This window comes from Sciurus vulgaris (genome assembly GCF_902686455.1).
Source record: "Sciurus vulgaris genome assembly, chromosome: 16".
NCBI classification, from domain to species: Eukaryota; Metazoa; Chordata; class Mammalia; order Rodentia; family Sciuridae; genus Sciurus; species Sciurus vulgaris.
The window spans coordinates 13,103,727-13,247,905 of NC_136477.1; the positions used below are offsets into that span (position 1 = coordinate 13,103,727).

The 144,179-nt window shown below is 41.2% G+C and overlaps 8 protein-coding genes and 1 pseudogene across 9 annotated transcripts; 3 read left to right on the plus strand and 6 right to left on the minus strand.

Moving 5' to 3' along the window:
- Positions 1–3,818: 3,818 nt before the first annotated feature.
- On the plus strand, positions 3,819–4,763 carry LOC306646847 (olfactory receptor 7A40; the record flags this gene model as incomplete). Its single annotated transcript, XM_079115600.1, has 1 exon — positions 3,819–4,763. The coding sequence occupies exon 1, from the start codon at positions 3,834–3,836 to the stop codon at positions 4,761–4,763; it is 930 nt and encodes a 309-aa protein (XP_078971726.1). The 5' UTR covers positions 3,819–3,833.
- Positions 4,764–34,110: 29,347 nt separating this feature from the next.
- On the plus strand, positions 34,111–35,019 carry LOC306646848 (olfactory receptor 7A5-like; the record flags this gene model as incomplete). Its single annotated transcript, XM_079115601.1, has 1 exon — positions 34,111–35,019. Exon 1 carries the CDS (start codon positions 34,201–34,203, stop codon positions 35,017–35,019), a length of 819 nt encoding a protein of 272 aa, XP_078971727.1. The 5' UTR covers positions 34,111–34,200.
- Positions 35,020–39,419: 4,400 nt separating this feature from the next.
- On the minus strand, positions 39,420–40,787 carry LOC306647094 (HUWE1-associated protein modifying stress responses-like; the record flags this gene model as incomplete). The annotated part of the gene is made up of 2 exons (XM_079116118.1): positions 39,420–40,189; positions 40,783–40,787. The coding sequence occupies 2 exons, from the start codon at positions 40,785–40,787 to the stop codon at positions 39,532–39,534; spliced, it is 663 nt and encodes a 220-aa protein (XP_078972244.1). The 3' UTR covers positions 39,420–39,531.
- Positions 40,788–43,701: 2,914 nt separating this feature from the next.
- Positions 43,702–44,670, minus strand: LOC306647095 (olfactory receptor 7A17-like; the record flags this gene model as incomplete). The annotated part of the gene is made up of 1 exon (XM_079116119.1): positions 43,702–44,670. The coding sequence occupies one exon, from the start codon at positions 44,668–44,670 to the stop codon at positions 43,702–43,704; it is 969 nt and encodes a 322-aa protein (XP_078972245.1).
- Positions 44,671–56,711: 12,041 nt separating this feature from the next.
- LOC306647096 (olfactory receptor 7A17-like) lies at positions 56,712–57,731 on the minus strand (the record flags this gene model as incomplete). Its single annotated transcript, XM_079116120.1, has 1 exon — positions 56,712–57,731. The coding sequence occupies one exon, from the start codon at positions 57,729–57,731 to the stop codon at positions 56,712–56,714; it is 1,020 nt and encodes a 339-aa protein (XP_078972246.1).
- A 16,938-nt stretch (positions 57,732–74,669) lies between these two features.
- LOC306647097 (olfactory receptor 7A17-like) lies at positions 74,670–79,023 on the minus strand (the record flags this gene model as incomplete). Its single annotated transcript, XM_079116121.1, has 2 exons — positions 78,947–79,023; positions 74,670–75,636 (listed from the first exon to the last, which is right to left on the minus strand). Exon 2 carries the CDS (start codon positions 75,621–75,623, stop codon positions 74,670–74,672), a length of 954 nt encoding a protein of 317 aa, XP_078972247.1. The 5' UTR covers positions 75,624–75,636; positions 78,947–79,023.
- Positions 79,024–93,966: 14,943 nt separating this feature from the next.
- Positions 93,967–94,935, plus strand: LOC306647098 (olfactory receptor 7A17-like; the record flags this gene model as incomplete). Its single annotated transcript, XM_079116122.1, has 1 exon — positions 93,967–94,935. The coding sequence occupies one exon, from the start codon at positions 93,967–93,969 to the stop codon at positions 94,933–94,935; it is 969 nt and encodes a 322-aa protein (XP_078972248.1).
- A 6,862-nt stretch (positions 94,936–101,797) lies between these two features.
- Positions 101,798–117,972, minus strand: LOC306647100 (olfactory receptor 7A40-like; annotated as a pseudogene). The gene is made up of 2 exons: positions 117,706–117,972; positions 101,798–102,487 (listed from the first exon to the last, which is right to left on the minus strand). The product of its transcript is annotated as an olfactory receptor 7A40-like (transcript).
- Positions 117,973–135,635: 17,663 nt separating this feature from the next.
- LOC306647101 (olfactory receptor 7A17-like) lies at positions 135,636–136,577 on the minus strand (the record flags this gene model as incomplete). Its single annotated transcript, XM_079116125.1, has 1 exon — positions 135,636–136,577. The coding sequence occupies one exon, from the start codon at positions 136,575–136,577 to the stop codon at positions 135,636–135,638; it is 942 nt and encodes a 313-aa protein (XP_078972251.1).
- Positions 136,578–144,179: the final 7,602 nt, after the last annotated feature.

Here is a 144,179-nt window from a genome sequence, read left to right on the forward strand (position 1 = left end):
ATATATATATATATATACCACAGTTTCTTTATCCATTCATCAATTGAAGGGCATCTAGGTTGGTTCCACAATCTGGCTATGGTGAATTGAGCAGCTATGAACATTGATGTGGTACAGACTGTGTTTTGATTCACTGTACACAAATGGGGTACTTCATTTTGTTTCTATGGTTGTACCACAGACATCTCTACCCTACGTACATGTGTGAGTCCACAAATGGAATGAATCTACATCGGATACAGTTGTTTTGAAACCACACGATCTGACCTTTTATTCCTTCTCCATTCTTTTTATTTCAGAACTTTCCTTTTTCTTTAGCTTTATTGTATATATTGCAGACATATTCACCCACCACTGTGGAAGTAGAAAAATGAACAAAAATGCTCATTTGGAACTTGCATCATAATATCAAAGTCATACTGCAGTTTCATCACCGTGTGTGATGCAAGGCCCTCAGGGACAGGTCACACGCAGGATTTCATTCAGTGCCAAAGGGAGTTGGTATAGTGCCTGCAGAATATGACAGGGTATGATCTGGAGCCATCTTTGCATGCTGCATGAAGATCACAGTCAAGATGAGGCTGTGTCCAAAGGATTTTTCCAAGGAGTTCCAAAGTTAAAGCCTGGGAATAACCCAGAAAATGGAGGAATGGAGAGATCACAATAATATGGAGAAAGGCCTGTCTCATCTGCTCCTGCCCAGACCATAACCAATTGGCATTTTTCTTTCAGCATCTGGCTTGGAAAGTCAAATATCAACTTTTTTTTTTTTGCAGAACATATATAGCCTTTAATGTTTTTCAATTGAAAATTTGAAACATTGAGGGGGCTGGGGAGATAGCTCAGTCGGTAGAGTGCTTGCCTTGTAAGCACAAGGCCCTGGGTTCCATCCCCAGCACCCAAAATAAAAATTGAAACATTGATTTTAAAAAACTGATAATGTTAAGAGAGCATTTTAGTTATAGTTTGAATTTTTAAAAATTTGTTCTTTATATATATGACAGTGGAGTGTTTTTTGACATTGTACACACTTGGAGTATAACTCATTCTACTTAGGATCCCATTCTTGTGGTTGTACATGATGTGGAGCTTCACAGGTTGTGTATTCATACATGAACATGGGGAAGTGATGTCTGATTCTTTCTACTGTCTTTCCTATTCCCATTCTCCCCATTCCTGTCGTTCCCCTTTGTCAAGTTCAGTGAACTTTTATTTTTACTGTGAAACCTACAAAAATTGGTGTCACAGGTCCACAGAGAAGAACAGTGGTTACCAGATACTGGGGAGGTGAGAGGGGGTGGAAAGGCAGGGTTGATCAGTGGCTACAGGAAGATGTTCTGGTGAGTTATTTCACAGCAGGGTACATATTGTTTATGATAATGCTGTATAAACTTAAAAATAGCTAGAAGAGTAATATTCCATTGTGTATATATACCACAGTTTCTTTATCCATTCATCTGTTGAAGGGCATCCAGGTTGGTTCCACAGTCTGGCTATTGTGAATTGAGCTGCTATGAACATTGATGTGACTGTGTTATGTAGTATGCTGATTATTTTAAGTCCTTTGGGTAACAACCGAGGAGTGGGATAAGTGGGTCAAATGGTGGGTCCATTCCAAGTTTTCTGAGGATTCTGCACACTGCTTTCCAGAGTGGCTGCACCACCTTGCAACTCCACCAGCAATGTAGGAGTGTGCCTTTTTCCCCACATCCACGCCAACAAAAGATTAATAATATTATGGCGTTTGCAAATAAATGGATGGAATTGGAGAATATCATGCTAAGTGAAATAAGCCAATACCCAAAAAGAAAGGCCAAATATTTTCCCTGATAAGTGGAGGATGATATATAATGGGGGTGGGGGAGTGGGGGTTGAGAGAAGAACGGAGGAACTTTAGATTATGTAGAAGGAAATGAGAGGGAGGAGGTAAGAAAAATCGTGGAATGAGACAGACATCATTACCCCATGTACATGTATGATTGCATGAGTGGTATGAATCTACATCATGTACAACCACAGATATGAAATGATGTACCCCATTTGTGTGCAATGAATCAAAATGCACAATAAAAATAATTAAGAAATTTATTTAATGAACTCCAATGAGCTTCAAAACATCACTAGAAGAGAGGAATTTCAGTGTTATTTTTGTAATTTCAATATCTGAGATGGTGGGTATGCTGAAACCCTGAGTTCACCAGTGTACAATGCTAATGTCTATTAAAACAACTTGTTGTATGCTCTGACATGCACGATTATGTGTCAATTAAAAATTCAAGAAACCCGCTTACTCATATCAACATTGAATGGTACAGGAAACAAGTCTTCTCATATTTCATATAAAAACACCCAATCTGTGTTGTTTTGTCTATTTCCTTTTTCAGTTCTTTTGTTTATTCTTCCTTTTGATTTTTGAAATATGGACATTCAATCTGTGTGTCAGCACCAAGTAGATACTATATGTGTCCTTTGAGAAATGTGTTTTTGATTTTCACTTACTTTTGCTGGTTCTGGTTGGAATAAAATGTGAGTTGGGATGTAGCCAGAAACAAGAAGCTCTTCCTTCCTAACAAAGTATCAGACTCACTGTTTTATCCTTAGAACCAATTAATTTCTCTTTCTCTGTTTATTGAGCAGAATTTTTTGTTTCCTTGACTGCGGAGTGCAAAATCACCTTTCCAAGTGGTGGCCCAAGGACAGATGTGTGGCAGAGTGACCCACTGAAATCTCTGAAGACTATCCTTTCTTTCTTTGGGAGACAAATACTTTGCTGTTGATAGCATGGTGGGTTTTCATTCATTTTAAATAGTGTGACTAAAGGTGAGAAGAAAGTGGCTTTGACCTGGGCCCAGGCAGCTGTGGACTGCAGCTGAGTTAGCGTGTCGTGTGCGTGTGAGCCTGTGTGCTTGCTTTGACATTAGGGATGAGAGCAGGTTTCACAGAAAGGGGCCCTGAACTGAGAGATTTCCAGAAGGTGACTCATAACAGAGAAGCCCAAGCATAAGCCACTGAGAGAAATGAACAGGTGGTCCCAATTCACAGAGAACCAGGAGGCTCCTAAAGGGGAATCTGTGTTTGTCACTCTGGGACACCAGCTCACATCTCTCTCCTTCATCCTCCTGCCACTCTGGCTTCCTGGTTGAACCTGAACACCTGAAACAAGCGCTTTCCTCAGGCCCTTTGCACTGAACATCCTCCATTCTGCCGGTAACTCTCTGGCCCCCTCCCTGTCTCCCTGGAGGGCTCAACTCAAGTGTCACCTCAGGGTTGATCTTGCCAGAATAACCAGAAGGAAATGAGACCACCACTGCCCTTTCTTCTTAAGAGCTTCGGTGTGCCCGTCACATCCAAGTGTGCAAGGCCTGCATTTGCTTTGACTTCCTTCCATTATTTCCTCTGCATTAGATTCAAGGGATTCAGTTTCTTGGGAGTGACCTGTCATTGCTGAGTCTGTGCCTGGACCATGATCATTGCTAAATGATATCCACAAATACAAGAAAGAATTAGTCTTTAGTGATTTGAAAGAACCTACATTGTGCACAACCATAGAAACGAAAAGATGTGCCCCGTTTATGTACAATGAATCAAAATGCAGTCTGTAAAAAATAAAAAAATATTAATTAATAAAAAAGTTTCTCTTAGGGGAAGACTGAGAGTGAGATAGCATTTCCAAATGGAAGATGGCAAGGGGATCCCCTAAAGAGGAACTGAATCATAAACAAAACATAGCAGTTAGTCTTGAAATTTCAAAGATCAAATTCTTTCAGGTGAGTACTGCATAATTGTGTCAAATGATTTCTCTGTATTTTTTTTCTATTAGTCACATTAAATATATGGAGCAAGGGAATGAAACACACATTTCAAAATTTCTTCTGCTGGGAATTTCAGAGGACCCCAAATTGCAACCCTTGCTCTTTGGGCTGTTTCTGTTTATGTACCTGGTCACTGTGCTGGGGAACCTGCTCATCATCCTGGCCACCATCTCAGACTCCCACCTGCACACGCCCATGTACTTCTTCCTGGCCAACCTGTCCTTTGCAGACATCTGCTTCACCACCACCAGCATCCCAAAGATGCTGGTGAACATCCAGACCCAGAGCAAGGTCATTACCTACACAGGCTGCATTACCCAGATATACTTTTTCATATTCTTTGGTGTTTTGGACAACTTCCTCCTGGCGGTGATGGCCTATGACCGTTATGTGGCCATCTGTCATCCCTTGCACTACACGGTCATCATGAACCATCGGCTCTGTGGACTGCTGGTGCTGGCATGCTGGGCCACCACTGCCCTGAATTCCTTATTAGAAACCTTAATGGCATTGCGGCTGTCCTTCTGCACAGACCTGGAGATCCCACACTTTGTATGTGAACTCAACCAGTTGGTCCTACTTGCCTGTTCTGACACGTTTCCCAATGACATGGTGATGTACTTTGCAGCGGTTTTGCTGGGAGGTGGCCCCCTTGCTGGGGTCCTTTACTCCTACTCCAAGATAGTGTCCTCCATCCGTGCAATCTCTTCAGCTCAGGGCAAGTACAAAGCCTTCTCCACCTGTGCCTCTCACCTCTCTGTGGTCTCCTTGTTCTACTCTACACTCCTGGGGGTGTACCTCAGTTCTTCCATTACCCAGAACTCACAATCGACAGCAAGAGCCTCGGTGATGTACAGCGTGGTCACCCCCATGCTGAACCCCTTTATCTACAGCCTGAGGAATAAGGACCTCACGGGAGCTCTGAGAAGACTCTTCCGAGGGAAGCTGTAGAGGAGACATTTTCCAAGTTGTGCCTGTGGACTCAGGATTCAAAGACACTGAACCAGACACTGCAGTTCTTTTCCAGACCATGAAGTAGAGCTTGTGCATTCTGTGAATTTCCTGGAGGTTTGATTTCTTTGTTTTCAACCTCTTTATTGTGTCACAACCTCATTGGAAAGCCTCCTGCTCTTCTGACACCCAACATTTCTTCCTTCTTGAGGTTCCTACTTTCCCCAAATCCTTTCCAACCCAGTTCAGAAGCAATTTGCAGATTCCTGTGGTCAGTTCAGAAGCAATTTGCAGATTCCTGTGAGTCTGATATCCTGAAGAGTTGCACTGGTCCAGTGGAATAATGACCCTTTGACCACTGAGGCTCTTTTTTTATTTTCTGAAGGAGAAATTCTGAGACCACTATTTTTCCATTTTCTATTCTGGTTCCTTTCTGTGTTGTTCCCTTAACTGCTCTTCCTTCAGATGTAGAGATCCACATAGTGGCAGTTTTACAGTTGACCATGTCAGTCTGTCATCCTGAGAAGTTGTATCAGTGTCTTATTAATGCCATTGTCAGAGCATGTCCTACTGTGTGAAGAGTGCTGGTGTCTGCTCTCCAATGTACATGAACTGAGTAGCCTATTCAGAAAGGCAAATGTGCATGAATCAATGGACTTGCTAGGGTCCTAACATCAGAGAGAACCTTGCTAGGTAGAACTGTCAATCATGCCTTCACTGTCCAGTCATTAGTCTCCTATGAGTTATCAGTTTTTGATGATGTCCATGTACCCAAGGAAATGTGGAATCTCGGTATCCTTTCCTGAAAGGGTTTATTGAGCAGACTGAAGGATCTGCCTTCATGTTCTATGTATTCTTTTCATCCTCTTGCTGTTTCTGCTTTAACATTTTTCTGTGCTGTGTACAAATCTGACTCTTTCCAATACTGTAACATTGACCATGAACTTTAATGTGTGTGTGAGTGCATATTATCCTCTTAATTCTGTCTTTACTATTCTACATTCTCTTCAATGCTCCTGAGCTAAGGAAGGCCTGCCTAGAACCTTGATTTCTGCTTGGAAATTCCTCTGGGAATGAGGACTTGTGCCTCAGGAGTCCAAGGTTCTCCTGCTCAAACATACCTGTGCTTGTTCTCCAGGTTACACACCAATGCTCACTTTCTGATACAGTTATGTAGAATAGATGTGAACAACAGGTAGTCATGAGTATTGCTTGCAAACATCAGAGCAAATAACAAATAGAAGATGGTTATTCTGATATTCTTCCATTCTGCTGTTGGCACAAAGATAACTATCCCAAAATAAATGGCTTAAAATAATACTGTGGTTTTTGATCACTTTGGAGTTTAAGTTGGAAGTCGTCAGGTCTTTTCCATTCATACCTCTCTGATCCCTTTATATGTCTGTTTTCAGCTGAGAGTTCACTGGGGTTGCTCTGCTCACCTTGACTAATACTTTCACACTTGGGTAGAGTTGGAGGGCTGGTTATGTGTACCAGCCAACTTTGCATCACTGTCACCAAAATACCCAAGAATTTTTTACAGGAAAATTTTATGTTGGCTCCTGGTTCCAGAGGTTGAGCCCATTGCTCTGGCCCAAGGTGAGGAAGATCAACATGGTAGACAAGTGTGGTTGAGAAGCTCTGCTCATCTCATGCCAGGCAGGAGGCAGAGAGGGAGCAGCAGGGAAGGTGCCCAAGGAGGCTGCATCCTTCCAGGATATGCCCCTGTGACCCGCCTCCTCTTGCAATGCCCACCTGCCCACAGTGACCACCCAGTCAGTGCATCCAAACTGAGATGGGTAGATTAGGTCACAAATCTCCCAAATAATTGCTTCACCTCTGAGTTTTTAACACAGGAGCTTTTGAGGGGCATGTTAATCCATGACACTACAGTTGGGTCAACAGGCTGTGATCCACATGTCCTCTCATTCTACATCAGGGTAAGATGTGGGGAGCAGCAGATACACACTTGGGACCTAGAAGCACACTGTCACTTCCATCTTTTTCTGTTGGTCAAGGAAAATAAGACACCTGAAGCTCAGCCAAGATATTAATGTGGAGAAATCAATCCCACTTCTCAAAGGAAGCCCTTCTCAGTCACATTGAACATGTCAAGGATAAAGGCAAGGGGGTGAATTGAGGCCATCTCTGCAAACAGTCTAACACAAATGTCATTTTTTTTTTTTTTTTACTGTGATTCTTCTATTTTAATGTTGAGGGATGATTCCTTCCACCTCAGTGGGCAGAAACTGAGCTAATTTTTCTTGGAGAAGAGAGAGAGTGTCTGACTACATTTTTAATGAGAAATAGTGGAAATTGTACTTCAGAAGGTCCAGAGTTCTCAGTTATACTACTTCTCTGTGTCCTTCACCCCCTACTCACCATTTCTAGATGAAGAAGAAATCAACTCCTTTTTTCTTCCAAATACTTGAGGCCAAACACCTTAAATCTGACAGAGGGTCAGCAGGGCTGTGGACCTGTTGTTTCAGTAGGACCATCTTACTGACCCTGGAGATCTAGGATGGGGTGGAGGGATGGGGTGTAGAGTGTTGCCACCCACGGCAACAATCCCGTGGATATTTATTACCGCCTGCAGCAACTATTGCGTGGGTATTTATTGGAGGTGGACTGGAAATAAACTACTTCTATTTCTGAGCTGCTTCCTTGCTTGCTTATTTATTCTTTAGCTTATAGAGGAAAAACAGGCTTGCTTGATTTTAGAGGAAGAGAAGCTTTAAGAGAAAGATAGGCTTTGCTTATAGAAAGAGAGACTTTGCTTTTAGAGGAAGTTTTTAGAGAAAGAGAGGCTTGCTATGCTTATCAGAGATCTATTTCTTCTTAGAGTTCTGCTTCTTCTTCTTAGAGGTGCGTCCCGCATCCTGTGAACTAGGTGCTATCTATCTGAGGGCTAGCTGCTTCTTCTAGCTGCTTCTTCTCTCTGCTAGCTTCTTCTTTTCTCTGCTAGCTGCTGCTTTTTGCCTTCTGCCTACTGCCCGCTTATATTCCCTCCAGGAGGTGGAGGGTGGGGTCATGCCAGTTAAGATCAGGTGAGGAGCCAGCTTCCCAAAGGTTAAAATGAGCAGGCCCGAGCAGGAGCACTCAGGAACACCTGTGCATGTGTTGTGTGCATGGACTTAATTGAATATGGCCAATGACAAAACACCTGGGTGTGCTAATATTAATCAACCTCCTCACTGCCGATGTGATCAAAACAACCTCCGGCTGGCCGCCAGGCGCCATCCTGGTGCAGCCCACATGGCACAGCCCCCAACAGGGGAGCAGGTTTGGTACCCACAGAAACTCCAGGGAAGCTCTGCTCCCCCTTCCTGTCCAAGCCTCAGTCTCTGGAGCTCCTGTTTCTGTAGCACAGCTTCCTTCCTTGGGCCTCTTCTTTATCTCACCGTTCCCAGTCCGGTGACAAGTCTTGCTGTTTCCCTGAAAAAGCACTTACACCTTTCTTTTATTCAGATACTGATGGACTCATACATCATTCAGTGGATAATAACAATGTACTGCACACTCCACAATGGTGTTTTAATCAGTGCCCTATAATCAGAGGTGACAGTGGGGTTCAGTGTGGCATATTCACACGGGCAATAACATGTCTGTCTCTGGTGCTTCTCCTTTCCTTCTCTTGCTCCCTCACCCAATTATCCAGAACTCTACTGGTGTTATATACTGATTTTTTAAACGTGGTGCCTTCTAATTCTGCACAGAAGTGGGTGGGATTCCTTGAGATATTACATGCATAGCACAATTATGCCAATTTCACCCACTGGTACCCCGCCACCTCCCCTCCTTTCCCACCCTTGATCCCCTCAGTCTACACAACAGTGCAGTTGCTTCAAAAAGCCAGAAGAAAGGGTTTTGAAAGTTTTCACCATGAAGTAATAGTAATAATAAATGTTTGAGTGCATAAAAATGGTGAACCTGACATGGGCGTTAGGTGTTTTCTCCATAAGCATTGGAGACGTTTACCTACACAAAGGATGGAGGGGAGAAGCCCGAGGCTATGGTCATGCTGATCAGGGAAAGACAGGCGATGTGTCCTGGGAGATGTGGGAAGAGTCCAGGGTGCCCCACCTTATTCTCCATGGTTCTGCCAGCTGTGGCCAGAGCAACCAGATAGGAGGAAGAATAAGGGTATGCACAGTGGAGAGGAGGAGGTCACAGGGCTGCTTGCAGATGACATGAGTGTTGAAAGTTTAATTGTCATTTGACACACCATTGTGCATATATATAGAGAACAGGGATAATTTGACTTGTACATACAAAAGGTAACGGTGAAATCAGGACTGATTGCATTTCCACCTCCTTAAACATTGATTTGTTCATGGAGCCCAAATGTCTATTGAGCACTTGCTGCGTGCCAGACACCTTGTCCCTGCCTTTGTGGCCTTTGCACTCCGTTATGGACTGAATATTTCTGTCTCCTCTAAACTTCTTAGATCCTAATAGTGCAGATTGTTGAAGCAATCCCATTTCCTTGGATATGAAAATAGAATAAGGTTCATAACTGTACAGATCACAAAGGATGGGGTTTTATAACAACGAAATAAGAGCATTTTTAAAAAAAGTTGCTAATCTCAGGCCATTGCATATAGAAAGTTCTAAAACTATGTCTTTGAATTATCCATAGTTTAATAAACACAAGACCAAGTGATGGCTCTTCATAGCTTCATAAACATGATATTTCTGTTGTTTTGGAAAAAGCATCGTGAAGTCACAGATTGCAAGAGTCACAGTCATCTACCAAGAGATCCTGGTGCACCTCGAGTTGAAGAGAGGAGTAAGAAATTTTCTGGAGTTGGAGTTGGGGTGGTGTCCCAACTCAAGTCAAGCCTGTGGCGATCAGTGATCATGATATGGGTTCCTTTGTCTTAGACTTTTGAGAAAACTTTTTTTCAGAACTGGGACAAAGTATTAGGATGTTAGATCTCTAGAAGGCAGAAGAGTTCATGGAGGAGTAGTAAAGAGCAATTCACCTGACTTTTAACCTGGTGTCTTGGGAACAGAGAACCTGCAAGAAAAATATTGCTTCTGATGTGGAGCAACATTTCACAGGGAATTGACGCCTCAGGTTTGGGATAAGAAGAGGCAAACGAGCCTAATTTGCAGAGATAGAGCTGAAAATATCTCCCCTGCTGCTGTTCCTTTGCTTGTGTGCCACCTTGGTCAGGATGGGACCTGGTTTTGTACTGCAGAGTCCTGCATGTGGTTTGGGGACTGCTGCTTGACTCATCTGCAGCCTCGCCTGGTGATAGAGCTTCTGTCTCCATGGCCCAGCATCCTGGGAGGGAGGTGGACTTGCACTCAGAAACCTTCCATTCAGAACCCACCCAGGTGAGTCTGAGAGCCCAGCAGGTGCTGCTGGGAGGCATGGACAGGCTGGAAGCCAAGAATGTGTACCTAAGGTCAAGTGAGAGCCCATCCAGCCCCACCCAGAGCTGAGAGGTTGCAGAAGTGGTTTGATGAAGTGTGTGATTAATTCATTGGTATTTATGTTTACTATGGTGGAAAGAGCAGAGAACAGTGAGCTCAGCAGTGCCAGGTCCTTGTTGACAATGACGTGGTGGCAAAGGCAGCCCCAGCAGAAGAGGGTGAGGAGGCTCCCTGTGGTTTCAGAGTAAGTGAGCATGTGTCACAGGTCCGTGGCAACTAATTAGGGGGAAAGGAGAAATGCCTGTCACCTGTGGAGAGAGACACAGTGACAGGAGGGCACTTGGTATTTCTGAGATGGAGCACCCTTTTCATTGGCTTATTAGTCTCATAAGCCCGTTTTCTAGTTATCCACCTTTTAATTAAATTTTCCACTTCTTTTCTATATTGATTTTTGGAGTGAAATTCTTTGGCCAGAAACAGTTTTAAATTTTTTTTCCTTTTTTTCTCAAATTTTTATTGGTGTACTTTTATTATAGTTGTACAAAATGATGAAATTTGTTTTATATATTCACATCTGCATGCAATATAATAATATAATTTGACCCAGCACTCCCCACCAACCCGTTTATGGTAGAGGGGTATGTTTGAACCCAGGGCACTCAACCAATGAGCTACATCCTCAGCCCTTTTTATTTTTTTTATTTTGAGACAGGGTCTCGCTAAATTGCTGAGGGTCTCCCTAAGTTGTGGAGGCTGGCTTTCAACTTGTGAACCTCCTGCCTCAGCCTCCCAAGGTGCTGGGATTACAGCCATTCACATCCACACCTGGTAATAATGAATTTCTTTTTACTCCCACATTTTTTATTGTAGTTGCACATACTGATAGGATTCATTATTACATGTTTCTACATGCACACAGTACATAATATAGCAATATAATTTGACCAACATCACTAACAATGAATTCTTGTTAAATTTTTGTGAACTATCCAACTGGAGTGAGATGAAATCTCAGGGTAGTTTTCTTTGTTGTTGTTTGGTGTTGGAGATTGAACTCGGGGTCTTGTGCATGCAAGGCAAGCACTCTACCAACTGAACTATATCCCCAAACCTATATCCTAATTTTTAAGGGCCCTATTTTTTAAAAATTTATTTTATTGTAAACAAATGGGATACATGTTGTTTCTGTTTGTATATGGAGTAACAGCATACCATTTGCGTAATCATACATTTACATAGAGTAATGATGTTTGATTCATTCTGTTATTTTTTCCTTCCCCCCACCCCTCCCACCTCTCTTTTCCCTCTATACAGTCCCTCCTTCCTCCATTCTTGCCCCCTCCCACCCACCTTTATGTGTCATCATCTGCTTATCAGTGAGATAATTAGTCTTTTGGATTTTTGAGATTGGCTTATCTCATTTAACATGATATTCTCCAATTTCATCCATTTGCCTGCAAATGCCATAATTTTATTATTCTTTATAGCTGAGTAATATTCCATTGTATATATATATACCACAGTTTCTTTATCCATGCATCAATTGAAGGGCATCTAGGTTGGTTCCACAGTCTGGCTATTGTGAATTGAGCAGCTATGAACATTGATGTGGCTGTATCTCTGTAGTATGCTGATTTTAAGTCCTTTGGGTATAGGCCGAGGAGTGGCATAGCTGGGTCAAATGGTAGGTCCATTTCAAGTTTTCTAAGGAATCTCCACACTGCTTTCCAGAGTGGCTGCACTAATTTGCAGTCCCACCAGCAATGTATGAGTGTACCTTTTTCCCCACATCCTCTCCAACACCTATTGTTGCTTGTATACTTGATAATTGCCATTCTAATTGGTGGGAATCTTAGTGTAGTTTTGATTTGTATTTCTCTTATTACTAAAGATGGTGAACATTTTTTCATATGTTTGTTGATAGCTTGTAGATCTTCTTCTGTGAAATGTCTGTTCATATCCTTAGCCCATTTGTTGATTGGATTATTTGTATTCTTGGTGTAGAGTTTTTTGAGTTCTTTATATATTCTGGAAATTGGTGCTCTATCTGAAGTATGAGTGGCAAAGATATTCTCCCACTCTGTAGGCTCTCTCTTTGCATTGCTGATAGTTTCCTTTGCTGAGAGAAAGCTATTTAGTTTGAATCTATCCCAGTTATTGATTCTTGCTTTTATTTCTTGTGCTATGGGAGTCCTGTTAAGGAAGTCTGATCCTAAGCCACAAGGTGAAGATTTGGACCTACATTTTCTTCTATAAGATGCAGTATCTCTGGTCTGATTTCAAGGTCCTTGATCCATTGTGAGTTGAGTTTTGTGCAGGGTGAGAGATAGGGGTTTAATTTCATTCTGTTTCATAAGGATTTCCAGTTTTCCCAGCACCATTTGTTGAAGAGGTTATCTTTTCTTCATTGCATATTTTTGGCACTTTTGTCTAGTATTAGAAAATTGTATTTATTTGGGATTGTGTCTGTGTCCTCTATTCTATACCATTGATCTACCTGTTTATTTTGGTGCCAATACCATGCTGTTTTCATTACTATTGCTTTGTAGTATAGTTGACATTCTGGTATTGTGATACTCCCTGTTTCATTCTTCCTGCTAAGGATTGCTTTAGCTATTCTGGGTTTCTTATTCTTCCAGATGAATTTCATAATTGCTTGCTCTATTTCTGTAAGGTACATCATTGGGAGTTTAATTGGAATTGCATTGAATCTGTATAGCACTTTTGGTAGTATGGCCATTTTGACAATATTAATTCTGCCTATCCAAGAACATGGGAGATCTTTCCATCTTCTAAGGTCTTCCTTAATTTCTTTCTTCAATGTTTTGTAGTTTCCATTGTAGAGATCTTTTACCTCTTTGGTTAGATTGATTCCCAAGTATTTTATTTTTTGAGGCTATTGCAAATGGGATTGTTTTCCTCATTTCCCTTTCGGCTGTTTTGTCGCTTGCATATAAAAATGCTTTAGATTTATGCATGTTGATTTTATAGGCTGCTATTTTGCTGAATTCATTGATGAGGTCTAGAAGTTTTTGGGAGGAGGTTTTTGGATCCTCTAAATATAGAATCATGTCATCTGCAAATAGTGACAGCTTAAGTTCCTCTTTTCCTATTCGTATCCCTTTAATTTCTTTAGTCTGCCTAATTGCTCTGGCTAGAGTTTCGAGGACAATGTTGAATAGAAGTGGTGATAGAGGACGTCCCTGTCTTGTTCCCATTTTTAAAGGGAATGGTTTCAGTTTTTCTCCATTAAGAATGATGTTGACCATGGGCTTAGCATAAATAGCCTTTACAATGTTCAGGTAAGTTCCTACTATCCCTAATTTTTCTAGTGTTTGAGCATGAAGGGGTGTTGTATTTTGTCAAACGCTTTTTCTGCGTCAATTGAAATAACCATATGATTCTTATCGTTAAGTCTATTGACATAATGGATTACGTTTATTGATTCATGAATGTTGAACCATCCTTGCATTTCAGGAATGAACCCCACTTGATTGTGGTGCACAATTTTCTTAATATGTTTTTGGATATGGTTTGCCAATATTTTGTTAAGAATCTTTGCATCTATATTCATCAAGGATATTGGTCTAAAATTTTCTTTCCTCGATGTGTCTTTTCCTGTTTTGGGTATGAGGGTGATATTAACTTCATAGAATGAGTTCGGTAGGGTACCCTCCTTTTCTATTTCCTGGAATACTTTGAGAAGTATTGGAATGAGTTCTTCTTTGAAGGTCTTGTAGAACTCGGCTGAGAATCCGTCTGGTCCTGGGCTTTTCTTGGATGGTAAACTTTTAATGGCTTCTTCTATTTCATTGCTTGATATTGATCTGTTTAATTTGTGTATGTCCTCCTGGTTCAGTTTGGGAGGAGCATATGTCTCCAGAAATTTGTCAATGTCTTCGGTACTTTCTATTTTGTTGGAATACAGATTTTCAAAGTAGCTTCTCATTATGTTCTGTATCTCAGTGGTGTCTGTCGTGATATTTCCTTTTGCATCATGTATTTTAGTAATTTGAGTCTTCTCTCCCCTTCTCTTTGTTAGTGTGGCTAACGGTTTGTCTATTTTGTTTACTTTCTCAAAGAACCAACTTTTTGTTTTGTCAATTTTTTGAATAGTTTCTTTTGTTTCAATTTCATTGATTTCCGCTCTGATTTTAATTATTTCCTGTCTTCTACTACTTTTGCTATTATTCTGTTCTTTGTTTTCTAGGGCTTTGAGCTGTAATGTTAGGTCATTTAGTTGTTGAATTTTCATTCTTTTCTGAAATGCGCTCCATGAAATGAATTTTCCTCTTAGTACCACTTTCATAGTGTCCCAGAGATTTTGATATGTTGGATCGTCATTCTCATTGAGCTGTAAGAATTTTTTAATCTCCTCCCTGATGTTTTTTGTTATCCATATTTCATTCAATAGCATATTATTTAGTCTCCAGGTGTTGGAGTAATTTCTCTTTTTTATTTTGTCATTGATTTCTACTCTCAGTCCATTATGATCTGATAGAACACAAGGCAGTATCTCTATTTTTTTGCATTTCCTAAGGGCTGCTTTGTGGCCTAACATATGGTCTATTTTCGAGAAGGTTCCATGTGCTGCTGTGAAGAAAGTGTATCTGCTCGTTGATGGATGGAATATTCCATATATGTCTATTAAGTCTGTGTTATTGATTGTGTTATTGAGTTCTATGGTTTCTTTGGTTGGATTTTGTTTGGAAGATCTATCTAGTGGTGACAGTGGTGCGTTAAAGTCACCCAGATTTATTGTGTTGTGGTCTATGTGATTCCTGAAATTGAGAAGGATTTGTTTGATGTACAGGGATGCACCATTGTTTGGGGCATAAATATTTACTATCACTATGTCCTCCTGATTTATGCTTCCCTTAAGCAGTGTGAAATGTCCTTCTTTATCCCTTCTGACTAACTTTGGCTTGAAGTCCACTTTATCTGATATAAGAATGGAAACCCCCGCTTTTTTATTGAGTCCATGTGTGTGGTAGGTTTTTACCTATCCTTTCACCTTTAGTCTGTGGATATCTTTTTCTATGAGACGAGTCTCTTGCAGGCAGCATATTGTTGGGTATTTCTTCTTAATCCATTCTGCCAGTCTATGTCTTTTGATTGATGAGTTTAGGCCATTAACATTCAGGGTTATTACTGAGATATGCTTTGTATTCCCAGTCATTTGGCTTATTTTTGGTTTCTAAGTTGGCTTGGTTTCTCCTTTGAGTGGTTTTTCTCTAAGGTAGTTCCTCCCTTTGCTGACCTCCGTTGTTGTTTTTCATTTCCTCCTCATGGAATATTTTGTTGAGAACATTCTGTAGTGCAGGCTTTCTATTTGTAAATTCTTTTAACTTTTGTTTATCATGGAAGGATTTCATTTCATCTTCAAATCTGAAGGTTAGTTTTGCTGGGTATAGGATTCTTGGTTGGCAACCATGTTCTTTCAGAGCTCGAAATATGTTGGTCCAGGCCCTTCTAGCTTTTAGAGTCTGGGTTGAGAAGTTGGTTGCTATCCGTATTGGTCTCCCCCTATATGTAATCTGATGCTTTTCTCTCGCAGCCTTCAAAATGCTATCTTTATTTGAATGTTAGGCATTTTCATTATAATGTGCCTTGGTGTGGATCTGTTGTGATTCTGTGCATTTGGTGTTCTGTAAGCCTCTTGTATTTGATTTTCTGTTTCATTCTTCAGGCTTGGGAAATTTTCTGATATTATTTAATTGAATAGGTTGTTCATTCCTTTGGTTTGTATCTCTGTGCCTTCCTCAATCCCAATAATTCTTAAATTTGTTCTTTTCATGATGTCCCATAGTTCTTGGAGATTCTGTTCATGTTTTCTTACCATCTTCTCTGTTTGGGCGACTTTATATTCCAGATTAAATATTTTGTCTTCATTGTCTGAGGTTCTGTCTTCCACGTGGTCTAGTCTTTTGTTGATGCTTTCCATTGAGTTTTTTATTTGGTTTATTGTCTCCTTCATTTCAAGGATTTCCATTTTTTTTTGAGAATCTCTATTTCTCTGTTGAAATGATCTTTTGCTTCCTGCAGGTGCTCTTTCAGCTTATTGGTATTATCATTTATTGCCTGCATTTGCTCTCTTATCTCATCCTTTGCTTTGCGAATCATCTTAATCATGTATAATCTGAAGTCCTTTTCTGACATTTCTTCTAACATACTGTCATTGGATTCTATTACTATAGAATCTAGATTTGTTTGGATCATTTCTTCCCTCGTTTTTTCATGTTGTTCGTGTATCTTCCCCTCTAGTAGTGCAGATCTGGGGTATTGCAGATTTCCCCCTATAGGCTTATAGTGGCCCTATAGGTTTCCAAAACCCCCTTTTTAAGGGGAGATCAATATTACCAGTGCCCAAATCAGACACTATGCATCCTAGACCAAATAGCCCCTATGGGGACAATAACAAAATTGTCATAATAAACAAAATGAGTTCAAATGTTATCTTCAGTAAAACAAACAGGTTTGCAATCAGGTCTGCAGTTGCTAATGGAGGACAAAGAGGATGCAGAGGGATGTAGAATGTGGCTGTTAATGGGATAAGAAAAGAATATACAGAAGTTCTAGAAAATAGAAAGCACGAGAGTGTAATCAGAAGAAATCGGATGTTAGCATGCCAAAAAGGGAGAAAGAGACTCTGAGGGAACAGGTAAACAAAAGGAAAAGAAAGCAAGAAAAGTAAAGAAATAAAAACTTAAATTTTTTTTTTAAAAAGGAGAAAAAAGAAAATCTATTGTATAACAGTCATATACTAATGAAACCTCCCAGTGTTCAGTAGCCTGATGCATGAGAGGTACCTGACAATGAGCTTCAAGCCTCCAGCAGGTGTCTCAGGATGGGATTTGCCCCACCCAAAGATCAGGGCTATGGCTTCCAGGATTATCTAAGATGGCCGCTCTGGCTTCCAAATGTGTTGGCAAATGGGGAGCTGCAGCTTAGCAGTGGATGTGGTCAGCTGGAGATCCTGGAGACAGGATGCGGTTGGTCTGGCAGGGGTCCTGGAGGTCTGGTGTGTTTGGTGTGGTTGTGGGATCCTGGAGGCTGGGTGCATTCAGTCGGTCTGGGGTCCCAATGATAGGGCACAGTCAGTTGGTCTGGGGGTCCTGGTGGCAGGGAGCAGTCAGTTGATGTGAGGGCCGCAGAGGCAGGGAGTGATTGGTTGGGCTGAGGGATCCTGGAGATGGGGCTCAGACAGTCCGGCCAGGGGTCCTACGGGGCCTGGCTGTTGTCTCAAAATGGCGGTAGTCATGTGTAATCAAATCTGCAGGTACATAACAGTGAACTTCCAGGCGACAGCAGGCAGCTGGTGCTCCACTGGTGGTCGGCGATCAGTTTGCTGACTGTTGTTGGACAATCGGGAGGTGAACCTTGTGCGTTGGGTGATGGATAGGTGTAAGGCAGGTGATGGACAGGCAAGAGGCAGGCAAATGGCGGATGATAGATGCCTGACAGTGGGCAATCTGCACTCAAAAAAGGCATCAATATGCTGGCAGACTGCAGGTCATCACAGCAGACAAATGGGGTAAACACCAGTGGATCAATGAGCAGCAAAAACTGCCTCACCAAGAAACAGATATCCTCTGCTTGAAACTGGAGTTATGGAGTGACAAGGAATGCAGCCTCCCTCTAGTCTGCCATCTTGGATCTCAACAGTTTTAAATTTTAAACAGTTAAACTTGTGGGTCTTCTTACTTCCCAGTTGTTAACTTATTCTAGATAAATTTGTCCTGCTGCACTCATGAATTTTAAATGACACTTTTAAAATGAATTTTTAACTTGCTCTAATGAGTTGTACACTATAGTAGAATACATTTATACATTTTGATAAATCATACATAAATGCAGTGTGAGTTTTCATTTTTCTGATTGTATATTTTGTAGGATCATACTGACCAGGAAGTCATGCATGTACATGAGGTAATAAGGTTTGTTTCACTCTACTATCCTTCCTCCCCCCATACCCTTTTCCCTCCCTTCACTCCCCTCTACCTAATATAAAGAAACACTATTCTTCCCTATCCCCGACCCCTTATTGTGAATTATCATCTACATATCAGAGAAAACATTTGGCCTTTGGTTTTTTGGAATTGGCTTATTTTGCTTAGCATGATATTCTCTAACTCCATCCCTTTACCAGTAAATGCCAGAATTTCATTCTTTTTAAAAGCTGAGTAGTATTCCATCATATATATTTATACCACATTTTCTTTATTCATTCATCTGTTGAAGGACACCTAGGTTGGTTCCATAGTTTAGCTCTTGTGAGCTGAGCTACTCTAAACATTGATGTGACTGTGTCGCTATAGTATGCTGACTTTAAGTTCTTTGGGTATAAACTGAGGAGTGGATAACTGGATTAAATGGTGGTTCCATTCCTAATTTTCTGAGGAATCTCCACACTGCTTTACATAATGGTTGCACCATTTTTCATTCCCACCAGCAATGTAGGGGTGCACCTTTCCCCCATATCCTCAACAACAGTTATTGTTCACTTATTCTTGATAATTGCCATTCTGATTGGCATGAGACTAAATCTTAGTTTTGATTTGCATTTCTCTAATTGCTAGAGGTATTGAACCTTTTTTCATATATTTGTTGATAGAGTATATATCTTGTTCTGTGAAGTGTCTGTTCAGTTCCTTAGTCCGTTTTTGATGTTTTTTCCAATATGTATTATTTACCATTAAAATAATATTTTAATATTATATTATATGGAAGTCGTTAATTATATGGAAGTCATTAATTTCACTGAGATTTTTAGATTTGTGAACTAGGGGACCAGTATTATTTTCCTCCAGATAGACAGACATTAATGCCGGACTTTATTTACTACACAAACGTTTCCAGCTATGTCAAATACAACTTTGTCATCTCTTAGGTGTCCACTTACATAAAATCCCTGTTCAGTTTCATAAATACCATGTGAATATCTGCTTTGTGCCACAAACTCAAGGAATTTTCTTTCTTGCCTTCTTTTATGTGTGGGTGTTTGCCAATTTACTTATTTATCCATCCTAAGAGAGTTAAATATTTGGTATTATATGACTTGTTTCACTGAATTTTTAATATTCTGTTCAAGTGTGTTGAATACAGTTGTTTTGAAACACTTTGCATTTTTCCTTTCCTAGTCTTTATTTTATTTCATATATTTTTTGGTATTGTGGATTTAACCCAGAAGGGCTTAAGCAGTGAGTAACATCCCCAGGGCTTTTTATTTTGAGACAGGGTCTGGGAAGTTGCTGAGCTGACTTGGACTTTCGACTCCCCTGCCTCAGTCTCCTGCGTCGCTGGGATTAGAGGTGTGGGCCATCATGCCCAGTTCCCCTTCCTTTTATTTCACATCTCCTTTTCTTTCATTTTATTTCTGTCGTGAACACATGTTCCCATATCGCCACGACAACAGTAAGGTGAGCAAAGCAGTGAAACCCCTGCTCTTTCTGACCCACCTTGAGACGTGCAGGCACGGCCCAGCGAGGACACATGTGTGGGAGGTGCTGTCCCCAGGGGTTTGCCACAAGCGGGGTTTCTTCTGTGTGAAGGGCAGAATTGTGAAGGTGTGTGCGGGATATTATGGGATGTGATCTGGGGGGCTGTGCCTGTTGCATGAAGACAGGCCTCTTTCTGACTTTTCTTCTCTGCTTTCTATTCCTGGGCTTCACATTTGAACTCTGTGGAGAAAATAATGGGATGTGTCCATGGAGTTCAAATGCAAAGTCTGGGAATAGAGAGCACAGGATAAAATTAAGAAGGGAGCCTGTCTAAAATGCTATTGTGCATGTCGTAACCAGTTGGTATTTCTCTTTCACGCCTGCCTTGTTCCACGGGAAGTCACATATCAATGGGTTTCCACGGTCTACTCTAAAGTGTGGATCTCACCAGAGTGAGAAAGGGGTTACCAGGGCCTGGGATGGGGTCAGGGGAGGCTGATCGGGGGCTGCAGTCGCAGTTGGGCAGGAGCAATGAGTTCTGCTGTGCCATGGCCCAGGAGGAGGAGCAGCGTTAACAACAGGGTGAACTTTAAATCTCCACAGAGAGAATCTGAAGGTTCTCACCACAGAGAAAACTGGTCGAGGTGTGGGATGTGCTCGTTACCCTGACTTGCTCATAGCCAGTGTACACGCCCGTTGAAGTATCACCTTGAACTGTATAAACAGGTACCACTTTATGTAGCTGTCCAAACCGTAAAGCACCGGTTACTCCAGCCAGCGATGAATGGTGCAGGAAACAGCTCCTTCAGTACTGCATGTACGATGCCCTCATGGTCCTGGTCTCTGTATGTGCCCTTATTGAAGTTTTGGTTTGCTCTTCCTTTCATGCTTATTCTTATCAATGTGAATGTTTGTCTGTAAGTTGGTGGCCCCAACAAGGCACCGTATGTCCATCGACTGAGAAATTCGGTGTTGATCTTCTATTATTTCTGCTGGTCCTCATCAGGGTTGACTGGACTGGAGTTGCAACCAGAAACAAGGTGGCTTTTCCTTGTCTGTTTTTTATTGTTTCCTTTTAGTCATGCAAGACATTAGGGTTCGTTTGACGGAATCAACACAATCACAGAATCATGGAATATCCTCTGCTGATTCCATCCTGGTACTTCCCTCCCCTCCCCTACCGGTCCCCTCCCAGGTGCCCTTCCTCCCCTCACTGATCTGTCTTCTGCTGGGCGGCGCTGCCCTGCCCTGCTCTGCTTTCTTTCTTTCTCTTTCTATTCCACCACCCCAGGAAGTTCTTTCCTCCTCACCGTCTCTCATGGACACCTGAGCATATCAGACCATTTTCCTCCTCAGAGCCATTGCATCTCGCTCTCTCTTTCTCTCTATTTGTTTATGGAACAGATCGTGTGTATATTTTTCCATATAGGGTGAAAAACGGCCAACTGGAGGGCCAAGAATGACCATGTATAGGACATTTTCCTCCTGGGATTTCTGCCTGCAATTCAGACCTCGCTTAGGAGAAAAGGAACCTGAAGTGGACGGCTTCCCATCATCCTCTTATTTTACATTGAGCGACCAAAGGTGAGAGGAACGTGGCATTGACATGGGCCAGAGGCCCTGGACAGCTGCATGCTCCCAGGTCGTGTGTGAGTGTGAGCCTGCGTGTGTGTGTGTGTGTGTGTGAGCCTGTGTGAGATTGTGAGCCTGTGTGAGTGTGAATCTGTGAGAGTGTGAGCCTGTGTGAGTGTGACCCTGTGTGTGTGTCTGTGTGGGAGCCTGTGTGAGTGTGAGCCTGTGTGAGTGTGACCCTGTGTGAGTGTGATGCTGTGTGTGAGTGTGAGCCTGTGTGAGTGTGAATCTGTGAGAGTGTGAGCCTGTGTGAGTGTGAGCCTGTGTGTGTGAGCCTGTGTGAGAGTGAGCCTGTGTGTGAGTGTGAGCCTGTGTGAGTGTGAACCTGTGTGTGTGCCTGTGTGTGAGTGTGAGTCTGTGTGTTTGAGTCTGGGTGAGTGTGAGCTTGTGTGTGTGTGCCTATGTGTGAGTGTGAGCCTGTGGGTGAGTTGAGCCTGTGTGTGTGACCCTGTGCCAGTGTGAGCCTGTGTGACTGTGACCCTGTGCCAGTGTGAGCCTGTGTGTGAGTGTGAGCCTATGTGAGTGTGAGTCTGTGTGTGTGAGCCAGTGAGAATGTGAGCCTGTGTGTAAGTTTGAGCCTGTGTGTGAGTGTGAGCCTGTGTGTGAGTGTGAGCCTGTGTGAGTGTGAGCCTGTGTGTGAGTGTGAGCCTGTGTGTGAATGTGAGCCTGTGTGTGTGTGAGCCTGTGTGTGAGTTTGAGCCTATGTGTATGAGTCTGTGTGTGAATGTGAGCCTGTGTGTGAGCCTGTGTGTGAGTGTGAGCCTGTGTGTGAGCCTGTGTGTGAATGTGAGCCTGTGTGTGAGCCTGTGTGAGTGTGAGCCTGTGTGTGAATGTGAGCCTGTGTGAGTGTGAGCCTATGTGAGAATATGAGCCTGTGTGTGAGCCTGTGTGAGTGTGAGCCTGTGTGTGAGTGTGAGCCTGTGTGTGAGCCTGTGTGAGTGTGAGCCTGTGTGTGAGTGTGAGCCTGTGTATGAGCCTGTGTGAGTGTGAGCCTGTGTGTGAGTGTGAGCCTGCGTGTGAGCCTGTGTGAGTGTGAGCCTATGTGTGAGTGTGAGCCTGTGTGTGAGTGTGAGTCTGTGTGAGTGTGAGCCTGTGTGTGAATATGAGCCTGTGTGTGAGCCTGTGTGTGTGTTATCCTGTGTGAGTGTGAGCCTGTGTGAGTGTGAGCGTGTGTGTGAGTGTGAGCCTGTGTGAGTGTGAGCCTGTGTGTGTGAGGCTTAGAATTTCTCCTTCATAAAATAAACAGCCTGAGTTCTGAGTGTGGTTTCTTTAACCATTGGACCAGTGCAACTCATCACACTGTGAGATTCCTGGGAATCTCCAAACTGTCTGATCAGAGGTGGAAAGGACACTGGGAAATCAGGAACCTGAAGAGGGAAGAAATGTTGGGTATCAGAAGAGCAGGAGGCTTTCTAAAGAGGTTGAAAGGCTTTATAAAGAGGTTGAAAACAAAGAAATCAAACCTCTAGGGAATTCACAGAATGCACAAACTCTACTTCACTGTCTGGATAAAGGATTGTGTAGTTTGTCTATTGTGCCAGGCTAGCTCATATGCAGGTAAGGACGTGGAGTCAAGACCCAGACTCCGGAAGTTGGGTGGAAGCAGGCTTGTGGCGAGCAGCCTACAAACTTGTTTATTGCGGGAACAGCTATACATTTTATAGGTTTCTTGCCCAATCACAATGTGCCACAGGGGATCAGACCACCAGGCTCCCATACAGGTTCCCTAGGTGACAATGAGTCAACTTGGGGCAGTTGTTTACTTTCCTAAGTAGGAGAAGCAGAGTGCTCCTTCCTGCAGGTTTACACACTTAAGACGTTCACTGTTGCCAGCCAAAAACTAGGATTTCTCCCAGCAGGATTGCAGTGTCTGGTTCAATGTCTTTGAGTCCTGAGTCCACAGGCACGTCAAGGGGTTCATATGGAGGTGACCCTGCTATACATCACTGAGGCTGTTGCACAGGAGTGTGAGTAATGTGTACGATGTGTTGTCCTTTGGAATACATTCAACCTGGATCCTCAAAATCTGCTCTCACCCCTAAAGTGAGAGCACACACACACACACACACACACACACACACACACACACACACACCACTTGAACACAACAATCCATGGCCTCTGGGCAGTGTGTTAATACCATGATCTTCTCACCTCCAATCACACTGTTTAAGAGGAATGAATAACAGGGAAACTGTCAATATCGAATACTTTTTCCCTAAGCAATGTATGAATGGCACCTGGAAATCCCAGTTTGAAAATCTTGCCCACACATGTATTCTCAGGTCTCCATTCAGCAAGGACATTTTTCATCCAGTATTGAAAGAAATATAAACAATCTAAAACAAGAAATATAAACAATATAAAACAAGAGAGAGGTGGGGTTGGTGGGAGACTCAGGAAAAATGATCTCATAAGCTCAGGTGTCCCTGAGAGACTGTGAGAAAGAGAAAGCTTCCTTGTTTCTGTCTGCAATCCAACTCTTGGATGAATCTCCATACTGCTTTCCACAATGTTTATTCTAATTTTCAGCCCCAACAACAATGCATGAGTGTACCCTTTTCCCAAAATGCTGGAGAGGTCCAGCATTTATTACCATTTGTATCCTTTATTATTGCCATTCTAATTGGAGTGAGATGAAACCTGAATGTAGGTTTGATTTGTTTTACCCTGATTGCTAGAAAGATTAAACATTTTTTCCATGTATTTTTGGCTATTTGTATTTACTCTTTTGAGAAATGTCTGTTTAATTCTTTTGCCCATGTATTGACTGTCTTATTTCTATTTTTGGTATTAAGTTTTTTGAGTTCTTTATATATTCTGCATATTATTCCCCTGTATGAGGAGCAGGTGGCATAGATATTCTCCCATTCCGTAGGCCCTCTCTTCACACTCTTGTTTCCAGCTGTGCAGAAACTATTTAATTTAATGCCATCCACTCGTTGATTCTTGGTTTTATATCTTGCACATCAGGAATTTTGGGAAGGAAGATTATTCCTGTGCCAATATGTTGGAGTGTTGAGCCTATATTTTTTTCTAGCAGCTGCAGATTTTCTGGTCTAATTCCTAGGTCTTTGATTCACTGTTTACTTTTGTGCAGGTGGAAGATAGGTATCTGGTTTTTACTCATATGGATATCTGGTTTTCCCAGCACCATTTGCTAAAATGGCTATCTTTTCTTCAGCATATGTTTTTGGCATCTTTGTCAAGTAAAAGATGACTGTATCAATGTGAATTTGTCTTTTTTGTCTTCTATTTCATTGGTCTTCATGTCTATTTCGATGCCAATGCCATGCTGTTTTTGTTACTATAGCTCTGTAGAATAATTTGAAATCCAGTGTTGTGATGCCCCCAGTATTGCTCTTCTTGCTTAGGATTGTTTTGGCTAGCTTTTTTTGGCCTTTTATTTTTTTTTGATGAATTTTACTTCTGTGAAGAATGTCCTCAGTATTTTGATGTGGATTGCATTGAGTCGGTATAATGCTTTGGTGGTATGGACATTTTGATATGAATTCTGCTTATCCAAGAACATGGGAAATCCTTCCATCTTCTGAGGTCTTCTTACTTTCTTTCCTCAGGGTTCCATAGTCTTCACTGTAGAGGTCTTTTACCTGCTTGGTTTGATTTATCCCTAGGTGTTTTATTTCCTTTCTCCTTGAGGTTGTTATGAATGGGATAGTTTTCCTGTTTTCTTTCTCAGCGAATTCATTATTGAAGTATAGGAAAGTGTATGTTGATCTTGTGGTCCTGATCCTTTGCTGAGTTCCTTCATTATCTCTAGAAGTCTTCTGGGTCTTTTACATGTGTGACCATGTCATCAACAAGTAGAGATAATTTGACTCCTTCATAAAACTTTATCCCTTTAATTTCCTTCTTTTGCCTGACTGGCTTGTTTCAAGGACTATGTTGATCAGCAGTGGTGAGAGTTATCCTTATCTCATTTCTGATTGTAGATGAAATGCTTTCAGTTTTTCTAACATGATGTTGAACTTGGCTTGTCATTTACAGTCTTTATAATGTTAAGGTAAGTTCCTTCTATCCCTAGTTTCTCCAGTGTTTTAAACACAAATGGTGCTGTACTTTATCAAATGCTTTTTCTTTCAATTTTTATCAACAGATGAATAAAAGGAATGTGTTATGTATGGAATGCTTCACAGCCTTGGGCAAAAAAGGCTATTCTGTCATTTACCATAGCACCAATAGAACTGTACAATACTCCATGAAGAGAAATGAGGTAGGCCCAGAAGGACAAATATTACGTGATACCACCTACCTGTGAAACCTAAACAAGTGAGTCTCATAGGAAAAGAGGAGAAAGGTTTCTAGCACAGGATTATAAGATGTGAAAAAGGACAAGGTTGATCAAAGGGTACAAAGTGTTAGTTCAACTGGAGAAGAAAAGTTTTAGCTATTGAGTGTACTGCAGATGACAATTCATAGTAAAAATTGTACATTGCAAAATTGCTAAAATGAACTTATTTTATGAACTCAGCCTAGGTACCCCATAAATAGAGGAATGGGTAAGAAAATATGGTATGTACACACAATGGATTATTATTAAGCCACAAAGAACAATGAAATCCTCCTTTGCAGCAAAATAAATGGAACTGGAGGACATGGTGTTAAGTAAAATAAGGCACACCAGGAAGGCAGATATCATGTGCTCCCTTCCCTGTGTGCCTGTGTGGAAACTGAAAAATAAAGATGGTCTTAAGGTAGAAAAGAGGTTCCTAGGGAATGGGGAGAGTGCTGGGGACTGGGTAAAGGTAGAAGAAGAGTCGCTGGACAGGATCAATGCTTGTGTGGAAATAACACTGTGAATTCCATTAATTTGTGCAATAAATATGCATTCATAAAATCATTTATACAACAAAATAGAAATTTAATCCCTGCTTCTACCAACCCTTCCCCCGTGAGTGGAGAGAAGGACAATTTCCTGGAGACATCATAAAGGTCCACCAAAAGTCAACGCTGTGCAAAAGTCCATGCTTTGGAGACCCAAGGGACTTAGTAAACACATTCTCTAAGTTTGAAGAGAAGGGTCTTGCTGCAGTGCCCAGGCAGGCCCGGAACTATCGGGCTCAAAGAGATCTCTCACCCCAGCCTCCTGAGTAACTGGGAATAGATGTTGTGACATTGGACCTTGGTGGAATGGGATTCATGGAAAACAGATGAGACTGTTATAAGGAGCTAACAGGGTAACATGAATGCAGAGTTCCAAATGTATCACTTCCAATTACCAAATGCTTTATAAACGAAGGGCTAAATGCCAGCTCTTAACATGTCGGAGGTGAGCGTTCTCTGCTTGCTTTGGGGAAAGTGTCACGAAGCCAAGGAATGTCGTGTCTACGATGTTATAATCCAAGAGTCACAGTTCTCCCTCTTGTTGAAGAGGGAAATTGCGATTTCCTGGAGATATCAGGGACTATGTCCCCAACACAAGTCAAGGCTCTGGAGATCCAAGGGACCTGTGTCAGTCCTGATGACCGGTTCCTCTGCATCAGGCTTGGGAGAACACTGTAGTTTGGGGCAGGAATAAGTGTTAGAAGGTTAATTCCCTGTAAGACTAAAGAGTCCTCAGAGAAAGTTCAATAGACTGGATTCCCCTGACTCTTAACCTGGTCTCTTGGTAACAGAGTCCACAGGAAAAAATATTCTTCTTTTTTTTTTTTGGTGCAGAATGATGTTCCCCAGGGGAATGGTGTGCCCAGAGGCTGGAATAATAACAGAGAGGTGCCTAGCCAGAAGTCCTAAGAAGTGTACATATTGGCTGCACTGTTGACTCTCAATAGTGACCTTGGTCTGGACAGGGTATGGTTGTTTATTCCCAGGGTCCTAAGTCTGGCCAAGGGACCAAAGCTTGACTCGTATCTGTTGTCTTGTCTGGGGACAGAGCTTCAGTCTCCACCTTCAACCACTCAGGGAGGAATTCAGACTTCTGCACAGAGCCCTTCCTCTCCGAGTGCTCATCCAGGTCAGTGTGAGACCCAGAAAGTCCTGCAGGAGAGGTTCAGAGAATGGAGGCCATGAGCATTGGCCTGAGGGCGTTGGAGCCAAACCTGCCCTGCCTTGAGTGACAGTCAGCTGTTGGCAATGTCGTTGACTTGATTAATTAACTATGTAACATATTTATTCATTATGCTTAAAAGGAAGGTGTCAATTGAACTCACAGGTCATTTTTGAAAATGAAGTATAGTTGAAAAAACAAGTGTAGGGGGTACTGTCATTTCAGTAAAAGGGGTCCATGTGTTCAAGGATCCTTGCAATCATGGGGGCAGAGAAATGGGGTCTTACTATGGGAGATGCACAGCTAAGTCAGGGCATTTCCTTTTTATTTGTAAGGCAGGGATCTGTGAGTGTGCTTCGGGAACTGAGGAAGATTCGGACCAGAGGATACCTTTCAATCCTACCTCACAACTGTGGTTCATGTGTGATACGTATTCCCGAATCTCCTCTCCAGCTGTGCATTCACATTTAGAAATTATTTAATGGGTTAAGGGGGGGGGGCTCTACTCATAAACTTTACTTTGCAATTATATCCTGAGCCAAAAGGCTCAATATATCTCTAAATTGATGAGACATTTACTTTCTCTTTTGAAAATAGTTTTGTAAGAATTCTTTGCCTTTTGAATGGAGGATACAGAGTGGTTTTTATTGCCATTTTTGTCTTCTCTCAAACTTAGGAATTGGAATTTTTAAACCAACTTTCATACCTGCTATTTGGTTCATTTGTGATTTAAAAGCATTTGGGAAATGTGGGAAAGTTTATGACTTCGTGGTCATCAATGTATCAGCTAGTTCTATCTGGATTCTCTCATTTATTTTTGAGTGCAGACAGTTCTGCATCACTTGAACAAATAAATGACCCTTTATACATATTTCTACTTGTCTTCATGTCTCTGTTATCCCTTAGTGTGACTTTTGTGTTTGGTGATGGCGTCTGCTTTGAAAAGTTGAGTCACCCCAGCTATGACATGGTGGGTATTCTTTAGTGTTATCTTTCCCAAGTATTCAATTCCTGGTGTCTTCCTTTGGAAAGATAGTATATCATTAGATATGGCTTCCTCCCACCAATCTCAAAAATTCCTTTTATAGTCTTTTATTTCTAAGTCTTTGGCAATTTAACCTTGAATTAGTGACCCATGCTGATGTCATTAAGTCATTCATATTTTATACTTTTACATAAATCTAGTTTTGGATTTTCATGACATATAGTTGTTTGGAAACCACAGGACCTAACTGCATTTTCTCAGCCACTCTCTGTTCCTTAAGTCCTCAGGTCCTCCTTCCTTGTCAATGTTGTGCACACATTCATCCGCCATGTACATGTGCGTAGGAGCACGCACATCGTGAGGACGGCTCAGTGCAGCCCTCTCCAGCTCCTTCCCCTGCACTTCTCCCACAAGTAGTCTCTCGGGGCAGCCTGACCATCACCTGGCCTAATGTTTCACGACTTCAGTGACCTTCTGATGGTCTTTGACATTTTTCCTCATTAAATCACTATAATATAATCAATGTAAAATGATTTCTACAGAGATATTCAGGGATTTGTAATGTAAAACTGTGGTTCTCAGCAAGATATGTTTTGACCTCCAGAGGTTATTGAGAAATCGCTGGAGGTGTTTTTGGCTGGGACACTGGGAGAGGCGGATTGAGTTGGTCATGCTGCCAGCATCCTGCCAGGCACCGGACACACACGATCAGGAGCAGTGATTTGGTCCTGCATGTCAACAATTCCTCGAAAGAGGAAAATTGAGCTAACTATTATCTAAAGCTTAAATATTAATATCCTTATTTTAAATATCCACAAAAAACATTTATAAGTGCTTAGATGTTTGCTGAAGACACTGTAACACTTCCCACTTCTCTCAGGAAAATTAGAGAGGGCCCCTTTGCCGCTCCCTTAAAACCTGCAACCCCATCAACGCAGCGACTTTTCTAGTTTTTATCCTGCAGGTGGATTCAGAGACTTTTTTGTTATTTCCTAAAACCGTTATTCATTTTTAGCAAAGATTTGTGTCCCCAACCGCTATTTTTCTATTTTTATTGGATGCTGATTTTCTATGGTTAGCATCTCAAATGATTACTGAAGATAATTATTTCCCAATGGATTTGAGGGGTAGTACTTTTGGACATAAAAGCTTTAAAATTTTTCTTTAGTTAAATATGTGTCTATCTTCTTACTTCTGAGTTTCTCACCTTAGTTAAAATAAATTTTTCATCCATAGATTTTGTATCTAGTTGTCTTGATGTTCATGGAAAACAGCATTTACATTTATACTGAGGTCTTTAATTCCTCTGAGTTTTTGTAAGACATATGAGCTAGGAGACCAACTCCATTTTCTTCCAGATAATTATTTATACTAGCTTTTATTTAACTATTTAAACTTTTCCAACTTAATTAAAATATTACCTTGCCATTTAGTACATGTCCAAATATAATGAGACATAATTCCTAATTCATTCAAAAATTATAATGCAGCATCTATATGTGCCATATATTCTAGGAATATTATAAATTAAATTGTTTTAGTCTAGGTGTTTGCTAATTTAATTATGAACCCATGGTGATACTGTTCAAGAATTGCTATTTTATATCTTGTTTCTTTTCCTGTTTAGTACTTCTTTTAATTTTGTTTGTTAGAGTTGTTTTGAAATCAATGTGTCTAACATGGTTCTATACTCTTGCAATTTTTTTTTCAAAACTTCTCCTGTTTACATTTTTTTCCTAAATAAAGCACACGTATTCGCATGCCATTGTGAACAAAACACTTGAAGTCCCTGTTCTTTTGTACCTTGCATTATAATGGCAAAGACAGAGTGCAATCAAATTAGCATGAGTAATGTAAGGTCCTCAGGGGTGTAGCATATGGAGAGTATCAATTGGTGTTAAAAGTTATAATTATCAAGCTGCGGGGGAAGGTCTTTGCATGTTGGACAAATAACAGAACCAGGACTAGAGTGAGCCTATTGGGTGTGTCAGTCGTAGAAGAGGCTGGGAAGGACGGAAGGTGCCTCGTGGGTGCAGACAGGGCTGCAGTTCCCCGGGAGGAATAGCTTCTAATGTTATATGGCACTGTAGGGCAGCTACGGTTGACAAAAATGAACCATGTGTTTCAAAATGGCTAGTAAGAGAGGATTTTTAAAATTGTTCCCTAAAGAAATGATAAATGTTTAAGGTGCTAGATATGCCAATAATCCTGATCTGATCCTTGTATAATATATATATATATACACATATATATATAAACATATATATATATATAAATATTACACTGTCAATCACAATTATGTGCAATTGTTCTGGGTCAGTTAAAAGGGATTTAGAATATGTTAAAAAGATATCAAAACCAAAAGCCTAAAAATAGCAAAGAAAAGATCCACATGAGAAATTGGAGAGTGAGGCCTTCCTCACCTGCCATCGAGTCATATGAAACCGGGGGTCAATATATGTGGGTGTGACACCAGAAAGGGCCCTTCTGCTGCTTCAAGAAAAATCAAGAAAAATGCCAGGGAACATTTTGTTTTCCTTGGTGTATTTCCTTTTGCAAATTATTGGCTTGTTCTCTGTGTTCAATTCTTTTCTCTTTGGATGTTTGCTAGGTATGTTTCTTGACACTGAAAATATATCTTGATTTTGTCTTTTGGGTAAACGCTGGGCCTTGAAGGAGCATAGGGAGGTGGATGCTGCCAGAGACATGGAAGCGTTCCTGCCTTCCAGTCTCCTAGCGACTCTCTGGCTTGCTAGGCATTTTCCACACCTCATCAGCATTTGTTCTTTGTATGCTTGATGACTGCCATTCTATCTGGAGTGAGATGAAATCTCAATTTATTATTGGAGTCTAGTACAGTGATTGATTTGTGTACATTCATCTTGTATCCTGCTGCCTTGCTGAGATTTGTTTATCAGCTCTAGAAGTCTTGTGGCGGTTGCTTTTGGATCTTCTCGATAAAGGCTCATTGTCATCAGCCAACAGAAAATTTTACTTCTTCTTTTCCGATTTGTATCCTTTAATTTCTTTCTCTTGCTTGATTGCTCTGGCTAGAGTTTCAAGACCTATAAATATTTGGCATGGTGAAAGAGGACATCTTTGTCTTGCTCCTAATTTTAGAAGAAATACTTCCAGTTTTTCTCCACTTGGTATGATTATTGGCTTTGTTTTGTCGTATATAGCCTTGATAATAAGAGAAAAGTTCCTTCCATTTCTAAGTCTCTTCAGTATTTTTATCATGAATGGGTGCTGAATTTTGTTAGCTTTTTTCTGCATCTTTTGAGATGATCATGTGACTTTTTGTCCTTAATTCTGTTTATGTGGTGAATTATTGATTTGCGTATGTTGAACCAATTTGTCATGGTGGGATGAAACCCTCTTGATCATGGTGTGCAGTCATCTTAATGTGATTTTGAATACAGCTTGTTAATATTTTTATCAATACTAAAATATTGTATTTTTGTATATATGTTCATCAGGTATATTGGTCTGTAGTTTTCTTTCCTTGATGTGTCTTTTGTTTTGTTTGGGTATCACGGTGGCTTTACAGAATGAATGTGGAAGTGTTCCCTCCATTTATCTTTCATGGATTAATTTGAGGAAGATTGGCATTCTTTAAATGTGTGGTAGAACTCGGTTAAGAATCCATTTGGTTCTGGGCTTTGTTATTGTTGTTGAAAGGTTTTCAATGGGTGCTTCAGTTTCATTGCTTGATACCAGTCTTTTTAGGTTTTCTACATCCTGAAGGTTCAATGTGGGTGGGTAGTATCTAGAAATTTGTTAATATCTTCCAGATTTTCCAGTTCATTGGAGTGCACATTTTCAAAAATAGTTTCTAATCATCTGAATTTCAGAAGCATCTGTGCTATCTCCTTTTTCACTTCTAATTTTGTTGATTTGGATATTCTCTTTCTTTTGGTCAGGTTGGCTAAGGGTTTATCACTCTTGTTAATCTTTTTGAAGAGCCAATTCTTTGTGGCATTGAGTCTTTTCATTTTTTAAAATTCTCAGTTTCATTATGTTGGATCTGATCTTAATTATTTCTTGTCTTCTACCAAGTTTGAAATTAGTTTGTTTTTCCTCTTCTGTGGCCTTGAGGTGTAACAGTAGATTATTTCAGAGCTTTCTGTTTTTCAATGTAGGGAGTCAACACTATAAACCTTTCTCCTGGAACTGCCTTCATACTGTCCCAGAGATCTTGATATGCTGTATCTCTGTTCTTATTTGTTTCTAAGAACTTGTTAATTTATTCCCTATCTTTTTATGATCCAGTCCTCACTCAAAAGTGTATCATTTAATCACCATGTTTTAAAGTGTTTTTTACATTTTATCTTGTTATTGATTTCCAATTTAATTCCAGTATGATGTGACAGGATGAAATGAATTCTCTCTACTTTTCTGTACTTGCTAAGACTTGCTTTGTGTTTTATAATATGACCTATTTTAGAGATGGTTTCATGAGTTGCTGAGAAGACAGTGAATTCGGTCTGTTGATGAATCAGAAATATTTAGATATCTGATAGGTTTATGTAATTAATATTTTTTGAGTTCTGAAGAGTCTTTAGTTTATGTCTGCATGGTCTGTCTATTGGTGAGAGAGGTGTGATGAAATCACCCAATATTATTTTATTGGGGTCTATTTGATTCTTCATATTGAGATGGTTTATTTTATGTATGTAGGTGCACCAAAATTTGAGGCATAAATATCTACAATCACATCTTCTTATTGGATGATTCCTTTAACCAGTATGAAGTAACCTTCTTTGTCTCTTCAGCTTAATTTTGGCCTTATGTCTGCTTCGTCAGATATGAGAATTGCTACTCTTGCTTGCTTTCAGTCTCTATTCTCATGGCATACCTTTCCCCATTCTTTCACCTTCAGTCTGTGGATGTCTTTTCCTATAAAATGAAGTATTGTAAACAACATATTGTTCTTGTTTTTAAAATAATTTCTGTTAGTCTATGTTTTATGATTGGAGAGTTTGCAGCATTTACATTAAGTGTTATTATAGAGTGATGATTTTTGTTTCCTGACATTTTGATCAATTCCTACTGTTTAATTTAGATTTGACTTTCCTATTGACTATTCTTCTAGTGAGAGCCATCCATACCCTGGCTCTGATATTTATTTTTTATTTCTTTTTTGTATAATATTTAATTAAATATGTTTTGTAATACTGGCTTGGTGGTCATAAATTCTTCTCGTTTTTGCTTTCTTAGGAGTTTTTTTAAATTTCATCTTTAGTTATAAAGTTGGTTTTGCTGGATACAGCAGTCTTGGTTGGCACCTGTTGTCTTTCAAAGCTTGGCATGTATTATTGCAAGCCCTCCTGGCTTTTAGAGTTTGAGCTAAGAAATTAGAAGAAAGTCTAATTGGGTTACATTTCAATATAATCTGCCATTTTTTTCTCTTGTGACTTTTAAACTTCCTCATTCTGTAAAATCCTCATTCTGTATATCAGACACTTCAATTATAATGTGTCTTTTAGGCAATCTTTTTTGGTCTTGTCTATTCAGGGTTCTAAAAGTCTCTTGTATTGGATTTAAATCTTGTTACCAAATTTAGAGAATTTTCTGATAGTATTTCATTGGTTAAGGATATTTGCTTTTTCTGAATTGTTCATCTATTATCAGTTCCTGGAACAAGATTTTCATTCTTCAAATGCATGAAGGAATTTATAATTGCAGGATACTTGACCTCTTAATGAAAGGCAAGAAATTGGAAAGGAATTTCTAATTGTAAATGAGAGTATGTTCCCTTAGAGGGGACAAGATTCACACAAGAAATATAAAAATAATTTCTTTACTGTAAAATATTAGTTAAAATATTTCTGAAAGGTTATTAATACATTTCTGTCTCTGTCCATCGCTCTGGTAGTCACATCAGCCACATTGGAACCAAGGAATGGTACCCACATTTCAGAATTTCTTCTTCTGGGATTTTCAGAGGAACCTGGATTGCAACCCTTCCTCTTTGGACTTTTCCTCTCCATGTACCTGATCACCATGTTTGGAAACCTGCTCATCATCCTTGCCATCACCTTGGACTCCCATCTGCACACACCCATGTATTTCTTCCTCACCAACCTGTCTTTTTCTGACATCTGTCTCACTTCTACCACCGTCCCAAAGATGCTGGTGAATATGCAGACACAGAGCAAGGTCATAACTTTTGAAGGCTGTATTGTGCAGATGCACTTTTTCATAGTTTTGACTGGCTTGGAAAACTTTCTCCTGGCTGTGATGGCCTACGACCGCTTTGTGGCCATCTGTCACCCCCTGCACTACACAGTGACTATGAACCCCTGGCTCTGCATGTTGTTGGTTATGGTGTCCTGGATCTTAGGTGTCTTGCATGCCCTGTTACAAAGCTTAATGGTGTTGAAACTGTCCTTTTGTACAGATTTGGAAATCCCACATTTTTTCTGTGAACTTAATCAAGTGGTCCAACTTGCCTGTTCTGACACTTTTCCTAATTATATGGTGATGTATGTTACAGCTGTGCTACTGGGTGGTGGTCCTCTTGCTGGCATCCTTTATTCTTATTCTAAGATAGTTTCCTCCATAAGTTCAATCTCATCAGCTCAGGGGAGGTATAAAGCATTTTCTACCTGTGCATCTCACCTCTCTGTGGTCTCCTTATTTTATTTTACAATCCTAGGAGTGTACTTCAGTGCTGCTGCAACCCATAATTCACATTCAAGTGCAACAGCCTCGGTGATGTACAGCGTGGTCACCCCCATGCTAAACCCCTTCATTTACAGTCTCAGGAATAAAGATATCAAGAGGGCTCTGAAAAGATACTTGTGAGGGAAACTACAAGGGCCATTTTTCTTTTTTTTGTGGTACTAGGGATTGAACTCAGGTCCTCACACATGCTAGGCAATTGCTTTACCACTGAGCTACACCTCCAGCCCCAAAGGCCCATGTTCAAGAGGCCACATTAATTGCAGGGCTCTAATCCCCAAAGGTAGTAATTGTGATTTCATAATTAGGCCATTGAAGTAGACCTTGCTCTTTCCATTAATTTCCTAAAGTTTCAGTTTCTTTGATTTCAACTGCTTTATGTGTTCTAAATAATTCAATTTATTTAATATTTCTGCTCTTTTTGCTATTCAATGACTTTTTCCTTTTGTCATTTTCTTACGTTCCCAAAATTAATGATTTATATTGGAAAAATATTTGAGATGTCTCTTAGTCTGTTATGATGATTAGTTGTACTAATGTATATAAACTACACTAGAGAGTTGAAGTCATTTGTATAACTTTATAGTAGGAGATGATCTGAAAGTATACTTTTTGACCTTTGTGTTCTTTTATTTTTTAGATCGTAGTTTTTATTTAACAGATATTAGAGAACGTATCATCTATTATTCACCTTTATGTTGTTACCACAAAGTCTTTGATTTTACATTTATTTATCTTAGTTCACGCAGATATAAACTTTATTTTTATTTATATCACCACCACTTCTCTTTCCTAAGAGAAAAACTTTGTCTTCCTAAGGACATCATCACCTATAATTTACTTATAAATGTTAATAAAATATACTTAAGTGGGAACATATAGCAAAGTATTACTGTATTATTTCGGATTTAAAAAATGACACAAGCACATACTTTAAAAGCTACACCTTTTAAGAAATAGATACATTTACATAGGGTAATGGTGTTTGATTCATCCTCTACTTGATGTACAAACAGAGAAACAAGATGTATCCCATTTGTTTACAATAAAAATAAATTAAAAAAAGAAATAGATACAGATTATAATTTCTAATATATATTTAAAATTAACCTATTACATTTTTGGTTTTAAATATAATTTTGTAAAAAAGGACGTTAAAAACTCAAATGACTTAAAGATGGTTAAATAGGAAAAAGTTCACTTTACATGGAATTTGGTTTAGCTGGAAAAAGCTTATATAAAATCATAGCTTTAAAACATCTTTATAGCATAGTGACTTCATATGTTGTGAAATGGTTTTCTCTAATCTTAACATTTTCTTCTGATAACCAGTTCTCCTGTTTTAGCTGGCTTATAAGAGCTATCTTTGGGCAGTATACTGGCCAAGCAAATTTGTTTAGTTAAGAATATATTCTAAGCATATGATTTAAATATGCCCTGTTTTTAAAAAAACATTAAGCTCACTCAACATATGAAATATTTCAAACTTTTCAAATGCTCAGCAAAGAAAAAATCTTAACTCATTAATTATGTTAATAACTTAAGATTGTGTTACCTTCTGTTTCTTAAATTTCACAATTTAAATTTTTAAAAAAACTACCATATTTTTAGAAGTGCAAACTGAGGTTCCTTTTCCTCAAGTATTTTCCCAACAGTTATCTTTCCCTCTCACTCTCTGTACCTGATCACCTGTCACCCTGCAATGTGCCACCATGCTCAGCATTACTGCCCCCACTCCAATAACTGATAGTCTTCAGGCAAAGAAAATATTGTTGGAATTGTAGTTTGTTTTAAAGAACAAATACCCCATCCAATGTCAAGAGAGTCAGGAGTAAAATGGTCGCTACATAGGAACTGGTATTTACTAGGAATCCAGGAATCGCGTTTCATATTCTTTAACCACTTTTCAAGTCTGTCTTTGTTGTGTAGAGGAAACGGGCAAAAACTCAGTTTCCGGTCTTTATTGTTCGGTCCTCCACTGTTTTTGCAGCAAATCGCTGTGCAATAGCGGGGCGTCACTCAGGTAAGACCGGGACAGCAAGGGGCGTAGGCGGGCCCTTCTTCCTGAGGCTGGGCAGCAGGTCCAGTCGACCTTCGCCTTCTTCGTTCCTCGCTCAGTCTCTAGCTGCTCTCTCTGGTAGTGCAGACCTTAAATACTAGAGGGTTTCACAGATATCATGGTATTTTGTTCTCCTTATGATGGTCTTATTTCTTTTTTTTTTTTTTTTTAAGTTTTTAAAAAGTTTAATGGAGCCGGTAAGGCATATAAATTGTGTTCTGGCAGACCTGCTTTCTCTTACCAAAGAAAATGGCACATGTTTTATCAAAATTTGACAATTGAGAGTAAAGGGTACTAAGATTAAGCTTCAGAGCACCAACTTAAAACAAAACAACCAAAAATATTGTTATTCAACTTAGAAATGAGGAACAAGAACCAAGGCATGAAGGGGAGATTAAATATGTGTTCCTCCATCGCAAAATCCTGTAGGAATAGGAGTTCTGGCCTCTTGTGAGCAATGCATCACACCACCAAACCCCAATTCTGGAACCTAAATTTACAATGACAGAAAAGCAAAGATAATTCCAAATGCATTTCTTGGTATATTCCAAAGGGAAGCTTTAAAGTATTCAAAATACATAGGCATGTCCATTTCAGGTAAAATGACAGATTGCTATAATTCTTCCTGCTATTATACTCTAACAAAAAATGATCCACTGTTGCAAAAATTTAGAAATCTTTCATTCCTACTTTTGAGTATGGATTTCACTGTTTTAAATAAGGGTTATATCTATAACGAATACAGAACTTCAATTCACACAACATTTCTAACATTCCATTCACATCCCACCCAGTCAATATGGTTAACTTAGCAAAGTTTCTTCACAGAAAGATATTATTAAATGGCTGAAGAAATTGCAAACTTTAACAAAGTGCTGTGAGTAATTACTGGAAAAACCCTTACACTGATTTGCAATGGTCATTTAAGGATAAAAATGGGAAGTAACTGATACTGGACTACAAGTTTGCAAGGAAACATTTTTCACTGTCCTACTTGATATATAATAATAGGATAGAATAAATTACAGTACCTGGCAGACTGACATCAGTTCTTCATCTAAAAAAGACTATCATTTAGTTCAAGATATTAAAAATGAAGATGAAACATGCTCTAAAACGTTGTAGCTACAAGAAGTCTTATATTTACTCCAAGAGGACTCTATTGAGAACTTTTATTTAGGTCTACCTAACATCTAGAGAACCTCCATGCGATTCCACCTTTTCCAGAATGAGATTCCAAACTGCACTTCTTAGGAGGGGGAATGAAGGGACAGGGGGAGTTGTGTTCTGCTACTTAGGTTGTGATCACATTATTAGTAGATAAAACAGCTTTGTCACCTTCCACCCACTACAATGGAAACTGCACAAAGTGGGGCATCCATGAAAAATGAAAAGCAGGAAATGAAAGGCTTGAATAAATACCTACCCCACCATCCATCTCCCCTCACTAATACTGAACCAAAAGGAAGCCCACTCTCAAAGTTCATGACCTCTCTATTTCAGGTCACCTTGAATGCAGTCTACAAGTTTACATTTACTGTAAGGAGTACCCCACATAGAAGTAGTACTTGTCTTAAAACTGAGTATTTGAAGCCTACAGGGTTAATCTGGGGCAGTTCAATGATATAGATATTTTTAGAGCACTAACACACACAAAGTGAATCCAATAAAGTTCTGTGTATTGATTCAATATTAAGTATTAATTGCATGACCATCATAGCACCTCTTTACATCACACAATCACCAGAATTAGAAACTGTGTTGAAAACTAAAAACAGGGCAGTCCAATAATTAGAAGTTGCACACCGTTACTATATAGAAACCGGGTGCATGGTACAGTGCAGCTGTAAAAATGGAAGCCTGCAGATCTGACAAGGAAGTCAAATCCTGTTTTTAGATAATTTGGGAAACCTGGCAATACTGTTGAAGCAAAATACTCAACACAGCAGGAAATGGACTGGGGAGAAAAAAAAATTCTATAACCAAATAAACATCTGATATTTCCTTTCCCTTTGAGAATAAATACAGTTAAGGTCACTTTTAGCCTTGGAACGGATATGTTTGCCTATGATGATCTTGCTAATGACTACACGATATCTGATGTCCTCTGCTAGGATTATAGTTTTTGAGAAAGCCATATTACAAGAGGCATCTACTGTAAATACCTAGAACTTCCTTTTATGGCAACCACTATCGAATTCACTTGTCTTAAACAGTGAACAAGGGCTGAGGTACGCTTTCTAGTTCCACCATTGTCCAAGTGGAGTGCCATTTCTTCTGATATGAAAGTGTTCAAATCGACATCATGGAGTCCATTTCTCCTTCGACTAGCATTCGATCCACTGCTTACATGTGTAGGAGAGCCTGGGGTACTCGAGCGCACGCTTATACTAGCCATTGCACCACTAAGACCATGCAGAGCTATGGCTTCCCGGAAGGGTTGCAAATCAGTCTCTACAGATGAGCTAGTTTCCGTTGAAGTAGCTGGGTTAGGGGACACTACAGTCAGTCTTGGGGGAGCTCTAGAGTTTCGTGGTGGAGGAACCTTTCCACACAGGAAGCTGATCAAATCTTCTCTACGAATAGTTCTTCTGCGTTTTTGTAACCCAAGCCAGCACATCCTTATTGCGTCGCTGATAGCCAATCTGAATTCCAATATCAAAACTTCGCTGATGGGTATCCACACTTTCTTTGTAGAGGTTGGTGACCGCGGTGGCTGCGTTTTGGAAGGGGACCCAGAGAGAAAGTCCTGGCTGCTGACACACTCGGTCTTTGTAGAGCTGGGCCACGGCGGTGGCCGAGTTCTGGAAGAGGTGCCACAGCTTCTGCTGCTTGTGCTCGGGCTGCGCGGCGGCCGCCGCCTCCTCCTGCAGCTCAGGGGACAGCTGCTCGTCCTGCTGGGCCTCGGCCAGGCACTGCCGCTCCCACTTGGAGAACCAGTGCTCGGGCCCGTGCTCCTGGATCTCCGCCTCGCCCTCCTCCTTCCGCTCCTCCATCCTCCGCGGCCTCCCGCGGCCTCGTCGCCGCCGCCGCGTCCTCCTCAGGCGGGGCCCCCGCGGGAGCGTCGTCGTCGAGCGGCCCGGCGGCGGGGCCCGGCGGCCGGCGGCGGCTCCTCGCGGCGGCCCAGGCCTCCTGCACCCCGCGGCCCCGCGCAGCCCGGACGACCCCCGCCCCGGGCCTCCCCGCCGCCGGGCCCGCTGACGGCCCTCGCCTCGCCCGCCGCGCCCGCCTACCCTTATTTCTTATTCATCTCAGAGTCCATGATGCATCCTATATTATCCTGATAGTAAAGACAGGCAAAGAGCATTTATCAAACACATCTTTCCATGCGATGTACAAATTTGCATTTATTGGTTGACTTGTTATGGTCTTAGAACTTGAGATGACCTTAAAGAGGAGGGAGCAAAATTTTCAATGATTCACTGAATTACTTTGGAAGACTTATTTTTGATGCTATATATTGTTTTGAAAATAACTGGTTCCTGGGTATGAGATCCAGCCCCAATGTGCTGTGAGACTGAAGAAAGAGAGGTAGACAGATTCAGATTGCACACAGTAGAATTTATGGAAATCTACTGGCAGAAGCATGTTCCTGGGTCACAGCAAGCATTTTAATGGTAGTCTTTTTCTATACAGTTATCTGCAATAAACATGAGAATCAAGGTTATCATGAATGGTATGTTTGAATATCAGAAAAAATGCCAAAAGCAAGAAGCAGATTATTCTAAATAACCTCAGTTCTGTTTGCATTGATCACTGTATCAGTAAGCTTTTGCTAGGTAATGAACTATCCCAAAGGCAAACAGTTTAAGATAATGTCTTCTTACCTCATAGGTGTCTATGTTGGGATGTCTTCTGGTCTCTTCTGATATCTGCACAAATCTGGAGTCATGTACGAGTCAACTCCAAGTGCTTTTCCAGTCTTGTCTGGGTTCTCTGACATTTGAGAGTGTATGGTTCTAGGCTGGGGTGGGAAGCCATGGCCAGGCCACCTGAGTTCCCTCCCACATGCCCTCTCCTCCAACATCAGGCCATGAGAAACACAGCCCTCACCTTTTGAGTTTGGCTTATTTCACTTAGCATGATTTTCTTCATTTACATCCAGTTACCAACAAATGTCAATTTTTCATCTTTATGGCTGAATAGAATTCCATTGTGTATATATACCACATGTTCTTTATCCGTTCGTCTTTTGACAGGCATCTGGGTTGATTCCATAATTTCACTATTGTGAATTGTGCTGCTATAAACATGGAAATGGCTGTATGGCTATAGTATGCTGATGTTAGTTCTTTTGGATAAATACTAAGGAGTGGTCTAGCTGGATCATAATGGGGTTTCATTCCTAGTTTTCTGAGGAATCTCCACACTGCTTTTGGTAACAATTTGCAGTCCCACTAACAATGTATGAGTGTACTTTTTTCTCCACATCCTCAACAACATTTATTATTGTTTGTGTTGTTGATAACTGCCATTCTGGCTAGAGTGAGATACAGATTTTATTTACATTTCCCTGGTTGCTAGAGATGTTGAATATTTTTTCATATATTTGTCAGTATTTTGTGTTTCTTATTTGGAGAAATTTCTATTTGGTTCTTTTGCCTATTCATTGATTGAGATTATTTACTTATTGGTGTTGAGTTTTTTGAATTCTTTGTATATTCTGGATATTAATTCCCTGTCAGAGGAGTAGCTGGTCAATATTTTTTTCCCATTCTGTGATCAGCAACCTAAATCTTAAAGTCATGTTATGTTAATACTTAGATATTCATTAAATGTCTGATGGGCAAATGAACTAAACAGATATTTCTTTAAAAAAAGAAAAGAAAAGAAAAGAAGCACAAATGGCCAGTACTGTGTGAAGCACATTCAACATCTCCATTAATTGGGGAAATGCAACTCAAAACTATATTGAGGGACCAAAGCAATGAAAAAACCCTAATTCTATCGCCTCAAAAAGTTACCTTTTATCTTTGGTGGAAGGAGCTCGCAAACTCTGAGGTATAATAATATTAACCACAGTCCTCATAACATACACCAGACATCCAGACGGACTCATCCTACACGACCCAGTGCACCTTTGACCGGTGCGTCCTCAGTCTCCACGCCTGCTCCCTTCCGTTCCCTCCTGAGGACCACGGTTCTGCTCTATGATTCTATGCATTTGTTCTCCCCCCACCTGCCACTCTGGAGCATTGACCCCACACAGCCAGAGCCTGTGTTTCTCAAAGTGGCCACCCTGGGCATGAAACCCTCGGTTCTCACATTGGGTATGTCTCAACTTGCCTTTTAGCTGACAAGAGCAAAGCAAGGAGCCATGTTTGTAGAGAGTACTAGAAGTTTTTTAAAAGCATAAGCAGGAATATAGGTCAATAATTAAAAAAAATTGGACTTGTCACCCTCAGCCTGACCCCCAATGAGAAAGCCCCTCACAGGGACACCAATCTTTCAAACTTCAATGGGTAGATTATGACATGAAAAAGAAATGTTTTGCATTATCATGGAAGGTGTGGAATGTGTGATTTGAGAGTTTACTTTGTCCTGATTAAAGTCATCTTCTGCTCACTGGACATATGAAGTGGGGCTTTGTGTTCTAACTTTTCTTTTGTGGAGGCTCCACTTGGAGACACGTAGTTGATCATGCCATGATTGTGGAAGCCCTGTGGTCACTGAGCTGAGTAAAAGCACAGAACTCTTACCAGGAAATAAAAATCAATGACCAGTCTTGACATGCACTTGTATGCTAAGGGCTGCCTTTCAGGAAGAGCAGGTAAGGGAGCAATGTAGAAAATGGGGATACAAGTACATGTGGAAAATCCAGTCTCCAATTTTCTTATATTATAATATAATATAAATGTTCTTGGTCAACCAAGTGTAGATTTTTTCCATACATGTAGTAAAAGTCAAATATTCCCAGAGTAAAACTTAAGGAAAAATTACATGCTGTATGCCATATCAGAAGAAATTATTCTTAAGAAATTCACATTTTCTTTTTTTGAGCTACATATGCCAGGAAGGCATGAAGATTCCAATTATTGGTTGTTTCTTACTTTCATTGTGTAAAATTTATTTAGTAGCATATTTAAGACATTTCACAAGTTTAAAACGTTTTTCTTCTCAACCATAGATTGATGATTTATATGCTTATTGATTTATTCAATAAATAAATTTTCAGTAGTCCCTGAAAAAAAGAAATTCATATTGCATTATGACAGGAATGACAATTTCTAAATACTTCTTTTCCAAGGTTGGGAGTAACATGGGGGAAATAAAATGACAAGAGAAAAAACTTACATATCAGAAAAGATGGAAAGCCTAGTTTAGAAGAACCTATATGTTTCATGGAGAAATAGATGAGAGGAGTTTAATGGATGCAAACACACACACACACACACACACACACACACACACACACACACAAATGAAAAGGAGATGGAAAAGCTAATTACCTGATTTGATTATTATGTTGCATACATGTTGAATTACCATAATGTACCCCATAACTATGTATAATTTTTAGGTGTCAATAAAAAGAAAAATATAAAATTAAAGGTAGGAGAAAATACTATACGATATAATGGGAAGTTAATACATAAATTACTTTCCTGGAAAGTTAATTAAATTATATAGAGAAGTTGATGTCAAACAAATGAAAATTGCAGGAAACACATGGAAGGAGCACTTTCTACTTGACCAGTCTAATCACAGAATCATAATTACTGTCTCCAAGGGACAGAGTCCTGCAATCACGGGCACGTCTTCACTCTCAGTACAATTGGCACTTTTATGGTCTCCCTCCCGAAGAGTGCTTTCAGAGCGTTCTTGATGTCCTTATTCCTCAGACTGTAGATGAAGGGGTTCAGCATGGGGGTGACCACCATGTACATCACCGAGGCTGTTGCAGTAGAGCGTGAGTTTTTGGTCACAGCAGAGCTAAGATACACACCAATGCAAGTGCAATAAAACAAGGAGACCACAAAGAGGTGAGACACACAGGTGGAGAAGGCTTTGTACTTGCCCCGAGCTGATGAGATTGCACGGATGGAGGACACTATCTTGGAGTAGGAGTAAAGGATGCCAGCGAGGGGGCCAATAGCCAGCAGCACAGCTGCCAAATATATCACCACATCATTAAGGAAGGTGTCAGAGCAGGCACAGTGGACCACCTGATTCAGTTCACAGAAGAAGTGGGGGATTTCCAAGTCTGTACAGAAGGACAGGCGCAACACCATCAAGCTTTGTAATACGGAATGCAGGATGCTGATGATGCTGGACACCAGCACCATCAATAGGCAGAACCTGGGGTTCATGATGACCATGTAGTGCAGAGGGTGACAGATGGCCACAAAGCGGTCATAGGCCATCACAGCCAGGAGGAAGTCATCTAACCCTGCAAAAAGCAATAAAAAGCACATCTGGGTAATGCAACCCGAGTAGGCGATGACCTGGCTCTGCGTCTGGATGTTCACCAGCATCTTCGGAATGCTTGTGGAGGTGAAGCAGATGTCCACAAAGGACAGGTTGGAGAGGAAGAAGTACATGGGTGTGTGCAGGTGGGAGTCTGAGATGGTGGCCAGGATGATGAGCAGGTTCCCCAGCACAGTGACCAGGTACATGGAGAGGAAAAGCCCAAAGATGAGGGGCTGCAGTTCTGGATCCTCTGAAAATCTCAGCAGAAGAAATTCTGATATCTGTGTCTTATTTCTGGGTTCCATGTGGTGAATGCGACTACCAGGAAAGAGAAAAGTGACATGTCTCATTTTCACAGAGACGGATGCATTATTGAACATTTGAAATGCCACACTCTATATTTTACAATCACGGCATTGATTTGTGTATTTCATGTAGGTCCTGGTGCCCTTTGGAAGATTCCCCCATCTTATGCATTTATTCTTGTCCACCTTTAGCCAGGAAGTCATTGTTCTACAGTGCTGTAGAGACATTCCACTTGAGAAGTGTGTACTTGGAGCCCACCATGTCCTGGGGTCCACCTAGGGAATCGGTACAGGTGCTGAAACACAAGAGTCCCTACAGTCTCGTGGTAGGGGAAAATACAAGCACATAAAGAAAGAGTCACATAACATTCCAGATGGAGATAAATGTGCTAATGTAAAAGCAAGTCACAAGAAGGAAGGGGTGGTGGTGGGTGCCTGGGGGTCCAGGCAAGGGCGGTAACCAGGTAACATTTGAACCCAGACCTCAGATAGCACAGGATCCGTGAGGCAAACTGGGGAAGTGTGTCTCTGGCAAGAGGATCAGACAGTGCAAAGGCCCTGAGATAGGTTCTTGTGCCAGGTGTTCAAGTCTAACAAGGAAGCCGGCGTGGTGAAGGGGGTGAGCCACAGGAGAACAATGAGAGAGGACACCAGGGGTGATGAGGAGGAGGTGGTCTCACTGCTGTGGCTGAAGTGTCTCCATGCGGGGCTCCTCCTTCACAGGCTGTGCCTTGCATTTGATTTCATTTCAAAGGTGTCTTTCAAACTAATATTTCCCTCTTTATTTCCATCATCTGGTTAACATTTAGACATCTGTAGGAGTTAGATTATGGGATATAAAACTTTAGGCAACCCCACCCTGAGGACTGCCCACCCGACCATGAGACACACACAGGTGCACGCGCGCGCGCGCGCATACACACACACACACACACACACACACACACACACACACCACCTCCAACTGTCACCTCCTAAGTCTATATTACCACAAGTTTTTCTCAGTCCCAGTCACACTGATTAGAAGAATGGATACCAAGGAAGACGTTCACATCAGAATATATTTCCCCTAAACACGTAGACAACTCCATCTACAAAGTCCAGATGGTAAGCCTCCCATGGGTGTGCAAATCATGATATGACCATTTTGTGCCCTGGATTTAGGGACACATAAACCAATAATCTGCTCAGTAAACAGAAAGAGTGCTGAGAGGGGCGTGAGGGATGAGGATACTGACCACACTCGGAGGCCCTGACAGTCTCTGGTGAAGGAGGGCGTCCTTGGTGCTGGAGGCCGGCTCTGCTTTCCTGTTCTTCATGCACAGAGTGAGTTGGGAGGCAGCGAAGCCCTGGTTATCTGAAAGAGAGAGGAGACACATCTGTTCAGTGCAAATGAGTGAAGGGACTCAACTGAAAATCCACAATAGAAATATACAAAGTACAACAGAAGTAGAGACGAAATGATAAAATGAGTTGATGCATAATATTAAATACAGAACTCACAGAATCAGAAAACCAGGTTTTACATCCTATATGGATCAAATGGTAACTACTTGGACGTGGAGAGCCAACAGAAGAAAACCAAGTTTTAAATCCTATATGGATCACATAGGAGCTACATGAACTTGGAGAGCTCACCCAGGAATTATAAATGTCAGTACACTCACCGGTACATTGGGGACAGTAGTACACATCCTCCCATGTATATGATTTATGTAACTTAACCAATACAGGTAGAATCCTCAGCATAGCTCCTTTATGTACATCTGTCACTGGTGGTGACATAGGCTAACTCTTGGTTTCTTCCTCTCTAATGTCCTCATTCCTTCAAGTTCAGTTCCCTGACATCCTATTCATATTGACCCAGAAAGATCGTTCTATGTTACTGTAAAACCTGAAAGATACAACAAAGAGAAATATCTCCAAAAATAATTCATTTGGGAATGAGTCAATAGATTATAATCTAGGTGTACCATGGGTGTACCAGAAGAGGCACAAGTAAGGGAAGCTTTCTCAGCAAAAGGGAGAAATTAATGTAAGCTTTGGATACAAGGTAGACTTGATCCTGGAGACGGAAGCCCCTTGGGGAGTGCATGTTGCTTAAATTGTTTCAGTTTTAAACAAGGTGCAAGATAAACTTTGTTGCAGGAATCTGCTGTCCAAGCCAGGCATGTAAAGCATGGGGTTTGCAAAGGACTTTCTGCTAGGGTTATATTTTAGGAATTTCTTGAGATAGTTGACATCTGAAATAGGCAGAGCATGAGTTCCCCTTTCATGATTTACCATTTCTGAATTTTGTCTGAGTTTGATAAGAACAACTTCATCCCTAGCAGCAATTTGCACATTACAAGGATGACCCTCCAAATCCCAGCCCCTGTGATTCCTGCTGGAAAATGTAGGAGAGGTCTGTAGCTTCAAACACTAGGAGTGGCGTGGGCTCTCTGACCAACTCCAGAGCCTGACCCTTACTCTGCCCTGCTCTGCTCACATGGATCACCCACCTCCCAACTTCACAGAAGAAAGAGCTTCAGTACTTACTTATTCACCTCTGCTGAGAGTCTTACCCAGTGTCTATTTGGAATTCTTCACTCCTTCTTCATCCGGATAATGTCTTTTACTCTTTCAAGACCTTGGTGTTACTTTGTGAAAGAAAAAAGGAAAGAAAGAAATGGATGCAGCCCATAACCCCAGGCTGCTTGGGAGGCTGAGACAGGAGAATTGCAAGTTCAAAGCCAGTCTCAGCAACTTAGCAAGACTCTGCCTCTAAATAAAATATTAAAAAAATCAATACCTAGGAAGAAACTTAAGAAATTAGGTACACGATTGCAACCCAGAAAACTGTTAGACCATGCTGAAATAAATTAATGGTAATCTAAATAAATGGAAGGCTATATCTTCTGTTAAATACATCAAAAAGGTTGGAATGAAAGGGAAGAACACTTTAAAAGGAAGGCCAATTCCTGCTCATGGGGGAAAGCACATAAATGAAGAGCCCAGCAGACAGGCAGGTTGTCAGGAGAACATCCGGGCAGCTGTTGCGGAAGTGACCTCCATACTCAGGAGCCCACCCGGTGCAGATGGAGCCAGCCCCACCTGACTCACTAGGGAACCATGGTAGCCCCAGGCCTAATGATTACTCAGGTCACAGTCATTTGGCTAAACTAGGTGTGGTTTTAAAAATTTATCTTAATGGCTGCACAATAGTTGTATGTATTTAAGGGGTACAGTGTGATCATTCAGGATGTGTTTGCAGTGTAGGATGTTCAAGTCAGGTTGAGTTGCATTTCCATTTCCTTAAACACCTATCATTTCTTTGTGTTTCAAGTCTAAAGAAAATGAGGCAAGTCCTTCTGACTCACGGTTTTCTGTGGAGTATTTTTATTGTTTCCTCAGACTTTTGTGTTTTGATGTCTTTTGGACAAATCCAAGGGGCACATGCATGCTAGTCCGCATCTTGTCTCATCCATCGTGCAAAGACCTCCCCACAATGTACTCTAAACCCACACGAGACTGACAGTCTGTCCCCTCTCTCCGTCCGATTCATCCCCAATGGTATCGCATCTTGCATGTGCTAGCTCAGGTGTGCTCTGCCTTTTCATTACAAAGTAAGACCCAAGCAATCAGGGGTGATGCAGGCTTTGTCTACTTTGTGGTTTCACAAGTTGTGCATTTTGGGGGAACAAATGTTAAGAAATTAATAGTGTAGAAATAGAATGGCAGAGGAAATAAAGCCAGGTTAATGATAGTGGATTTAAAACAACTCTTTCAAATAAAATTGAATTAAAATATAAAACACATTATCAAAGAAAAGAGATCAAGCATAGTCATATTCATGTGGGTTTCTAATTCACGAAGTCAGTCTCATAGAAGTGGAGTAGGATAGTGATCCTCAGAGGATTAGAAGTGGAAGGGAAGGAACACAGAGTGGGGCTGGATAACAGGTACACACTGTGGTTAGAGGTGGAGAAAGTCCTGATGTTCTGCAGCACAGCAGCGTGACCACACTTGACTACAGTTGTTACATATTTTCTAAAGACCAGAAGAGAGGTGTTAGAAAGCTCCCAACACAACAAAGTGATGAATGTTTAAGGAGATGGAAAAACAAAGGACCTTGATTTGATCCTTAACATAGTGTCCACCCATCAACTTATCACATTGTATTCCATAAATGTGCAAATGATTATGTCAATAAACATTTTAAAAAGATGCTTGAGATGAGATGGCAACTCACCTAGAAGGTGATTAATTGCCAGTCAGGATGTAGAAAGCAAAATGAACCCCACTATTGTTTATAACCATAATGCACAAATAAAAACATTTAAAAAAAGCAAATTGGGGAGGGATCTACAATGTGACCAATTGATGGTTCTGACCAATTGAAACTAATAAAGGTTGATGCATTCTCCCCAAATATGTCTATGAATACAAAGAACCTAAATAGTGAATAGCAAAAGTTGGCTAAAACAGTAACAATGACGACAACAACAACGACAACAACAATAACAACAACAAAACCCCCAAACCCTTCAATTCTTATGTTTGAAAGAGGGCAATCACCCACAAGAATAAAAACCTGCAAATCCACCACACAAGAGCAAAGAGGTTGCAGACTCTTTGCAATAGAGGAAGCTCATGTCTAACAAACTCACAATGTATGCAACCTCATGAGAAAGGGAATAATTACAAAGACAAGCTCATAATTGTGTGCTTTTCACCTACTGAATGTTTTTTGCATCAGCACATGCAGCAACACAGTTTGAGATAAAACTGCAGAGTGTGTGATCATAAACTGGGGTCCTTAAGTAGAAGTTGCAAGTCATGCATTGACCATATCTTTTTAATGACAAAATATACCCAATGCTTCCAATATTAAAGTATTTTAACAGAGTCCTCATATGCCTCCTGCTTTCTCAATTTTCCTCCTCCCTTAGGTATAAAACTTGCTAGCACCACTCTATGCCTCCCACTCCTCCACAGACTGCAAACTGGACTTCTCTTCCCATCACTGAACTGTGAACAATCATTTCCGCATGGCTGAATCTAACAGACACTTTTCATTTTAGCCTATGGATATATTAATGCCGCATTCATTAGTCAATCAAGCAGACAGGTGCCACCATTTCTCATCACTGGACTAAGTTGGATTGGCTCTTAGGTGACTTCACTACCATTCTCTCTAAACCTTTCCTGCTGCAGATGCCCAGGCTCACCTAAATGGGGGTCTCCGAGAAGAAGATCTCTGAAGCTTGAATTCTACCTTGGATGGTTGGTGATAGAGATGGAAGGTCCCAGACAAGACAGCAGGAAAAAGCGATGTATTGGTGGACAGGATAGATTTTTGACATCAAAAGCAGTCACCAGGTCCTGTCCTTCCCAAGTTTGCACACACTGAGGGAGAATAGCAGAAGAGATATTTACAGCTTCCTAGATCTGCTCATTAGGTCCATTTACCTCTTGTTGATTTCCCTGTTGGGCACTGGTCTGGGCAGAAAGAAAGAAAATAATTCTTGGGCTTCTCTCTTCCCTTGTGACCAGGTTAGAAGTCAAATGACTCATTTTTATTATTGCTTCTCCATAAGCTCTCCTGATTTCCTGAGGAACCTCCTTCTGTCTGTGCACTGGGGAGGGGGTGTGGAGCATTGGAAGGCTGCCTGCTACCCGGTGACCTGGCCCTGGATCTCAGCTGTGCTGAATCTGAGAAGCTCCATGATAACAAATATTGGCATTTTCCAAATTTATAACCATATCCAGATGTTTTCCCCAAACTTTCTGATGCTTCCAGCAAATTTAGCATCCACATTGGCTATTTTAAAAGTTCTAATCCAATGTGACAGGTTTTGAAGTTTGTTTTTTTCCCCAGTCTAGTAAATTTGAAGGAAACTTTCATTGCTTTCTTACACTGTGACTCATTTGGAGCAAATATCCAAAATCTGATCACCATTTTGATTGGCTGATTATTTTTATATGCCTATTTAACTACAGTCATCAGCATTTCAAAAGATATTTACAGATTATTATTCTTCTATTGACTTTTGAAAAATTAATTTTGCCCATAATTTAAAGCATCTCACTTTAATAGATGTTTATCTTCTTTCTTCTGAGTTTCTTGCATTAGTTTTAAGATGGTTTGTCCACAGGTAGATTTATACGTTGCTTTATTCAGGTTCAGCTAAAATGTATTGTTTTAATCCCTTATATTTTTAAGAAATAAGATGTGTAAATACTATGGGATAAATGTGATGTTTTGATCTCTGTATACATCATACAAAGACTCAATCAAGCTAACGAACTATCAACTGGCCAATTCTTTTTTTTTTTTTTTGATGGTGAGAACATTAAAAGTCTCTTTTGTTTTATTTTTAAGTGATTAGTTGTAACACATGTCAATCATGCACATTAGTGGGATTCCTGGACGTTTCCATACATGCCTATGATGTGCACTGAGCGTGCCCAGCCAGACTCACCTTGCCCTGCCTCCTGCACTCTCCCCAAGTCCTGGGGATCACTCTTCTATGACAAGGGATATATTTTTAGTTTGATACCATTCCTTTTATTGATTCTTTATTTTTCTTCTTGCACTTTAGGAGTATTGTTGAGGAATTCAGTTCCTAAGCTGACATGATGGAGAGTTGGGCTTCTTTTTTCTTTTAGTAGGCACAGGATCTCTGGTTAAATGCCAAAATCCTTGATTCACTTTGAGTTGAGTTTTGTGCAGGGTGAGAGATAGGGGTTTAATTTCATTTTGCTACATATGGATTTCCAGTTTTCCCAGCACCATTTATTGAAGAGGCTATCTTTTCTCCAATGTATGTTTATTGTGCCTTTTTCTAGTATTTATGTGGGTTTGTCTCTGTGCCTTCTATTCTGTACCAATGGTCTACATGTCTGTTTTGGTGTCAATACCATGCCATTTTTGTAACTATAGCTCTGTAGTGTAACTTAAGTTCTGGTAGTGTGATGCCTCCTGCTTCACTTTTCTTGCTAAGGATTGCTTTGGCTATTCTTGGCAAAGAGTATTTTTCGAAATGAATGTCATGATTTCTTTTTCTATTTCTATGAAGAACATCATTGGAATTTTAATAGGAATTGCATTAAATCTGTATGCACTTTTGGTAGAACGGGTATTTTGACAATATTAATTCTGCCTATCAAAGAACATGGGAGACCTTTCCTGGAATGGAATCAACATTTGACCCAGTTATTCTACTCCTTGGCATATATCCAAAGGACTTAAAATCAGCATGCTCAGTGATGTGGCCACATCAATGTTTATAGCAGCTCAATTCACAATAGCTAATCTATGGAACCAAACTAGGTGTCCTTCAATTGATGAATGGATAAAGAAAGTGTGGTAAGTACACACAATAGAAAAATACTCATCCATAAAGAATGAAATAATGGCATTTGCCAGTAAATGGATGGAACTGGAGATTATGATGGTAAGTGAAATAAGGCAATCCAGAAAAACCAATGATCAAATGTTCTCTCTTATGTGTGGATGCTAACTCACAGTAAGTTTGGGATTGGAAGAATAGAAGTTCCTTGAATTAGACAAAGGCAATTGAAGGGAAGGGAGAGGAGAATGGGAAGAGGAGACATAGAATGAATTGGACATAACTTTCCTATGTTTACATATGAACGCATGGCCAGTGTAATGCCATATCATATACAACGGCAGGAGTGGGAAGTTATCCTCCAAGTATGCACAATATGTCAAAATACATTCTATGTCATGCATAACTAAAAAGAATAATTTTTTTGTTTCTACGTATGAGAAGGAGCACACATATTGCTGCTTGTCTTACTTCATCTGGCTTATTTTCTCAACATGGTGTTCTCTAACTCCATTCATTTTGCTGCAAATTACAGTATTTTATTCTTTTTTATGGCTGACTAATGCTTTCTTGTGTCTATACACCACATTTTCTTTATCCATCCATCTGTTGATGAACACTGAAGCACTGTATTACCCAGATGTCTTCCCCCACAATGCTGTTTATTGGAAAAATTCTTTTCTTCCCTATTTTTCTACATAAGGTGCATATCTTTACAGAGTCCTGCCAAAATACAAATGCCAGCAAAATGGTTGAAGTCCCTGCTCATTTGAATCTTTTATTATCCTGGTGAACAGTGGGACCATCGTGGGTCTGGTTCCTGTCTTCAGGGACAAATATACAAAAAATGTCACCTGTGTAGAAGGATAGAGGCATCAAGGTGTGCATAGAATTTTACAGAATATGGTCTAGGGAGGTCTTTGTCCACTGGAAGAAGAACAGATCCAGTGCTGGAGGCTACCTGCTGGATTTTTCAAAAAGGAGATTGAAACACAAAGCAAAGAAAGATGCCAGACAAAAATGTGATAGACTTTGTTTTCTATATCTTAATGAATATGCCACAATGAAACCCACCATTCCGCAAAACAATACACATCCATACAAAACTAAAAGAAGAGTGATTGTCTAATGACACATGAAAGTGACAAGAAACTAAAATAAAAGGGAGGGAGGAGGCAGGGGACTGCTGCATCTACTGTTGGATCATATAAAAACCAGTTGGTCAAATATAGATGGAATATGCACAAAAAGCCCAAGTTTTCTGTTTTCTTATATAAACAATGCATAGCTCTGGTTGCTTTTTAAAATTTTTTTTGGTTTATTCCCTCTCTTTTTTTTTTTTTGGTCTTGGAATGTTCAATCTGTAAATGTCTTGATCTAAAAAAAGATAGCACTGCATTTTGCATTTGTCTTATGCATAAATTTGTTTTCATTCTTTCATGATTTCTTCTTATCATCAAGGGTATATGATGATAGTTGGAATGTTTCCAGAAGTAAGGAAATCTTCTGTTGTTTAGAGTCTCTCAGGGAATATCTGAGTTTATTAGCCCTTCCTATCCCAATCAGGCCTAATTTATTCCTCTCTACTGTTTCTTAATCAGATTTTAAATGTTTTCTTTTTAAAATATAGCAGAAAATGGCCATATCCAATGGAACCCAAATACACTCATGCATGAGGGATGTAGGAACTGGAATTTCTGGGGGTCATTTATGCATTCTTTTATAAAAAGTTTTTTAGATGTTGATAAACCTTTATTTTATTCATTTATTTATATGTGGTGCTGAGGATTGAACCCAGGGCCTCACACATGCCAGGCAAGCACTCTGCCACTGTGCCACAACCCCAGTCTCCACTTGTGCATTCTTTAAGGGAAAGATAGTCTGCTATTGACAACTTTCTAATGGTGGAGTTGAGAATAGTGTGGTACCAACATGTTCCTGGGAGGACCATGTACTGCATGTGCTGCATGTGTGTGTGTGTGTGTGTGTGTGTGTGTGTGTGTGTGTGTGTGTGTTTGCCATTAAGTGTGAGAACAAGATTCAGAGAAAGGGGACCGGGCTCAACATATATTCCAGGAGGTGACTCATAATACACAGGCCTGATCAAGGTAGCAAATGGAGTTAGAGAGGCTGCATCTCACTTCACAGGACAGCTTTGTAGCAACAACGCCTGGCCTGAGGGACTCCAGGGGTCCTCACTACACACAGAGGCAGCCTGGATCTTCAGTCTTCTCTCTCACCACCTCTCGTCCCCCTCCCTCTTGCTCATCTCCCTCAGCACACTGGCTACCTTTGTGGAACTTTCATTATAATTGATATGACTATTATAATTTTTATTATTTTTAAAGTGCAGAGTGTGCAAGGTAGTCCAATCTCTAAGCTGTACATTCTGTGGCTTTTGACAAATGTGTAATGATGTTTATTCACCATTACAGGGTCACATGAAACAATTTCACTATACTAAAGTTCTTCTCATTCATACCTATTCATCTCTCCCTACCTTCCCCCAAATCCCTGGCAAACGCTGATTTTTTTTTTATCTCTATAGTTATATCTTTTCCAGAATTTCATAAGATTTGGTTGTTTATTCTGTGTGCTTCCTTCTTGTTGTTGTTATTATTTTTGTGGTGCTGGAGAGCACACCTAGGGCCTTCGTGAGCAATGCAAACACTCTACCACTGAGCAGCACCTGCAACCCTGTGCCATGCTATTGGACTCACTCACTCTGCAGCCTCTCGAGATTGGCTTTTTTCTTTAGCAATGAACATTTAAGTTTCCTTGGTTCTTTTTGAGACTTGAGAGCTCATTCCTTTCTATTTCTGGAGAATGAATTTTCCAGTGTGTGGATGCACCCACTGTCTGATTGTCCATTTACCTATGACAGGCATCTTGGCTGATTCCAAATTTGGACAATTATGAATAAACCCACTGTAAGTTATTTGTGTGCAGGTAGTTTGTTTCTGTCTTTGTTTTTGCACAGGTGGGTGTAAGTTTTCAAATGATATTGGCAGATGATATGGGTGCAATTGCTGGATTATATGGTAACAATATTTTCTAACTGGGTAAGAAAACACCAAACCACATGCTACATTGGTCATAATATTTTGCATTCCCCCCCATTATTAATAGAGGTCCCTGTTGCTCCAAATATTGTCAGCACTTAGGGGTTTTCTCTGGCATACTGTTCCATTCAATCACAAATGGTGTTGTACTGACGCACTTGGTTTTAGGAGGGGTGGATGTGTAGCAGTAGCTAACTGAAACCATAACATAATCAAAAGGAAGTCTGTGGTGATTGTCTGCTGCTACTTGCTTTTGCATTGCTTCTGATAGGTGAAGACAGCATTCCCAACTGCTCTGCCTTCCACATTGACTTCAGATAACTGTATTAAAAAGTGACTACTGAGATTTCCTGCAGGGCAGCCAGGAGAGGACACAAGCACATGCAGTTGTGTGCAGAAAAATGTGGGACCCTGAATTACATGACTGGGCAGGAACTGGAGCACTTTTGTGAGCATTCTGTGATCAAGAAGACAGAAGAAAATGCTGAGCATAAAAAAAGGTTGATAATAGATGACATTGTTCTTTATCTCATCTTTTATTGTGGTAAAATTTAGAAAAGTGAAGTATTCGATTTAGTGCAATGGAAAAGAGTCTTATTTGTAGGCAGTATTGAAAATGTTCAAGAAGAAGTAGGTAAATTAATTTATAATAAAACTTAAAAGATAGCCAGGCACAGTGGTGCATGCCTGTAGTCCCAGCGACTCAGGAGGCTGAGGAAGGAGGATCTCAAGTTGGAGACCAGCCTCAGAAACTCTGAGAGACCTTGTCTGAAAATAAAAAATAAAAAGGGCTTGGGATTTAGCTTTAGTTAAGCACCCCTGGGTTCAAGCCCTAATACCAAAAAAAAAAAATAAAAAAAAGAAGAAAAAACATAAAAGATGCCAACAATCCGTTCTTCCGATGAACAAGCCCCTTTCCATAGAAATGCCAATCTTGCATCAATGAGTAAATGTACAGTTTGCAAAATAAATCTTTGACACAGTAATACGATGCATGATTTGAAATTTGCTTCATTGCATTCCTCTCTGACTTCAAGTCCACAATGATTCAGTTTATTTGGTCAGATTTGTGCTTGCCACAGACTCCCAATGCAGTCAGATCTTTGATAACTAATTTTTACCAGTGAAGATAGTAGACACAGTAAACAATGAGCTAAAAACAAAACATGATCCCATGAGAAGAATGAAACCCAAAGACCACTTATAAAACCCAGGAGGATGTTAAAGTCTACATTCTCTGAAAGGGAAGTTAAAGCAGTGGTCAGCGAACAAAAGAGAGACACTTCTATAAACTGCAGAAAAGGCCCTAAGTGGCCAAATGTGTTTTCCTGATACGAGTGAATAAAACTCATGACTATCTAAGATTACGGCAACAACAAAAAACCTTGGTATGATATATGCCACACATGAAGAAATTATTATTAAGAAATACAGGTTAACCCATGACACATGAAAATACAAATATTTATGACGACATAGTGGGAAACTTTGAGAAGTAGAGAAATGACAAAGGGACATCTCTAGGCTCTAGGGAGAGGCCACCCTTCATAAAGAAATTCATATTGTATAGAGGAAAGTGACTAAATTTAATTTGAAATTAAAGAACACAATTTTCCAGAACCAAATAGAAAGGAAAATCGTCCTTCTACCATTTGATCCAAGAATCGCAATTACTGGCTCTGACCTTTGACCTTCGACTCAGGCATTTGTCCAGTCCTGGGTGAAACACCCCTTTCATAGTTGCCTTCCTAAAGAGTCTCCTGAGAGCTCTCTTGATGTCCTGATTCCTCAGACTGTAGATGAAGGGGTTCAGCATGGGGGTGACCACGCTGTACATCACTGAGGCTGTTGCAGTAGAGTGTGAGTTTTGGGTCACAGCAGAACTGAGGTACACACCTAGGCTTGTGCCATAAAACAGGGAGACCACAGAGAGGTGAGATGCACAGGTGGAGAAGGCTTTGTACCTGCCCTGAGCTGAAGAGATTGCTCGGATGTTGGACACTCTCTTGCAGTAGGAGTAAAGGATGCTGGTGAGGGGGCCACCTCCCAGCACCACAGATGCAAGACATACCACAAGGTCATTAAGAAAAGTGTCAGAACAGGCAAGGTGGACCACCTGATTCAGTTCACAGAAAAAGTGGGGGATTTCCATGTTTGTGCAGAAGGAGAGCCACAACACCATTAAGCTTTGTAATAAGGAATTCAGGACACTCACGATCCAGGATGCCAGCACCAGCAATCCACAAACATGGGGGTTCATGCTGACTGTGTAGTGCAGGGGGTGGCAGATGGCCACAAAGTGGTCATAGGCCATCACAGCCAGGAGGAAGTTGTCCAACGCTGCAAATAATGTAAAAAACTGAATCTGTGTGATGCAGCCGGCATAGGTAATAACCTTGTTCTGTGTCTGGATGTTCACCAGTATCTTTGGGATGGTGGTGGAGGTGAAGCAGATGTCCACAAAGGACAGGTTGGAGAGGAAGAAGTACATGGGCGTGTGCAGGTGGGAGTCTGAGATGGTGGCCAGGATGATGAGCAGGTTCCCCAGCACAGTGACCAGGTACATGGAGAGGAAAAGCCCAAAGATCAGGGACTGCAGTTCTGGGTTCTCTGAAAGTCCCAGCAGAAGGAATTCTGAAATCTGTGTATCATTTTCTGGACTCATTTGGTTGATGTAACTAAGAGGAAAAGAGACACAATTATGTCTTTTCTGTGTCACACGACATGACACAGCTATGCAATCTGAACCTGGAAGAAATGGTGTCATTTATGTCCTACAGTCAAGATGTGAATTTCTGTTCTGTGTGTGACTCTGCTCTCCTTCACAGGACCTTGTCCTCTCTGAACTGGACCTACTGTCAGACTTAGCTTTTCCCCAAGAGGTTATGGATTTGTATTTCTTTTGTGCATTTGAGAAATAAAATTTAGTGATTCTCATGTTCCAGGCACTGTAGAGGCAGTGAATGATCAGTGCTAGAAAAAGCAATGTTCTTACATCTAAAGGGGGAGAAACAATAGGAGCCAGTGAACACAAGTACAAACAAGAAGAGAAATCCTCGTGACGTGTCATGCACTGACAGTTACAAGGAGGGAGAATCACAAGCAAGTGTGAGGGAGAAAGTAGACAGGGGGTATGGTTTTGCCCTGGAGATTCGGGCAAGGCCAGCAGAGCAGTGAGGTTTGCAAGGAGACCCCCAGGAAGACAGTGAGCAGAAGTGTGCACCTGGCAAGAGGGGCAAGCAGGGGAAGGCCCCACGGGAGGTTCTTGATTCAGATGTACAGGGACAATGGGGGCCAGTGAAGAGTAAGATGAGTAAGAGGGAGAGGGACACAAGCGGGTGCTGGAGGATGAGGAGGAACAGACAGCCGTGGTGCTGCCAAGGATCAGGACAGCAGAGGCACCTTGCTGTTTCCTCTGTTGCCTTTTGATCTGGTCTTTGTATTATGAGTTGCCTCTTTTAAAATTTTAAAAAATTTGCTCTAAACAACAGGTGTTGGCGAGGATGTGGGGAGAAAGGTACACTCATACACTGCTGGTGGGGCTGCAAATTAGTGCAGCCACTATGGAAAGCAGTGTGGAGATTCCTTAGAAAACTTGGAATGGAACCACCATTTGACCCAGCTATCCCACTCCTTGGCCTATACCCAAAAGACTTAAAATCTGCATACTACAGAAATACAGCCACATCAATGTTCATAGCTGCTCAATTCACAATAGCCAGACTGTGGAACCAACCTAGATGCCCTTCAATTGATGAGTGGATAAAGAAACTGTGGTATATATATACAATGGAATATTACTCAGCCATAAAGAATGATAAAATTATGACATTTGCAGGCAAATGGATGAAATTGGAGAATATCATGCTAAGTGAGATAGGCCGATCTCAAAAAGCCAAAGGATGAATGATATCGCTGATAAGTGGAGGATGACACATAATGGGGGGGAGGGAAGGGTTAGAGTTAGGGTTAGGGAGGGGGGCAAATATGGAGGAAGGAACTACTGTATAGAGGGTAAAGAGGGGTGGGAGGGGTGGGGGGAAGGGAAAAAATAACAGAATGAATCAAACAACATTGCTCTATGTAAATTTATGATTACACAAATGGTATGCCTTTACGCCATGTACAAACAGAGAAACAACATGTATCCCATTTGTTTACAATAAAAAAAAAATTTGCTCTAATTAGTTGTACATGACAGTAGAATGCATTTATACATCACGATAGATCATACATAAAATGAGTGTAATCTCTCATTTTTATGATCATATATAATGCAGGATCACATTGGTCATGCAGTCATACATGAACATGAGGTAATAATGTCTGTTTCACTCTACTATTCTTCCCTCCTGCACACCCCACACCACCCTACCCCACTCTTCAATCCCCTCTACCATATAAAGTAACTCTATTCTTCCCTAGCGCCATACCGCTTATTGGGTATTAGCATCTGCATGTCAGAGAACAAGTTCAGCTTTGTTTTTTTGGGATTGGCTTATTTTGCTTAGCATGATATTCTCTAAGTCCATCCACTTACCAGCAAATGCCATAATTTCATTCTTTAAAGCTGAGTAATATTCCATCACATATATACCACATTCTCTTTATTCATTCATCTGTTGAAGGGAATCTAGTTTGGTTCCACATTTTAGATATGGTGAAATTGAGCTGCTATAAACATTAATGTGGGTGTATCACTAGTATGTCGAATTTAAGTACTTCGGGTATAAACCAAGGAGTGGGATAATTGGGTCCAATGGTGGTTCCATTCCAAATGTTCTGAGGAATCACCATACTGCTTTCCATAACAGCTGCACCATTTTGCATTCCCACCAGCAACGTATGAGTGTATCTTCCCCGACATCCTTGCCAACGTTTATTGTTGCCTGTATTCTTGATAATTGCCATTTTGTTTGGAGTGGTATGAAATCTTAGAGTAGTTTTGATTAGCATTTCTCTAATTGCTAGAGATGTAGAACATTTTTTCATATATTTGTTGATTGTTGATTGATTTTTTATCTTCTTGCAATATACTGAGCCCAGGTCCCACTTCTCTCAAACCTCCTCTGAGCCCTAAGGAGAAACAACACACACACACACACATACACATACACACATACACACACATAGACACACACACACAAATGCCACTTTAAACACACAACATACTGTGTTCTCCTCACCCCCAGTCACATTATTAGAAAGGAATGTGCATTGGTTAAACTGTTGATATCAAATCACTTTTTTCACATCGGCGTGAAAAGGTGCCCAGAAGTCCCAGCTGGTGAATATCCGCTACACAGGACATATTTGAGCTTTCTTTCTGCAGGGCTCTTTTCCACTCTGTGTTTTCACATCCAAGATGGCGGACTAGGGGGTGGCTGCTTTCCTTGTCACTTTGTAACTTGGATTTCTAGCAGAGGATATCTGTTTCTCTGTGAGGCAGTCTTTGCTGCTTATTGATCCCTTGCTCTTTATCCCTTTTGTCCACCTTGATTACCCATAGTGTGCCAGCATATCAACTACTTTTTGAGTGCAGATGGCTCACTGACTGCCGCCTATCATCCTCCATTTGCCTGTTTGTCTGTCTCTTGCCTGCCCATCACCTGCCTTTCACCTGCTCATCACCCACCGCCTGAAGTCCACCTGCTGATCATTCACCAGTAGCCGGCAGACTGAATGTAGACTGCCAGTGGATTGCCAGCTGCCTGCTGTTGCCTGGAAGTTCAGTGTCACAGTACCTGTAGGTTCTGCCATTTAGAGACAACAGTCAGGACCTGTAGGACCCCAGCTGGACTGGCCGCACTCTGCCTCCAGGACCTGCACCCAACCAACTGCACCCCACCTCCGGGAAACCCAGCCGACCATGCCCACACCCCGAGATGCAGCTCCCCATTTGCCAACACATTTGGAAGCCAGAGCAGCCATCTTGGATTGTCCTGGAAGCCGTAGCTCCCATCTTTAGGTGGGGCAAACCCCATCCTGAGACACCTGCTGGAGACTAGAAGCTCATTGTCAGGTACCTCTCATGCATCAGGCTACTGAAGACTGGGAGGTTTCATTAGTATATGACTGTTATAGTATGGATTTTTTTTCTCCTTTTTGAAAAATTTTAAGTTTTTATTTCTTTACTTTTCTTGCTCGTTCTATTTTCCTTTTATTTACATTTCCATTCTGTGTTTAGATGATGTGGGATGGAAGAGGCTGGACACCCAAGGATTTTGCAGGAACCAGGGTTATTGACTGTAGGTGGTCCAGAGGGCTCTTGCCTAAAACATTCTCTGGACAAAGATTTTGGAAATTCTTTGAACTTTGTACCCAGTGGGAGGAGGGGCTGGGAGGTTTCACATGACAAGCGCTTTTCACAAGCTTCACAAGTTGTTTTTTTTTCTCCTGAAAACCTGGGATTTACAAAAGAGGAAACTACCAACCACAATATCCTTTGCAGGCAGAACTCTTTTCTGACATCCTGTGTAAGAAGCTTTCTGAGAAGAAGAGGAAATTACATGCTACAAATATGGTGGGGGTTTCTGCTTAATTATGGTAAGGGTCTCCCAGGTGGGGGGGCTCTGGCCTGTTTCACAGAGAAATACCAAAGCAAACAAACAAACAAACAAACAAAAACATCAGGCAGCAGATGAGACTCAGTGGCAGAGCACTTGTTTTGCCTGCACAACAGCCTGGGTTCAGTTCCAGCACAGCAAGAAAAGAGGGAGGAGGAAATACAGAAAATCTGGTCAAGTAACAAAAAGGAAATGCACAAAGGACAAAAAAAATGTGCATTTTTCTGGTATGAAATATTAGAGGAGATGTTTTCCTGTGTCATTGGATATTGATTTGACCAAATGGGGTGTTTGTGTCTTATTTAATTGACTCAACAATTGCAGAAGTTTATGGGGCAAAATGTGAAGTTCCAATATGCATGTACGTCATGTAATGGCCAAATCAGGGCAATGAGTATATCCATCTCCTCTTATAGCTGCAGTTTCATTGTGCTTAGATTATTCAAAACCCTCTCTTGAACCTATTAGGAAATATACAATATGTCATTGTTAACTATGTGATAAAAGAGCCAAATTTATTTCTCCTGGTTCCCTGTAACTTTGGACCTGCTGATCAGATTCCCCATTTTTGTACCCTTCCTCTCTCCAGTCTCTAGAAACAATGATTCTACTCTCATCTTCTGTGAGATCAACTTTTTTAGATACCACAATGAAAACCAGTTGGTATTTGTCAATCAGTGAAATAAGCCAGACACAGACAGACGCCAGCTGGACAGCAGCTGGTGGGGCAGATACCCATCTCCTGCTTCCATTTTCTTAGGTGGAATCTTTCCTAGATCATTCCTTGGCTTTCAGTTTTGAAGTCTGAACAAATCCAGTGGGCATGTCTAGTCCTGGTTGTGATCTTCACCTGACAAAGGCCTCCCTAGATTACAGTCTATGAAATTCCACACACACCATGGCAAGTCTGTCCTTCTGCACTGAGGACCATCCAGCGAGTGGGGCATGCCAAGGACATCAGGTCACAAGATTTTATCATCTTGAACTCTGTCTGAACATTTTGATGCAAGGTTGAAATGAGACTTACCGGCCCTGTTCACCCCTTTGTTTTTACAGCAGAATGCAGATATGTCTGCATTATCTTCAATGAAGTAAAGGAAGAGGTGGTGTTGAGAAATAAACCAGGTTAAATTTGGTGGTTTTAAGTACTACAAAATTAAACAAAATTGAGTGTAGCATCAAGCATTAAGGGAAGGAAGATCTATAATACCAATGATTCAGTGCTGGCATGATAGGTGTAAAATTATATTGGTGAAGACCTAAACATAAATGAATATAATAAAGAGTATTCCCCAAATATAGAGGCACATACAGATATTTTTGCTACTTATTGAATGAACAAGGAATCCTGCCTCTGTACATAAGAACATTTGGCACGGGACAAGGCTGTATTACAACTTTGTTGAAAAAGCTTGACTAGTTGAATGAAAGTTGGCATAAATGACTATTTAGCTGGAAGAAAAAGAGATTGGTCCATGACCTCACATACCTTACAGAAATTCAGAGGGATCAAAGGCCAGAGTGAAGTTAAACAACACAGTTTAGAGGGACATTTAGAACACTACACATCAAGTTCAAAATCACCTGATATAAGTCAAGAAACTCAGAAATAGGTGATATGAATAATGTCACTAAATAAAATTAAAAAATGATTATGGCCAAAAATATCACTCCCAAAGTCAAAAGACCAACACCAAAACTGGAAAATTCCATTGAAATTCTGAAAACTGTAAAAAATGGGCAAGTGAAAAAGACTTAAAATCAGCATTACTACAGTCACATGGATGTTTATAGCAGCTCAACTCAGAACAGCTGAACTGTGGAACCACCCTAGGTGCCCTTCAACAGGTGAATGGATCAAAAAAATCTGGTATATGTATATATACAATGGAATATCACTCAGCCTGAAAGAAGAATGAAGTTATGGCATTTTCTGGTAAATGGATGGAGCTAGAGAATATCATGCTAAGTGAAATAAGCCAATCTCAGAAAAACAAAAGCCAAATGTTTTCTCTGATATGCAGATGCTAATTTACAATGGGAAGAGGCTAGGGAAGAATAGAGATACTTTAGGTAGAGGGAAGTGAAGGGAGGGGAGGGGAACACAGGAGTGGAGTGAATCAGGCATTATTACCCTATGTACATATATAACTGTATGACTGGTGGAATTCTACATTATGTATAACCAGAAGAATGAGAAATTATACTCCATTGTATATGATGTATCAAAGTGCTTCCTACTGTCATGTATAAATAATTAAAATAAATTAAAAGATTAAAATAGCAAGCAAAAAAAAATTGGGTAGGTGATAATAATAAGCTAATCAAAATGGAGCCCACCACAGAGATAAGAAGTTCTTTCACTGCTCTCTTCCTCTACAGGTAACACACTCTCCTTCTTTTCCACCCAATTAATTGCATAGGTCCTTGGACACCTGTTCCACTTACAACGAGAACCACTTCGGCACTCTCATTCCCATTGCTAACCTGGCTTCCGTGGCCATCACCTCCCTGTCTACAGTGACCTTTGCATTGCTGACTTTAGTGTTCACTTCTCTTTTTTGCATGATAAATGAATACCCCCACCGATTATTCTGAAAACCAGCAAGCAACCACAGACGCTTCTCAGCTCTGGGCTAGGCTGCTTCTCAGGCAGCCTTAGGTAAATGTTCTTGACTTTCAATCTCTCATTACCTTCCTGCAGCACCTTCTGGGCTCTAAGACTCACCTGGATGTGTTTTCTCAATAAACAGTCTCTGTGTGGAAGTCCAAATTCCTCCCTGGAGAGGTGGGGAAGGGGCCTGAAGCTATGTTGATGGACAAGGCAGCAGAAGGTCTTCCAGCCCAAGTCCCAGAACCTGATACAGGACTCCAAGGCAAACAACCACTTCCTATCCAGATCAAGGTCACACATGTCAAGGGACAAAGACATGAGCCATGTTTACAGCTCTGTGTGTCTGCTCATTAGGCACATTTCTCTCCTGTTATTCCAACCCTGAGCACATCATTTCCCTGTGGAATTTTTTCTTGCTGACTCTGTATCCTCCAGACAAGCAAATTATATCTTAGGGGAATCAGTCTTTGTTATGATTCTTCATGAATTTTTCTGCCTTCCAGAGAGCTCACCTCCTAATACCAATCCCAACCTGGAATTGAAGTTTTCTCCAAGGTCTATGGTGGATGATGCCCTCTGGGTGAGGTAACCTGGGTCCCCAAAGCCTTGATGCCTATGGGGAATGCCAGGCCTGATATTGCTACTCACTTCCCTACCCCTCTCTTCCACAAGGGAATGAATTGTGATCCCTGAAAACCATGACTTCTACAATACTTGGCTTCATGATAGTCTTCCTCAAACAAGCAAAATATTATGTTCATAACACGAGTCAAATACTGTGATTTGGTCGTGTACGTATCCAGCATTTGGTAATTCAGAGATATATTTAGATTCTTTTATACACATTGTTCTAAGATTAGTGACTTATACAATTCGTTTTAGTTTTTATTAAATTCCAATCTTTGTGTTCACTGCTATTAAGACCCTGATTTTAAAATGGTGCAGATGGGGCTTAGAAGGGTTAGGTGAACTCATTGGGAGTTAGGACCTCAACATAAGATTTTAGAGGACACAGAAACATGCAGTCCATAACAGAACAGAAATTCCACAAGGACATGGACTCCCTGCCTTGAACAAAGGTGCTCAATAGATGTTTAAGGAGAGGGAAGTACTAGTAACACTCATCTGATCATTGCACATAGATTTTATTTTTTGCACATAAATTTTCATTATACCACATATTCATGTATCATTATACATCAACTAAAAAATCATGTCATCAGCAAATGGGTAATTTGACTTCCTCTTTTCCAATTGGGATGCCATGATAATTTCTCTTTTCTACTTGCTCTGGCTAAAACGTTCAGTACTTCAATGAATGAGTAGTTGGAGTGGGCAACCTTTTCTTGTTTCAGGTCCTCGAGGAAAAGTTTTCAACTTTTCCCCATTCGGCATGATATCAGCATGGGTCTGTCATACATAACTTTCATTGTGTTGAGGAATGTTCCTTCTCTACGAATTTGTTGAGAATTTTTACCACAAAGGAATGTTGAATTTTATTCAATGCTGTTTCTGCATCCATTGAGCTGATGAGGTAATTTTGTCCTTCATTCTGTTGATGTGATTTTCACATTTGTTGATTTGCATATGTTGGCCCATCTCACAAGATCATGGTGTAGAGGCTTTCTGATGTACTGTTGGGTTTGGTTGGCATTTTATTGAGGATTTTCACATCGACATTCACTAGGGATGTTGCCCTATAGTCTTCTGTGTCTTTGACTGGTTTTGGTGTCTGAGTGATGATGGTCATGTAGAATGAGTTTGAAGGTGTTTATGTCTTCAATTATTTGGAAAATCTGAGAAGACTTGCTATTCATTTTTCAAAGTTTGCTAAGAGTCAGTAGTGAAGATATTGGGTCCTTGACTTTTCTTCTATTAGGAAACTTCTTATTACAGATTTATTCTTCTCACTCATTATCAGGACATACTGATTTTTTAAATTTCTTCCTGATTCAGCAATGGTAAATTATATGCATTCAGGGAATTATTAAGATTTTTTTCAGATTTGGAAAAATCTGGAAGTTTGTGGGCAGATGATTATTTACCATAGTTTTCTTATGATTCATTATATTTCTGTGGTGCCATTTGTGATTTCTCCTATTAATTTCTTCTTAATATCTTTACTAGTGCATTGTGGTTATACATGATATTTGGACTCAATTTGACATAATCACACATGCATGGAATTTAATTTGCTCTACTTCAGTCTCCAGTATGTCACTATCCTTCTCCTCCTTCCCCTTTCTTCTCCTTCCTATTTTCTACTGGTATACTTTCTATTTATTTATTGTTTTTAAAATTGGTTGTTATTGGTATACATAGAGGTGAGATTCACTGTGGCCTGTTCATCTATGTTCACAGTGTGATTTTTTTCAATTCCATTACACCATTCCTCCCTTTCCCCATTTCTCCTTCTTCCTCCTCTATCCCCCTGCAATTATCTCCTTTCTATTTTAATAGAATCACCTGTTTCAGTCAGTTATTTTGCTCCTATAACTAAAAGAACTGACAAGAACAATTTTAGGTCCTTGATCTACTTTGAGTTGAGTGTTGTGCAGGGTGAGAGAATAGGGGTTTAATTTCATTTTGCTGCATATGGTTTTCCAATCACCATTTGTTGGAGAGGTATCTTTTCTCTCACATATATTTTTGGTGCCTTTGTCTAGTATGAGATAACTGTATTTAAAGGGGTTTGTCTCTGTGTCTTGTATTCTGTGTCACTGGTCTACACACTTATTTTGATGCCAATACCATGTTGTTTTTGTTACTATGGCTCTTTAGTATAGTTTAAGGTCTGGTATTGTGATGCCTCCTGCTTTACTCTTCTTGCTAAGGATTATGATCAAGGGCCTAGGAATTGGACCAGAGATCCTGTGCCTAATAGAAGAAAAAGTAGGCCCACGTCTTTATCATGTTGACTTGGGACCTGACTTCCTGAATAAGACTCTCAAAGCACAAGAAGTAAAATGAAGAATCAATAAAAGGGATGGATTCAAACTAAAAATCTTCTTCTCAGCAAAAGAAACCATTGATAATGTGTAGAGAGAGCCTACAGAATGGGAGAGAATCCTACCATGCACACATCAGATAGAGCACTGATCTCCAGGATATATAAAGATCTCAAAAACTGAACACCAAAAGAACAAAGAACCCAGTCAATCAATGGGCTAAGGAACTTCAAAGAAAAGATACACAGTCGATCAACAAATATATGAAAAAATGTTCAACATCTCTAGTAATTAGAGAAGTGCAAATCGAAACTCCTCTGAAGATTTCATCTCACTCCAATTAGAATGGCAGTTATCAAGAAGACAATCAACAATGGTGTTGTCAAGTGAAATAAGCCACTCTCCAAAAACCAAAGGCCAAATGTTTTCTCTGGTAAGTGGATGCTGATATATGATGGGGGTGGAGAGGGTAAGGGAAGAACTTTGGATTGTGTAGAGGGAGATGAGGAGAGGGGAGGGGGCAGAGGGAAGGAAAGATGGTGGAACGAGACAGACATTGTTACCCTACATACACGCATGATTACATGAATGGTGTGACTCTACATCCTGCACAGCCATAGAATGAAAAGTTGTGCCCCATTTGTGTACAATGAATAAAATGCACTCTGTCAACGACATGCAGCACAGACCCTGTCACTGCCCCCTCTATCTCCAGCGCCACTCAGGCCCAGCCCATGGTTCTCCAGCATCGTGCCCCATGGGTTCTCAGTGCTGCACTGTGGCTCCCCATCTACCCACACGTGGGTTTGCCTCTGAGTGCTATCATGGATTAGTCCCATACTGGATTCCTCCATCTTTAGTTGGGGCAGCTCCCATCCTGGAACATTGCATTATCAAGTAACTCCCATGCACCAGGCTACTAAAGATCAGGAGGTTTAAAATAGTATATTTTAGTTTTATTGTAGAATTTAAAAATTTTATTAGTAGTGTTATTACTATTTTTCTATTTTTTATTATTTTTCTTTATTTTCCTCTTATGTATTTGTTTCATTGAAGTCTCTTTCGCCCTTTTCTCATGCTAACAACCAATTTCTTTTGATTCACTTTCACTCTTCCTGTGACCTAGTACCTCTATATACTCACTTTTAAAAAAATCTCATTAATATTATATCCTACACCTCTCCCCATCCTCTTTGTCCACCATTAGAAATTGTGGACATTATTGCAACCTATTGTTTATGCTGTAGATATTAATTGAACTCATCATCTCTGTTTATAAAGACAATACTGTTAATATCTTAATAGGGGCTATTTGGGTTGAAGTTTGCATATTGTTTGTATTGTGTGCTGCTAATATTGATCTCCCACTTTAAGGAGAGGTATTGGAAATCTGCAGGGACACTTTAAGTCTACAGGGGGGAAATTGTAATCCCTGGGATTCGCAATGCTAGAGGGGAAGATACACAAACAACATGAAAAAACAAGGGAAGAAAGTGCTCCAAAAAAACCTAGATGCTATATTAATAGAATCCAATGACAGCATGGCAGAAGAAATGTCAGAAAAGGAGTTCGGAATGTACATAATTAAAATGATTCATGAAGAAAAAGGTGAGATAAGAGAGCAAACGCAGGCAATGGACAATCACTTCAATAAACAGTTAAAAGAGCAAATGCAGGAAGCAAAAGATTATTTCAGTAAATAGATAGAGATCCGGAAAAATAACCAAACAGAAATCCTTCAAATGAAGGAAACAATAAGCCAAATTAAAGACTCATCACCAACATGGAAAGCATCACCAACAGACTAGATCACTTGGAGGACAGAATCTCAGACAGTGAAAACAAAATATTTAATCTTGAAAATAAAGTTGACCAAACAGAGAAGATGGTAAGAAATTATGAACAGAACCTTCAAGAGCAATGGAACATCATGAAAAGACCAAATTTAAGAATTATCATGATTGAGGAAGGCACAGATATACAAACCAAAAGAATGAACAACCTATTCGATAAAATAATATCAGGAAATTTCCCAAACCAAAAGAATAAAATTGAAAATCAAATACAAGAGGATTACAGAACACCAAATACACAGAATTACAATAGTTCCACACCAAGTCACATTATAATAAAAATGCCTAACTTCCAAAACAAAGATAAAAATTTAAAGGCTGTGAGAGAAAAATGTCAGATTACATATAAGGGTAAACCAATATGGATGGATATCAGTGGATTTCTCAGCCCAGGGCCTGGAACAACATATTTCAACCTCTGAAGGAAAATGGATGCCAACTGAGAATTTTATACCCAGCAAAACTTACCTTCAGATTTGACAATGAAATAAAATCCTTCCACGAAAAATAAAAGTTAAAAGAATTTGCAAATAGAAAGCCTGCACTATAGAACATTCTCAGGAAAATATTCCATGAGGAAGAGACGAAAAACAACAATGTAAGTCAGCAAAGGGAGGAACTACCCTAAAGGAAAAGTCGATCAAAGGAGAAACCAGGCCAAGTTAAAAACTAAAAATAAACCAAAATGGCTAGGAATACAAATCCCATTTCAATAATAACCCTGAATGCTAATGACCTAAAGTGATCAATCAAAAGACATAGACTGGCAGATTGGATTAAGAAAAAGAACCCAAAAGGACCCAACAATATGCTGCCTTCGAGAGACTCATCTCAGAAAAAGACATCCACAGACTAAAGGTGAAAGGATGGGAGAAAACCTACCATGCACACGGACTCAGTAGAAAAGCGGGGGTTTCCATCCTTATTTCAGATAAAGCGGACTTCAACCCAAAGTTAGTCAGAAGGAATAAAGAAGGACATTGAAATCAGCAAGACATAACAATCATAAATATGTGTGCCCCAAACAATGGTGCATCCATGTGTGTTAAAGAAATCCTTCTCAATTCCAGGAATCAAATAAACCACAATGCAATAATACTAGGTGACTTTAACACACCTCTCTAACCATTGGACAGATCTTCCAAATAAAAATTGAACAAAGAAATAATAGAACTCAATAACACAATCAATAATTTAGATTTGACAGACATATATAGAATATTCCATCCATCCACGAGTGAATACACTTTCTTCTCAGTAGCACATGGATCCTTCTCTAAAATAGACTATATTTCATTCCAGAAAGCTACTCTTAGAAAATATAAAAAATGGAGATACTACCTTGTATTCTATCAAATCATAATGGAATGAAATTAAAATCAATGATAAAATAAAAAACAAAAACCACTCCAACACCTGGAGACTAAATAATATGCTATTGAATGATGCATGGATAGTAGAAGACATAAAGGATAAAAAATTCTTAGAGGCAAATGAGAACAATGATACAACATATCAAAATCTCTGTGACACTGTGAAAGCAGTACTAAGAGGAAAATTCATTGCATGGAGTGTATTCAATAAAAGAATAAAAAGTCAACAAACAAATGACCTAATATTACATCTCAAAACCCTGAAGAAAGATCAACAGAACAATACCAAAAGTTGTAGAAGACAGGAAATAATTAAAACCAGAGCTGAACTCAATTGAAACAAAATAAAAAACTCAAAAATTGATAAACAAAAGTTGGTTGTTTGAAATAAAAAACAACAAAATTGATAAACCCTTAGTTACGCTAATGAAGAGAAGGAGAGAGAAAACTCAAAATACTAGAATTCGTGATGAAAAAGGAAATATCAAGACAGACACTATTCAAATACAAAACATAATTAGAAGCTCTTTTGGAAATTTATACTCCAACAAAATAGAAAATCTCAAAGACAGACAGGTTTCTAGAGACATATGATCCACCCAAACTGAATCAGGAGGACATACACAATTTAAACAGATGAATTTCAAGCAATGAAATAGAAGAAACCATCAGAAGCTTACCAACCAAGAAAAGCCTGGGACCAGATGGATTCTCAGCCAAGTTCTACAAGACCTTCAAAGAAGAACACATTCCAATCTCCTCAAAGTATTCCATGGAATAGAAAAGGAGGGGACCCTTCCAAACACATTCTATAAAGTTAGTATCACCCTGATACCAAAGCCAGACAAAGACACACCAAGGAAAGAAAACTTTAGACCAATATCCCTGATGAACATAGATGCAAAAATTCTTAACAAAATTCTAGTAAATTGTGTACAAAAACATATTAAAATCTTAGTGCACCACGATCAACTGGGTTTCATTCCAAGAATTCAAGGTTGGTTCAATATCTGGAAATCAATAAATGTAATTCACATCAACAGACTTAAAGTTAAGAATCATACGATTATTTCAGTAGGTGTAGAAAAAGCATTTGATGAAACACAGCACTGCTTCATGCTCAAAACACTAGAAAAAATAGGGATACTAGGAACATACCTCAACATTGTAAAGTCTATCTATGCTTAGGTCATGGCCGACATCATTCTAAATGGAGAAAAACTGAAAATATTCCCTCTAAAATGTGGAACAAGGCAGGGATGCCCTCTTTCACCACTTTCATTCAACATTGTCCTTGAAACTCTAGCCAGAGCAATTAAAAATTAATTCAAATTAATTAAAACCAAAGAAATTAAAGGGATACGAATAGGAAAAGAAGAACTCAAGCACCAAGTAAAGCTGCATCCTATGGTGGTTCCATTCCTAGTCTTTTGAGGAATTGCTATACTGCTTTCCAAAGTGATTGTGCTAAGTTACAGACTCTCCCACACTCTATGAGTGTACATTTCCTCCACATCCTCTCCAGCATTTATGGTTACTTGTATTCTTGATAATTGCCAATCTGACTGGGGTGAGCTGAAACCTCAGTGTAGTTTTGATTTCATTTCCCTAATTGCTCGGGAAGTTGAACAGGTTTTCATGTATTTCTCGGCCATTTATATTTCTTCTTTTAAAAGACAGCAAAATATCTTTATCTATAGTTGCACTACCATGCAATAGAACATGAGAACCCTTTTCTCCTATCCAACTATGATGTAGTACCCATTGGCCAGCCTTTCTCCATCCCTCACAACCCCTCACTCTTCTCAGTCCCTGGGAACTACTGTTTACTTTGTGCTTCTGAGATCAGCTTCTGTGGATTCTACATTTGAGTGAGATTCTGCAGTCCCTGTCTTTCTGTGCCTGGCTTATTTCACTTAACACAGTAGCCTCCTGTCCTAAGCACAGGATGGATCAAGGACACCCATTTTTAATGATTATACAGCAAAACATTTAAAACATATGGAGCACTTCCTTGAATTTCACACAAATGGAATCACGCCATACATATTCTTCATTGTTGTGGAGCTCTTGTGATTCAGCAAATTTAAAATTTAACATTTCAAACCTGTACAGGTTATTATATGTTTTTATTCGCAAATAAATTAGCTAAAATTAAAAAAATCAAGCAATGCATGTCTCAGGGTACAACATAGGGCACATAAGACTAGTCACACTTACTGAAGGTGGAACTGTCTTTTCTAACTGGGAGGGAAGCAAAGGATCACATCCAGCTACAGGAAAGTGGAAATTACATTCAATTAGTTCACATCAATAAATTTTTTTCCTTGTAAACTAAGAGATTAACCTTGAATGTACAAATGAAGTACATGGACCATAAATGATCTCCAGAGAGAACAGTGCTGTGTTTGCCCTCCACGCCCAGTGCACCTTGGAAGCACAATGCAGACCTCACAGCTGAGGACAGACTGAGGAGACCAGCAGAGCTCAGGGTGACCCTCCACCCCCTATCTTATACTTCCACTTGATGATCGTAGTGTTATTTTATATCATTTGGTTTTAGGATGGCTTTGTACACAGCAATAGCTAACTACTGAAATAATCCAAGGGAAAAAGAACTGAGTGCAATAATAATAATCTCCTACTTCTGATTTTGACCTTTGTTTGGACACTTGGTGAGAGCATTCATAATTACTCTGCTATTCAAGTTCCATTCACGTAACTGTATTACAAAGTGACTCCCATGAGCTTCCAGCTGAACTGGAGTTTGGAGGGACGTGCACCTTTGAGTAGGGGTTGGTCGACCCTGAGTCATAAGGCTGGACTGGAGTTCAGGCTCTCCTGTGAGTCATCCAAAGATCATAAATTGATTCCTGAGGGCAAGGGGATAATACTGGATGATCTTGTTCACTCACCTCCCCCATAGAAATTGTGATAAAATTTAGAAAACTGGGAGACCCTTGGAGCAATAGGAAGAGTCTTATTTGCAGACAGTACTAGACATATCCAACAGCAACAGGAAGACAATTCAATGAAACAACATACCGTCCACCAACCACTCCTGAAACCCAACGCATAGACCCTCCCACACATGGACAGTGACCTCCCACACCTAGTGGGCAGAAACAGACAGAATGTGCCAAGAAATATTTTCCATAGCAATAAAATCACCTCATTTAAACTTATGCTCCATAGTTTGTAAGGTATTCCCTGACAGTGAGGCCATATTGAATCCATCCGTTTGTTCAAGTGTGTCTCTCCACATAGGCTCCTTGGAAGCCTCATGGACAGTTTTTTCCAATGTGGTTTACAGTGCGGAGAGCTGAGTCAGAAAACAGGACCCTAAGGAGAGAACGAAACCCAGTGACCAGTTACAAAGCAGCCTGGTGAATTGAAGTCCCAGGAAGGGCAGTGAAGGTGGGGGTGTAGAAAACAGTGACCAGGGACGCAGCTCAGCACGGTGCTTAGCCTGCATGAGGCCCTGGGCTGCAGTGCCAAAAGGAAGAGAGGAGGGAGGAAAAGGAAAAGAATGCATTATGTGAGCACAGGGGGAGCCTGTGGCCTCGGAGTTCAAATATTACACAGCCCTGTAAACGGCTCCCGTTCCCAAGTGCAGGGTGTCCCGGATGCGTCGTGAGACTCATGACCATTCTTTAGTAAAAGACAAGAAAAATAACCTGTTTTTTATGGTATTGGAGAAGAAATTATTCTAAAGGGCTGGGGATTTAGCTCAGTGTTGGCGAGTGCTTGCCTGATGCTCCTGAGGTCCTGGGTCCCCTTCCCAGCACTGGGGGGCGAGGGAGAAGAGAAAAGAGAAGAAAGAGAAAGAAAAGGAAGGACAGGATCCCACCAACATGAACTTCCATAAGAATGGGATCCTAACCAGAATAAGATGTATTCCATGCTTATATACTTACATTAAAATGGATTCTGCTGTCATGTATAGCTAAAAAGAACCAATAAAAACAGAAAATTATTCTTAAGAAGGCTGTGTTGCTCCAGGCTATAAGTGGGAATTTCCAAATGTTGCTGACCGAAGGTTGGGAATAAGTTTGGGAAGATAGAACGTGGCCAAGGAAAACAAATTTGAAAGGCCAGAAAGAACAGAAAGCCTAGTCAAGACGGTTACTTTAATCATACAGGGAAATTGATGTTGAAGAAATGGAAATTACAATAATTGATCAAGATTTCAGTCTATAATCTGATTAAGGAATCATGGTTTTGGGCTCCAAAACTTTGAGATTTGAAATCATGGGCAACTCTTCTGAGGTGGCCCAGGTGTGCTCCCAAGGAGTCTCCTCAGAGCACTCTTGATGTCCCTATTCCTCAGACTGTAGATGAAGGGGTTCAGCATGGGGGTGACCACAGTGTACATCACTGAAGCTGTTGCAGTAGAGCGTGAGTTTTGGGTCACAGCAGAACTGAGGTACACACCTAGGCCTGTGCAATAAAACAAGGAGACCACAGAGAGGTGAGACGCACAGGTGGAGAAGGCTTTGTACCTGCCCTGAGCTGATGAGATTGCACGGATGGAGGAAACTATCTTGCAGTAGGAGTAAAGGATGCCAGCAAGGGGGCCACCAGCCAGCAACACAGATGCAAGACATACCACAAGGTCATTAACAAAAGTGTCAGAACAGGCAAGGTGGACCACCTGGTTCAGTTCACAGAAAAAGTGGGGGATTTCCAAATCTGTGCAGAAGGAGAGCCGCAACACCATTAAGCCTTGTAATAAGGAATTCAGGACACTCACGATCCAGGATGCCAGCACCAGCAATCCACAGACATGGGGGTTCATGCTGACTGTGTAGTGCAGGGGGTGGCAGATGGCCACAAAGCGGTCATAGGCCATCACAGCCAGGAGGAAGTTGTCCAATACTACAAATAATGTAAAAAAATAAATCTGTGTGATGCAGCCAGCATAGGTAATGACCTTGCTCTGGTTCTGGATGTTCACCAGCATCTTTAGGACGGTGTTGGAGGTGAAGCAGATGTCCACAAAGGACAGGTTGGAGAGGAAGAAGTACATGGGTGTGTGCAGGTGGGAGTCTGAGATGGTGGCCAGGATGATGAGCAGGTTCCCCAGCACAGTGACCAGGTACATGGAGAGGAAAAGCCAAAAGATGAGGGGCTGCAGTTCTGGGTCCTCTGAAAATCCCAGCAGAAGGAATTCTGATACCTGTGTGTCATTTTCTGATTCCATGTGCTGCGTGTAACTACCAGAAAAGAGAAACATGGCGTGAGTGATTTTTGTCCCTGATCCTCCTCAGGACATTCCCAGCACCATTCCTGATTCAGAATTCAAGTCTCTAGGGAAGGACTTGCAAACACTGCCTATTCAATAATTAAAATGAGCAATTCTTCATGCCCTCCAGGAATGCAAGCAGAGCTCCTATGTGCTCCTGGCCCTGTCCAGGTGATGCATGTGGTTGCTGAAATATGAATGTCCCTATGCTTCAGTAATGAAGAAAGAAGTAGATAAATTATTTTTGAAATGGGAGCAGATTATTTTTAATGTTTTCACCGTAAAGGAATGCTACATGGTTTTGGAGATAGATTTTGAACCTCACAAAACTCACACATATATTAAAACATCACATGGCGTGCCATCAATGTGCACAAGTTTTAGACCTCATTTACAAATTATAGAAAAAGATCATATAGCATATCAGATTGTTATAATTGTAATGAAGAGAAAGGTTGCAGTTAAAAAGGAGAGCAGATGTGGTGCTGTTTTTATGGGGGTCCTGGCAAGGCAGGTAAACAAGATGGCATTTGAATGTGGAGACCTCAGGTAAGTGCGGGGAGCAACAAGGTTAACTCCAGAAGCAGGTGTCTGGCAGCAGGGGTGAGCAGTGCAAGGGCCCTGGGACTGGTGCTTGCTGCATACGTCGTATTCACCGGGGAGCCACTGGCAGACAGAATGAGCAAGAGGGAGATGGAGGAGAGGTTGTGTCTGAGATTGCTGAGGAAGGTGGCCTCCATGAAACTCTTGAGATATTAAGACTGTCAGGATTGAGAGGGTCACTTGCCACATATTGTCCCTGGTACTTTTGTTTTAACCTGCTTTATCACGGTGTAGTTATACTGTATGCATATCTAATCTGTGCAATCTGATGAGTTCAGACATGTGAACCCTGGTGATTCCATCACCACAATGAATGTCAGAGACACATCCACCCCCTCCCAGAGCATGCCTGCATCCCTTTGTTTTCTGTTTTATCGGTTTGATCTGTGGTCAGAAGACTGAAAATGAGATCTGTCCTCAAAGCAAAACTTCAAGTGCAGAATGTCACTCACTAGCTCTAGGCACTGGGTCGCACAGCAGAGGCCTGAAAACTGAACATCCTACATAACAGCCACTTGACATCGTTAACCTGTTGCCCATGCTTTCCTCTCCTGCCCAGCCTGGACACCACCACTCAGCTCCCAGCCTCTGAGTTCAGCCTTAGATGTCTCATGTACGAGCAGTGATGCAGAATTTTGCTCTCAGAGTGATCCCAGGTGTCCCGGCAGATTTCTCCTTCTTTCTCTGTTAGCTTTTGGGCACAATTCGACCAGACACAGAAACTACTGGAAAAGATTACCTAACATTACAGAGTATAGCTTAAACTTGTTTCCCACCAACTTTATTATTTTAGATAAATTTGTATATAATGGAGTTGCTGGGTAAAGGGACACACAAGTCTGCTAGTTTTAAATTTTATTGATTTATTTATTTCAAGGTCCTGGGTCTAACCCTGGGACTCATGTACATTAGCCAAGTCCTTTTGCACTAAGCCACCCATCCCCCAGTGAATCTGCTAGTCTGCAATGTGTATTTCAGGGTGGCTACTCAGGAAATTGGAATGTGTAAGGTTTACAACGCTACATGAAGTGCCCCTTTCCTTAAACCCTTGCCCATAATAAATACGTTTTATTTTGACCTTTATTTTGTGATCATGATTATTTTCATGAATCATGATTATTTTCGTAGCTCTGTTTATGAGTTCTGACCGTGCATGTGGCCATGCATGTGGGCTAGAGGCATCTTGGATATCATCTCACCTATTTCTGACGGGAACCACATGATGCTTATTATACAGAACTCCCTTGTACAGAAAGGGAACATCCATACATATAATGAAACTACTGTGTCTAAAATATATTCATGAGAAAGATGAAGGCAATCTATGGTTGAGTGCAAAAAAATCTGTGTCACCAGAGGGCAGAAGACAATGGTTACTTGTAATCATAGAACCAACCCCCAAAGCAGAAAGGGGGTAAGAAGAGAAAACAGATCTGCAAGAGGATGGCAAAAGGTATCCACAGGACACTGATTAAAAAAAAAAAAAGTGTAAATGAATCCAAGAGGGATCAGTGGAGGGCAGGGCAGGGTGGGAGCAGCACTGGGGACGGAATTGGACCAGGTCGTGTTCCATGCTTTTGTGATAATGTCAGGGTGTATCCTGGTGTTATATAAAACTAAAGAGAATAAATTCAAAAATCTGCAAAAGAAAAAGGTATAAAAGACACTTGATTACAATTAACCATGCAGAGGAACTTCCCAAACTAAAAATGCAATTAGACTTTTGGGTCTTTTTGATTTGGCCACAAAATTTTCCCCAAATATATCTATGCATATATAGAAACACTAAATGGTAAGCAACAATCTTGGAAGGAAAAAAAAAAACTCCTCCATTTTATTTTATTTTTTTGGAAAAAAAAGCGAAATCACAAGATAAAACACTCAGATCTGGGTTGGGGTCATGGCTAGAGCACTCACATAGCATGTGGTTCGATCCTTAGCACCATATATAAATAAATAACAGTAAAAGTCCATCAACTAATATATATATGTATATATATATAAATATATACATATATAAACTCAGATTTGATAAAAACAATGAACTTTCACAAGAAATTTAGAATTTCAAAGAGTAAGAAAATGGCTAACAAACAAAAGCATTGCAGCATAAAGCAATTTAGTTTTCCCTTTGACCTAGCAAACAAAACATAGTTGGTCAGGTGAGTACCCAGCCTGAACGAAGATATCGTGAGAAGCCTGTCTCACAAGCTGTTGTTGCAAGGTGACATTGGTAAGCAATCCATTAGTCTAATCCTGTAATGAATAAAGAAACAGACTCAAACACACTTCACATTAAAAATAAGAGAAAAAAGACCTCCCCGCATGTTCCTCCACACCTAATACTCAATTTTCTAACTCCCTAGTTGCAAAACTCTTTGGATGTGCTCCAATTTTATGTGAGATTGCTTATACCACTTCTTCATTCAGTCTCATCCATTTAGCCTCCCATCATAGAATTGTCAGCAATGATCTCTGTGTGCATTGCAGAGTCTACAAAACACACAGCTCTCTTTTTAACATAGGAAACACATTGCAAATTAGACAAGAAAACAAGCACAGTAACTCTCTGCTCTGGGCTGGGCTGGCTTGGTTCTCAGGTGACCTCAGGTAAATTTTGTAGACTTTTCTTCTTGCAGATACTTGCCTGCAGAACCTGCTGTGGTCTTAGGACTCACCTGGATGGGGCCTCTAGGAAGAAGGTCTCCTTGTGGAAGTCTGGATTCTGGTCTGGATGGTTAAAGACGGAGAATGAAGCTCTGACCCCAGACAAGACAGGAGGAAGGAGTGAGGCGCTGGTTTACTCTCTGTGGGATATAGCCAGAGCATCTTTTTATAGCTCCCTGTCCTGTTCATCAGGTACATTTTTTTCTTGTTACTCCATCCCCTGAGCATGTGATTTCCCTGTGGACTTTGGTCTGAGCAGAAAGGAAAATTGTCCTGCTCATTCCATGTTCTCAAGAGACCAGGTTAGAAATAGGTAAATCCGGTCTTTTTAACTTTCTCCATGAAGCCTCCTGCCCTCTGGAAATCCAATCTCCTCAGCACTTCTGCCGTTGCTTAGTTACAATGTCCTCCAAAGTCTGAGGTTTCCGACTCATTGGACTCCAAAGCCCTGGCCAGCAGAGGGGACACAGCTCCTGATATCTTCAGAAATTTTCTATCCCCTCTTCTTCAAGGAAGAGAACCCTGTTCGTTTGGTATAAAACCATGAGAAATTGCTACCATTCTTGGCTTCATGATGCTTTTTGCAAAACAGTCAGGTGGTTCATGCTCAGACCACAAGATAAGCATGGTCATTAATATTTATGAAACATTTAATAAGAGATATAGGTGATATTTTTGTGTACTGTGTATTCAAGTTAGAATCTTGCAATCCTTGCAATCAAATCCTTGCAACTTAATTTTTACATTTGTCTGTCCTTTTAGGGACTTGTCTTACATTTGCACAAATAGGACAGAGAGAAACAAATTGATCCTCCCAATGTTATGAACTGATTAAGAACGAATATCACCCATGGTGTTCCCAGTTCTCCTCCTCCAGGCCTGTGCTCCTCCTCCGGGGTGATGCTGCCCCCTCGAGACACTGGTGGTGTCTGGAGAAATTCTGGGTTCCTAACTCCCTGAGCCCAACTTAGTGCTGTACCTGGTGGGCTGAAGTCAGGGATGTGGCACAGCATTCTGCAGAGTACCCTGACATGTGGCATCTAGCACCAAGGTCAACAGTGGGGATTTGAGAAAGACTTTTCCAGACCAGAACTTCCCCAGTATCACTTGGGGATCTTGTTTGAATGCAGATTATGGTTTGGGTGGTCAGGGTGGTGGAAATTGAGCATTTGTAACCAATCTCCAGTTACTATTGACCATTCTTTTCTTAACAGACAAAATTGTGTTCCTTTATGGCATAAACAATAATGTTTTGATGTGTACATTTATGTATATATATTTGAAATACTAAATATATCTCATTAATGTACATATCACTTCACATAGTTGTCATTTTTGTGGCGGGAACACTTAATATCCACTCCTGGTTCTTTTCAAGATTCAATATATTGTTAACTGTGGTTACCATGGTATGCAGTAGTAGATCTCTTATCTTGTTCCTCCTAACTAAATATTGTATCCTTTGACCAACATTTTCCCAATCTCCCCTCCCCAAACCTACCCATCCCTCCTTACTACCATTCTAATCATTGCTTTTATAAAATTTTAGATTCTTCCATGTATGGTGGTGCTTACCTGTAATCCCAGGGACTTGGGAGGATGAGGAAGGGAGATCACAAGTTTGAGGCCAGCCCCAGCAATTTAGTGAGACCCTAAGCAACTTACTGAAACCATATCTCAAAATGAAAAATAAAAATGTCTGGAGATGTGGCTCAGTGATAAAAGTACCTCTGGGTTCAATCCCAGTACACCCCAACCAAAAAATTAGATTCTGCATTTTGAGCGAGGTCAGGTGGCATTTGTCTTTCTGCATCTGCCTAATTTCATGTAATAAAATGACCTGTTAGTTCCATGTGTTTTGTTGCACATGACAGAATTTCATCCATTTTTATGGCTGAATCATATTCCATAGTTTATATGTGCCAAATTTCGTTTGTTCATTCATCTGTTGATGGACGCTTAGGTGGAATACAGATTTTAGCTATTTCGAATAATGCTACAAAGAATATAGATATGGAAGTATCTCTTTGAAATACTGATTTCATTAATTTTGGATGAGTATCCACTGGTGCGATTGCCAGATCACATGTTCCATTACTGAGCACTGAGGCTGTTATCCAGTGTCAGAGTCAAGTGCAAGAATATCAAGGCCTTCTCCACCATGAACACCTCCACCCACCTCAGTTCTGATCTTAGGTGGTCGGATGTGAACTCAGTAGCTCAGCTTCTGCCTAGAAAAGTTGATGCTTGCCTCTTGTATATGTCCTCCATATCAGGAAATCAAACTTACAGACCTTGGCTCCTTATATACAAACTTGGTAGGTTCCCCCTTCTCCATGTAGTTACTATGTAAGCTAAATTGTAGGTTAGAACCCACAGAAAATGACCTGCCCAGAGCAGATGCTCCACAGATAGCAACCATTGTGAGCATCACCTTGCTCCTCATTGGCTCAGGTCACTGTGACATCACAAGGGTTTCCTGGCACAGGAAGTGAGTGCAGCATTGACCTACTCCTGGGAGGCAGAGCATGGTGGAGGAGGGGACATGGTCCTAGGATCCCGGTGGGCAGTTCTGAGCCTGAGTCCACCACCCTATGCTGTGTTGGACTCATGGGTGCCATCTCTGACCCACTCATGAGGGCTCCAAGCAGGCACAGTAAGGGTTTTCAGCCTCTTCTAAGTTGCTTTACTATGTTCTGCTGTTGGGAAGATCTGCAAAGCTGATGTTTCGGGTTGCATCGAGTGATTCCTCTGATCTTCCTCCTTCTTGCAAGTCTGGAGCATGTAATTCACAAATATTGATGTCATTAGAAATATCTTTTCTGTTTCTGCCCCATTTAGCATTTGTTTTATGTCTCACAATTGCTTATAGCTCCTCTTTTCTGTAGGAAGAGTGTGTCCCCCTGCCACCACTTTGAGCCGGTACAGAGTCCCACCTGATATGAGTGCATGTCCCTTGAGGGCCTCTGGATTCAGATGAGTGGATGATTAAACTTGGGTGTCAACTTGATTGGCTTTTGGGATGCTTGAAGGGTTGGTAAATCCCTTATGGGTGTGTCTGGAAGGCCCATTCCAGGGAGGAGTGTTGTGGGGGTCTGCACACTGAGTGAGGAAGACCCACCCTCAATGTTAGCCACACCAGGTAAGTGCCTGGGCCCTGGATGGAACCAGAAAGTGTAGGAAGGGGAGACTTTCTTCCTTTGGGAGCAGCGCTCATTCTCTCCTGCTGCTGCTGTCAATCATCAGACTTTCATTTCCTCAGCAGTTGGCATCAGGGGCTGGCACCAGCAGCCTCTGGAGCTCTTGGGCTTTGAGCCTAGAACTGAGGGCTGATCTCTTGGCCAATCTGGTTCTGAGGGTTTCAGCTTCTAGGACTGAGTAATCTGCTTTGTAGTTCTTATCTCCAGCTTGCAGAAGCCACGGTAGAAATACTCATCCTCTGTGACTGTGTGAGTCAATCCTATACCTCCATCTCCATCTTTATCTGTCAATCGTTTATCTGTCTGTCTTCTGTTGGTTTGGATTCTCTGGAGAACCTGATTGACACATGTGACATGGGTTAATTTATAGAATGTGGGGAGACAAGCCCTGCAGAGGTGTCGTGAGAGTCTATCACTTCTATCTTCCTCTCTGTTAGGAAGGGGAGTGCCTCTTGCCTGGGGGTGTTCCTCAGCTGGCTTCCCCAAATGATGATGTACACGGAGCAGAGCACAGCTGGGTCAGAGCCAGATAGCCTGCAGCCCACATGTAATGTTGGGGGGACTCCTCTCTTTATATGAAGATGTTGGGATCTGAGATGTTGTTATCAAAGCCAAGCTGAGCCTCTCGCCCTTTTTATGGTGCTTAAATCATTGAACTTACAGGTAGGTGGACGCAGCAGTATACATGCTCGTTTGTGTCTTCATCCCCAGATGAGTTGTCCATGGGAATTAAGACCAGGCTGGGTGGTAAGGAGGCAGATATGGGGGTAGGATAATGGGCACCAAAGCATAGTTCAATGGAATGTGTTTTAGTTTCCTACAGCACAGTGGGGTGACTATGGCTTTCAATAACCTATTATATATTCTATAAATAACTAGAAGAATGGAGCTTGAAGGCTCCAAACATGAAGTGAATGATAAAGGAATGAAAATTTTAGTCACCCTGATTTGATCAGTGCATATCATATATACATATTAAAAAATCAAACTGTGTCCTATAAATATGCACAAGTTTAAAGTATTAATAAAAAAATGGTTAATGGAAAGCAGTGTGGAGATTCCTTAGAAAACTTGGAATGGACCCACCATTTGACCCAGCTATCCCACTCCTCGGGCTATACCCAAAGGACTTAAAATCAGCATAATACAGAGATACAGCCACATCAATGTTCGTAGCTGCTCAATTCACAATAGCCCGACTGTGGAACCAACCTAGATGCCCTTCAATTGATGAATGGATAAAGAAACTGTGGCATATATGTACAATGGAATATTACTCAGCTATAATGAATAATAAAATTATGGCATTTGCAAGCAAATGGATGAAATTGGAGAATATCATGTTAAGTGAGATAAGCCAATCTCAAAAATCCAAAAGGCGAATGATCTCACTGATAAGTGGATGATGACACATAATGGGGGGGTGGGAGGGGGACAAGAATGGAGAAAGTAGGTACTGTATAGAGGGAAAAGAGAGGTGGGAAGGGTGGAGGGAAGGAAAAAATAACAGAATGAATCAAACATCATTACCCTATGTAATGTATGATTATGCAAATGGTATGGTGTTACTCCATGTACAAACAGAAACAACATGTATCCCATTTGTTTACAATAAAAATAAATTAAAAAAAAGAATAAAAAATGGTTAAGAAGGTAGAAATGGTAAGTAGTCTGATTAGATTATTGCACTCTCTCTATACACATGTGGTGATTGTTACACACTGCGCCCCTTGAATCAGTACAATTAAAACGACCTGCTTGAGAGTGCCCCTTTCCCTTTCCTATCCTTCAATAACCTCTCAAGGGAGAGAGTGGGTCCTCTCAGGGAGGAAACAGACAGCATGCCTCACCTGCACTCCAGTTTTGTTGGGTGTCTTAGAGAAGTTTCCAGAGAGTCCTGCCCAGGTGTACCTCTTGACTTTTGATGGACAGCAGGATGGCATCAGACTTTCAGGTCCCCACTGCCATGACAACTCTAGGTCACCTTGGCTCCTGCTGACAATTCTAATTGGATACTTAACTATAAATTCTTACAGAGTTATGGTTAGGAGGAATTATCCTTATTTCCCTGTGTCCTGGGATCTGGTTTGTGAAAAGGATCACAAATGTCTCCCCCTTCAGGGTAACTTGGGTTCCTCTTGTTGACATTATTTCAGGCCTGAATTTCTCCGGCAAATAACAGATAGTTGACCAAAGCCTCGTCCTTCAGCCTTTGAGTTTTAATCCTCCTGTAACTCCCATCAGGATCAGTGCCACCTTCCATTTTGCCCCCAACCTGGGACAAAGGAGTTGGAAAGTTTCCACTTGCAAGTCTCATGGTCTTTACATTTGAAAAAGACCTCATGCGGCCATTGATGGTTCTAAAGATTACTCCTGGTGTGGTCTTTACAAGACCTTAATTTGGGCCCTGTACCCTAATTGCCTGACCAATGAGCATTCTTTTTAAAAATTATTTTTATATTTTTACAGACTGCATTTCGATTCGTTGTACACAAATGGGGAACATCTTTTCATTTCTATGGTTGTGCATGATGTAGATTCACACCATTTGCGTAATCATACGTGTACATAGGATAATGATGTCTGTCTCATTCCACCATTTTTCACACCCCCTTCCTCTCATTTCCCTCTATGTAATCTAAAGTTCTTATTCAATAGTTGTTACCGAAACGGCGTGGTATTGGCACCAAAATAGACATGAAGAGCAATGGTACTGAAGGGAAGAAATAGACAAACCCATAGAGTCATCTGATAGTTTATATGGGTGCATCATAGCTGTACATGGTGGTGGAATTTGTTGTTACAGATGCATGCATGCACACAATTTAACTACAGAATTTGGCCAATATCATTCTCCTTTATTTCCCCTTGGTCCCTTCCCTCTGCTGTACTGTCCTCCCTCCCGTTTTCATGAGAACCCCCACCCTGTCCTTTCACTTTCTTTTTCCTCTCTAGCTTCCACATATGAGAGAAAATATGTGACCCTTGACTTTCTTGAATTTGGCTTATTTTGCTTAACAAAATGGTCCCATCCATTTTCCTGCAAGTGACCTAATGTCATCTGAGAAGACAGGCTTTTTAACAAATGGTGCTGGAAAAATAGATGTCCATATGTAGAAGAATGAAACTTCACCTCTCTCACCCTGCAAAAAATTTAACTCGAGGTAGATAGAAGACCTAAGAATTGGACCACAAACTTTGCAACTGCTAGAGGAAAACACAGGTTCAACACTCCAGCATTTTGGCACAGGCACTGACTTCCTCCACAAAACCCCTGAAGCACAAGAAATAAAACCAAGAATCGATAAGTGGGAAAGCATCAAATTTCAAATCATTTGCACAGCAAAGGAAACAGAGTTTGAAGAGAGAGTCTACAGAATGGGAGAAGATCTTTGCCACCTGCTGCTCAGACAGGGGATTAATATCCACAATAAATAAAGAACTCAAAAAACTTAACATCAAAACTCCCATAAAACCAAATTAATAAATGGACAAAAGAACTAAACAGATGTTTCTAAAAAAATAGAAATGCCCAACAAATATAAAGAATTGTTCAACATCCCCACAGATCAGGGAAATATAAATCAAACCTATATTGAGATTTCATCTCACTCCAATCAGAATGATAAAATATCAAGAATATAAAAAAATGCTGGCAAGGTTGTGGGGAAAGTTATACACTTACATGTTGTTGGAGGGACTGCAAATGAGTCCACCCACTCTGGAAAGAAGTATGGAGGTTCCTCAGAAAACTGGGATCCACCACATGATCCAGCTGTCCCACTCCTTAGTATAGATCTCAAAGATCTGCAATCCACATCAATGTTCACAGGCCACATCAATGTTCACAGCAGCACAATTCACCATAGCCAAGCTATGGAGCCAGCCTGGATGCCTATCAAAGGATGAATGGATAACGAAAATGTGGCATTTCACACAGTGGAGATTTACTCAGCCATAAAGAAGAATGAAATAATGACACTAGCTTGTAAATGGATGAACTGGAGAATAGCATGCTAAGTGAAATAAGTGAGATGCTTCTGGAAGTTTTTCTCTCACATGAAGAAACTCAAGCAACACAAGGGAAAACAAGGAGGAAGGGGATCCCTCCAAAATGGAAGGGAGATAGTGGAGGAAAGGAACAGGTTTGGGGTGGGGAGAGAGACAGGAAAAGGGAGGAATGGTGGGAAAAAATTGAACAAATTATACTATTTACATATGTGAATATACCATTGTCAATTTCAATTTCTGCATGTCTATAAAATACTAATTATAACCAACCCATAAACAAATAAAAGACCAGTAGTAGAGAAGGGGAACAGGTTAGGGAGGAGGGCAGGGAAAGATGAAGCCCTGGTGACTGAGAATTATATTCCATGCTTATATGACTGTGTCAAAGTGAACCCCAATATTATGCATAACTATAATGCACTAATAATGGCAGAACACATTGTTTTACATGACAAAAATTGGACTTTATCAAAATTGTGCAAGTTTTCTCCTCAAACGACTCAATGCATAGAATGGAAAAGGAAGCCACTGACTGGCAAACGACACTCACATGTGCACAAATCTGATAAGGAATTTACCTCCTCCTAGAAATTGAAAAGAAGAAAAATGCAAAATGCGCAAAAGACTTGAAGACCACCTTCAAAAAAATATTTGGAAATGGTGACTAAACACATTAAGCAAGCATCTGCATTGGAGTCCAGCAGGAAGGGCCCTGTCCATTACCCTTGGTCACACTTGCCCAGACTCAGGATCAGTGTCACCATAAGGTCAAAGGCTGCACAGAAGTGTTGTCAGGACCCTCCTCATGATCCTGTCCCTCAGGGTGAAGATAAAGGAGGTCACCAGGGGAGTGACCAGGGAGTACAGGATTGGACAAACACCCCTGTCCTGGAGGTGTGTGTGCAGGTGGAGCTGAACTGACCCCCAGGGAGAAAACTGAGAGGCGAGAACTTCAGGTGTACTTCCCTCCTGCTGTTGTGATCTGCAGGATAGAAGCCACACTTTTAGAATAAGAGGAAAGGATCTCAGCAAGAGGAAAAAAGCCCTTGACACCTGTCACCATGTGTAGCAAGATGTTACTGTTGAAGGACTCATAACAGGAAAGCTGAACACCTGAGCAGCACAGAGAAGTAGCGCAGGATTTCCAAGTCTGTGCAGGAAGAAAGCTGTAACCCAGGCAGACTCTCAGGAAGGGCTCGCTGCACGCTGATGAGCAGGTCAGGCATAGAGTCTGGGGATCATGAGGACAGTGCAGTGCAGGGAGTGGCAGATGGCTACCAAGTGCTCATAGACCACGACAGTAGGAACTCACTTGTCCAGGACCTCAACACTGAAAGCACACACTCGGGTGATATAGGACACCTAGGTCATGAATTTTCTGTGCATCTGGATGTTCACCAGTATCTTTGGGAACATGATAAAGGGGAAATAGATATCAGTAAGATTGAAACAGGAAGAAAGAGAAAATCTGAAAAAGAAAATCTGAATGGTCTGCTAAGGAGTGAGGAGAATGGGTCAGTAATAAGATGCCTCCCCTCTGAGAAAAGCCCAGGTCCCAACAGTGTCACTTCTGAATTCTCACAAATATTTGAAGTGCAAAGACAAGCCTTTTCAAACTTTTCTAAAAATAAATCAAGGACCCAACACCACTCTATAAGGTCAACATTACCCTCACATCGAAACCAGACAAGGACCCAGAAAACTATTGGTCAATATCCCTGATGAAGATAAATGCAAAAGTCTTCAATAAAAATATCAGCAAACCAAACCCACCAGTATGTCAAATAGAGTCTAGAGCACAATCAAGGGAAATGTGTCACAGGAATGCAAGGATGGTTCAACATATCAAATCAATAAATGTGGAACCTCCTGTCAACAGAAGGAAGGGCAGAAACTATCCAGTCAGCTTGATAGATTCAGAAGGGACATAAAATTCAACATCCCTTTATAGTAAAATGCAACAAATTAGGTAAAGAAGAAAGATTCCTCAACAATGAAGACTACAATGACAAACCTGCAGGTAACATCATACTGAAAGGGGAAAGGATGGAAGCTTTACCTCTAACATCTGGATTAAGAAAAGGGGCCCACTCATTCCTATGCACCATAATACTGGAAGTTGAGGCAAATAAAAAAAAAAAAAAAAGAAAAAAAAAAAAAAAGAAAAAAAAAAAAAAAAAAGCAAGCAGACCAGAGAAATAATAAGGGAATCCAAACTGGAAAAGGAGAAATCAAATTCCCCTTTACACATGACATGATATGTCAAAGATTATTTTTAAGTTGGCCTATTTTATACACATTTATAGGTACTGTGATAATACAAAATGTGTATACCATGATCAGTGATCAAATCAGGGTGATTAGCATCCCATCTCCTTAAACATTTCTCATTTTTTTGTGTGTGGAGCCCAAATGTTTATTGATCATCTATTATTTTCCAGGCACCTGGTCCTTGTCCTTGTGGCCTTTCCATTCTGTTAATGGACTGAATATTTGTCTCCTCTAAAGTTCACTTGTTGAGATCCCAATTCCCTTCGACCCAGAGGGCAGATCACTTAACCCTTCAAAGCCCCCTACTTGTGAATGTGCAATGAGGATCCTAATAGTGCACATCACAGAAAAGGACGTTTTTTGGAAAGGAAAATTAAAGTTATTACTATTTGCAGACAATATGATCATGTACATAGAAAACCCTAAAGATTTCTTCAACTGTTAGAAACGATGAATTCTGCAAAGTCACAGAATACAAAATCAATATACAAAAAACAGTGGCATTTCTGTACAACTAACCAAAAGAGAAAGTAACAAAACAATACCACTTACATTTACAACAAAAAAACAAGTAAATGAAATACTTATAAATTCACCAAATGAATTATGCAATGAAAATTAGGAAACATTGGCAAAGGAAATTAAAGAATTTGCAGACAAATGGAAAGACATTTGGTATTTATCGATTGGAATGATTAATATTCTTAGGGATGCCTAGAGTAGCCAAAGTGATCTCTACACTTAATATAATCCCTATATTCTTTTCTTTTCCTTTTTTATTTTATTTATTTAAGTAATTAATTCATTCTTAAAGGTTTTCTTTTGGTGTTAGGAATTGAGCCCAGAAGCACTTTACCATTGAGCTAAATCCCATTTTTTTTTATTTTAAAATTTTGAGACAGAGTCTAAGTTGCTGAGGATATTATAAAGTTCTTTAGGCTGCCCTTCAACTTACAATTCTCCTTCCTCATCCTGGCTGGTCTCTGGGATTATAGGTGTGTTGCTGGCATCCCTCTTAAAATTCAAATAACATTCTTTTAAATGTTCTTAAGTGTTCTTTTAAATGTTTATTTGTTCTTTTTAGTTATACATAACCGTAGAATGTATTTTGATGTATTATACACATATGCCATATAAATTCCCATTCTTGTGATTGTACATGACGTGGAGTTACACTGCTCATATATTAATATTGAACATAGGAAAGTTGTGTCCAATTCAAGAATGGACTTTAAAAATTGATAATAATTCTTACGAATTGCTAATCACAGGGCAGTGTGCATAAAAATAAAACTTTATGTCTCAATTATCAAACGTTCTATAAATACATGGTTACATGACAGCTCTTAACTTGGTCATAAACATGGTATTTTCAATTGTTTTAGAGTATTTTGAATCCAAGTAATGTATTAGTCTCAGCTTTCTATCAAGGGATTACAGTTCATGCCCTTGTTGAAGAGAGAAATAGTAAATTTTCTGGAGATATCAAGGGCTGTGTCACAAACACAAGCCAAGCTTTGGGGGCTCATGGGACAATACAGTCTTGTCCCTTTAGACTTTGGAGAAAACTTTAGGTGTGGTCTTGGATAAGGCGTTAGGAGGTTAGATCTCTGGAAGGCAGAATATTTCACGAGAAAGAAAAATGAAGACTCTTCCCCTGACATTTACCCTGGTATATATTGGGAAGAGAGAGTCTGTAAGAAAAATTGCTTTTGGTGCAGAGCAACATCCTACAGGGAAATGGTGTGCTTGGTGTTGGAAGTGTGCCTAATGAGCAGAAGCCCTGAGCTGTATAACACCTCTCCTGCCCTTGTTCTCCAACCTGTGCAGCCTCGGACTGGCTGGAGGTTGACTCTGGACTCCTGTATCGGGTTTGGGTGCTGACGCTTGAGCCCTTCCTGCTGTCTTGCCTGGAAGTTTCAGTCCTCATCATCAACCATTCAGGGGGGAATTTGGACTTTCATGTGTAGACCTCCCATCCAGAAACCCATCCAGGTGAGTCTGAGAGCCCAGCAGGGGCTGCAGGAAGGCGTTGGAGAGGCTGGAAGCCAAGAATGTGTCCCTAAGTTCATCGAGAGCCCACCCAGCCCCACCCAGAGCTGAGAGGTTGCTGTGGTAGCTGATGAAGTATTTGATTAACTCTTTGGAGTCTATGTTTACCATGGTGGAAGGAGGGGTGAACAGTGAGCTCAGCAGTGCCAGGTCCTTGTTGACAATGACATGGTGGCAAAGGCAGCCCCGTCAGAAGAAGTGGGGGAGGCTCCCTCTGGTTTCAGTGTAAGTGAGCATGTGTCCCAGGACCTCGGCAATTCATTAGGTGGAAAAGAGGGGGATGCATTGCCGTGGAGGGACAGAGTGAAGGGAGAGCACTTCTTATATCTGAGATGGAGCAGCATTTGTTATTTGTTATTTTCAAATACCCATTTTCTATGGTTATCAGCATTTCAATGGAATTTTTCAGATTAATATTTCTCTTTTGACTTTTGGAGGGATGTGTTTGGCCATAAAAAGTTTTTAAAATTTCATTTAGTGAAACATGTCTATCTTAACACTTCTGAATTTTTTTGCCTTCAGATAATTTTGTCTACCCATGAACTTATATAACACTTTCTTGATGTCCTTCTAATGTATATTGTTTACTTTCATATTGAAGTCTTTAATTCCTCTTAATTTTTAGTAAGATGTGTGAACTAGGGTACTGCCTTATTTCTTCCAAGTAGATGATAGGCAATTATGCCATCTTTTATTTAACTATCAAGGATTTCCAACAACATAGAAATATGATTTTGTCATATTTTCTGCATCAAGGGTGAGGCAGAATTCCCTATTCATTCAACAAACGGTAACTTAGCACCTGCTGTGTGCCACAGCATTTGAGGAACATTCTCATTATATTCTTTTACATCTAAGTCTTTGCCCATTTAATCATGAAATTTATTGCTGTTACATATCTTCATTCACTTAGTGTCTGATGCTCCTTTCAATTTTTAAATAAAGTTGTTCTGTAACCCCTCGTTTTAACCTGGTTCTGTCCCCTGCTGTCTTTCGTTTATTTCACGACTTCTGCTTTTCTGTCTTTGTTCTATACCATGAACACATGCTCGCATCCTGCTGTGAACACAGACACGTGACCAAATCTGGTGCAGTCTGCTCATGTGGGTATTGAACCACAATATGGAGACACAGTATGAGGGAAGAAATGTGTGCCTGAGGTAATGCCCTTGGGGCTAAGTCTTAAGCAGAATGTTATTCAATGGAAAAGGATAGAAATTTTACGTGTGTAAGATTTTATAGACTATGGTCTTAAAAGGTCATTGAATGTTAGACGAAGACCAGAACCAAAGCTAGATGTGCTCCTTGGTTTTGTCCTAGGAATTCAAAACTGAAAGACTGTGAATAAAACAAAAAATACACCACACAAGAAAGTCAAGAAAGGGACCGGTTTCATCTGCTATTGTGCACATAAAACCCAACTGGAAATTGTCTTGGTGGGTCTGCCTTATTTCACAGAATGACAAATCTAGTTGGTTTTCGCTGTGGAATCTAAAAATATTGATCTAGGAGTAGAGAGTAGAAGAGTAGTTTCCAACATGGGGTGGGTAAGGGGCCCATGGAGAGGGCAGAGTCGATCAATGGATACCAAGTTACAGTTGGATATGCGGAGGAAATGTTGGTACTCCATCGCCAGCAGGGTGGCTTGGGGTATTTCCAAGTTCCTGTAAGGGAGGGTTTTCAATAATCTTAGCACAATGAAATTATCAATACTTGAGCTATTTATGGATATGGACACCCTGATTCATTCATTATACAATGGATACAGGTATTGAAACCCCACATTCTATATGTCAAATATGTACTATTACTGTGTCCATAAAAAATGAAATTAAACATAAAACTCCAGTAAGTCAAAACAGTATTGAATGGCACAGGAACACTTCATACCGATATGTACAATTTCTGTTGTGCTTTATGTATTTTCTTTTATTATTTTTTTTCTTCTCTTTGCCCTTGGTTTTTAACATATTTTTGCTTATCCTGTAGTGTAGGTGTCATGGTACCAAAAAGATGATAACACTTGCCTTTTGAGACATCTGTTGATCATTTGCTTTCTTATTTGGTTTCTAGTCTTCAAGAAGACATGACTGAACTTGAAATGTTGTCAGAAACTGTTCATTTTTTTTCATTCCCATCAGCTCTGAGGTTCCATGCCTTCTTCCTGCCTAGGGCCACTTAACATCTCGGTTTATTGAGCAGGTTTATATATTCCTTCCCTTCTCTTTCTCTCCTCCTCTTTCTTTCATTTGCAGTGCTGAGGATTGAACCCAGGGACCCTTACAGGCCAGGCAAGTGCTCTGCCACTGAGCCACAACCCCAGCCCCTGGTGTTTTATATTTCTTTAAGCACAGGGTGCAAAATGGCCATAGTGAAAAGAAGCTCCAAATTTTCATGTGTACCAAATATTCACAAACTGGAATTTCTGGGTACCACTTGTCTATCTATTTAAAGAAAGATAATTCGGTCTCAAAAGCTTGTCTGGTCTCCATTGCTTTCTAGTAGAGAGTCTGGATGTGGGGATGGTATCACCATGGCCCCGGGAGACTCCGGCACAGGGCTTACCTTTAAGTGGTGTGTGTGTTTGTGTGTCTGTGTCTTTAGAGGCTGGAGGAGCACGAGCAGAAAGGGGACCTGGGCTCAGCATAGTCTAAAAGGTTACTCAAAGTGCAGAGCCCAGGTCATAAGGTGACGGAGGAAATGACAAGGGTGGCTTTCCACTCTCACGTCGCCTTGGTCGGCAACTAAAAATGCAAATGCTGTGACATATGCACAGCACCGGGGCCACTCGGTTCTTCCAGCAGCCCCTCACCCAGCCTCTCCCTCCTGCTCGTCCTGCATGTCACATGGGACCCTGTTGACTTTGAACATCTGAAACAAGTTCCTTCCTCAGGGCCTTTGCCCTGGCTGTTCACCGCTGCACACTTCTGCAGGTATTTTCTGGATCCCTCCTTCTCTGCCTGGGCATCTCTGGGCAAGTGTCACCTATCTGCTTGTCTTAGCCAAGCATGCAAGACAAAATAGCTCCCTCTCTACTTTCTCCCTCATAGATGTTTATACCCTTCCAACTTATGGCACATCACATGATTAGTTTCCTACCTCCTTATATTTGCTCGTACTATTTCTCCCTCATTAGTCTTAGGAACCTTGGACTTTTTAAATTGTTGTTTGTTTTTTTCAGTTTTACTCTGCCATGACTTGGACAGTGCCTGGAACACGGTCACCATTAAATCGTGTTCCTCAAATGCATGAAAAAAAATTCAAACTTCTGAATAGATAAACTTCTGGGGAAAAGCTAAAATTGATACTGGAATTCTAAATCATAGGTGGCAAGGGAATCGCCCGAGGGGAACAGATTCAAACACAAAACACAGAAATTTGTGTCCTGACTGTGGAACATGAATGATAGCATTTATGTCATGGTATTGTTACATTATCACATCATGTCTCTTTGCTCTCTCTCTCTCTCTCTCTCTCTTTTTAGTTACATCAACTCTATGGGTCCAGAAAATGAGACACAAATTTCAGAATTTCTTCTTCTGGGACTTTCAGAGGACCCAGAACTTCAGCCCCTCATCTTTGGGCTTTTCCTCTCCATGTACCTGGTCACTGTGCTGGGGAACCTGCTCATCATCCTGGCCACCATCTCAGACTCCTACCTGCACACACCCATGTACTTCTTCCTCTCCAACCTGTCCTTTGTGGACATCTGCTTCACCTCCAACACCATCCCAAAGATGCTGGTGAACATCCAGACACAGAACAAGGCCATTGCCTATGCAGGCTGCATCACCCAGATGCAGTTTTCCATACTCTTTGCAGGGCTGGACATTTTTCTTCTGACTGTGATGGCCTATGACCGCTTTGTGGCCATCTGCCATCCCCTGCACTACATGGTCATCATGAACTCCCAGCGATGTGGGTTGTTGGTTCTGGTGTCCTGGATCATGAGTGCTCTTCATTCCCTGTTACAAGTTTTAATGGTGTTGCAGCTGTCCTTCTGCACTGACTTGGAAATTCCCCACTTTTTCTGTGAGCTTAATCACCTGGTCCACCTTGCCTGCTCTGACACCTTTCTCAATGAGGTGGTGATGTATGTTGCTGTGGTCTTGCTGGCTGGTGGTCCCCTTGCTGGCCTTCTTTACTCGTACTCCAAGATCGTTTCCTCCATCCTTGCAATCTCTTCAGCTCAGGGCAGGTACAAAGCCTTCTCCACCTGTGCATCTCACCTCTCTGTGGTCTCCTTATTTTATTGCACGAGCCTAGGTGTGTACCTCAGTTCTGCTGTGACCCAAAACTCACGCTCTACTGCCACAGCCTCAGTGATGTACAGCGTGGTCACCCCCATGCTGAACCCCTTCATCTACAGTCTGAGGAATAAGGACCTCAAGAGTGCTCTGAGGAGACTCTGTGAGAGAGAATCTATGAAATCGTCAGTTGTGCTGAGACTGAAGACGAGCCCGTGATCACAGGGCTCAGAGCCTCAGAGCCAGAACCTGGGTCTTCATCAGCAGGTGGAAGCAGAACTTGCTCCTTGTGTTCTATCCCTAAGTTTCAGTTTCTCCATACAATTCAGTTCCATGTTTCCTTACTGCAGTCTCCACTCTCTGACATCCAGTCCTCTCCACTGTGATATTTTCTAACTTTCCCAAGTAATTGCCATCTTTGTATCAGAAATACTTAGAAATTCCTAATTAACCTAAAGGTTAAGGTATTTTTAAGAATAATTTCATCTTAAATGATACAAATCACACCAAATGATTTTCCTTATGTTTGAATAAAAATGAAAATAAGTTTTGATTCTATGGGACAAATCCCACACTTGACAACCCAGGTTGTGTTCCCCAGCTGGCCATGGGTGGCGTGCTCAGTGTGGGGAGCTACCTCTGTTCACCACGGTGTCCACAGTGCCTGCTGCACTCAGGGGAACCAGGCCCCCGGACATTGGCTAAGCATTTTCCCAGTAGGTGATTTATACTCTAGACAGCATTTCTACAGGAGGGCAAGGTAGATTGGCAAACAGCTGGGTGGTCCTTGGGGGTTGGGCCAGGGGAGGGAGTGGTGCATGTGGCTGTCAAGGGCAACGTGGTATCCTTGATGGAAGTGTTTTATTTATTTTTGTGCTTGACTAGCCATTTCAGTTGCCGTGTTATTGTGGGTCTGTCTGCACAGTGTGCATTATTTGCATGCAGCCTCTGTTACCTGCTCTCCACCCACTCTTCCAAACTTTCAGCAATAGCTACTCTGGTTTTGAGGAGCCTGTTTATTTCTTACTTCAACACACCTGGGGGAACATGCAGCACTTGTCTCCCTCTGTTGGGCTTCTGTCACCTGCTCACTGTGCACCAAGCCCATGCATGTTGCTACCAATGAAAGGATTTTATTCTTTTTAAATTGGTAACAGGCATCGAACCCAGGGATGCTTAACCACTGAGCCACACTCCAGCCCTATGTTGTATTTTATTTAGGGACAGGGTCTCTGAGTTGCTTAGGGCCTTGCTAAGTTGCTGAGGCTGGCTTTGAACTCACGATCCTCCTGTCTCAGCAGCAGTGCTGAGCTGCTGGGATGACAGGCGTACGCCACCGCACCTGGCAGGATTTCACACTTCTTCTGGTGAAAAAATACCACCTGTGTATATTTGCCAGATTTTCTTTATCTTGAAGGAAAGATGGTACACTTAGGCTGATTCTGGATCTTGGTTACCGTGCATGGAGTCAGGGGAAGCACGGCAAGCAGGTGTCCCATGGGGCTGCTGATCTGATTTCCTCCTTGTCTGTGTTAACATCCTGGCTGAGGTGCTGTCCCATAGCTGATCTTGCTGTTACTGTGGTGGAGCCTGAGCAGAGGCACATGGATCTCTGTGTCATTTCTCACTGAGGAATGTTAATCCACAGTGAATCTCAAAATGTTTAATTAACGGTCACACATGAAAGAAGTAGTTATCTGATAAAGCTGATTGTGAGGAGTTGGCGTCACCACGCTTCCCGTTTCCTCTTGATGGCATGACTCCTTTTCTCTCCCCACGTGGCTGCATGCTGCCAGAGCCCTCCTCTGCTTCCAGTGACCCTTACGCACATTCTGCTCATAAAGACAGTCAAGCAGAAGAGCCTGCCACCCAGCCGACAATGTGCTGTCTCCACTTCATTCTTGATGTGCTGGGGTCTTGTAGGTGTACAGCAGACACTGGCAAAGCCTGTTTTCCAGATCAATGTAAACACTTAGCAAGTGTAATAAACAGACTTGGGACAGTAAGGCACGCTGATGTCCAGCCTTGTATTGTTACTGCCCTGCTTTCTGTCCACAGGTCAAGGGAGTTGGCAATGCAGATGCAAGTATGACCTAGAACTGTGGCTTTCACATAATTGAACACATTCTAACTTCTGCTCAACTTTGGAAATCTCACACTGTTTTGTGATCTTCCCAAAGTCCTGAGCTTCCCTGTTCAGATGACCTCACCAATAATAGCAGCATGCTGTGGTCAATCTGTGAGTTTCCCCTCTTACCCAGATCCTCTTCTCTTATTTTGGAGATTTTCTCCTCCATCCTGAGACTCTCATCAGCCAGAGGGAAGAACGAAGCCTTTTCCACTTACTGGTCTCACCTCCTGGTGGACTCCTCACTTCATGGCACTGGCAGAATGAGTTAACTTTCCATTACTGCAACAAAATACCCGAGGAAATTCATTTCTAAAGCTAAAGGGTTTATTGGGGCTCCTAGTTTTAGAGGTTTCTGTCTTTGATGAGTTGACCTCATGATTTTGGGTCTGTGACAAAAAGTACATCATTAAGTGTGGGGAGCATTTGGAAGAGCAAAACTGCTCACCTGTGGGCACGAGTGAAACAGAAAAGAAAGGGACAGGGGTCCCACATTCCCTTTCAAGGCATACTCCCCAAAACCTGGGCACACTAGGAATTACATCTTTAAGTTTTCCACCACCTAACAGCAACCTGGGAGGCCCAGCCTTTTACACATGGGCCTTTGGGGGATACAGGATCAAACTGCACCTTAAGATTTGACTTCTACTTCAGTTCTGCAGCCACTGTCACCTCTATGACAAGTTTGAAGGCCTCTGTGATGTGCAGCACAATCACCCCATGACAAGTCCCTTCATCTATAGTCTGGGGACAGGGAGGTGAAAGTCGCCCTGGGGAGACTCCTCAGGGAGTTGACGTTTCTCAGTGAAGGGCCATTGCAGAGTGCTCCTGAGTGGCCTTGTGCCTGACACTGAGGGCCAGGGGGCCCGGCCTCCTCCATCCACTCCTTGACGGCTTCTGCTCTTACGTGTTTTAAAGCAACTCCTAAAGGGCGTTAGTCCTGCCCTATGAAATGTTCATAAGGTTGTGCTCTAGAAAACTCAGTGAATTTTTGTTGGAGTAGAAATTCAGATAGGGATGGTTCAGTAGAGAGTCTTAATTGGAAAAGTCCAAAAGAATTGATTTAAGAAAAGACTTGGGAATAGAAAAAGAATCCAAACTCATTTACACTCATCTTGACAGTAACAGCAATCCTGAGAAAGTGAAATCAGAGTGGGGAAGATACAGCTGCACCCCCAGGTTATCATGACCCTTCACATGGTTCATGTGGGAACCAGCTCCTTCCCCTTGATGGATGGACAAGAAAAACGTGGTGTATATAGGCACAGTGGGATACAAGTCATGAAGCAAAACTGAATTCTGCATTTGCAGCAAAATCGAAGGATTTGGGTATGATGCCGCTTGAAATCCCACAGAAAGAAATCCCACAGGCCTTTTATTCCCTATGGAATCTAAAATACAGCTGTGATGAATTATAATGGAGATGCCTAGAGGCTGGGAATGTTGGCACGGGAGGAGGGAGGGTTTGGATAATGGGAAGCACAACCCAGGGAGATAGAAGGGAGAGGTATATCATGAGGTTCTAGATGGGAGGAGCTTAAGAATGACAAGCATGACAAATGTGGTCCTACAATATGTACAACCAGGAAAAAGAGAAATTATACTCCATTTATGTATGATTTATCAAAATGCACAAATGCATTCTACTGTCATGTATAACTTGCTAGAACAAATAAAAAAGTACAAAGCATAAAGAAATGACGTGGGATGGCAGTGTGGATTTCCCTGATTTGGTCAGTGCACGCTCTCTGCACAGGCTGAAATAGCACTCTGTGCCCGGTTATTACATGCAATCATTATATGCTGACACAGCATTAGAGTAAACCTTTTAAGCTCTGCTCAGTGTTTGCCAGTACTGCTGAACCACCTTATACACATTACCTCTGAATGTCCCTGGTAACTCCTTCACGAGGAAGCAGAAGCTATGGCAACTTGCTAACCAGCTGGAGGTCACAGAGAGCGTGAAGAGTCCCCACCCATGGCTGTGTAAGCCAGGTCATGCTCAAGGGCCTGAAGTTGAGTTAGCTCTAGAGAAGCTTCATGATTCTAAGTGTTGAAGCTCAGAGGAAGTGGCAGCTTCTGATTAAAACCCCCTGCTTCCGGGATTCTCCCCAGCAAAGACGTGCTCTGTCTCTGTGTGTGCAGTCTCAGAAGTAAGGCAGACATCATGGTAAGGTCTTGGAAGATTCCCTTGGTATTTTAATGTGACTTTCTTTGTAAGTTCATGAGATTGAGCATGTTTTCATGTTTGTGAGTCACTCACATTGGTTCCTCTGAGTCTCTGGTTCACGAACTTGAGTCATTTTTGTTGTCTTTTACTATAATGGGTTTGAAATAATTCATAGATGCCTGTGTGCTCTTTTGGATTTAATTTTATTTTAAAATAAGGTTTATTCTCTTATTTGAGACTTACATCATGTTCTGGGATGCATATAGGTAGAATGTGGTTGCTGCGATTAGGCTGATTTCCAAACACACTACAAATCACATATTTCCACCAGTTATTCATTTGCTTTTTATTACATTAACAATGTTTTTGACATGAACTTTAAATAAAAGTTTTATTTAAAAAATTATCATTGCACCAATTTATGGGATAGGGTATGATATTATATATATGTATGTGTGTGTGTGTGTGTGTGTGTGTGGTTTTTAAAAATTAGCTTAATTAGAAATTTGTTAATTTATGTTATGTACATGTATAAATATGCCATGAAGAATTCCACTTTTGTGTATATCTATAATGCAGTAATGAAGAAAGCAATAAAGAGAAGGAAGACCAGCAGAGTAGAGGAAAGAGGACAAGGGAGGAGAAGAGGGAATGTGGAAGTACTGGGGATTGAGGTAGAACAAATTATAATCCATGAATGTACAAATATGTCAAAGTGAACACCACGGTTATGTATGACTATAATGCACTGATCAGGCAGTTCCCAAATGAAATCGCTATTCTACGAGTGATATCCACTTACATGGGGACAACCATATTCCATGATTCCTTGGTTATATTTAAAGTAAGAAGTTATCTTTTGTTTAATAATACAACCTATATTATGAGAGTTTATTTTTTGTTTTTACTTTTCAGACAGCATTGTAATTTCTGGATCAAGAATTCATACTGAGAATCTTTCTTTCTATTTAATTTTTTAAATTTGTTCTAATGAGTTTTACATGACAGTAGAATGCATTTATGCAGCTTGATAAATCATACAGAAATGCAGTATAATTTCTTATTTGTCTGCCATTTAGAATCTTTATGTGACTCCTTTCCCTAGCCCCACCCTGAGTATCACTTTATTTCTATCAGTTAAACATACCACACAGAGCAATCCTTGAATGAGATGCCAGGGACAAGGGAGGTGTGTGCAATGTTGGAATTGAAATCCAGATAAAAGTGAGCCCTCCGAGGGGCTGCTTGCAGTCTAGTCCAAGTTGATTCAACGCTTGAAAAATTCTGTGCAGTGAAGGACTCCTCCACAATCAAGTTGAAATTCAATTGCCATCACTGTGACACTCCTGAGAGGTGGTGCTTGGAGAGGGGTTCATGGATCCATGCCATTACCCTGGGAGCGAGTCCTGCATCCTATCGGAAGTCCCTTCTGATGCAGAGGCCAAGGAGACTTATCGTTTCCAAGTTGTCTTTCCATATGGACTTCACTTGGAGATACGCATTTGCCAATCAGTTTCTTTGGGCGGTGATTGTGGTGCAGACTGTGGGCACCAAGATGAGTAAGAAAACAGACCTCTGACCAGGAAAAGAAAAGCCGACGCTCAGTCTTGAAGACACTGGCCTGTCAGAATGCACGTCAGCAGGAAGAGCCATGAGATGCTGATGCCAGGAGGCAGGAGGGACCCGCTGTGCACAGCTGTGGTTCCGGGGTTTCCGCTCGTGGCAAAGTTACAACAGAGCTTGGTTGTCAAGTGTGGTTTTTTCATAGGACGAGTTCAACACATGACCTGTTGGGAGAAATCCTAAGTCTTGGCTAGCAGCAGTGAACATCTCAAGTGTGTAAAAAGAAAACCTTCGCACATTCACGCCCGTCAAGAAAACCTGCGGAGAGGAGCCTTCAGCTCTGGCCACATAGGAAAATAAACAACTGCCCCCAAATTGACCTAGTGTTACCAAGGGAACCTGTATAGGGGCCTGGTGATCTGATCCCCCGTGGTACATTGTGATTGGGCAAAAAGTCTATAAAATGTATGGTTAGTCCTGCAGTAAACAAGTTTGCAGGCTGCTCGCCACAAGCCTGCTTTCACCCAACTCCTGGAGTCTGGGGTCTTGACTCTGTGGACCTTACCTGCACCTGAGCTAGCCTGGCACCCCTACAATGACTGTGTTTTTTTGCTAACAACAATAAAAAAGTGACAATGTGATTTATGTCATTTGAGAACAATGTTCTTAAGAACTACTCACCCACAAATGAAATGTATATCTCAGTGGTGCCACGAGATAAATGGGAATTTCCAATGTTTCTGATCCAAGATTGAAAGCACCTTTGAGGAAGTATGCAAAGGATAGAGGGGAACACTCTTCACATGACAGAGCATAAAACTGAACAAGGAGAGTTACATAACAATTTTTTCCCCTTTGGTACTAGGGATTGTACCCAGGGGAATTCAACCACTGAGCCTCATCTCCAACTCTTTTTTATATTTTATTTAGAGACAGGGTCTCACTAAGCTGTTCAGAGCCTTGATAAGTTGCTGAGATTGGCTTTGAACTTGGGATCCTCCTGCCTCAGCCTCTTGAAATGCTGGAATTACAGATGTGCACCACTGTGCCTGGCTTGTTACATGACTTTTAATAGTAGTTAAATAAGAAATAGAAACTCTGGAAAATAAATGACAAGAAGTTCTAGTTCCACCATCTGATCAAAATAGTGTAATTTCTTCCTGTGAGGCTTTGAAACAAGTGAGCAACATCACTGTTTAGACTCAGGAGAATGAGGGCTTTCACAGTTTCCCTCCAAAGAGTCTCCTCAGTGCGCTCTTGATGTCCTTATTCCTCAGACTATAGATGAAGGGGTTCAGCATGGGGGTGACCACAGTGTACATCACAGAGGCTGTTGAAATGGACTGTGAATTTTGGGTCACAATAGAACTAAAATACACTCCCAGGAGGGTGCAATAAATAAGGAGACCACAGAGAGGTGAGATGCCACAGGTGGAGAAGGCTTTGTACTTGCCCTGAGCTGATGAGATTGCACGGACAGAGGCACTATCTTGGAGTAGGAGTAAAGGACGCCAGCAAGGGGACAACCACCCAGCAGCATAGTTGCAATATAAATCACCACCTCAGTTGAGAAATATGTCAGAGCAGGCAAGGTGGACCACCTGATTAAGCTCACAGAAGAAGTGAGGGATTTCCAAGTCTGTGCAGAAGGACAGTCGCAACACCATTAAGCTGTGCAATAAGGAATTGAGGGCACTAGTGATCCAGGATGCCAGCACTAGCAATCCACAAAGCCTGTGGTTCATGATGGTCATGTAGTGCAGGGGGTGGCAGATGGCCACATATCGGTCATAGGCCATCACAGCCAGGAGGAAGTTGTCCAACACTACGAATATTGCGAAGAAGTATATCTGTGTGATGCAGCCTGCATAGGAAATGACCTTGCTCTGTGTCTGGATGTTCACCAGCATCTTTGGGACGGTGGTGGAGGTGAAGCAGAAGTCCACAAAGGACAGGTTGGAGAGGAAGAAGTACATGGGCGGTGGGCAGGTGGGAGTCTGAGATGGTGGCCAGGATGATGAGTAATTGCCCAGCACCGTGACCAGGTACATGGAGAGGAAAAGCCCAAAGATGAGGGGCTGAAGTTCTGGGTCCTTTGAAAGTCCCAGAAGAAGAAATTCTGAAATTTTTGGGTATTATTTGTGGTTCCATGTGCTTTGATTGACAACAGGAAAGGAGAAAAATAACACATTATTTTTTCTATCTGGTTCCCTTTAAAGTATCCCCTGCCATTTCTAATCAGCAATTCCTGTCCCTCTGCACACTGTCATCTCTGTAATCACATGTTCTATAGTTTTAAGGAACTATTCCTTTTATGAACTTGTGGGATATAGTTGGGGTCCGACTGTGTTCCCTGGCAACATCTAGGCAGTGAGTCTTTAAAATAAAAGTATGTACACTATATTCAAGCAGAAAAAATATATGTCTGTAGCAAGAGAGTGAAAAACCAGGAACTGGAAAAAGATTTTCAGAGTTTCACCGTAAAAGGAATGATACATGTTTGAGCAGGTACATTTTACTTATACAACAATCCATGCATTAAAACATCACAACAGCACATCCCATAAGTACATCATCAGTTAAAAATATTAAAAAAGACGTGGTGAGTTTCTACCTTTGTATATCCATATAAAGTACCAATGTTATAAAAAAACAATCAATAGATGGAGGCAAGGCCCAATGGAGTAAAGCAGGGTAAAAGGGCAGAAGGTAACTATCAACTGAAATGGAACAAAGTATATTCCATGCATGTGTGATTATCGTCAAAATGCACCCCACTGTTATGTGTAGCTATAAGGCACTGATAAAAATATTAAGAATAAAAAAACCTTATAAAAGATATGACTTTTGTCATCAGATGTTAATAACTGTTATAAAGAAAACTGGGCAGGTAAGAGAAGAGTGGAAGGATGAGGTGCTACTTTTTATGGGCACAGGTTAAGACAGGCTAACAAGATGACGTTTGAGTGGAGATCTCAGGGAAGAAATGAGAATCAGTGAGATTGACTGCCAGAGTGGTAATGCCTGGCCGGAGGAGTGAGCAGTGCAAAGTCCCTGCAGGTGATGCTGTTTTCAAAACCCAGCCACGGTGGCCACCAGAGCCAACAGGAGGAGACAGAGGAGGGACCTAGTCTGAGAATGGGGAGGAAGGAGGTGGCCTCCCTGACACTGCTGAGAGGTTGTGCTCCTCAAGGTGCAGAGGGTCCTCTGTCCACACCTTGTTCCTTGTCTTCTGTTTTAACCAGCTTTACTGGAGGGTAGTCATATCTGAAGAACTGCATGTATATAATATGCACAATCTGGTGAGTTCAGACACATGTGGACCTGGTGCCCCTCACCCAGTCAATGCTACGGACACATCCCTCACCTCCCAGAGTGGGCTTTGCTGTTTTGTTTGCATGTTGTTTTCTGTGGGGAAGAACAATGAGCATGAGCTCTGTCCCCATAGCAGAACTTCAAGTGCACAGTGTCCTTTGTTACTGCCTGGCCCTGTGTTGCACAGCAGGTATCTGGAAATGAATGATGCTACGGAACCCTGACTTCATATCCCCCCAAATCAGCTCACACATTCCTTCCTGCTCTCCCTGACACCACGCTGCTCCAGGTGTCCATGAGATTGACACCTTTACCTATCATGTACAGGAATCATGCAGTATTTTGATTTAAATAACATCCTGTGGATGCCTCCTGATATCTGTTATTTAGGATTCAGATGCCTGCATTATAAAAGTCACAGTGTGGCCAGACAACAACTATACAAGGGAAAGAAAAATAGAGGCTTAGGTCCTTGATGAACACAAATGGAAAATCCCCAACAAATTCTAGCAAAATGAGCTCACCATGTTAAAAGGATTATTCCCAATATGGAATATATGAGCTCAGGGACCCTGGCTCTGAGGACCACTCACTCTACATGAATGTCTTTAGAATTTTGCTCCGTCCTGGCCCTCTGTCCTCCTTCACATGATGGATTCCTGTGGATGTTCTGCCACAGATTGCACTTGCTCCCTGGCACTCTTCTTCTGCCATCATAGTGTAAGGTGCACACAGCAGAGATCCTTACCTGCTTCGTTCATATGTGGATTCGCACAAAGGTAGAAAAAAATTTAGAATGCAAAGAAAAAAAAGATTAAAATTCATGGTTTGTACAAATAGGAATGACAGGTGGATAAATTAATTCAAAACAATGGCACTAAATGAATTGGCAATGAGAGTTTTAAAAATAAATTCTTCAATGAAAAGATGCAAAATAGCCAGGATGTAATTCCATCAACAAGAGTCAACATTGCATTGGCAAAATCTGGGAATAAAATAAGAACAGATACTTCCTTAGGGGCAGTGGAAGGAATAACTATCCAAAGTTATAATCTTATCCTATGTAAACTGAAATGCTTCAGATGTGCTTATGACACTAGACATGATGGCAAGAATAATGAAATTAAAGTCAAAACTGTGATTAAACATATTCTCACATCTCCTTTACCTCTCCTGTAATAATGAAATATTCATACCCATTGGACAGAAGGGAAGCTCCATGAATATAGATGAAGCTTCCATGTGTAAAATATGAGAAAGATGTAGACAAGCTTTAGTTGAAATACAAAAATATGTGTTCATCAGGTGGCAGAAGGTGTTTGCTGCTCCTACAAATAGAACGAATCACAGGAGAAGAAAGGCAGTAACCAGGAAAGACAGATTGCACAAAGATGCCAAAAAGGCACAGGAGATAATTGACACACCAGCATGCAGAGGAACTTTGTGTATTTAGAAATCAGTAGAGGTAAAGAGTCCTGCAATAGGCCTGGCTGGTAGAGGTCACCCAAGTTTATACACATTCACATACACATTCCCCCAGATATTGCATACTTATGCAATACAGCAAACAGCAACTGAGAGAAAAATTCTCCATTCTTCCTTTGACAGAATGAGGTAGAATGATGAGAGCACTTCCATACAAGCCAACATTTTTCATAAAAAATTCACAATCGCAGAGGAGGAAAAGGGCTACAAACTTAAAATATTCAATTTCAGCAGTAAAAAAAAAGAGATAGAAAGTAAAGATCCTTTCAGTTCATTTTGACCTTTAATAATAAACTTTTCTTTCATATGAATGCTAAGTATGAAGAGAAGATCCTGTGAAATTCATGTCTCCAGCACTGTTGTTGTAAGGTAGCATTTGTAAGCAAAGTACTAGTCAGATATCAGCAATGAAGGAGGACACAGGTTCAAGTACACTCCATGAGAAAGAATAAAAAAGTATACCCTCACTTCACTGCACCTCTCCCCAGCCTTCTACTCCCTTTCCTACTCCCTAATTGGAAATCTCTCTGGATATCATCTGATTTTGGGGGAAATGATTTTACCACTTATTCGTGAGTCTCCCCCACCTGGACTTCCATGCTCACCACATAACTGACCACAGGACCTCTGCATCACAGAGACTAACAGGCACTTCTCTTTATAGCACAGCACATGAATTGAGCTCAGTCCAGTGAACAAACACAGGTCTCTGAGCTCTGGGCTGAGCTGGCTTGGATATCAGGGTCCTCTGGTCAATATTTTTGGGTTCCTTCCTTGCTGAACCTGTCCTGCAGCACCTGGCAGTGCCTCAGACTCACCTGGATGGGTGTCTGGAGAGAGGGGTTCTGTGTGGAAGTCTGGCTTCCTCCCTGGGTGGCTGATGATGGAGACTGAAGCTCTGTCCCCAGACAAGACAGCAGGAGGGAGTGAAGCCCTGCTGCCCTAAACAGACTTTGGACTCCAAAAGAAACCACCCTGTTCTCTCCAGCCCCTCTCAGAGGGACAGCATCAGAAGCTCTTTTTATAGCTCCCTACCTCTTCTCATTAGGTACAGTTGTTCTTGTTAACTCCAACACCAGAGTCCCTGATGTCCCTGTGGGCCACTGGTCTGAGCAGAAAGAAAATTTCCTGCTTGTTCTCTGTTCCCAAGAGACCAGTTTAGCAATAGTGTGAACCTGGTCTTCATTACTCTTTGTCCATGAATTTCCCTTCCATCTAGAAGTCTGACCTCCTTAGCACTTTTGCCCAATCCTTACTCATGTAAGGGTCCGTGTTACCTGAATTTGTTAGATTCCTCGGAACTCCAAGTCACTGGCTTGTACAGGGGACACAAGTTTTGCCATCTTCAGAAATTTGTTATTTTCTCTTTATTGAAGGAGAGAATTTTGTTCATCTTTTAGTAAAAATCATGACAAGTTACTACAACTCTTGGTTTCACGATTGTTTTTACAAAGTATGTAGGTGTAAATATACATGATTGTAATATAAAAATTGTCATTTACTCCTTCATTTATGTAACTTTTGGGAATTTTAAGAGATATTCTAGAATTTTTATGCACCTTGGGTTGAAGTTAGAATCTTTTTTTTTCTTAATAGACTGCATTTTGATTCATTGTACACAAATGGGGTACATCATTTCGTTTCTATGATTGTATAGGATGTGGATGTAATTTCTTCCTGTCCATTGTAAGCAGGCAATACTATTAGGGACGCACTTTACATTTGCAGAAATGAGGCTCTGAGAAGTTAAGGGATCTGCCCAAAGTCACAACTTGAGGCAGAATGATCTTGACTCAAAATGCTCTTGGTTCTGCTCCAGGTCAACGGTCCTCTACCAGGTTGATGATGCCTCCAGGAGACACTGGCAATGTTTGGAGAATTTTTCGGTTGTCAATTGGGGAGTTGGTGCTGTGCATAGGGGGCTGAAGCCAGGGATGCTGCTCGGCATGCCACATTGCACTGGAAGACACACCACAAAAAATTACTTAGCACAACGGTCAACAGTGGGCAGTTTGAGAAAAACCTTTCTAGACCATAACTTTTCAAATTTCAATGTGAATATGAATCACTCTGGGATTTGTTTGAGTGCAGATTATGATCGTGGAGGTCTGGGTGGTCCCGAAATTGTGCATATGATACTAAGGCCCGGTTGTTCCTGAGCCTGCCAGCCTTGATTGGTGGACCACTTTTTATACTGACAGATAAAATTGTATTCATCTGTAGCACAAATCACATAGTTTTGATATGTATTATAAATATTTAATACAACATGTGATATATAATCCTATATATGTTTCCATATACATATTCCTATATACATATCATATATATGTATGTTGTGACTAAATATAGCTCATTGACATATACATTTCTTCACATAGTTTTCATTTTGTGATGAGGACTCAAATTCCAGTCTGGGTACTTTTATAGATTAGGTACATTGATAACTGTATTTACCATGCTGTGCAGTAGATCTCATGAGCTTACCCCTCCTATCTGATGGAAATATGGTATTCTTTGACTACCATTTTCCCAACCTTCCCTCCCCCAAAGCACCTCAACTTTGGTAACTACCATTTGAACCTTAAGTTTCATGAAATTAAAATTTTTAATTTGTACATTTGAGTAGAATATTTGTCTCTGCCTAATTTCTCTTAATACTATGACCCCTAATTCCTTCCATTTTTTGGCATAGGTTGGGACTCCATCTATTTTTATGGCTAGTTCCTGTACCATTGTGTATATGTGTTGGTTTCCTTTACCCATTCATCTGTTGGTGGGTACTTAGGAGCATTCCACATTTGGCTATTTTCAATAATGCTGTAACAAATAGAGAAGTGCAGATGTCTTTGGGATACTTCATTTTTTGGATGAATACTGTTAATGCTTAGGTAGGAGTGTTTCTGAAAAGGTCATGTGTCAAAAAGTGTAAGAAGGTTCAGAGGTGGAAAGACTGAGTTATGAGAATCATAACCGAATTAATGCTGCATCCGCTGACAGGGATTAAATGGTGGTAACCGTAGGCACATAACATGTGACTGGAAGCATGAAACCACTGGTTCATGACTTTTGTCCACTGGTTCATATTTTGTCCATGGTGACTTGAGTTCTCTCTGCTTCCTGATTGCTATGCCCCTGAGCTTTTTCCTGCCCCAAACACTTCTGCCATGATGTTGTGCCTCATCCCAGGTCCAGAGCAATGGAGTTGGCCATCTGTTTACTGAAACCTCTGAAACCACGAGCCCAAATTCAACTTTCCCTCCTCTGTGTTGCTCTTCTTAGGTTTTGGTCACAGAAGGGATAAGGCTGACTTAAACACCAGCAGTGGCCTTGCTGGACCACATGGTGGTTTCATTATTGAGCACCTAGAGTGTGGCCCAGCATCCAGGCCAAGTGCAGACATTCCAAGGCCTCCTCCACTGTCAAAACCTCCACCACCTCAGTTCTGCTTTTAGGTGCTCAGATGTGGACTCAGTAGCTCAGCTTCTGCCTTAACAAGTTGATACTTGTCTCTTGAATGCTTCCCTCATGACAGAAAATCAAACTTACTGTCCTTGGCACCTTACATATAAACTTGGTAGATTCTTCCTTCTTCCTTCTTCATGGGGTTTCTGTGTGAAGTAAGTCATAGGTTAGAGCCCACAGGATATGATCTGCCCAGGGTAGATGCTCCACAGACAGAAGCCATGTGACCATAACCTTGCTCCTCATTGGCTCAGGTCACTATGACATCACAAGGGTTTCCTCTCACAGGAAATGAGTCCAGTATTGACAGTGTGGTGGTGGAGGGGCTGTGTTCCCTGGACACAAGCAGGGGACTCAGAGCCTGAGTCCACCACCCTATACTGTGTTGGACACATGGACACCATCTCTGACGCGCTCATGATGGCTCCAAGGAGGCACAGTAAGAATTTTTAGACTATTTTAAGCGGTTGTAGTATGTGTTAGGAAATCTCCCATCTAAGAAAATCCCAGGACCCAAACAATTCACTGTAAATACTATCAAATATATAAGCAGTTAGAGCAAGCCTTCCCCAACTTAAAAAAAAAAAATGAAGACACAGTAACTCCTCAAATTTATTCTATAAAGCTAGTAGTACCATGACTCTCAAATGAGACAAGGACACAGCAAATAATAGTGAAATAACCTTGATGAACATAGATGTAAAACACTCAACAAAATATTAGCAAACCAAATTCAATGTACATCAAAAATTTTATACACCATGATCCAGTGAGGTTTATCTCAGGGTTGCAAGGGTAGTTCAACACATAATATCAGTAACATGATACATGACATTCCCAGAAAAGACAAAATATAATCCTGATGAATCGATGCAGAAAGATTATTTGATGAAATTCAGCATCCCTTCATAGCGAAAACTCTTAAGAAATTAGGTAAAGAAGGAAATTCCTCAACATAATAAAGGCTACAAATGACAAAGCCTACAGCTAAACATCATAGTGAATGAAGTTTCACTAAGATCTGGAACAGGAAAAGTATGCCCACTCTTTTTCTTCATTTTTTAAATTTGTTCTAAATTGTTTAACATGTACAGTAGAATGCATTCATGCTTTATGAATGATATGTATGATAGATCATACATAAATGAAGTATAATCTCTCATTTTTCTAATTATACATATTGCAGGATCACATGATCATGTAGCCATACTTGTACATGAGGCAGTAATGTACGTTTCACTCTACTGTAATTCCTATGCCCCCTACCCCTTCTCCTCCCTTCACTCCCCTCTCCTTAAATATAAATTAATCTATTCTTTCCTATCTCTCCCCTTATTGTGAATTAGCATCTGCATATCAGGGAAATCATTAACCTCTGTGTTTTTGGGTTTGATTTGTTTTGCCTAGCATAATATACTTCCAACTCCATCCATTTATCAGAAAATGCCAGAATTTCATTCTTCTTTAAAGCTGGGTAATATTCCACCATATAGATATACCACATTTTCTTCATCCATTCATCTGTTGAATGGCAGGATACCCACTCTTACCACTGTTATTCATAGTACTGAAAGTTTCACCCTAGAGCAAGTAGATAAGAAAAATAAGGACATTCAAATTGGAAAAGAGGAAGTCAAATTGTCCACTGCAGATGGCGTGATGTTGAAAGTTTATTCTTAGTTGACACAAAATTATGCACGTGTATGGGATATGGTGATAGTTTTAAATGTGTGTACCATGTGAAATGAGCAAATCTATGCATTTCCATGTCCTTTGTTGTGTAGAATCCAAATGCCTATTGAACACCTGTTCAAGTAAGGTAATTCCTACTCTGGTGGCATTTCTATTCTGTTATTGACTAAATATTTCTGGCTCTTCCAAAATTTATGTGTTGAGATCCCTAACTCTCAATGGACCCAACTAGACAGATCATTTAACTCTTCAAAACCCCACGGGTATGAATGTAGAATGAGGATTCTAATAGTGTAGACCCCCCAAACAGACTTCTTTTAAAAACTGTGTAATAAAAGATTCTTAAAATGTGTTAATCTCAGGGAAATATGCATAAAAGGAAATAAATATATGTCTTTGGATTATCAAATATTTTATAAATAAAGACTAAATGACAGCTCTTCCCTACAGTTATTATATTTTTAATTGTCTTGGGAAAAGTGTCACAAAGCCAAGGGTTTATTAGTCATGGTTTTATATCAAGGGCTCAAAATTCACCCTCTTGTTGAAGAGGGGAATAGTCAATACTCTATAGATATCAGGAATGTGTCACCAACTGCAATTAGAATTTGGGGGACCCATGGGACAAATGGTCTTCCTCCTTAAGCTTTGGAGACATTTTAGATCAGGGCTGGGATCAGGTGTTAGGAAGTTACCTCTCCAGAAGGCAGAAGATTTCATGGAAAAGGAGAAATAAAGACCAATTCCCCAGACATTTAACCTTAGTCTTGGGAACAGAGAATCGGCAAAAATTTACATTTGGTGGAGAGCAACATCCTACAGGGAAATAATGTGCTTGAGGTTGGAATAGCAAGAGGGAAATGTGCCTAATCAGTGAACACACTAGCTTTAAGTATCCTCCCTCCCATTCCTCAGCCCTGCAGCCATGGCCTGGAGGGGATGTGGTTGTTTCCTCTGGAGTCCTGCATCTGGTGGGGATGGCTTGCTTGACTCCTTCCCGCTGTCTTGTCTGTAAACAGCTTCTGTCTCCCTCATCAAACATCTCAAGAGGAATCTGGTTCCATGAGGAGACCTTCCATTCAGTTCACATCCAGGTGAGTCTGAGAGTTCAGAAGGTGCTGCAGAAAAGCATCCGAGATGCTGGACACCAAGAATGTGTACCTAAGGTCACCTGAGAACTAATCAAGCCCTGCCCAGGGCTGAGAATTTGCTGGGATAGTTTGCTGAATTGTCTGAACACCATGCTGAAATGAGAAATCAATGTTGAACTCAGCAGTGCCAGGTCCTTGTTAGTAATGTAGTGATGAAAAAGACAACCCCATCAGGAGAGGGAGCGGATGCTCAGTGTGGTTTGTGTGTAAGTGGAGCATATGTCCCAGGACCTTTGCAAACACTTGTGTGGAAAAGAGAGGTGTGTCATCTGTGGAGGGACACAGAGCAAAGTGAGGCACTTCTTATTTCTGAGATGGAGCAGCAATTGGATGAGCTTATTATCAAATGCCCATTTTCTATGGTTGTCAGCATTTCTGTGGAATTTTCCAGTTTATTCTTTCTATATTGACTTTGGGACTGATATTTTTGGTGATAAGAAGTCCTTACATCATATTCAGTAAAATATGATCTATCTTATTATTCTTATTCTGAATTTCCTGTCTTATTTAAGGAAGTTTTGTCCATCCATGAACTTATGTGACATGTTTTTGAAGCTCCTCTAGTGTATTCCTTACTTCCATATTGTGATTGTATTAGTCAGGGTTCTTAGAGAAACAGAAGTCAACAGGAAGTATGATTATAGAAGGGATTTACTAGATTGACTTACAGGACCAGAAGCTGGACAGTGAACAATTGCCACTTCTAGCTTGCTGAGCTGGAAGGTTCAGCAGCTTCACAGTCCAAGAAGCAGAAGCCCCAGAACAAGAAAGATCAATAGTGCTACCCTAGTCCAAGACCTAAGGCTTCTGGAAACTACCAGGGTAATCACTGGCAGAGTCCACTTTGGAATAGTGAACAAGCAAGAGTCTGATATCTTCAGAAGATTGAAGTCGTGATCCAAGAACCTGTTCAGAAGAGCTGAGCTTGCATCTGCATCTGCTTCCTTGTTCTTCCAGCTTTCATTCCATCCTATCGGGTGGTGCTGCCCATGCTTAGCGAGGGGCTCCACTTCAGTTCCTATCCCACTTTCCAGCCATTCCTAGACATAACCCTCATTAACACAACCAGAAGCCTCTTGATCATTGGCATCTCTTAATCCAATCAAGTTGACTATTCAATTAAACCATTCAAAAGGTCTTTAACTCCTCGGATATATGAGGTAGGGGAAACCTTCACTTCCTCTGCACAGATAGCTACTTAGCCAGCTTTTATTCACCTATTCAAGGTTGTTTAAGTGAATGGAAATTGACCTTTGTCATATTGGTCAGCACACCTGAGGCAGAATTCCTGAGTCATTCAATGAACACTGAGCACCTGCTGTGTGCCAAGGCATTTGAGGAACAGTCCTGCATTACATTCTTTCATTCTAGGTCTTGGCAAATTGATTATTAACCTATTAGTATTAGATACGTTCTTTCTCATTATAGTTGATGCTCCATTCGTTAAAAACTACAGTTGTTTCCTATTCAGATCAACCTGGTTCTTTTCCCTGCTGTTCTTTCTATGTCACACTTTCTCCTGTTCTTTGAGTTTGGTCTAGACCATGCACACGTATTCACACAACTCATGAAAACAGGGAGAATGGAACAGGTGGGAGTCTGCTGGTGTGGACCCTGCATCGTGTCACATTAACTGTGATAAGTGTGCATGTAGCGATGCCCTCAGGGATGCACCACTGCACACAGGATGTTATTCAGTGTACAATGTCGACTTGTCATGGTGGGTGCAGGGTTTTTATAAAATGTGGTCTTTGCTTCATTTAGTACCAGGGATTGAACCCAGAGGTCTCAGTCACTAAGCCAACCACTCCCAGTTCCTTATATATATATATATATTTTTTAATTTGGAAGAGGGCCTCACTATGTTGCTGAGCCTGGATCTGAACTTGTGATCCTCCTGTTTCTGTCTCCTGAGTTACTGGAATTGCAGGCATGAGTCACTGGCCTGGGCTTAGAATATGGTCTTAGGAGCCCTTTGATGTTGAATGAAGGCTACAATCAGGACAAAGTGTGGTCATTGGATCTACTAAAACATCCCAAAGTGGAAGACTGGAAAAAATGCAGAAAAAATATACCACATGAGAACCTGAGAGAGGGGTCTTGTCTCATCTGCGACTGTGCACGACAAACCCAGTGGAACTTGTGTCTTTCTGATTCTGACCTATTTTCTCAGCAGACAGATAGAAGTTGCTTTGCCCTGTGGAATCTAGAAGTGTTGATTTCCTGGAAGCAGGGAGTAGAAGAGTGGTCACCAAGCCTGGGAAGTGATGGGGACACTTAAGGGTAAACGTGGGTCACCAGGTCCCAGGTCCATTCATGGAAGTAGTGTTTGGTGTTTAGTCACACAGTAGAGTGAATCTTGTCAACCACATGTGTCCTATTTTAAACTACCCATAGGGGCGTGTTTTCAAGACTCTCAACACGATGAACTTGTAGATGTTTGAGGTGGTGGATATGCTGATTACCCCAGCTGGGGCATTAGACATTGTTTACATGTAATGAAAACTCCCACCTCCCCCCAGTAATGACCACAATTACTGTGTTGAACCATTACTCTGTTGATTAAAGATTAACATGAACCCAATTTATTTCATCACTACTGAATGGCACAGAAATATCTTTTTATATCCCTGTAATAATGAACAATTTTTTTCATTCTTTGTGTATGTCCCTTTATGGATTCTCATTTTCTTCATCCCTTTGCTCTCATTTTTTCCCTCATGGATCATCATTGTGTAGGATCTGGCATAAAAAAAGATCTGATTACTTTTGGTTTTTGAGAATTTTTTAATTTTAAAATTCTGTGTTGCTGTCCTCAGGGAGATGTGATTGAAATTAAAATGCCACCAGAAACTAAGAAGGTTCCCAGGCCCGAGGCCCGCAACTCCAGAGCCTGTGTCCACCACCCTGTGCTGTGTTGGACTCATGGATGCTGTCCCGGACCTGCTCATGTGGGCTCCAAGTAGGCACAAGTAAGGGCTGTTAGAATTGTTTTATGTGGTTTTTCTGTTACACTCTTAGCAAATCAATGCAGCTGATGGTTCCTGCTGCACTAAATAAATTCTTCCATTCTTCACACCCCTCCTTGTGGTAATCCAAAGCATAACGATTAATAAACTTTCAATGTTTAAGGAAGTGTGAAATGCCTCCAATGTTTTACACTCTTCTGTTGTCTACAGGGAAACTGTACCACCCCACCCAACACTTGGGTCTGGACAGTGCCTCCCATGGTAGGAGCCTGTGTCCCTTCTGTGTCCCTTTTGAGTTAGACAAAGGGTGATCAGTGTATGGAGTCAAATTTATTGCCTGGAGAGATTCATGAAGAATCAGAAAACCATTCTTCTGAGTGTGTCTGGGAGGAATCAACCTGGGAATGTGCCCACAGAGGCAGCACTTATGTGAGAGGTGACCATTCTCCTAACAAGGGGAGAAAGGAGAAGCAGTAGAATCTCAGGAGCCTCTTGCAACTTCTTCTTAATCATTGAGCACATCACACGGGCACACATTCTAGTCAGGGTTGTCCAGAGAAAAAGAAGATACAGAAAACAGAGGAATGCACAGGATGAGAGCTAGAGATGCAGATACTGATATAAGACTGACCCACAAATTCAAAAAGGCTTAGTATGTCCAAAATAACTGTCTGCAGGCTGGAGGCCAGAAAAGCCAGTTTTGTGACTCTGTCCAGGAAGGCGGAAGCTGCAGAGCCTTGGAGGTCAGCTGTGCAGGCCCCCTGGTCCAAAGGACAGGCTAGCAAGACCCCAGAGGGCTGATGGTGCTGGTCCCACAGTCCAAAGACAGAAAAAGCAGTCTGACAGGGAGGGTAGCAGCAGGAGAGAATGTGCCCTGCTCCAGAAGGAAGACCCAGCCAGAGGCTTCCCCTCCTCCACCTGTCCTACCCAACCAGCCCCCAGCAACTGGAGGAGCCCCACCACACACATTCAGGGAGGGTCATCTCACCCACTCCCTGGCCCCCACACAGCTCTTCTCCGGAAACTGCCTCCCAGACACACTCAGAAGTAATGGTTTACTGATTCTTCATGAATCTCTCCAGGCAATAAATTTGATCCCCCACATTGATCACCCTTTGTGAGCATCACTTTATTTCTATCAACCGCAGGTGCTTAGTTGAACACACTTCACAGAGCAAGCCTTGAATGAGGTGCAGGGGAAAAGGGAGGTGTGTACAGTGATGGAACTGGAACCCACATAGTAGTGCCCCAGTCTGACCCAAGCCTTGAACGTGCTGTGCAGTGAAGGACTCCTCCACAGTCAGGTTGAAATGCGACTGCCGTCACTGTGACACTCCTGAGAGGTGGTGCTTGGAATGGGGTTCATGGACCCATGCCATTACCCTGGGAGTGAGTCCTGCATCCCATCGGAAGTCCCTTCTGATGCGGAGGCCAAGGAGACCTGTCATTTCCAATGTTGTCTTTCTGTACGGACTTCACTTGGGGATATGTATTTGCCAATCAGTCTCTTTGGGCAGAATGTGGTGCAGACTGGGCACCAAGCTGAGTAAGAAAACAGACCTCTGACCAGGAGAAGAAAAGCCGACACTCAGTCTTGAAGACACTGGCCTGTCAGAATGCACGTCAGCAGGAAGAGCCATGAGATGCTGATGCCCGGAGGCAGGAGGGACCACTGTGCACAGCTGTGGGTCCAGGGTTTCAGAGCTTGGTTGTCAAGTGTGGTTTCTTCACAGAACGAGTTCAACACATGACTGCATTCTTTAGTAACAATAATAAAAAGTAACAACGTGATTTATGTCATCCAAGGAGAATGTTCTTAAGAACCTTTCACCCACAAATGAAAAAGATATCTCAGTGGTGCCACGAGATAAATGGGAGTTTCCAATGTTTTCTGATCCAAGATTGAAAGCACCTTTGAGGTATGCAAAGGATAGAGGGGAACACTCTTCACATGACAGAGAGGGCATAACACTGAACAAGGTGAGTTACGTAACAATTTTTTTCCCCTTTGGTACTGGGGATTGAACCCAGAGAAGCTCAACCACTGAGCCACATCTCCAGCCCTTTTTATATTTCCTTTAGAGACAGGGTCTCACAAAGCTGCTCAGAGCCTTGCTAAGTTGCTGAGGCTGTCTTTGAACTTGGGATCCTCCTGCCTCAGCCTCTTGAAATGCTGGAATTACAGATGTGCACCACTGTGCCTGGCTCATTACATGACTTTTAAGAGAAGTTGAAAAAGATATAGAAACTCTGGTGATCAGATCACCATCTGATCAAAATAGTGTAATTTCCTCCTGTGAGGTTTTGAAACAAGTGATCCACCTCACTGTTTAGACTCAGGAGAATGAAGGGCTTTCACAGTTTCCCTCCGGAGAGTCTCCTCAGAGCACTCTTGATGTCCTTATTCCTCAGACTGTAGATGAAGGGGTTCAGCATGGGGGTGACCACAGCTGTACATCACATCACTAAGGCTGTTGAAGTTGAATGTGAATTTTGGGTCACAGCGGAACTAAGGTACACTCCTGGGAGAGTGCAATAAAATAAGGAGACCACAGAGAGGAGAGAAGCACAGGTGGAGAAGGCTTTGTACCTGCCCTGAGCTGATGAGATTGCACGGATGGAGGACACTATCTTGGAGTAGGAGTAAAGGATGCTGGTGAGGAGACACCAGCCAGTAAGACGGCAGGAACATACATCACCATCTCATTGAAAAAGGTTAGAGCAGGGAAGGTGGACCAGTTGAATAAGTTCACAGGAATAGTGGAGTATTTCCAGGTCTGTGCAAAAGGAGAGCTGCAACACCATTAAGCTTTGTAATAAGGAATTCAGCTCACTCATGATCCAGGATGCCAGCACCCGCAGTCCACAGAACCTGGTTTCATGATGACCTTGTAGTGCAGGGATGACAGATGGCCTCAAAGTGGTCATAGGTAATCACAACTGGGAAGAAGTGGTCCAACCCATCAACTAATGCAAAAGAAAACAAACAAACTGAATGTGTATGATGCAGCCTGCATAGGTAATGGCCTTGCTCTGTGGCTGGATGTTCACCAGCATCTTTGGGACGGTGGTGGTGGTGAAGCAGATGTCCACAAAGGACAGGTTGGAGAGGAAGAAGTACATGGGTGTGTGCAGGTGGGAGTCTGAGATGGTGGCCAGGATGATGAGCAGGTTCCCCAGTACGGTGACCAGGTACATGGAGAGGAAAAGCCTAAAGATGAGGGGCTGCAGTTTTAGGTCTTCTGAAAGTCCCAGAAGAGGAGACTCTGTAATTTGTGTATCATTTTCTGAAATTTGCCTGTCATTTTGTGGTTTCATGTGTTGTGGAGAGAAAACAAACATGACTAATATTTGTATTAAGTTCCCTTTAAGATGTCCCTGGTGCCATCTGTGATTAGGAACCAGAGTCCCTCTGTACCGTTTCCTCTGTATGTTGTTTATACTACAATTTTTTTTATTGTAAACAAATGGGATACATGTTGTTTCTCTGTTTGTACATGGTGTAGAGGCATTCCATTTCTGTAATCATAAATTTACATAGAGTAATGTTGTTTGATTCATTCTGTTATTTTTTCCCTTCCCCCACCCCTCCAACCCCTCTTTACTCTCTATATAGTAGTTCCTTCCTCCATACTTGCCCCCCTCACTAACCCTAACTCTAACCCTAACACTAACCCTTCCCTCCCCCCCATTATGTGTCATCCTCCACTTATTAGCAATATCATTCGTCCTTTGGCTTTTTGAGATTGGCTTATCTCACTTAGCATGATATTCTCCAATTTCATCCATTTGCCTGCAAATGCCATAATTTTATCATTCTTTATGGCTGAGTAATTTTCCATTGTATATATATACCACGGTTTCTTTATCCACTCATCAATTGAAGGGCATCTAGGTTGGTTCCACAGTCTGGCTATTGTGAATTGAGCAGCTATGAACATTGATGTGGCTATATCTCTGTAGTATGCTGATTTTAAGTCTTTTGGGTATAGGCCAAGGAGTGGGATAGCTGGGTCAAATGGTGGTTCCATTCCAAGTTTTCTAAGGAATCTCCACACTGCTTTCCAGAGTGGCTGCACTAATTTGCAGCCCCACCAGCAATGTATGAGTGTACCTTTCTCCCCACATCCTCGCCAACACCTGTTGTTGCTCGTATTCTTGATAATCGCCATTCTAATTGGGGTGAGATGGAATCTTAGGGTGGTTTTGATTTACATTTCTCTTATTACTAGAGATGTTGAACATTTTTCCATATGTTTGTTGATTGTTTGTAGATCTTCTTCTGTGAAGTATCTATTCATTTCCTTAGCCCATTTGTCGACTGGATTATTTGATTCTTGGAGTAGAGTTTTTTGAGTTCTTTATAGATTCTGGAGATTAGTGCTCTATCTGAAGTATGATTGGCAAAGATATTCTCCCACTCTGTAGGCTCTTTCTTCGCATTGCTGATAGTTTCCTTTGCTGAGAGAAAGCTTTTTAGTTTGAATCTATCCCAGTGGTTGATTCTAGCTTTTATTTCTTGTGCTATGGGAGTCCTGTTAAGGAAGTCTGATCCTAGACCAACAAGGTGAAGATTTGGACCTACTTTATATTCTATAATCTGCAGGGTCTCTGGTCTGATTCTGAGGTCCTTAATCCATTTTGAGTTTAGTTTCGTGCATGGTGAGAGATATGGGTTTAGTTTCATTCTATTGCATATGGATTTCCAATTCTCCCAGCACCATTTGTTGAAGAGGCTATCTTTTCTCCATTGCATATTTTTGGCCCCTTTGTCTAGTATGAGAAAGTTGTATTTATTTGGGTTTGTGTCCGTGTCCTCTATTCTGTACCATTGATCTACCTTTCTATTTTGGTACCAATACCATGCCGTTTTTGTTACTATTGCTTTGTAGTAGAGTTGAAGATCTGGTATTGCAATACCCCCTGTTTCACTCTTCCTGCTAAGTATTGCTTTAGCTATTCTGGGTTTCTTATTCTTCCAGATGAATTTCATAATTGCCTGCTCTATTTCTGTAAGGTACGTCATTGGGATTTTAATTGGAATTGCATTGAATCTGTATAGCACTTTAGGTAGTATGGCCATTTTGACAATATTAATTCTTCCTATCCAAGAACATGGAAGATCTTTCCATCTTCTAAGGTGTTTCTTTAATTTCTTTCTTTAGTGTTGTATAATTCTCATTGTAGAGGTCTTTCACCTCTTTTGTGAGATTGATTCCAAGTATTTTATTTTTTTCGAGGCTATAGTGAATGGGGTAGTTTTCCTAATTTCTCTTTCTGTAGATTCATCACTTATGTATAAAAATGTGTTGGATTTATGGGCATTGATCTTGTAACCTGCTACTTTACTGAATTCACTTATGAGTTCTAAGAGGTTTCTGGTGGAATTTCCAGGTTCCTCTAAATATATAATCATGTCATCAGCGAACAGGGATAGTTTGAGTTCTTCTTTCCCAATTCGTATCCCTTTAATTTCTTTGGTTTGTCTAATTGCTCTGGCCAGAGTCTCAAGACTGATGTTGAATAGAAGTGGTGAAAGAGGGCATCCCTGCCTTGTTCCAGTTTTTAGGGGGAATGCTTTCAGTTTTTCACCATTTAGAATGATATTAGCCATGGGCTTAGCATAAATGGCCTTTACAATGATAAGGAATGTTCCCACTATCCCTATTTTTTCTAGTGTTTTGAGCATGAAGGGGTGCTGTATTTTATCAAATGCTTTTTCTGCATCTATTGAAATAATCATGTGATTCTTGACTCTAAGTCTATTAATATGGTGGATTACGTTTATTGATTTCCTGATGTTGAACCAACCTTGCATCCCTGGGATGAAACCCACTTGATCATTTTGCACTATCTTTTTAATATGTTTTTGTATGCAATTTGCTAAAATTTTGTTGAGAATTTTTGCATCGATGTTCATTAAGGATATTGGTCTGAAATTTTCTTTCCTTAATGAGTCTCTGTCTGGTTTAGGTATCAGTGTGATATCGGCTACATAGAATGAGTTTGGGAGGGTTCCCTCCTCTTCTATTTTATGGAATACTTTGAGAAATATTGGAATGAGCTCTTCTTAAATGTTTTGTAGAACTCGGCTGAGAACACATCTGGTCCCGGACTTTTCTTTGTTGGTAGGCTTTTGATGACTTCTTCTATTTCAGTACTTGAAATTGGTCTATTTAAATTGTTTATGTCCTCCTCGTTCAGTTTAGGCAATTCATATGTCTCTAGAAATCTGTTGATGTCTTCGAAATTTTCTATTTTGTTGGAGTATAGATTTTCTAAATAGCTTCTAATTATGTTTTGTATTTCCATCCTGTCTGTTGTGATATTTCCTTGTTCATTCCGAATTTTAGTGATTTGGGTTTTCTCTCGTCTTCTCTTTGTTAGAGTGGCTAAAGGTTTATCAATTTTGTTTATTTTTTCGAAGAACCAACTATTTATTTTGTCAATTTTTTGTATTGTTTCTTTTGTTTCAATTTCATTGATTTCAGCTCTGTGTTTAACTATTACCTGTCTTCTACTACTTTTGGTGCTGTTCTGTTCTTCTTTTCTAGGGCTTTGAGCTGTAGTGTTAGGTTCGTTTATTTGTTGAGTTTTACTTCTTTTATTAAATGCGCTCCATGAAATAAATTTCCCTCTAAGTACTGCTTTCATAGTGTCCCAGAGATTTTGATATGATGTTTCTTTGTTCTCATTTACCTCTAAGAATTTTTTTAATTTCCTTCCTAATATCTTCTTGTTATCCATTCTCATATAATAGCATATTGTTTAATCTCCAGATGTTGAATAGTTTCTGTGTTTTACTCTTTCATTTATTTCTAACTTCAATCCATTATGATCTGATAGATACATGGTAGTGTCTCTATCTTCTTGTATTTGCTAACATTAGCTTTGTGGCATATTATATGATCTATTTTCGAGAAGGATCATGTGCTGCTGAGAAGAAAGTGCATTCGCTCCTGGTTGGATGGTATATTCTATAAATGTCCGTTAAGTCTAGATTATTTATTGTGTTATTGAGATCTATGGTTCTTTGTTCAGTTTTTGTTTGGAAGATCTGGTCCAGTGGTGAGAGAGGTGTGTTAAAATCACCTAGTGCTATTGTGTTATGGTCTATTTGGTTTTCTGAAATTGAGAAGGATTTGTTTGACATACATGGATGAGCCACATGTTTGGGGGCATAGATGTTTATGATTGTTATATCTTGCTGAATTTATGCTTCCCTTAAGCAGTATGAAATGACCTTCTTTATCCCTTCTAACTTTGGCTTGAAGTCCACATTATCGGAAATGAGGATGGATACTCCAGCTTTTTTGCTGAAGTCCATGCGCATGGTATGTTTTTCCCCATCCTTTCACCTTTAGTCTATGGGTATCTTTTTCTATGAGGTGAGTCTCTTGCAGGCAACATATTGTTCTTTTCTTTTAATCCAATCTGCCAGTCTGTGTCTTTTGATTGATGAATTCAGGCCATTAACCATTCAGGGTTATTATAGAGATATGATTTTTGGTTTCCCGGTCAATTTGGTTCATTTTTTACATTTTATTGTATTTATTTGGTTTGACACAACTTGTTTCCTCCTTATTTGACAATTCCTTTAGGATAATTCCTTCCTTTGCTGATTTGGCTCTTTTGTTTTTCAATCTCTTCCTCATGGAATATTTTGCTGAGAATGTTCTGTAATGCTGGCTTTCTTTTTGTAAATCTTTTAGCTTTTGTTTATCATGGAAGGATTTTATTTCACATCGTCAAATTTGAAGGTAAGTTTTGCTGGGTATAAGATTCTTGGTTGGCATCCATTTTCTTTCAGGGCTTGAAAAATGTTGTTCCAGGCCCTTCTAGCTTTTAGGGGTCTGGATTGAAAAATCTGCTGATATCCGTATTGGTTTCCCCCTGAATGTAATTTGGTTCTTGTCTCTCACAGCCTTTAAAATTCTGTCTCTTTATTTTGTAGTTTAGGCATTTTCATTATAATGTGCCTTGATGTGGGTCTGTTGTAATTTGTGTATTTGGAGTCCTATAAGGCCTCTTGAATTTGATTTCCATTTCAATTCATGCAGAATTTGGGGAAATTTTCTGATAATAATTCATTGAATATAATTGTTCATTCTTTTGGCTTGTTTCTCTAGGCCTTCCTCAATCCCAATAATTCTTAAATTTGGCCTTTCATGATATCCCATAGTTCTTGTAGAGTTCTGTTCATGATTTCTTATCATCTTCTCTGTTTTTCAACTTTGTTTTCAAGGTTAAATATTTTGTCTTCAATGGTCTGAGGTTCTGTCTTCCAGGTGTTCTATCCTATTGGATATGCTTTCTATGGAGTTCTTAATTTGGTTTTATGTTTCCTTCATGTCAAGGATTTCTTGTTTGGTTTTTTTTCAATATCTCTAACTCTTTATTGAAATGATCTTTTGCTTCCTGTATTTGCTCTTTAATTGTCAATTGTGCGATCATCAATGCTTGCATTTGCTCTTTCATCTCATGTTTGCTTCTCTGATCATTTAATTATGTACATTTCTGAACTCCTTTTCTGTCATTTCTTCTGCCCATGCTGTCATTGGGTTTTATTGGTGTAACATCTAGATTTGTTGCAGCATTTTCTTTCCTTGTTTTCTCATATTGTTCAGGTTTCAGTGGACCGCTGAGAAATTGCAGATTTCCTCTATTGACTTACAATGTCCCTGAAGATTTTCTATATATATCCCCCCTTAGCCTTCAGTAGGCTGAAGTCTTAGAGGAAGTTGATAATGCGGTGCTCCACAAGGAAGCTGCCTCTCTAGGAGGTGGTGGCCTTCAGGTGGGGTATAATCCCTGCTAGTGGGCAAAGGTGCCTCCACTTGTTAACCAATGGTCATCCAAAGGGGACCTAGGCTGTGGGCTTAGGCAAGGCCTATTTGGGCCTGTGTCTCTGGTTTTTACCGTCCTTGTGGGGAAACCTCACCCGGCAGGGAAGACTCACCCGGTGGGGAGGTCTCGCTGGTCCGTTCCTTCCTAGAGGGTTCCCCTCAATTTACAGCTACCGCCTGGGCTGGGCTGCCTTCCTCTGCAAAGTTCCCAGGGGCCCGGCCCTACCTCCTGGGTCTGGGAGCCTCACCCTTCACAGATGAATCTCCTTAGGCTGCCCCTCCTCAGAGAATCTGCCCACAGGTCTGGAACCTTTGCTCCGCCGTAAGCCTGTCTCTGTGCGGCTCTTCCACCAAGAAGCCTCCTAGATCCTGGGACCCTGCTCTGCACCTAATCGCCTGGCTATGCGGCCCCTCCTCTGAGCAGCCATCTGGGGGCCCCGTACAATCGCTCTGAGACCCAGAGACCCGCCACACGCCTCTTCCTCCAGACAGCCGCCCAGTATTCCGGTGCGGTCACTAGGAGTCCAAGAAACTCACTCTGCGTGCCTGCCTCCTCCCACCAACCACCCGTTAGACCTGGGCAATCAATCACTCCGAGTCGAAGTGACCCTCCCCGTTCCTCCTCCTTCTCCAAATAACCCCCCCGGGTGTTCAGGAGCGGTTGCTCTGAGTGGCTCTGAATCCACGTGACCCGCTGCAAGGGTCCTCTGGGCAACCGCCCAGAGCTCTGGTGCGGCCACTCGAGACCAAGCGACCCCATCACGCTTCTCCTCCAGGCTGCCCCCCTGTGTTCAGGCGCTGTCACTTTAAGTCCAACAACTCACCACTCGCCTTCTCCTCTGAGCAGCCGCCTGGAGCGCTAATGCAGTCACTGCGAGTCCAAACGACCTGCCGCGTCCTCCTCCTCCTCCTCCTACTCCTCCGGGCAGGCCCCAGTGCTCAGAAGTGGTCCGAGTCCTAACAGCTCGCCACGCAGCCCCTCCTCTGGCAACCGCCTGTAGCTCTGGTGTAGTCACCCCGAATCCAAGCGGCCACGCTCCTCCTCCTCTTCATCCTCAGGGCAGGCCCCGGTGTTCAGAAGCGGTCGCTTAGAGTCCAAACAGCTCGCCGCGCAGCTTCTCCTCTGGCAAATGCCTGTAGCTCTGCTGCAGTCACTCTGAACCCAAGCAGCCACGTTCCTCCTCCTCCTCCTCAGGGCAGGCCCTGGTGTTCTGAGTCCACACAGCTATCCTCGCCACTCCTCCCCTGGGCAGCTGCCGGAGCCCCAGTGGTGGCTCCGAGTCCCAGCGCTGTGCTGAGCGGCCTCCTTTACGGCGCTCCCAGTTGTCCGAGTTCACTGCTCCAGCGGGGGGAGGGGCGTCTCGCCGGCAGCTCTACTTCACAAAGTTTCCTGCGTTCCGGGACCACCGTCCCATCCGGGACGCCTTCCCAATGGGTGAGAGTTACCCGGCTGCTTTGAGTTGGTCCCAAGTGTCTCAATATCTCCTCTTTTGAATCCTGAGTCCTGGAGCAACATGAAATGCAGCCACCCTCTAGGCCGCCATCTTGAAACCCCCTATACTACAATTTTAATGAGCAACTTTCATGACCTTGAGGAATGTATATTGAGTTGCTATCATGTTCCTGGCACTGTCCAGGTGATGAGCACAGAGTGCGGAAAGACTGAAACACGTAAAATCCAATCATAGTTGGAAGAATAGAAGCAAACACATGATTTTGAAAAATACATACAGAATACAGTTTTTAGTGCTTTTTCCAAAATGGAATCATACATGCTTGAGAAGATAACTTGAACACTATAAAGGTATTTATATATTAAAACATCACACAGCAGTCCATTAATACATGTATGTAATTATTATGTGTCAGTTAAAAATGAAAAAGAAATGACCCCAGAATGTATCGCACGGTATTATTGCTGTGAATCAAACATGGACAGGTAAGAAGGGAAGGAGATGGAGGTGCTATATTCTTATGGGGTCCAGGTAAGAGAGGTAAAGGTGATGTTTGAGCAGGAGAGGAGCATTCCCTGAGGTGGTCTGCAGAGGCCTGACCTGGTAGGAGGGGTGAACCACACAGGGGCCTAGGACAGTCTTGCTGCACACATCCAGGTACCAAACAAGGCCACAGTGGCAGACAGACAGAGCAGGTGGAGGAGAGACCCTCTCTGCAAATGCTGAAGAAGGAGCTGCCCCCTGGCTGCTGGAAAGAGGGTAAGTTTCTCAGCGTGCAGAGTGTCTTCAGTTCCCATGTTGTCTTTTGTACTTCCAAAAAAAAAAAATCAGCTTTATATAGGTGTATGGTTGAGATATGATGAACTGCACATATATAATCTGTACAGTTGGATGAGTCCAGGTATTTGCATTACCCTATTTGATGTGATAGACACATCTGTCACTTCTCAGAAAGTCATCTTGTCCTTTTGTGTTTTATTTTGTTGTTTTTTTTCCACTTAATCTATGGTCTACCCTAACAGCAAAAATCCACATGCAGAATGTCATACTGTTGTTGCTAGGTACTGGATTATACAGCAGGTGTCTGGAAGTTAGTCATCTTACGTAAATGTGACTTTGTACCAGTTAACACGAAGCCCACATTTCCCCCACGCTGCCATTGTATTCCAGGTATCTAAGGACTTCACAGATTTAGAGTTTGCCTTACGTGGAATCATGCAGTGTTTTTGTTTTGAAAAGTCTCCTGTGGATCAATGTGGATCCTCCTTATTTCTCTGTTACTTAGGGTTCTGGAGTCCATGTCTTAAGAGTAACAATTCGGCCAGATGAGGACCCTACAAAAAAGAAAATCATAGGCCAGTGCACTTGATGAAGAGGAGGGAAACATCCTCAGTAGAACACTAGCAATGTGACTGCACCAGACATTAAAGGTCATTCCCAATTTGGAATGTAGGAGCTCAGGGCCCGGTTCTAGGACTGCGCACTGTCCATCTCCACACGTCCTGCCCTGTCCCAACAACCTGCCCTCTGCTCCTGGGATTCACCCCTGAGACCATTATCTCTTCTCTGGACTATTTAATTTCCTACCTTTGCCATTTAACATATGATCCAGTAAAGCAGAGATCTTACCTACTTTGTTCATTTTTGTGTTTTCACAAAGGCAGGCATGTGGGGAGAACAAAACATTTAAGAAATCAAGAGCCAAAACACTAAAAAGAATGATCAGATGGGTAAATACATCCAAAGCAATGGCATTTGATGGAACTGAATAGAAACCTAGAATCAATTCTCAATGAATAAATAAAAAAAAAATAATTTCATCCCGTCAATCCTGTTGATGAGTCTCTCATTCAAGATTTAATTGACAAAGACCTGAAAATAAAATAATGAAAACAGATACATTTTCAACAGTGGATGAAACAATATCTAAAGTTGTCATTTATTCCTAAACAAATATAAATGGACAAACACATTTGGTGGGGACCATATGACTGAGCAGAGATGTGTACAGTCTCCAGCCAGGAGACCTTAGCCTGGGTTCCTGATTTGCTCATGTAAAATGAGGCTCCATGGTCTTGAAGATCACTTCCAATTTTATGGTTTATGCTTTTGAGTGGTGTTAAATAATAGTATTCAAATTGACCGAATTTAAGTCTTATGCCTTGTTTTAAATATAAGGAAATGTTTATGATAAAATGTTATATAATAAAAATAGCCCACATATGTGCACACAAATAATATTTAAAATATTATCTCTTTTTTATTTTGAGGTACTGGGGATTGAACTCAGGCACTCAACCACTGAGCCACATCCCAGCCCTATTTTGGATTTTATTTAGAGAAAGGGTCTCACTGAATTGCTTAGCTCTTTGACATTGCTGAGGCAGGTTTTGAACTTAAATTCCTCCTGTCTCAGCCTCCCACACCACTGGGATTACAGGTGTGTGCCACCTCACCCCCACTGATCTCACTTTTATTAAAAAAAAAAAAGAGTGAAAAAAGAAATACCCAAAATGGAACTCTGTGAGCTTAATAGATAACCTTTTTTTCTCCCAGCTCTTCCTTAATTTACTGTTTTTGCCTTTCCTCTATTTGTAGAAAAATTTAAAGAAGAATCTGTATGATAATCCACAAACATGACCAAATTAAAGTTGTGTTAATTGTATCTTAAGTTGATAGCATCATCGTGGTCTCAATATGAGGCAGATCTTTATTATTATCATTGTCATTAGCTTCTTACATATTGAATTTTACAAAGCTATTAAAGTTTTTTTGTACTACTATGAATATACATCAGCATTTTTATTACTTATAGATGACAAGTATTATTTTGACATACTATACACTTATGGATGGTTTAGATGTGAGGTGTACCTAAAAGCTCATGTGTGAGACAGTGCTTCAGAGAAGACATGATTGGGTTGTGAGAGCCTGAATTCAATCAGTGAATTAATCACCTGATAGGACTGAGTGGTAACTGAAGGCAGGTGGGTGTGGCTAGAGGAGGTAGCGTATTGGGGGTGTGGCTTGTGGGTGTGGCTTGGGGTATATACATGTATCTGGCAAGTGGAGATGTCTCTCTCTTTCTGATCATCATGTGAGTTTCTTCTCCATACTCTTCCACCATATTTAGCCTCACCTGGAGCCCAAGTAATGGAGCTGGCTGCAGATGGGCTAAGAACTCAAACTGTGAGCCCTCAAATAAATTCTTCCTCCTCTAAAACTAACTAACTAACTAACTAACTAAATAAATAAATAGATTCAAATGTGCTCATGATACTGGGAAGAATAATGAAATTGAGTAGTTACCATGATTAAAGTATTCCAATAGATGCCTTTAGGAGTCTTACCATATAGGTGAGCTAGACATGTTACATGCAGTCTCTCCTTCCTTACCCATGGGGAACCTCAGATGCTGATTATTGATACCACTTGTACAGAAAGGCCATCTGCATGAACACAGTGAAGCTTCTGTGTATAAAAACATCTGCTTATCAGAAAGACATGGGTGACCTGCAGTTATATGCAAAAGCATATGCCCACAAGAAGGTGGAAAGTGAAAGCTAGTTATAAAATTAGAACCAATATCCACTTAGCAGAGAAAAATTATGCCTTTGGACTTTTGGGATTGGCTTATTTCACCTAGCATGGGGGAAAGCAGGTAAGGAAAGAAAGGCAGAATGTTAGATTGTGTAGAGGGTAATGAGGGGAAGGAAAGATGGTGGAAGGAGACAATCATCATTACCATGTGTTACAGGAATGGTGTGACTCCACATCGTGTACAACCAGGGAAGTGAAAAGTTGTACTTCATTTGTGTACAATGAATCAAAATGCATTCTGCTGTCATGTATAACTAAATAGATCAAACAATAAAAACATCAGACCCAATACCAAAAGCCAAAAAAAAAAAAAAAAATACGAGGAAAAACAGATGTGAAATAAAATGGCGAAAGGCATATAAGAAAATGGGTTACAACAGATCATGTAGAGGAACTTCCTAAATTTAACAAGTGACAGAAGGGATGGATCTGAGATATGACTGATGGACATGACTAGGTGAAATCCATGAACTTCCACTTACCCCCTCACCATGTGGCAAGACCCATGCAAAAGGACTCAACAGCAACCAGCAAAGTTAGGGCAGAGTCTCCACTTTTTCCTTTGGGAAGAATCACATCAAAAGATGAAAGCACTCAGTGCCCACATTACTTTCATGAAGAATTTGGAAATGTAAAGAGAAAGGCAAGTGCTAACAGAATACGCTCTACCTCTTCAGTAACAAAAGCACTGGGTTTTCCTTTTGCTTGTCAGATGCAGCTGGTTTTTCCCCGTGTGAATATGAAGCATGAAAGAAGGCCTTGTGAAATTTATTTCTCAGGAACTGTTTCTAGGCAGTATTAGTAAGTGATCCATTGTCAGGAGCTGTAATGAGTACAGGACCAGGCTCAGACATATTCCATGGTAAAAATCAAGGAAAAAATATTCTCACTTCACAGCACTGACCTCCACACCTTGATAATCAATTTTCCTACTCCCAAATTGCCAAACCCCTGAGATATACTCTATTTTACAGGAAATACTTGATGCCATTTCTTCAGGCTCATGCAAATAGAATTCTATTCCCATCACATAACTGTCAATAAGGATTTGTACATTCAAATATCTAAAAGACACCTCTCTTTATAAAATGTGGAATAAGTTGAAAATGAGTTAGTTAAGTAGGTACACTTAGTGTTCTCTCAGCTTTTTGCTGGGCTGGTTTGGCTCTCGGGTAACCTAGGTCCATTTTGTCATCTTCTATCCTGCTGAACCTTTCCTGCAGTACCTGCTGGGATCTCAGACTCACCTGGATGGGGTTTCTGAGAAGGTGGTTTCTGAATGGACTCCTCCTGGTTGGTTGATGATGGAGACTGAAGCTCTGTTGCAGACAAGATGGCAGGAGGGAGTGAAGCACTAGTCCCCTAATACACCTCGGGCTCCAGAATGTCCTGTCCAGACCAGGACTTTGCTGAGGGACAGCAGCAGAGTATCTATTTATAGCTCCATCTCTCTGCTAATTAGGTACATCTCCTCTTATTACTGCAAATCCTGAGCAGCTGATGTCCCTGTGGGACACTGGTCAGAGCTGAAAGGATAATTGTTCTGCTTGTTCTCTGTTCCCAAGGGAGCGTTAGAAATCAGGTGACTCCAGTCATTATTGCTCCTTCTCCATTAAGCCTCCTGATTCCCAGAAGATAACAGCCTCAGCATCTTTGCCCAATCCTTAGCTACAATTTCCCTCAAAGTCCAAGATACCTGACTTTGCAAGATGACTTGGAAACTTCGAGCCCCAGCTTGTGAGGCAACAGAGCTCCTGATGAATTCAGAGAATTTCATCTCCCTTCAGAGAATTTCTTTTCATCAAGAGAGAGAATTATGTCTACTTATTAAAAAACCACGAAGTGTCTACAACTCATCTTCATGTCTGTAAAGCACAGAGAGGTTCATGCTTGGAATACAATGTAGGCATTGTCATTTACTCTTTTAAAAAAAATTCAAAATGGCACATTTGGTTTTTTAAAATTATATTTGTTCTAATTAGTTGTTCATGACATTTATACATTTTGAGAAATCATACATAAATGGCGTGTAATTTCTCATTTTTCTCTTTGTACATATTGTAGGGTCACATCGGTCATGCAGTCATGTTACAAAACATTTGGTAGTTCTAAGAGGTACATTTGGATGTTTTAAGGCACTGTGGACTGAAGTTAGAATCTACTGTACACTCATTTTATTTTTCAGGTGTTCATTATAACTCATTACTATTAGGGACTCATGTTACCTTTGTGGAAATGTGTCTCAAAATACTAATACATCTGTCCTGAATTGAACTTTGTTGGGAATTCCATCAAGACGTTCCCAGTTCTGCTCCAGGTTGGCAGGCTCCACCAGGGGGGTGACTGTGCCTTCAGGAGACACTTGCAAATATCTGGAGAAAGTTTGGATTATAATAGCTGGGTAGTTGGTACTGAACCTAGCAGGCTGAATCCAGGGATGCTTCTCAACATCCTAGAAGAGACAGGATACCATATCACAAGGTATTATCTAGCACAAATGTCAACAGGGAAAAGTTTGAGGACACCAGATCAGAACTTCTCCAGCTTCAGTGTGAATATGAATTGCTTGGGAATCTTGTTCAAATGGAGACAGTGATTTGTGATTTGGCATGTATAGGGCCACTCAGTGCATTTGTTAGTAGCATTCAATGTTGATGGCCATCCTGGTCTGTGCATGATGCATGGAACATCGAGGCTATGATGTGGATAAGAGTGTGGTTCAGGTATTTTGAGAACTTCTCCACCATGAACACCTCCATCACCTCTGTTCTGATTTTAGGTGGTCAGATCAGACTCGGAAGCTCAGCTTCTGCCTAAACAAGTTGACACTTGCTGCATCTACAATTCCCTCATGACAGGAAATCAAACTAATTGACCTTGGCTCCTAATATATAAACTTGGTAGATTCCCTCTTCTCCATGGAGTTTCTGTGTGAACTAAGTCATAGGCTCACAAGAAACTACCTGCCCAGCAGAGATGCTCCACAGAGAAAAATCATGTGACATGACCATCACCTTGCTCCTTATTGACTCAGGTCACTGTGACATCACAAGAGTATCCTCACAGAGAAGTGAGTCCAGCATTGACCTGCTTCTGGGAGACAGTGAATGGTGCTGGAGGGGACGTGGTCCCAGGATCCAGGCAGGCAGCTCAGAGCCTGAGTCCACCACCCACCCTATGCTTCTTGGACTCATGGACGCCATCTCTGACCCACTCATGAGGGGTCTAAGTAGGCACAGTAAGTATTTTCAAACTATTTTAAGCTGCTTTACTATGCTACTCTTGAGAAATCCATAGAGCTGATGTCTCTTGGTGCATCAAATTATTTCTCCTTTGCTTCTAATCATTCCTGGTACAAATCCATAGATTGTAATTCACAAATGTTTCATGCCACCAGAAATATAAAATGTTTGCCTCTGATTCTGCCCTTGGAGAGTTTGTTCTATATTTTTTGACGAGTTATCACTCCATTTTCTACAGGAGGACATACAACCCTACCCACTACTGGGGGTCTTGCCCTGCCTTGCCTGATATGAATGCATTTCCTTCTGTGTGACTTTAGACATGGACAAGAGGGTGGCTAACTTTGGGTGTCTACTTGAGTAGATTAAGGGATTCCATGAAAATTTTTAAATTTCATTTCTCTTTCTCTGGGAGAATGTTTGCAGAGAAGATTGTCATTGAGTCAATGGACAGAAGGATGAAGCTTCTCCCCATGTGAGCACCACCATCCAACTGTCTGGGCGTCTGCAATGAACAGGAGAACAGAACAAGGGGAAGCTCTCTGCTGCCTCTTCCTACTGCAGCAGGCGTGTTCTCTCTGCTGCTGTTGCTGGGCATCCGACTCCAGTATCTCAAGCCTTGGCCTCGTCCACTGGAACCAGCAACCTCTGGGGGCTTGGTGTCTCTCATCGTGTACTGACTGGTGTACCACTGGCCTCCCTGGCACTGAGGCCTCTGGCTTCTTGGACTAGGCCCAAACTTGGCTTCTCTGGCTCTGCAGGCTGCACACAGCCATTGTGGAAATACTCTGCCCTTGTTATCAAGTGAGCCAATCTCATATAATCTCATAGGTAATATACATATTATATATTATTAGCTTTAATCACACCAGAACACCAGAGTTATTCCTCCCCTCTGACTAACATTGTATCCATTGACCGACTTCTCTCCATTACCCCTCGTGCCTCTCCCATCCAGACACCATTCTTCTTTCAGCTTCCATGAGATCAGCTTTATTAAGTTCCCCCTGCAAGTGAAATCATGCTGATTAGTCTTTCTAGGTTCATCTGAAGAGGTGTGAAGTGCATCTCACTGTGGTTTTGTTTTCTTTTTTTGTGGGGGGAGGTGGCACTATTATTCTTATTTATTTTCTGTTTTTAGAATGAGATGTAGATCACAAATGACAAAATCCACCCTTTCAAAGGGAATGTTTCAGTTTATTCACAGAGTAGTGCTTCTATCACAAGTATTGACCTCCAAATATTTTCATCAACTTCCAAAGAAACCCAATGACTGAACTCATTCCTTCCTACCCTAGAGCCCTTGGCAAACACTAACGTACTTTTTCTGAACATTTCATAAATGGAACCATATGGTGTGTAGTTTTTCATGATTGGCTTCTTTACATTTAGCATATTTTTTAAGGTTCATCAGTTTTGCAGAATGAATGAGCACCTTGTTACTGTTCATGGTTGAATAATATTCTATTACATGAATATACCACATTTTCTTACTGCATTCATCTGTTGATGGACTTGGGCTGTTTCCATTTTTTACTTATGAACGGTGCTTATATGAACATGCATGCATAAGGTTTTGTGCAGACCCACGCTTTCTACTCTCCTGAGTACATAACTAGGTGGGGAATTGCTGAGAAATATAGTAACTCCATATTTCACTTTTTTTGGTATCAGAGATTCAACCCAGGGTCAATTAACCACTGAGCTACATCCCTGGCCCTTTTTTTATTTTCATTTAAGACATGGTCTCACTGAGTGGCTTAGGACCTCACTAAGTTGCTGAGGTTGGCCTGACACTTGTGATCCTTCTGCCTGAGCCTCCCAAGCCGCTGGGATTACAGGTGTGTGCCCCTGCACTCAGCCATATTTAACTTTTAAAATTTTCTTTTTATTTTTACAGACTGAATTTTGATTCATTGTACACAAATGGAGTACATCTCTTCGTTTCTGTGGTTGTGCATGAGGTAGATTCACACCATTTGTGTAATCATACGTGTACATAGGGTATGATATCTGTCTCATTCCACTATTTTTCAGACGCCCCTCCTCCCTCTCACTTTCCTCTTCATAACCTAAAGTTCCTCCATTTCACTGTGGTTTTGATTCACATCGAGTTCACTTTTTGGTCTCCCTGTGTAAAGTTTTATTGGGAGACAGTCACACCTGCTCCTTTGTGTACTGTCTGTGATGGTTTCCACATTATGGCAGAGCTGAGTCACTGTGAGAGACCATCTGGCATGTGAAGCGTGAGACATTTACTATCTTCCCCTCCACAGAGGTTCGATGGCCCCTCCCTTCAAGCAAGTGGGTCAGGTGAGAACAGTATTAGTGAATGTGTGTGCATGCGTATGAGCTTTCTTAGGTAAGAGCTTCTTGTGGATGGTAGATAAAATAGGGGAAGGAATTCAAGTATCAGGTATCCAAGTCCTCACCCTTGCAGCCTGTGACTATCTTACCTGACCTTTAGCACACAGCTGTGAATACTGTCTTTTTAAAATTTATAACAAATGTCAAATAATGAGGTAGCAGATTATTATTCTTGCCATCCATTCTGTTTCCTTTGTTCATTGTGATGGTTACATATTGCTACATATCAAGCAACCCTAAATGCCAATGGTTGAACGTGATGCCTTTATTCAAATAGGGTCATATGGAAAAATTATTCTGAACTTGCTTTAGTGAAAGAACATGCATGTATGTGCAGGAGAGCTTCTGGCCTGATGTCACAACACTGGGCAAGAAACCAGACTCTCTTGCAAGTTATGTTGAGGTTATGATGATTGAAGTGATTCTTAAGCAAAAAGGACATATATAATGGATGACATTGATATTGTCATTCACTACCCCTCTAGTGGTTATCAAAATTCAGAGAGGGTAGGATATTTCATTGAAAACAACAGAAGGATTCATTTTCTAGGCAGCACTAGAAATTTTCAAGCAAAAATGGAAAGATATGTCAATAATAAACCCTAAGTCTTGCCAACAGATCTTCAGTGAGCAAATCCCTTTACACATGGAGAGTACTCTTCCACACTTCAGTAATAATATTTGAAGTATGAAAAGACATTTTGCATAGCAATTCAAGGTGCAATGTACAAGTCTGTCATCATATTTGTGGTCCCATCTGACTCTGAAGCCAAATAATTCAACCTATTATTTCTAATTTACTTTCTGTTGCAGCATTTATTGGAGTTGCAGGTTAGAGAACTTGTTTTTGCCTGTGATAACGGCACATACTGTGGACACCGAGTTGTAGAAGGAAAATAATCCTGATAAAGAGAAGAAATGCTTCTGCTCAATCACAAAACAAACAAGTTTATTAAAACCCATATCCTAGGGATGAGCAGACAAGGACAGTGAGGTACAAAGAAAGGATGAACCCTGAGGGAAATCTGTGATCCTGGCCTCTCCCCCAGCATAAAAGGATGCGAATGACCTTCATTGTGAAGCAGGAGTTTTTCCATCTGAAGAGCACAGCACAGGGCAATGTTTTAGTACAAACAAATCCAAATTAACTTGGCATGGTCTATGTCCTTAGAGGAAATTATTCTTCAGAAAGTCATGTTTTCCCACGGAATAAATGGGAAGTTCCAGTTTCTCCAGTCCATGATGGAAAACAAGTCTGAGGGACACCGCCACTGGTAAAGGGGATGCTGAGTGGATGCCAGAGCAGCAAGCTTCCAGGGTGATTCACAAATGTTTGGATAAATTAAAATCAAAGAAATGGAAACTCCAAAAGTAAATATGACCCAGTTCTAGTTGCACAATCTGGTCAAAATGTTGTATTTCCTTGCTCTGAGGCTTACAGCCTGGCCATAAGCAGCAGTTTTTAAGGGCCACTATAATGGGGACATTTTTATTTTCTCAAAGAGTACTTTCAGAGCACTCTTGATGTCCTTATTTCTCAGACTGTAGATGAAGGGGTTCAGCATGGGGGTGACCACAGTGTACATCACTGAGGCTGTTGCAGTTGAACGTAAGTTTTGGGTCACAGCAGAACTGAGGTACACTCCCAAGAGTGTGCAATAAAATAAGGAGACCACAGAGAGGTGAGACGCACAGGTGGAGAAGGCTTTGTATTTGCCGCGAGCTGATGAGATTTTCAGGATGGAGGATACTATCTTGGAGTAGGAGTAAAGGATGCCAGCAAGGAGGTCTCCTCCCAGCAGCACAGCTGCAATATATAACAGCAGGTCATTAACAAAAGTGTCAGAGCAGGCACAGTGGACCACCTGATTAGGTTCACAGAAAAAGTGGGGGATTTCTAAGCGTGCGCAGAAGGAGAGCTGCAACACCATTAAGCTGTGCACTAAGGCATTGATGGCACTCGTGACCCAGGATGCCAGCACCAACAACCCACAGAGCATGTGTTTCATGATGTCTATGTAGTGCAGGGGGTGGCAGATGGCCACATATCTGTCATAGGCCATCACAGCCAGAAGGAGGTTGTCCAACACCACAAACAATGTAAAAAAGCACATCTGTGTGATGCAGCCTGCATAGGTAATGACTTTGCCCTGCATCTGGAGGTTCACCAGCATCTTTGGGATGGTGGTGGAGGTGAAGCAGATGTCCACAAAGGACAGGTTGGAGAGGAAGAAGTACATGGGTGTGTGCAGCTGGGAGTCTGCGATGGTGGCCAGGATGATGAGCAGGTTCCCCAGCACAGTGACCAGGTACATGGAGAGGAAAAGCCCAAAGAAGAGGGGCTGCAGTTGTGGGTCTTCTGAAAGTCCCAGAAGAAGAAATTCTGAAATTTGTGTGTCATTTCGTGGTTCCATGTGCTTTGATTGACACCAGGAAAGAGAAAAATAACATCACTAATTTTTCTATCTGGTTCCCTTTAAGGCATCCTCTACTATCTCCAATCAGGAATTCCTGTCCCTCTGTACCCTGTCCTTTCGGTATCACGTGCTCTACTCTTTTAAGAAACTATTCCTTTATGAACATGTGGGATATAAATTGGGTCCAATTATGTTCCTGGCACTGTCTTGGCAGTGAGCCTTTAAAATAAAAGTAACTTCAATCTTTTCATGCAGAAAAACATATGTATGTAAGGAAATGAATGAAAACCTGGAGCTGGAGGAGGATTTTGAGAATTTTCACCATAATGGAATGATAGATGTTTAAGCTACAATTTAACTTTATACAAAATATCCATGAATTAAAATATCACACCACATCCAATATGTACATAGAGTTTTTACATTAGTTAACAGATCAAAAGACTTGGTGAATTCCACCTTTATGTATCCCTATAAAGTACTAATTTATAAAAAAAAAAGTAAATAGATGAGGGTAAGGCCAGTGGAGTAATGCAGAGTGAAAGGGGAGAGAGAAGGTACTAGAAACGGAAATGGAAAAATGTATGTTCCATGCATGTGTGAGCATCTGAAAGTGTATCCCACCATTATGTATCACTATTTTATTTAAAAACAAAAAAATCTTCATAAAAGAAATGATCCTTTAACATGTCAGATGTTAATAACTGTTATAAAGAAAACATGGGCAGGTAAGAGAAGAGTGGATGGATGGAGGTACTACTTTTTATGGGCACAGGTAAGACAGGCTAACAAGATGACGTTTGAGTGGAGATCTCAGGGAAGAAATGAGAATCAGTGAGATTGACTGCAGAGTGTGTGCCTGGCTGGAGGAGTGAGCATTGCAAAGTCCCTGCAGGTGTAGAGGGTCCTCTGTCCACACATTGTTCCTTGTCTTCTGCTTTAACCAGCTTTACTGGAGGGTAGTCATATCTGAAGAACTGCATGTACATAATATGCACAATCTGGTGAGTTCAGACACATGTGGACCTGGTGCCCCTCACCCAGTCAACGCTATAGACACATCCCTCACCTCCCAGAGTGGGCTTTGATGTTTTGTTTGCATGTTGTTTTCTGTGGGGAAGAACAATGAGCATGAGCTCTGTCCCCATAGCAGAACTTCAAGTGCACAGTGTCCTTTGTTACTGCCTGGCCCTATGTTGCACAGCAGGTATCTGGAAATGAATGATGCCACGGAACCCTGACTTCATATCCCCCCAAATCAGCTCACACATTCCTTCCTGCTCTCCCTGACACCACGCTGCTCCAGGTGTCCATGAGATTGACACCTTCACCTATCATGTACAGGAATCATGCAGTATTTTGATTTAAATAACATCCTGTGGATGCCTCCTGATATCTGTTATTTAGGATTCAGATGCCTGTATTATAAAAGTCACAGTGTGGCCAGACAACAACTATACAAGGAAAGAGAATAGAGGCTTACATCCTTGATGAACACAGATGTAAGAATCCCCAGCAAATACTAGCAAAATGAGCTCACCATGTTAAAAGGATTATTCCCAATATGGAATACATGAGCTCAGGGACCCTGGCTCTGAGGACCACTCACTCTCCATGAATGTCTTTAGAATTCCACACCATCCTGGCCCTCTGTCCTCCTTCACGTGATGGACTCCTGTGGACGTTCTGCCACAGATGCACCTGCTCCCTGGCATCTTCCTCTGCCATCACAGTGTAAGATGCACACAGCAGAGATCTTACCTGCTTCGTTCATGTGTGGATTCACACAACCGTAAAACAGTTTAGAATGCAAAGGAAAATGTTTAAAATTAATGGTTTGTACAATGAAAAGAATGGACAGGTGGATAAATGAATTCAAAGCAATTGCATTAAATGAAAAAGTTTTAAATAAATTCTCAATGCAATGTTTTAAAGTAGCCATGATATTATCCCATCATGAATCAACATTACATTGCAAACATCTAGAAATAAAATAACAAAAATAAATGCTTCCGTAAAATGAATCAAAATAAATAAATTATTATAAAAAAAAGCTTCCTTAGGAGCAGTGGAAGCAATAATATCCAATGTTATAATCTCATCCTATATAAACCCAAATGCATTCAGATGTGCTAGTGACCCTAGACACGATGGCAAGAATAATAAAATTAATTCACATATGATTAAACTATCCTCACACCTGGCTTTACCTCACCTATAATAATTAATTTTCATACCCAATGCACAGCAAGGGAAACCCCATGATTATAATGAAGCTTTTGGGTGTAAAATGTAAGCTGAGAAATATGTACACAAGCTTTAGTTGAATGCAAATTACATGTTCCACCGGGCGACAGAAGATGATTTCTGCTCACCACATAACTGTCCTCAGGACCTCTGCATCATAGAGACTAACAGGCCCTTCTCTTTATAGCACAGCCCATGACTTGAGCTCAGTCCAGTGAACAAACACAGAGGTCTCTGAGCTCTAGGCTGAGCTGGCTTGGTTCGCAGGGACCTCTGGTCAATTTTGTCAGGTTCCTTCCTTGCTGAACCTGTCCTGCAGCACCTGTCAGTGCCTCAGACTCACCTGGATGGAGTGTCTAGAGAGAAGGGCTCTGTGTGGAAGTCTGGCTTCCTCCTTGGGTGGCTGATGATGGAGACTGAAGCTCTGACCCCAGACAAGGCAGCAGGAGGAAGTGAAGTCCTGGTGCCCTAAACAGACTTTGGACTCCAAAAGAAACCACCCTGTTCTCTCCAGCCCCTCTCAGAGGGACAGCACCAGAAGCTCTTTTTATAGCTCCCTACCTCTTCTCATTAGGTACAGTTTTTCTTGTTAACTCCAACGCCAGAGTCCCTGATGTCCCTGTGGGCCACTGGTCTGAGAGGAAAGAAAATTTCCTGCTCGTTCTCTGTTCCCAAGACACCAGTTTAGCAATAGGGTGAATCTGGTCTTCATTACTCTTTGTCCATGAATTTCCTTTCCATCTAGAAATCTAACCTCCTTAGCACTTTTGCCCAATTCTTACTTTTAATTCTATTTAAGATCTGAGTTACCTGAATTTGTTAGATTCCTTGGAACTCCAAGTCACTGACTTGTACAGGGCACAGATCCTGAGTTGTTTAGAAAATTGCTATTCCCTGTTCAACAAAGGAGAGAACTGTGTTCATGTTTTTAAATAAAAACCATGACAAGTTACCACATCTTTTGGTTTCCTATTGGTTTTTACAAAACATGTAGGTGTTTCATGCTTGGAATATGAAATTTGTCATTTATTCCTTCATTTATGAAACTTTTGATAATTATGAGAGATATTCTAGATTTTTTATGCACTTTGGGTTGAATTTAGAATCTTATGAGTGTAAAATCATTGAATTTCTTCATGTCCATTGTAAGAGTTTAATACTGTTAGGGAATCACTTTACATTTGCAGAAATGAGGCTCTGAGAAGTTAAGTGATGTGCTCAAAGTCACAATTTGAAGAAGAATGAGATTTTCTCAAAATGCTCTTGGTTCTGCTCTGGGTCAGTGGTTCTGCCCCAGGTTGATGATGCCTCCAGGAGACACAGGTGACGTCCTGAGAATTTGTTGAGTTGTAAACTGAGAGTTGGTGCTGTGCCTGGTGGGCTGAGGCAGGGATGCTGCTCGGCATTCCACAACCCACGGGAGGACGCACCACAGAGTTACCTGACCCAAAGGTCAACAGTGGTTAGTTTGAGAAACGCTTTTATAGACCATAACTTTTCAAATTTTGATGTGAATATGAGTCGCTTGGGGATTTGTTTGAATGCAGATTATGACTGGGAGGTCTTGGTGGCCCAGAGATTGTGCATATGAAACTAATGCCCTGTTGATCCTGAGCCTGCCAGCCTTGATTGGCGGACCACTTTTTATAAATTGACAATAAAGTTCTATTCACTTAGAGCACAAATCATAATGTTTTGACATATAGATTTGATATATAATCCTATATATTCACACGAACATATCCTTTTGTGGATATCATGCATATGTATATGGATGACTAAATATAGATCATTAACTTACACATTACTTCACATAATGTTTGTGATGAGCACAGTCAAATTTCACTCTGGATACTTTTCAAGATACTGTTAACTGTGGTCACCATGCTGTGCAGCAGATCTCATGAGCTCATTCCACCTATCTGATGGAAATATGGTATTCTTTGACCGACATTTTCCCAACCTTCCTTCCCCAAAACAACCTCATCTCTGGCAACTACCATTTGAATCTTTATTTCCGTGAAATTAAAATGTTTAATTTGTGCATTTGAGTAGAATATTTATGTCTGCCTAATTTCCCTTAGCATTATGACCTCTAATTACTTCCGTTTTTTGGCATAGGACAGGACTTCATCTATTTTTATGGGTGAGTCCTGTTCCATTGTGTATATGTGCTGTACTTTCTTTATCCATTCATCTGTTAGTGGGTACATAGGTGGAATCCATGTCTTGGCTGTTTTGAATAAGGCTGCAGCAATATAGAAGTGCAGAATGTCTTTGGGATACTTCATTTGTTGTATGAATACTGTTATGGTTTAGATGTGGGTGTTTCCTAGAAGGCAACCTGTCAAAAAGCATAAGAAAGTTCACCTGTGAAAAGATTGGGTTTTGAGAGCTGTAACCTAGTCAGTGCATTCATCCACTGAAAGGGATTTGCTGGGTGGTAATTGGAGGCAGGTAGGGTGTGGCTGGGAGCATTAGGCCTTTGGCTTCCTGCCTTTGGGGTGCATATTTTGCCCACGGTGAGGGAGCTCTCTCTGCTTCCTGATTGCTATGTCCCTCAGTTGTTTCCTGCTCTAAAACCTTCTGTCATGATGGTCTGCCTCATCTCAGGCCCAGAGCAATGGAGTTGGCCATCTGTGTACTGAGACCTCTGAAACCGTGAGCCCAAATCAACTTTCCCTTCCCTATGTTGTTCATGTCAGGTCTTCAGGTCACAGCAGTGAAGAAGCTGCTTAAAACAAACAACAGTGGTGGCATTGCTGAACCACGTGGTGGTTCCATTATTGAGCACCAAGGGTGTGCTCCAGCATCAGAGTCAAGTGTATGCATCCCAAGGCCTTCTCCCCTGTGAATGCCTCCCCCTCCTCAGTTCTGATTTTAGGTGCTCAGATGTGGACTCAGTAGTTCAGCTTCTGAATAAACACGTTGACACTTGCCTCTTGAATGCTTCCCTGATGACAGGAATATTCCCAGGTCCCAGGCAGGCAGCTCAGGGCCTGAGTCCACCACCCTACACTGTGCTGGACTCATGGGCACCGACTGACCTGCTCATGTGGGTACAGTAAGAATTGTTAGACTCTTTTATGCTGCTTTTCTGTTAAGGTCTTAGCAGATCAATGCAGCTGATGGTTCTTGATGCATTAAATAATTTCTCCCATTCTTCTCATCCTCCTGTGGCAAATCCAAAGCATACAACTTATAAACATTCAACGTTTAAGGAAGAGTGAAATGCCTCCTGTGTTTTACATTTATGTGTGATTGTCACTCTTCTGCTGTCTACAGGGAGACTGTACAAACCCACCCACCACCTGGGTCTGGACAGTGCCTCCCATGGTAGGATCATGCATACATTTTGTGTGCCTTTTGAGCTAGACAAAGGGTGATTAATGTGGGGGATCAAATTTAATTACCTGGAGGGATTCCTAGAGACTCTGTAAACTGTTACTTCTGAGTATGTCTCAGAGGCAGTTTCCAGAGAAGAGCTGTGTGGGGGTCAGGGAGTGGGTGAAGACGACCCTCCCTGAATGTGTGTGGTAGGGGCTCCTCCAGTTGCTGGGGGCTGGATGGGTTGGACAGGTGGAGGAGGGGAAGCCTCTGGCTGGGTCTTCCTTCTGGAGCAGGGCACATTCTCTCCTGCTGCTACCCTCCCATGTCAGACTCTGCTTCTCCTGTCTTTGGACCGTGGGAGCAGCTGCATTAGCCCTCTGGGGTCTTGCTAGCCTTTTGTTTGGACCAGGGGCTGCACCACTGACCTCCAGGGCTCTGCAGCTTCCACCTCCAGCCTGCAGACAGTCATTATGGAAATGCTAAGTCTTTGTGATTGTATGAGTCAATCTTGTATCTATATCTGCATCGTTATCATCCTGTGAATCCCTCTATTTGTCTTCTGCTTCTTCTTTTTCTCTGGACAACCCTGACTACTAAAACAAATGACCTGCTGTATTTGGTAGAAAGTGTGCCAATATGATGTGCTCGATGATTAGAAAGAAGATGCAAAAATCTCGAGAGATTCTACTGCTTCTTTCTTCCCTCGTTAGGAGAACGGGCACCTCTCACATACGTGCTGCTTCTGTGGCCACATTCCCACGTTGATGCCACACATAGAACAGAGAACACAGGACAGAGCAGCATGCCCTGAGCCTACATCCAATGTCACTGGGTCTCTTTTTTCTCCTTATGAAAGCATTGGAATTTGACGCACTGTTAGGTATGAGAGCAAATAGGAACTGTACGACCATTTTATGGTGTTGAGAAATATTTAATTTTTAACTACCTGCCAATTAGACACTGCTGTATCCAAGATTGTTCAAGCCTGTTTCCCTGGGTGACTTGCAAATGGGAATTAAAAACTGGGAAGATGGGTAGAGGAGGTGGGTAATCAGTACCCAAAATAGAAAGAATAAGTTCAAGTTTCCTATAGCACAGTCTGGTGACTATAGTCCTTGATACACTTTCACATATTCTATGAACAACTAGATGAGAGCAGCTTGGAGGCTTCAAACTCATGATTAGATTAGTACATGTTACATGCATGTATTTAAACATCACTCAATACCTAATAAATATGTACAACTTTAATATTTTAATTAAAAATTTAAAATATTTCATTTAATGCTCTGGATTGATAAGTATATATTGTATACATGCAGTGAATTACACATGAATTTGTACAATTGAAGTCATAATTTATATAAAAATTTAAGGCTTGAGGGTTTAAGTACATTTTTAAATTTAATCATGGTCACTTCTGTTCTCTAATGATTTATTTAAAGTTCACAAATGATACTCATACTAATTATTTGTGTTTCCAATGAGCTCAGCATTGTCTTGCTCAATTTGGATAGAAATCACATATAGTCAAAGAGCAGCTCCCTTAGTGTTAGCAGCTCTGAGTTCTGAATACCAGCAGCTCTCAGGTGCTAGTATTTGCAGCTCCCCTCATTGCTCCCTAGTGGCCAGAGGTAGCTGCTGCTGGCAGTTATAGGGAGCTCTACATTGCTCACTGGCTACTCCTAGCTTTTCTCAGTGTTACTAGCTCCAATGGCTGACTACATGGAGTGCCAGCAGTCTTTAGTGTTGCTTGTTCTTAGAGCAATCTGCTTTTCTTAGTCTACTCAAGATACTCAAGAGATATAGAATGAATAGGCAGTATAAAACCATCTATAAAAAGCTCTGTTAGGACATATGCTGTATCATAAGGGAAAGGAATATGTGGACTTATCCAATAATGCTACAGGAAGGTTGCTAATAGAAATTAAAAAGGTCAGGTTCATGCATATGCAGAGTCCAGCTGGCTCAACCCAGATTTTCTGCTCATGAGTAGGGAAAGCATTCCTCATGGTTTACAGT